This window comes from Aythya marila, assembly GCF_965140915.1.
Source record: "Aythya marila genome assembly, chromosome: 23".
In the NCBI taxonomy this organism is placed as follows: domain Eukaryota; kingdom Metazoa; phylum Chordata; class Aves; order Anseriformes; family Anatidae; genus Aythya; species Aythya marila.
This window is the reverse complement of record NC_139064.1, coordinates 4808086-4929981: the sequence shown is the minus strand read 5'-3', so window position 1 is coordinate 4929981 and position 121896 is coordinate 4808086. Positions and strand designations below refer to the sequence as shown.

At 53.9% G+C, this 121896-nt stretch overlaps 1 protein-coding gene across 1 annotated transcript; it reads right to left on the bottom strand.

Annotated features, from left to right (window-relative positions):
• Positions 1 to 3633: 3633 nt before the first annotated feature.
• On the bottom strand, positions 3634 to 103041 carry LOC309886720 (opioid-binding protein/cell adhesion molecule homolog; the record flags this gene model as incomplete). Its single annotated transcript, XM_082777853.1, has 7 exons — positions 3634 to 3734; positions 4253 to 4404; positions 4740 to 4860; positions 4956 to 5090; positions 5328 to 5453; positions 21346 to 21578; positions 102875 to 103041. 7 exons carry the CDS (start codon positions 103039 to 103041, stop codon positions 3634 to 3636), a joined length of 1035 nt encoding a protein of 344 aa, XP_082633979.1.
• Positions 103042 to 121896: the final 18855 nt, after the last annotated feature.

Below are 121896 nucleotides of genomic sequence, written 5' to 3'. Positions count from 1 at the left end.
TGGGGGCAGCAGCTTCTGGTGCACAACAGGCTCGGGGACGGGGACAAGGAGGAGCTGACAGGGCAGACAGCAAGGAGCCTGGTTGGGAATCAGGCAAACCATGGGGCTGGAAGCTGTGCCGGTACGGGAATAATTTGGGAGCAGAATGAGGCTGCAACCAAGCGTGGGGTGAGGCTGCAGAAGGCACGGAGGTGCCGGCTGCTCGGGGACCCCACTCACTCCCTGCGGCACGCGCGCTCCGCGAAGCAAAGCCCCGAGGGTACAAAGTTCGTCAAACTTTATTGATACACTGCACAATCACAACCATCTCTTATTCTTGCCGAATTAGAAAAGGTTACAACTACAATGTAACATGCACAAATCTCAGGTAGTATAGCCACCCTTGGAATACAATGATCGACGGAAACTCAAGACCGCGCGTCCTCGCCGTCGGGCGCCGGGGGCGAGCCGTCCGGCCGCGGCGAGCGGCGGTCGTGTGGGGCTCTGCCACCCGCCCGCGCGGCGGGGCGACGGCCTCGGACAGCCAACACGTTCCTCACAACTGCACGTTACATGGCACGAGAAAGTCGAACGCCGTCCCGACGGAGGAGGACAAGGAAGCCAGCCCAAACCGACCCGGGGAGGAGAAGAACGGGGAGCGCGGGGCGGCCCCGGTGCCGTTTCGTCCGGCCTCGGGGCGTCTCGTAGTCGTCACCTCTTGTCTCTGAAATGCCACAGCCCTTTGGCCTTGTGTCGGGGGCTAGTTCAGCGGTTCTTCTGCGGGGAGAGAGAGAAATTGGGCACCGGAGCGGCGTGCCAAGCGAGGGCTGTGCACCAGAGGACACCAGCTGGGGGGCGCGGGGGGCTCCCCGGGGCTGCACGGGCATGGGATGGGGCACAACGGGGTGCCGGGGAGGCATGGGGCCATCACGGGGAGATGCAGACCAGCCTTGGCCTTGGGGTGACGCTGCTGAGCACCTCCTGCACCCAGGGATGTGTCTGGAGGCCCCAGCAGCAGAGGGCTGAGCAGGGGCCACCCGCTCGGCTGAGGCCACCCTTTGCCAAGCGTGGTGACGAGCAGGAGCGCCGCAGGGCAGCCAGCCCCTCTGGATGTCCCCTGTGGTTTTGGAGAGCTGGGAGATGAAGCTTCCAGGTAGGACTTGAGGGGGTTATGCCTATTTCCTTGCGGGTGATGTGTCACTGCGGTGGTGGGAGAACGTTTGCATGCTTCTGCCTTGCTTCGGGTGAGAGAGGGGGTCACGTCTGCAGGTCGATTGGCTGGGGTGGGGTTTTGGGGAAGGTCGTGTGGGCCACTGTGCCAGCTGAAGACAGTGCCATCCACCTCCGTGACAGTGCCAAGGGCCAGGGGATGGAACCGGACCGCTGCTTGTGCTCCTACCCGGGATGCTGGTGGAGAATGTACCAGAGCCACAGGGACCACGGGATGCGGAGGTGACCAGTCCGTTCCTTGCTGTACCACATCCCTGCCCATCGGGTAAGCTGGGGGGATGCCCCCAGGCAACGTAGGGTTTGCAGCTGAGCTGTGGTGCACACTGAGTGTCCCAGGCACAGGGCCCAGCATCCCTTCAGGTTCTATAGCTGCCACTCCTTTCGCAGTAGCATCACACGTGTGCTTGTTTGCACGGGTCCTGGACGGCCCGTAAGAGACCAGGGATGAAGCCAGGGCACTGCTGCATCAAGGACAGGAATGCTGTCGGGGCTGTGCCAGGCTTTCTTTTATTTTCTGTGGGCTAGAAAGTAGGACAGGGTGGCAAGGAGGTTTGAGCAATGGCAGAGTTTGCATGGGAACGATGTGCACATGGCTACAGCTGTTGAGCCATCTTTAGAAGGGAGAAGAAACGGAGAAAAGTGGGGGAGGCATCATTTCCTGGGGGTGTTGGGGGGACACACAGTGTGCTTCCTCGGTGCTGTTTTGTCCCTGTGTTTTGGCACTTTGTCCAGCGCCAGCTGTGACATTTCGGGAGCGGTGTGGGAGGGTCTGTCCCCACAGCATGGACCCAAAGCTTCCCATCCCGGGGTGGAGAGAAGGATCAGGGTTTCTCTGCATACCGGCTGAAGGGGATCACACAATGGGGTGCCATCAGGCACTGGGCGCTGTGGGCAGGGAGCTGACACGGCCCTCTGGAGTCACCATTGTTTGTGGCAAGGGAGAGAGCTGAAGGCTTGCAGGAAGCAAAGAAGAGTCTGGCTGCGTGGGTCGGTGTCCAAGGAGCCTCCAGCAGGGAGGGTCAGGAAACGGCGAACTGGGGGCTCCAGGAGCATCCTTGTCGTGTAGATACAGCAAATTGATGGCCATAATTTTTCCAGTGGAGCCCAAGCTGCCTCTAACCAGTCGAACAACGTGGCCTCTGCTCAGGCAGGGGCATGGGCACACTGCTTGAGCAAAGGCATCTCAGAAGCTGAAGCCGCAGGGTTGTTCCTGCAGCTTCAAGCTGCCTGAACAAGGAGGGGAGGTCGTGGCAAGGAGCCCTCAGGGAGATTTGGAGTAGCCACTGTGCTGACCCAAAGGAAGGGACCGCTTGGCCCCAGCCCTCCGGGTGTGCACAGGTGGGACAGTAGTGGTGGAGCCATTGCGGTGGCCGTGCTTGTCACCTGGTGCCTTCCTCTGTCGGTTAGTGCCTCCTTCCAGCATCGGTGCTTTGGCTGTCACGTTGAGCAAGTGGCTGGAAATACTGTGAGCATCTCACGTAGCCCTGGTCCACGGAGCCTCCAAACAAACACAGGCACGGTGTCAGGGCCACATCCAAGCGGCAGGTCCGCGTGTCGCGGGCAGGGGTCCGGAGCAAAGCAGGGACCGTGGTGACCCCAAGGACTCACGTTCCCAGGAGGGCAGCCTCGTGCCTACAAAAGCATGGTGGGGTGATGTTAGCTGGGAGACAGTGCAGTGGGAGGTTTGTGGTCCTTCGGGGACTGAGCATCGCCCCTCGCTTGGGTCGTGCCAGGGGAGGCAGCTGGAAAGGGTCAGTGGGCATCACGGCTGGGCCACATCCTCGGGCAGTCAGCAGGGACAGGGCAGTGGGGCCGTGGTGCTGGAGGGGTGCACTAGGGGACGGAGAAGTGAGGAGATGGTCGGGGAGGAGCTTTGGTGGTGAGAAATCACATTCAGGACCGAAAAGGCGCAGGGCAGAGACGCAGGGCTTCAACTCTGGGGTCTGTTTGGGCGCAGGCGGCTTGACGCAACGACGAGATGGACATCCCTGGTGAGCGGTCCAGGCGGCTCCTGCCCCGCCGCACCCGTGTCAGACACGATGCCACCAAAACGCCTGCCGGGTGGCAGCGGGGAGCCCCGTCCACGCCAGACCACATCCCCGGGGCACATCAGCCGCAACCGGCTCGGCGCAAAGAGGGACAGGGCAGCGGGCAAGGCTCGGCACGGCATCGCCCTGCGCGGCGGGCGGCGGTGGCGGGTGACAGTCTTGGTGGCACGTGGTGGGGTCTGTACAGCGTGACCAGCGGCGAGAACGATCCCGGCAGGTGGGAGACGCGGCCGTCCTCGGCCCCTCGGCGCCGTTCCCCGTCCTCCGGCGCGGCGCCCGTCTGACGGAGAGGAGTCCCCGGGCGGCCGTCCCGGCGGGCCGAGCCCGCGGCGGGGCAGAGGCGCGGCGGGGCCTCCCGGGACCCTCCGCTCCCTTATCAAAAGTCGAGGAGGAGGCGAGCGAGGAGGGCGGCCCAGAGGCAGAGGCCGGTGGCCACCCGGGATGCCGCGTTGCCGCCGTCGTGCACCGCTCCGGGCCCTGTGGGGGAGAGAAGAGGAAGAGGAGGGACAGCGTTAAGGCTGGTGGAGAGAGGACACATCACGTCGTCATGCAAACAGGAGCCCTGTCATCCCCTTGTGTCCCCATCAGGGGCTAGATACAGGCATCCCCATCGCCCTGGGTGCCATAAGGGTCCCAGCAGTGCCCAGGAGCTTCATCCTGGAGCTATGAAGGGGCAAGCAGACAAGCCCTTTCCCTCTGTCCCTCCCTCTCTCAGCATGTTTCTCATCATCCCTGTGCATGTCTCTCTCTGTCCCCTCACCCATCGTTCTCCCTCTCGGACTTGCTCTCTGTCTATCCCGTGCATCTGCTCCCCCCTGCTGTCACTGGGATCCTCAGGGCTTGCTCCATCCTACACATCACCAGGCCAGCCCCATAAACAAGCAGCCGGCTCCACTCTGCTCTGCTCCGTGCTGCTCTGCTCCATGTTGCTGTCTGCTCACGGACACCACTTCCCTTCCTTCCCACCCCGAGCTGCAAAAAGCAGGAGCACGCACCGTACAGGATGATGCTGGCGTTGGTGTTGCCCAACTTGTTCGTGGCCACACACGTGTAGTTGCCGTAGTCTTTCTCCGAGACGTTGAAGAAGGTCAGCGTCGACAAGCGGCCCTTGCTCTCGATCCGCACCCCCTCCAGCCCGTTTGCTAACCTGCAGGGAGTGGTGGACGGCACTGCTCAGAGCCCCAGGTGGGGCAAGAAGAGAATAAAGCCCTCCTGGCCCACCACCACGTGCACTCACACCCCATCCAGCCCCACAGGAGCCACCCTTTCACCCCACCCTGCCACCAGAAGCACACCTCTCGCCCCATCCCCAGCCCACCTTCCTCCCCGGGATGCCCTGGCCATATCCGCCCCCTTCCCAACCTGTGCCCACCATCCCTGGAGACCCTGGACCCCAAGACCCCCTTGGTGCTGGGACCCCGACCCTCTGTGCTGGTTCCCCGGCCACCTTCACCCCACTTCGCACCCGCCGTGCCCCCGCACCTGGTGTCCTCCTTGAACCACTGAAACTCCGCCACGGGGACAGCCGAGGCCTCGCACTGCAGGATGCCCTTCTGGCCCACCGAGGCGCCTGTGTTCTTGGCGTTCGAGATGTACGGGGGGTCTGCAGGGACACCACACCACATCATGCCCCTGGGCCAGGCCCTGCACCCACCCCAGTGCCATGTCCACCCCAGGACGCCCACCCCAGCCACTTACAGTTGACGGTGACTTTGACTTTCCGGACGTCTGGGACGGCCACATCATTGACAGCGCTGCACTCGTACTCCCCAGACTGCTCCCGTGTGATGCCCGTGATCTCCAGGTACTCGTCCTCGCTCACAAAGCCCTGTCCTGGGAGCCGTGGATAAACACGGGGCACCGTCACCCACCACATCCAACACCTCGCCCTCCTGTGCTGGACCCCTGACAGCCCCCAAACCAACCCCAAAAAAGCCCCTCGCATCCCTGCCGTCCTCCATCCCTCTGCCATGCTGTCCCCCCGCAGCAGGAGGACCTGTGGAGCCCTCCCTCCGGCAGCACCCCGCATCCATCACGGGTGGCTCCCCAAAACCCCGCGCCTCCCCTCACCTTTCCCGGAGAGGTGCCGCCACGTGACGGTGGGCTCCGGCCTCCCGAAGGCCAGGCACATGAGGGTCACGCTGCTGCCTTCGTTCACGGTGATGTCTGATGAGATGTTGACGATCTGGGGGGGAACTGCAAGGCACACGACAACAGGGGGGGGCATCAATGCACAGGTTTTGGACCCACCCAAATGGTGCAGTGGGTCTGCTGCACTGTGCCCGTGCCATAAATGCCACCCTCCCCTCTGACACGGACAGCCTGCTATCAGCCATCAGCTTATCTGCCCCATTTTCCTCCCCAGCCCTGACCCCACACCTGCAAAATGCCATCTCTAACCAGCCTGAGCACAGCCCTGGGGTCTTCCCCCCCACCCCAAAACACCAGCCCCCGCAGCTTCGGGCACCGCCGTGATAACCGATTCTCGTTACGACCGCCAACAGCTCTCATATTTTAGCATTTTTATTAAAGCTTGCTAAATTACTGATTGTCTGCTCCATTCAATGCCGGCCATCGTGATTTATATTAGTCTATCCCCTGATACTCCATCTAATAAATAACTTGGCATTCTCCAAACCCATAAATATCCCCGTCGCTGGCAAAAAGCAATTAAATCCTGTTTGCCGACGCCATTCTCTGGTGCTCTGGGCTGCAGGACTGGAGGATGCTGCCCCCAGGAGCTGACCCAACTATGCAGAATGGCTCTCCCTAAACCCAGCTCCACCCCGGCCCTGCTGGTGCTGTGCCCCATGAGCCCACCCTGAGCAATGCCGTGAGCCCAGGCACACGCAGTGCCACACACCCGACACTTTTGCTGGTCTGGCTGCTGGAAGAACACCACCATCAAGCCCCAGGAAGGGATGTGAGCCCATCAACGTAAGCACAACATCTCAGTTCTCCCATCCCTGGGGACCATCCCAGCCCCACTGAGGCTGCTGCCTCATTTTTCCATACTCCTGGCCCCGCGGGAAGCCTGGTGTGTGACACATCACAGCTTCTCCACCAGCCGGTGCCAGCTGGGTGATGCTCTTAGCACTTAGACCAGGCACGTGGGTCCTTCTCCATAGGGACAGTGGCACTGCCAGTCCCACTGCACCACAACGCCAGGACCCACAGCCCCTCCACCTAAGGCACCGACTGCGTGTGGAGCTCTTAGTGCAGCGCCCTGCCACCAGCCCCTGCCACGCTCCCACCTGCTGGTCCAGCCCTGCTGATGCTCACCCACTACCGACGCCCGTGCCTTGTTAAAAGTCACAAGAAAAGGGTTAAAATACAGATTGGGAACACCTTTTGCTCCCAGGTGGCCACAAGGCTGGGCTTGCCACTTTGTGCGCTCACAGCCAGCCCTCTCCCCGGCGCAGCCCCCTGGCGAAGGCGCTGCCGAGCCTGCGCCGCCTGATGGGCCCTGCGAGGCAGTAAATTTCCCAGCAACTTGACACTTTAATATAGAAGTACAGTCTGTTATAGCAGAGGGAGATTGTCTGAGTCCTTCAGGGGAGACTGGCAATCCAAAAATGAAAAGTGTGCGCCGGCAACCGGTGAAAAATGTAGTTAGCGCTCCGAGTGCGGGCGGCACGCTCCGACGGCTTGTCCCCAAAGGGTCTGTCGGAAGGGGCCCCGCACGTCTGGGCACCCAGACACAGAGCTGGGATTTCTCCTGCTCTACAGGCAGAGCAGTGTCAGCCCTGACACAATGAGTTTCGCTCTGTTGGCACCGGGCTCCGACCCCGCTGACTCAATGCGATTCTTGCCACGGGGACCTTTGGCACGGGAACAATGTGCCAGTGACTTGAGACACCCCCAAAAAGCCTTTTCTCACTCAGATGAGGAGAGAGCTTTCTGTGCTACCACCTGCATCCTTGCACGTCTCCCTGCTGCTAACAGCATGTGTTTGGGGCTGCCGGGTGGGACCTGGGAGGACTCAGGGCTGCAGACACCCATGAAATAGGACTGCTGGCTGCAGCAGCACCCAGAACCTGTGCAGCTGCCTGCTCCTGCAATAAAGCCTGGCCACCCCCATTGCTCTGCATTTCCCATGTCATGCAGGTAACTGGGAGCCCCCTGCCACATTCCCTTTCTCCACGGTCTGTGGTCCATGAGCAGAGCAGCTCAGGCTAGCCATGGGGGCCTTGTGGAGGCGATGGAGGCATCTCACCTCTTTGCCTCTTCCCATCAGAGCTGCCCTCTCCCCCAGGTGATGGTGACCACCAGAGTGACTCTCATGCAAGACCCAGGTGGGAGGCAGCTTTCCTGCAGGGCAGGGAGGTGTCACACAGGGAGGGAAGCAGCGCCTGGTCCAGCCTGTCCCAGCACAGCTGTGTGAAGCTTAGAGGCACCTCAACCCAACACCAAGCACTTAAAGCTGCTCAGGGCCCCTCTCCATCCTGGCAGCACCCAGGGACAACACTCAGCTTTATCCATGATACATCGGGCATGGGGCAGACCAGCACCAGTTCATTCCTGGTGCTTTGCCTGCTCCATGCATGGAACCACCTATGAGCAAGGAGCTAAAACTGTGCCCAGGGCAGGCAAAAAAAAAAACTATTAATGGAATCCAAGGCAAGCAGACTGACCCAGAATATAGCTCAGCCCCGGCGCAGGCAGCAATGCTTCAGCATGAGGTACTCACTGCTCCTACAGCTACGCATCGCCTCGTGATCCCAACCCAGCCACGCACAAACAGCCCACAGACAGACACCCTGGTGGGCCAGGGTGACCAGGGCCAGGGAAATGAGACTGCATCACTGTGCCACGCTGCTGCCCACCCTCATCCCACCAAAAATGCTCCTGAGAGCTGTCAGGGATGCACGGGGGTGGGTGCCCCTGGAGAGCGTGGGGCCGCTGGCCAGCTCAATACCCACCACGACAGCGATCATTGCCTACGAGGTTACAGGGACTCGCAGGAGGACATCGAAGGAACCTGATTACATTTCTATAGATCCCACCAACTGCACTCCCCTGCGCGCAGCCTCAAGGGCAGGCTGCCTTTGCCGTTGCTTCAACTCACGAGCAGGGCAGGAGGGAGCTGGGGCTGCGCAGGGATGCTGTCAGCAAACAGGACCTGAGAGCTGGGAGGCAGGATGAGGGCAGGAAGCAACATGACAGTGCCCAAAACACTGCCCCATGAGCCATTCCCCATGAGCACCACCACCATGCAGCTACGGGCATGGCACCTACAGCTAAGAGCACGTCCCTCTCGAGCTGCTGTGGCTTGAGATTACCCATGGGCAGGGAGGCAAAAGGCTCTCCTGTCCCACTCCCCAGTCCCCAAAGCACCAGGAGGGAGAGCCCTGCTCATGCTTCTCATCCTCCAGCACTACTGCAGGTGCTAGCCCGGCTCATTTACATGTCAACAGCAAGCTCTTCTTGGCTTATCTTTGATTCTCCGCAGCTATCACTGGGGGCCCTCCCCCTGTCCTACATCCCCTATGCAGATAATATCCAACATTTATGACACTCTCTTGTCACTAAATATAGAACATAATAAATGATCCCTGGGCAAACGTGTTAATAAGCAGAGAAGCAGCAAAACCGGGGCCGATGCTCGAGCAAGTACGCGGAGTGCCTGCTCTGCCTCTTGTCTCCTGACACACATAATACACTTTACAACATCTCGCACACCGGCTCTTGTTAGCCCACGGCACAATGATAACACGATATTTAAGGGAACAGGGGTGAGATGCTCCTCGATTGTTCAAGGGGCACAGATCTCTGCCCCAAATTTGCAGTCCTTGGCTGCCACTGGTACAAAACAGGGCTTGCAGGGGGGTCAACACAGTCCAGCCCCATCTCCAGCTGCCCTGACACCATGCCACGGTCACTTTGGGGACCGATGTGGCCATTGCCCACCCTGGGGGACCCTCTCCAGCCCCCCCAGCTCACGGCGTGCTCGTGGGACAGCGGCGAGACGCTTGTCTGGAGAGTTACAGGGGGAAGGCGACACAGCAGCGCTGCAGCTCTACCCCCTTATTAATAGTCTTGTTTTCCATTTAAAAGCCCACTACTAGGAGCAAATTGAATGTGAAGTAAATCCCTAGGAAGCCGGGAGCGGCGCGTTGGTTCGCGGTCTCGCCGGCGCAGCAAGCAGCCCGCGGAGGATTGCGTCGACCCCGTGTAATATTAATCAGGGGTAAGTTAATGCATAATGTTCACTAGGCCAAAAAAATACATTTGGGCTGTAATTTCTTGTTTGTTCAGAAAGCGGGCGAGAGAAATTGAATGTGAAAGTGATGCCACTAAATTCAATAACAATAAGCCCGTGATTTATCTCCTTCCTTTACCGCTCGAGACCCACACCGCCCGATGTGCCGGTTAATATTTTACATCGGGCCCAGGTGACTGCGGCACACCAGGTCCTGCTGGTGCTTGTGGGGACTGTAAAACCCTGTGCCTCCCCTTGCCTCCCTGCCCTCCTGGACCCCAAGCCACAGTGAGATGGTGTGTGCCCTTCTGCACGATGCTGCACGGTGCCGGAGAGCCTCTGCACCCAAAATCAGCTTCTGGTGCTCTCCGCCACGACTTGGTGTCAGTCCTGTGCCACCAGCAAGCTGTGCACACACATAGAGGGGACACCCACGGGGACACCCATGCTACTTGCCCAACCTGCCAGTGCCCCCCTGTGCACTGCAGGGCACCAGAAGGAGAGCTGCTGGTGGCCCTGTGGGGCTGGCCGTGGCCTCACGCACCAGCGACACCAGCACGGCCGGTGGCCATACATGCCATAAGCTGGGGATCCATCCCCAGCACACGTAGGCAGCCCACAGGGCTCCCCAAAACTCTGGACACCAGCACCAGTCATGCCCCTGCTTGGCAGCAAACTGCTCTTCTTGCCAAGTGCTGGGAGATCTTGGAGCTCGTGAGATCTCCTGATACCACGAGGGATGGCTACGGCGAGGGGCACAGCCCTTCCCTGCTAACCCCCGTGGCAAGAGGCAGCTCTCCGGTAATTACTGCCTGATTATTGACCCCACGCAAGCACACAGGGGCTGACTTGGCTCCTGGCCCCTCCATATCCCAGATCCTTACCAGGAACGCTTGCCACCACGGCCCGGGGAGTGCAGCTGGCTATTTTTAGCCACGAGCTCATTAATGCTGCACGCCACGGAGCGGCGAGGCTGAGCGAGCACTGACATACACAACGGATGTCCCTCCAGATCATTAGCTCCTAATCCATTCAAAGAGACCTCTTCCTACACCTGGGATATGGCAGGAGAAGATGGATGCCTGCAGGCTCTGCAAAGCGCCCGGCATCCTGCAGCAGCAGGGCTACTTGAGTGTGCTCGGTGGCTTTTCTGCCCCCAAACAGCCCCTGTCCCTTCCATCCACCCCAAAATGAGAGCTGACCTGCTGCTAAGTGCCAGTTATCCATGCAAAATGGCAGTGGGGGCCCACGGGACACCGCTGCTCACCTGGACGTGACACTTCTTGCATTTGGCCTGCTTTGAGCAGGGGCAGTCCTTTAGCAAAGCACCCTTGCAACGTGACCCAAAAAAACTCCACGGGGATGCCCAAAGCCTGCCTGGAGCTTCACATTTCACTAAGGCACAGCAAATGTTGCCAACACAGCACTGCAATGCCCAGGACAGACACCCCACCATGCTGCTGTAGCCCATGCAACCCAGTGGGAAAAGTGCCTGGGCTCAAATCTCCTGCTCAGCCCCATGGATGCTTTCTGAGGACACCCTCCAGCAGCCTTACAGACCACACCACAGCGCCTCTCCACCAGACCAGCAGCACTGCGTGCTCATGAGACTAAGAAAAAAGGCAAAGGGCCCCCTCTCACATGCTGCCCAGGTGGGAGGTGGTGGCTGGCTGCAGCCAGGGATGCCAACACCATCTCTGCCACGACCCCAAAGAGCAGCCCAACGTGCAGCACTTCTCCATCAGATGCCGTGGTGCCAGACATGGGCAGCCCAGGTACGATGCCACAAACTGTGTGCGCTCCCCAAGACTCCCCAAATCCCCTCCCTGCTCCCCCTTGACCAGGAGGCTTTTCCCTTCCCTCTTGCCAGAGATGGATCTGGCAGGAGAGCCGCAGCCCTCTTTCATTAAATGTTAATGCTTTTATTTATTCACCAGTATTTATGGACCTCTCATCTCCTCCCATTGCTATTCACATTTCTCCCTCTCGTTACTGCCAGATGGGCGAGGACGGACGGTTTATCTGCAGCAGCGGGATGGGCGCCTGGACAGCTTCCCGGCCACCCCTGCCTCAGCATTTTCCTACAAAGGGGACAATCTCCTCCTGAGTGCCCTGCGGGGACGTGAGGACCTCCATGGGCACCATCCCACATGGTCCAGCCCCAAAGCCTCACACACTCCCTCTCTTGCTGCTCTTTTTTTGGGGGAGACGCAGGGCTTGCACTGCTCCATCCCCTCCCCGGTTGTCCCCCCCAACACGAAGGAGCAGGATCGTACCCTGGCATGGCTCTGGTCCCCCCCGGCTCTCCTGCTGCCTCCCTCCCAGGCACCCCCGGCTGCCTCCACCCCGCGCTCCCACAGCTCCACGTGAGCCTCCCCGGCACGGGCAGGATGGAGCTGTCAGAGGTGTCACCGGGCAAGGACTAATTAGCGTGCAGAAAGGCAGCACAAAGGAGGGAAATATGCTGAAAGCTCAAGTTTTGCTTCCTTTTGCAGATGGGGAGAACAGCGGGACGGCACCAGTCCCTGTCAGCAAACGGAGACAGGTCCCTGCATGCCGCCTGATTTCTCCCAGGGCTTGGGGTTTGGTCCTCTTATTCACCCCTATTTCATCCAGCTAACAGCCAGACCTCAGCACAGCCATCAGGGCTACAAAAACAGCCTGGCAGCCAGAAGATGGGGGTACAAACCCATCCCCGTGGCCAACACGGGGCTGCCCACGAAGGGCAACCCATGCGAATGCACCCAGCGTCCTGCCTGGTTCCCGGGAAGGGGGCACCGCTGGGAGCTGTGCCAAAGTGGTGCTTGTCGACAGCGAGGATTATCACCTCTCATCAACTCAATTTTGATGACAGCACAATCTGAGAGGCTCGTCAGAGTTGATTTTATCGACATAATAGATTAAGCGCATCTGACAGCTATAGTTCGGGCACGGGGATGATTTTTGTAAAATTCCTCGGTCCCGCGAGTGGCACGTCACGCTGACACCTTGCGCACTCCAAGAGCGCTTTGGCTGGGGGGGGAATTTTCCCTTTCTCCTTCTCCTGCTCTTAAGTGCTGCCTTTTCTTTGCCTTCCCACGGTGAAACATGCTTTGCATGGAGCGGCTGGGCAAGCATCATAACCCATAACATTTCAGACAAATTATCTCACAACGGAGATGAGATATTTCACACTCAGAGCGATCTGAGTGCAGCCAAAGGGAGGGGGAAAAAGGAAAACAGACCACAACCACGTTCCTACAGATGCCTGGGAGCACTACGTGGCACATTCTCCATCTCCAGGTGTGTCAGAGCCTTCCCGTGGCACCGTGTGCCCCTTTCTGTCCCCATTTTGGAGGATTTGGAAACCAGCAGCACCATGCAGGGCTGGACCATGACACCCTCAGGCCACAACCACATTTCAAAGAATTAGGATAAACAAACCAACAAAAAACCCTTAAATCAGAGCAAAACCAAAATCTGGACATGCCAAGGAACTCACGTGAACAAGAAATTGGAAAATTAAGCACAAGCATCTAGCTGCTTTTGCTGGGCTATGTCTCCCACCTGCGCACCCCTTTTTCTCTAGGTTTTTGCGTTGAGACAGTGAAAGCAATAAAACTGAAACTCCGAGTGGTATACCTACTGTGTAACCACCTGTCAGTAAATTTATGAACAATTAGGAAGTGAAAGTGCTTCCCAGGGAGCTATTTGTGCGTGCGATAAAAACGTTCTTTCTGTTTGGGGATATAATGAGGAAACAACTTCTCCCGTTCTCGCCCCCACTTTGCCGTTTCTGCTTTTTGCAGTAATTAATCCAGCTGCCGCCGCTCTTTTGTTCCTTCGGCTCCCAATGCCTGCGGCACTGACCCGCCTGCTGCCAGCTGCTTTTGGGGGCTTTTTCCTCAAGAAGAGGGGTCAGGGGATGCTCCCCATCACTTCTTACAGCTGAAAGTTGTGTCCTCCTCCATACACCCTGCTAGATTTTGGGCTAGCGCTTTATCCCAGCCACTCGGAGGATGCTCTGCTCTCCCTTCACGATGTACAGCAGGAACATGAAAGCCCCAGGTTCCTGGCACGTGCCACTGCGACATCAAATCTCCAGCATTCAGCATCTTCCAGTAACCCTTCAGTTGCTCCCCGTACCGACGATGCTGCCCTTCATCTCACACATACAGCCGTGCGCACACCGGACACGTGAGAGCTTTCCTGCTCCAACACCCACCCTCACCAGTCTCCCTAATTCCTTAATTAAGGTCACGAGTGTCCTTAATGCCACTGATCAAGACCCAACCTGTCCGTATTTCCCATGTCTCTGCTGCTCTGGCTGTTCTGATGCTTTTTGGACTCTTTTTTTGGAGCTCTGCACCTCCCCAAACTTCTCCCATATCACTGGTGTTGCTCTCACGGCCAGCCAGCCCACCCACAACCCACAGCGCTCCCCAGCAGACCATGCTCTCCTTCACCAGCATTTGCCCAAAGAGCTCTGTTCCCACCCACCCACGGCTCCTCCCTTGGCCAGGGAGCTTGGTCACCACCAGCAGCTCCATTTGGGAGGTCACTGCTCGGACCCCACCAGGGCAAGGGGCCCTGCTGCCCTTCTTTGCCATGCCATGGCATCTCACGGTGCCTCCAGCTCTTCAGAAATCCCATTTTCCTTCACAAAGCCTCCTTTGCCACTGTGGCAGCAGGTGCTGTTCTCTTCCTGCAAGCCCAGCTCTTTCTCTTTCAAGACCACCCCCTCTTTGTGCCCGGGCTCCTTCATTATTCTTTCATTTTTCTCTTTTGCTGCCTCCTGATCTTTTGATGCTGGGTGTGCGTGCACATTTCGTTCTTCTCTTTGTTGTACAAGTCTCTGGGCTTTTCTTCTCTTCTTCTCTCTCCCCTCCAGTTGCCTTGCTCTCCATTCATTGCTATTCCTTCCTGCTTTTCTCCAGGCTCTCCTTGGCTTTAAATTCCAGTGCCTGCCGCATCTCCCGCGTTTTGCGTCCTTGTGTTTTTGCCCTTTCTCCATTTCTCCAGGGAGGACGGGACAATGACTTGGGGAGCCATTGCTCCTTTGTAGCCTCTTATTTCCCCTTTGCAGGATGTAAGCCTTGATCCTTTCCCCACTCATTTCCATCCCGAGGAACCCCTCTCCATCCCCTTTCCATTCCTGCTGCTGCTTCCCTGGGCAGCCCAGCTCGGTGCCAGCGGTGACCAGACCCAGCTGCTTCCAGCACCACAACCCCCAGCCCGCGAGCACTGTGTAATTACACCCACGGGCTCCGTTTAGGTAAACATATGGAAATAGCGCTGCAAATGGAAAACCCCAGGGCAAGCCTCCAGTGCTCTCCTTGAAGGCTGAATGTCACCGTGCCTTGACAGGTGACGCCTCCCTGTCTCAAGAAACGCTCTCAGCTCCAAGACGTGAGCTCTTCTGATCTGGAAACACCAAAAGAGGCTCTTCATGTCCCATAATTGGGGAAAAAGCAAGCATCTTCCCTCTGCAATGACACTTTACAGAGCACCTCTTCATGACCCTTCTCTGCTCCCCCGCCACCACCCCTCTCTGCACACCCTGCCTCCTGCAGTGCGATGCCACACATGAGAACCACTCCAGGTTTTTGGCCACTTACAAAGGTTTTCACTTTTTTACACAGCAGTTTTTAAAGGTTCCCCGCCCTGGAATGATAAAAACCTTCTTTTCTCTCCAGCGTCTCCCCCTCCTTCTTTCTACCGGTGCCTGCACTAATTGATTTTTCCTCTGCAGTTGCTCGTGGTTCGTTTTTTCCCCTCTTGTGCCATCCAGCGAGCAGCTCAATAAACTGCTCGGCGACCGGTTGGGGCCCTTTCCATCCCCACCCCCACCTGAGCAAATACCCCCGGAGAAGGAAATGTGAAACATTAGTTTAACCGCCACGGACATTATGTGTTCTTGGCTTCTGCTCCTGCTGGGAAGAGTTCTTTCCAGTCTAAGTGATTTTTTTTTTCCTTTTCCTCTTAAAAGCCCTTTGATTTTCTCTTTATTTTCCTGCACTCCATCCCCACTGCTACGAAGCCAAACTACGGGAGAGTTTTCTGCTTAAAATCACCGTTTCGCTTTTCCCCACCGGGACGATTAACCCAGTGCAGTCAGGGTTAGCCGGAGCCTATCCTCCAAACAGAGTCATCAAGAAAACACCTAATTAGACCCCGAGGAGCAGTGAAGGGGAAGATGCGCTTGGATACAGAGTGTGTCCAAACTTTGCTGGCCCATTTGCCAGCCCACCTGATGAGCAGAGACCAAGAAGGGAGAAAAAGCAAGCAAGGAGCCTCCTCCGCCTGTCGCTGTGCGGTCCCAACCTGTGATTTCAGGCAATGTGCAGCAATTTTTGTACACTTTTCTGAAAAATACCAATAGAGGAGCTTGGGCGGGTGCCGAGGACCTGGGCTGAGCCCACAGCCTTCCAAGATTTGGGGCAAGGAGGGGAGCACCTCCTGGTGCCCCATCTTGGTATGGAGCCGTATCATAGTGAGTGCAGCACTGAGGACAAGCAGAAAAGGGATGGTTTGCTTTTACACCATGCATCATCCAGCGAGACAGAGACAGCAGCGTGATCCAAGACTCCTTCCTGTTCCTTGCAAACCCTCAATCCCAGACATACTTGGCCGTCCTGGCCCCACTAAATACGGTGACAGGACCCGTTGTGGCATCTGACAACATCTGGACATCGCCCACCCAGACAGGCTGCTCTTCATCCCCCACTGGAGATTCTGGAAGCTCCACATGGACCAACTCCACCTGCACCCCCAGCCAGAGGGACCCCCAAAACCCCTTCCCACATGCGTCCTGATTGCAGGCACCTCATCCATCTCCTCTTTTCCTCGTGATTATCTTTAAGACAAAAAAATAACCCCATAAAGAGCAAGCATCCCAAGAAGGCTCCCAAGCACAGGAGCCTGTTCTGTGGCCACATCTTGCGCTGCTGCTGCTCGCTCCCAACCCTTCCTTTCTCCAGGCTGAGCCGCAGCTGCTGAGCACCACGTGCACACCCCTCCGCCAAACTCTCCTAATAATAAGCAACACTCCTGACACTCGTGTGAAGCACTTTCTGCATTTACAGCACATTATCAGGTCTTTCCTACGACTGAAGAAGGCTGAGCTGCTCCTCTTGCCTTGTTATGCACTGTACAGCCTCCCGGTAAGGTTTTAATAAGTATCACAGTCTCGGCTCCTGCCTGGATATCAAAGGTAGCAGGATAAAAGCAAGTTTAAAAGCAGCAGTTGTGCAATCGGCGGTGGCGGGGGGGGGGCCCCGCAGCACAGCCTGTCTTAGGGGAGAACGGCGTGAGGCTGGTGGGGGGGGGTTGCCCTTTCAGAGACTCGAGAAGTCAGTTGTTATCAGGAAGAAGGGAAAAATAAAGACTCAATTTGCTTTAGAGACGCTTGCTGAAGAGCTGCAGCCGCCTCGGTGCCACTCCGAGAGGCGGAGGATGCGACAAGTGAGACGGGAACGATTCGGGGTAAGCAGATCTGGCAGCTACCTGCTGCCAAGTGACACCCAACGGCACTTTGCTACCACGAGCAGAGGCCGTGGTCCTCCAAAACCCACCCCGGCTCGTGGGGAGAGGAAAGCAGCGAAACACCGACAGGAAAATGGATTGCACCGACCAGAAACTAACAGTAACGATGCCGACAGCCGGGAGAGGCTTTAATGAAAAATCTATGGTGAGTGGGATTAAGGCAGTACAGAGGAGGGTTCTCTAAATAAATCAGAAATAGAGGACATCTGAGGAATACCAACGACCACAGTTTGGTAGGGGTGGACAGTATTGATGGTCACTGCTGAGCTCTCTGCCCGCCGCTGTGCTCTGATCCCAAAGCAACGCCGCGCCGCGCGGAACCGCTTCGGCACACAGGCACGGCGGTGTCAGCCAGCAGACTTTTCAGAAATACTTGCAAATTGGGAATTATTCCTTGTTAGCAGATATCTACAAAGTCCCACCAACGTCTCTTGTCAGCCCAAACACTATCCCACATTTCTCCAGACCTGATGCAAAGCCACAGAAGAAAAGTCCCCCACCAAGCCTGCAGGATGCTGTGCTGCATCAGTGGCACCGCCTGACCGTGCCTGGCTCCGCAGCATCACTCTAACTTCTTGATTAACCATTTATTATGCTCGGGAAAGGCTTGCTCTCATTCCCTCCATCCCATTTCTCATTACCTCCTCCTACCTCCTCTGCTCAATCCTCCCTGCCCTCTCCGCTCTGCTCAGCTCTCTCTGCCGCAGCGCTCGCCCCGCTGCTGCCTGCGTTTTGCTGCCTTCCCTCCCTCCCTTCCTCATCCTCTGCTGCCAGAAGGACGCCAGCCTTGCTCTTTAACACCCACAGCCCCTTCCAAAGCACTGACCCTCAGCTCCGCATTCAGGCCTGAAATACATCCTGGCTCTTGCAACAGCCTGGGTCAAGGGGCTTTGGCTATGCCGTGCCTGCACTCCTGGCACCATGGCAATGTTGCAGTGCGACGTGGTGCGGCCTCCTGGCTCATTGCGCCTCTGAGGACAGGCAGTGGCTTTCCAAGAGGTCACATTTGGGGACAAGAAGGGTCCCTGAGGTCCTGGGCACCCGTCCCCGTGCTCCAGAGGACCCTGCCCTCACTCCTCTCCCCAAAAGTCACAGTTCCCAGCTGCATTCATCACCAGCTCAGTGCAAGCAACAGGCTTTGCCTTCCACTAATTGTTCTGACAGAGAAATTAGAGCTCTTTTGGTGCCATTAGTGCCGGTAAAGCTGCTCTGCTGTGCAGGCTCCCCTCAATTCACCCCCTGGAGGTCCAGTTGGCTTCCCTTTCACCAGGGACAGAGGGAGGAGCACAGGAGCCCCAGTCCCCACAGCATCCCCCGGTCAGGCTCTTCATGATGAAAGCAGGATCAGGCAGCTCACACTCTCCTTGCACTACACAAAATCCCAATCTCTCCATGCTCAGGACTCTCCCCACCGCAGGCCAACACACCAAAATGCTGCTCAGATGCCTGCAAGCATCCATCCTGTCGTTGTGGGGAGTCGCCGGGAAAAAATACAAGGGGAGAGAAAAAAGCTCGCTGGCCGCCCGCCATCTCCGCTCTTATAAACCACTGTTAACTGCTGTAATGAACCAATCCAAGAGACATATTAATAATGACACGAAGAGACACATTTACTGTTGATTGTGACTCACTGGCAGATTTATCGCCGGGTTGCTAGGAGGGAAGGTTTGGCCCTGCAGTAGCGCAATTAAAACCAAATTGAACACAGGGACAAAGAATCAATAATCTATCTGGGCAACTTTTAGTTTTGCAAAATACAAATATAAATTAATTGACCTGAACACGGATGCTAACTGGTCATCACTGCCTGCTCGTGCGGGGAGTGCCGCCGGGACGGCTGCCTCCTCTGCAGAGGAGGGTCCCGAGCTTGGCGCGCGTATTTAGTGCCAGGAGAGCTCGGACAGAACTGGGGCTCATCCCGGGAAAGTGCATGGCCTGCGTGCATGAAAACTGCTCCCTGAGTGAAGGGCTGTGCTGTTTTCCCTCAGATCCTGTCTTGCTCGACAGTGCCTCTCGCTCTGAGCCACCACAAAGCAGCGCTGAGCAGTGCTGCTGGAGCCAAAGCTGGAACAGAGCAGGATTTGCTTCCCTTGCCACCCTGTCCACGGGACAGCATGGAGGGATCTACAGATGGATTTTCTTGGCAGAACAAATGAGGCAAATTGTGTGCTTTGAGCCTTGCTACCAGACAGTCGCTTTGGATGCAAACCGTCCCTCGCCTTCCCCTTTCCAAGGCCGGGGAACGGCTGCACTGCAGCCTGCGCTCCCTCTGCTCCCCTCCGCTCCTCGCTGCTGCGGCTCTTGGCACCAGTGTCTGTGTGGAATAAAAGGATTTTTGGCCTTGCTTTAATGAGATAAGATAATCGCACGGGGATTTTACTAGGCAAGATATTGGGCGTTAGATGCCGGAGATTTATTACGAGCTCAAGCATGAAGAGGGGAGAAGAGGAGGAGATGCAATCGCTCTTGCTCTCATACTAACATGCTCCTTGCAGCCTCTGCTGCATCCCCATGTGCTGCACCAGCCCTGCTTTAATGGCACTCTCCAGGCAGTCCACAGTGCAATTGCTACCCCCAGCCCCACCAAAATCCTTGGGGAAACCACTGTGGCTTGGTGGGAGCCAGGGAGAGGGGTTTCTTGGGCAGAAAGCAGCTGGGAGGCAGCACAAACCCACCCATCCCAGCTCGACCTGTCCTCCTCCGCAGGGTGAGGGGCTGTTGGGCTGCGTGGAGCTGCCGGCTGGTGTAATTTCATTAGGCAGAAAGCATTCAGGTACTTCACAGGTGTTGACTGGATGGATTAGCATGATTAGAGAGCAGACAGAATAAACCGATTAAACTTGGAAGATGGACGGCTCCTGCGTAAATCACTGAGGGGTGGAGGGGATGCTCCGTGCTCTGCTCCCCTCTTCCCAAGCCAAGCCCTCCCCGTTCTGCCACAGCATCGCCTGTACAGAGCCCCACCACTAAATCCCATGGCGATTTGGCAGGGAAACCAGCCCAGAGCAGCCCGTGCAAGCAGCAAGATGCCCAACGTCACCATCTCCCACGCCTGCCCATACCTCGTGGGGAGCTGACAGGCTGAGGGAGGTTTTCCCTGCTTTGATCAGTGGCCGTAATCGAACCATGCCTCTTCCAAATGAGAAGGATACATAAATATATACATATCCGTGTTGGAGGCTTCTCAGACACATGTTGAGGCTGAGAAATTTTTCAGATTTGCTCATTGCAAAATCAATACCCATCAGCTGTTTGAAATTAAAGGAAAGATTAGGTCCTGGTTTTATACACGCTTTATTGTATTCCGAGAGCTTTCTACTCAGCCAGATAAATCTTCTTTAAGAGGATTAGGAAACTTTCATTATCTTTATCTAACCTGAACTAACACTAACTCTGAAAAATTAATCTACAGACCGGACAAAAGCCGATAGCTGGTGCAAAGGAGCTGGGATCGGAGGCACCACCCGATGGAGCTGGGGTGCCAAGCAGAGACCTCTAGCAATGGAGCCCCCCAAGGAAATGTCCTGGTGATGCTCACGGCCAGGCCAGCCCCACCACCCCATGGGGTCACCTTGCTGGTGGGTAAACCCAGTTTGGATCCCCTACACTGATATCCTAAGGGTGCACCCACTGCTTGTGCCACAGTAGTGCTTGGTCTGCTTCCATAGGGAGCATCCCCAGGCAGGAGGGTTTGGGGAAGAGGGATTCATGCTGGAGGGTGGGGGGCCAAGCAGATGACCAAGGTCAGGCAATAACCAGTGCAAAAAAGGCTCTCAGAAAGGCTCTTTGCAGCCCACACTGCCATGGGCACCTCTGATCTGCCAGCACCGAGATCCTCCCCATCAGAAGAGACTCAGGGATGCTGCTTTTCAACCCAACAGCAGCTGCTATGCCAACACGCCCCCCTACGAAGCCCTGTGCCAAAAGCTCTTTGCAGCCCTGCAACAATTTCCACACGCTCACACAATCTGCTTTCCTTCCTGCAGCCTGGTGCAGTTGCCTTCAGCTCTCCTGCTAACAAATCCCCGCTGCAGTGACCCGAGCAGCGGCCACGGCTCGTGTGTACAGCAGGGATGGGCACAGGAGCAGGAGAAGGAGGGAGCCAGCCCCAATTTCAGTTTCCAGCTGTTCTCCTCCCCATGTCACAACCCTACAACACAGCAAGGTGCACGAGCACGACTCCATCTCGCTTTGTATAGTGAACACTTGTCCCCATCCTTGTCCCCCAACTATTCACCACCCAAAGCAACGGATGTTGGTCTGATCCCTAAATCTCCACCACAAGAGGGTCTCCAAGCCCTTAGCCAGTCTGGACACCCTCCAGCTTGGCTCAACAACAGCACCATGAACGTTACGACTCACCTTGCACGATGAGGTGGACTCGTGATGTCTTGGGGTGATTGTCTGTCTGCACGGAGCAGGTGTAGGGGCCCTCATCGTACACGTCCACGTTGTGGATCTTGATGCTGTATTGAGTCTTGGTGTTGGAGAGGATGACCACGCGGTTGTCTATAGACCACTTGTCATTGCCAGCGTACAGGATGGTGCTGCGGTTCAACCACGCTACCCGCGTCACCCTGTCATCCACGGTACACCTGCGAAGGAAGAGCAGGAGGGTCACCAACCTGGTCCAGCATGCACGGAGAGCATCCCAGCTCCAAAAATGTGTGGGATGGGAGCTGCACCACCAGCTCCCTGACCCTGATATCCAGCAAGGAGCCCACGTGCCCCCCGCACACCATGCCCACCACGCCAGCACCACGCATCCCCCATCCCCAGACATCTCACAGAACCAGCAGGTTCCCTTTATTTTATTTTATTTTTTCCATGGCTCTGGGGAGGCGCAGATGAAAAACCCATTATGTTTGACCTCCGCGCACCGCAAAGACTTCCTGCACCCCCTGCTCGCCGAGGATTTCAGATGAAGCTGTAAAATTTGCTGACAGTTTGGCTTGTCAGCACAGCCCTCGAGCCATCCCGGTGTGATATACACCGCCGCAGCGGGGGAGAGGGGCCACGCACACGTGCAGGGAGAGAGGAAGGAGAGAAACAGCCAGAGACGGCGAGCCAGCACGCAGGAAGAGAAGGGAACATTTGGATAAGCAGCTGTAAATCCTACAAGTGCCTTGAAAACACAACACAGTCATTTCAATTATTTATTTCCTGCCTGGCTCCCTCCCTCCCTGCTCCCACCACGAGACGCGTGAAGGCTGGGGAGCTCCAGTCCGTGGCGCTGACTTACGCTTGGCAAAGAACAGAGGGAAAAAAAAAAAAAAAAAGTGGAATTAAAATGTTCCCGAAGAACATGGCTTTTTCATTCCATTTGATAGATTTTCTTGATCTATTTACTTCTGGCCTTCGCTGCCTCCGCAGTACCCGCAGCCAAACCACCGTGCATTTGGCTAAATTAAGAGCTGAACATTTCTCGGGAGCTTTGCTTTTCCCACCCAAGGACCGCAGTTGAAGAGCTTTCTCTTGGTGTGAGAGCAAACCAGAAAAACAACCCTAGGCACAAGCTCGTGCTGGCGGCTGCAGCTTTGTGCAGCCGAGATCTTAGGGAAAGGCACCTGAAGTGAGCCGAACAGCTCCCGCAGGTCCCTCTCTGCACGTCTGTAAATTTGGAGGCAGGCAGGGGGGCTGCCCTCATCGCCATCAACATCTCACGCAGAGGTTCGGGGTGCTATATGCCTCCCATGCCGGGCCTGACAAGCATCAGCCCCACGCAGATTATTAATCAGCTCGACGCAGGGTATTAATCGGGCAGAGCAGAGGGGAGGCACTTGGCATGTTTCAGGGTCCTCCTGGAGGCTCGGTTTGGAGGCACAAGCAATACGTTCTCCTGTAAATAAGGCATTTTCCCCTTGCAGGAGCTGTACATCCACACAAGCCACATTGCACGTGTATTCCTGGAAAGCCCGAAGGTCCTGAGGCCATGCCACGCTACAACCAACCCTCCAGGAGCCTGCGTGGACATCGAGCACCCTCGTGCCATCCCCCCTGGCAGGAATTCACATTTTGGGGCCGGCGTCCTGGGTGCACCGCGTGGAGCTGAGCCCATTCTTGCTCAGCAAGGTGGCCTCGTGCCAGGCATACGGCACCGTCCTTTTTGGGAAACGGAGCCCTCCCTCCACTCAAATTAACTGGGGGAGAGCTAAGCGCAGCCTAGTTAAGTTCAGCCCTAGGGGATTTCAGTCTAGTGGACTATTACTGCTGTCTCACTTCATTATAATGAATAATAAAGAGATACTTACACACGGTTTCTGTAAATTATTCATTGCGTGCACTGAAAAATCAGGGCAGTAATATGTAAAACAGACAACTTGCATGTCTGCGCTCGTATAAATATCCAGACTAAAGCCCTCCGAGGTACTCCCGGGTCCCCTCATTAGGGGTGAAGTACAAGGACTAGGGTTTGAAGTGACAAGGAAGACGCGCTCGTGCCGTCTCCGGGAATGTTCAAACACCACTGCCCGGCCTCGGCTCACACTTTCTGGGGATGTTTGGGGCTGGTACGAGCCCCCTGGCAGCAGGGGCTGCTTGTTTTGCAGCTAATTCTGGCATTTCAGGCTTGAAGCCACACCTGCATGAGTCCACGGTGAGTCCCATAACACAGGCAGATGTGCTCCTATGGGGAAGAGTGAGGATGGCATCCCCCTCCCTTGCCTATAACACATGATGAATCGGATTGCTCTTAAAAAAAAGCACTCATAGTAAACAGGAGAGGGAAGCCCTCATGCTTCAGTGAAGGCAGGGACCACCCCCACCAAGCCTCTTTGCTTTGGAGTGCGACATTTGGCACCTGCGATGCAAACAGGGCTACCACGGAAAGGGCTGGGCTTGCTCTCCAAAGAAAAGAGAGCTCAGGAAAGCCATCCAGATTTCATCAGAAATAACTGAGGCATGCATTTCTACAAGGGCTGGAGCACAAGAGCACGCCACAGATACAGCAGCACCTACAGAGATGGGAGGAAGCACGCGGGGTGCCTTTTGTGCGCTGCCGGGGATGCTCAATGCGGCGATGGGCTTGGGAACACCTCTGAGCAAAGTCGTGCTGAGAGCAATGAGACAAAAGCCCCTTCTGCCTGTTCCTCTAGCCCTCTCTTCAGTTGCTGCTGCTTAGTAGCTCATGTAGGAGCAGATCCTTTCTGCTCTGCAACTGCAGATGGGGTTGGACCCCCAAAAAAAACACCCTTAGGGAGCTCTCCGTGCCCTCTTGGTGACCCATCAGAGCCAGCAGAAAAAACGTATATTGGCCCTTAGAGCCTGCCTTTCCCTTCTCGCACAACCTCTCCTTCCCACCCCAAGATTTCCTGGGCCCTGGAAATCAGCACTTCAGAGGCACACGCCGATAAATACCCCGACACGAGGAGTGCCCTGCCAACTTCTTTCCCAGGCTCCGAAAGCGATATCCATTAGCTGCTAAGCTGCCAGCACTCCCTCGTCTGCTGAGCCGTCTTTGCTACCTATTTCCAATTGACCAGGATTATGATAATGTCTCCGGTAAGCAAACAGGTAAAGAGACTTCTTCAAAGTGTTTAGATAAAGCAGACAAGCTCTGACAAAGCTGGATAATAAAGCAGGCCAGGAGGTTTTCCCTTGAAGGGATCTAATTAAGAACAAAGACAAACCCACATTAACAGTCTCCTGGAGGCACCATATCCATCTCCAGAAGAATCGCTCCGTTACGAGTCCGGAAGGGACAAAAGAAAATAAAGGATGTGTCAGGCAGGAGGGAAATAACCCCTTCCTGTCTCCTTGGTTCACCTGGAGAAAAAAAACATCAGAGAGGCAGGGGAAATAGCTCAGGATGGAGACGCAAGCATCAGCCCAAAGCCTTGCCACTCTGGACCTGCCTTGTCCCAGCTCCCCTTGGCAGCCCTTCTTCATGCAGTGCCCCCCACCCCACCTGCTCCATGTCCACCCCACTCAGCTCCTCGTTTCCTCCGAGCAGAGACCTCTCAGAGCCTGCAGCATTTCAGCTGCCTCCCACTGTGTCCTCCCTCCACCAGACCAGCTTGGTGAGGAGCGAGGGCGAGACCTGGATGCTGTGCTTTGCCCGAGCTCCGTTCCTCCCCGTGCTCCCCTTGACAAATGTGTCCTCTGGCAGGTGACATCTCCCTGGCCCCGTATTTATCCCCTTGCTCTTCAGAGGGACCGAAGAGGCCGTACTGACGCCTGCACCCCATGAGAGACAAGGGCGGTGAACCCAAACACAGCAGCGTGGGAAGATGCATGAAGGAGGGAGCTGGGGGCACCGGCGCGCTGCTGCTTCCCCTCTAATTGCACCCATTCCTCATCCATAAATGCTAATTCTGAAGTTTTCTGAGGAATTATTTCACTTAGTGTCAACAATACAAATAACTCCGCGAGCTTGGCCTTTGTGTTTGGCAGCACTGTGTGACCGTCCCCCTCCTCCCGCACCTATTAGCAGGGACCCCCGCGTTGCTCCCACGGCAGGCGCCTGCCCAGCCTCATTAATGACACTGACAGCACTTTTCCCATGCACGGGACGTGAAATAACACCCGCTGTCTTCGTTCCCAGCCTTTCTCTTTCCAGATCTCAGGCTTTACCTGCAGCAGTGGCTTGGCCAAGCACCAGGACCAAGCCTGGAGCTGAGCGGAGTGGAGCCACGGCTGTCCTCACCCCTGCACTGTGGGGAGGGAAATAACGCACCAGGGACAGCACGAGGCTTTTTGGTACTAGTTTCCTGAGGGATGGGATGCTTGGGACCCACATAATGGTGCTGAGCATCCTGAGCAGCCCAGAAAATCTTTTTGCACCTGCAGAGCGTGGCTGCAGGAAGAGCCAGAGCCTCAGGGGAGATGCTCAGCTCCGGATCGACCTGCAACCCTCCCGCTTCCTTATGCAAACAAACAGATCCATACTTTTAAATACTTTTACAGTCCTTCAGCCCCAAACCATTTTTCACTCCTGTAGGCAGCGTGTCTCTTCAGAATGACAAATGGAGATGCCAAAACCAGTCGCAAAGTCGCCAGCTGACCCAGTTTTCAGAAGCTAAAATATCTGACCCAGATCGGGAGCAAGGGAGAAGTGACTCAGAGCCACACCAGCGCAGAGGACCCCGTCCTGGGGACAGGAGCACAGCCTGGGTGTCCGCGGGCAGAGCTTGCCCCAGTTTCACACCAGGGTGCAGGAGGCTTTGGCACCCACTGCAGGGACACGGGGTGCCCATGTTATTGTGATACCCAGACACGGAGGGGTCAGGAAGGCTCTTGAAGGTTCGCAGCCCCCATGTGGGTGTCAAAGCCCCTCGGCAGTGATGGCACGGTGCTTTGGCATGGGAGGCTTCCAGCCAAAAAGCACCTGTCTGAGGGACAGAGCAAGCTCCGAGGCACCTCTGGCTTTGAGAAGCAATTGTTGGTTATGTTTGCAGGGGAATCCTGCTGGGATTTTTCCTTCTTTTTCCAGTACTGCTCCAGCTACAGAGCTAACAGGCTCTGAATGCCTTTTATTCCAGGCGGCTGGAGCAAAGGCAGAGGAGATTTATTTGTAATCATCGGAAATAAACACAGCTCCTCAGAAGTAAACACAAAAGAACAGAACCTGGCTGAGCTCCCGCTTCGTTAAATATGCAAATTAGAAACAGGCCATCAAAACACGCAGCTCCTCTAATCCTCTCCCAACAATGTAAAGCGTCAAATTAGCCGCGGGTACAATGGCATCTGCGGCGTGTGACGGCGGGTCTCGCACAATAACTCCCCGAGGGCAGGACCGCGGCGGCTGGGCTTCCGTCACTGTCATCCTGATATTTATTCTCCGGGCAGAGGCGGGAGGATCTTTGTCTTATTTCCCAGCTCCTTCCGCTGGCACCCTTCTTCCTGGCTGGGCCATCCGTGGTTTCCCTTCTGCCCACCCCATCTGGGATGCGCAGACCCCTTCCAGGGTCCCAGACTCGGGTTGTGTGTCCCTGTCTTTCCTGCTAGGCAAAACCCTGCTCCTTCCAACTAGACCCAAACTCCTCTTTTAGGGCCAACACAATCCTGCCCAGTGCAGGAATCTCCAAGGCACAGCTCCTCTTCTGGCAAGGACGCAGCAACAGCAATTTCCATAGCAATACCAGCGCACGTCCCAGCCACATCCCCACGGCCAGCCTCAACTTCCATTTCTTCTACTTTTTTTTCCACAACCTCCCTTCTTACTCCCTCTGCTCCACATACCAGCCAGCCCCATGCCTCCCGCAAAGCCCTGCACTGCAAGCTCTCAATTTCTGCGAGTTTAATTAATCGCCTGGCCCAACACTACAGCACTGCTGGGATTCCCCAGGCGCTCTCAGACGAGCTGAGGACCACCACAAATCCTCCCCCCTTAGCAGACCCCCCCTGTCCTCCAGCATCCCTCGGGACCCTCCTCTCCATCCCGGCTGGGATGCCGTGTGGCTGGGCTGGCCGGGGAGGTTTTTTCTCCTCCGGTTCCCCCGCGGCACCGTTTTTGCCTGCCCGTTCTCCAGCACCAGATATAGAAGCTGCTCCCCGTGAAAAATCAAAGCCCAAATTGATACATTAGAGGTTGCTAAATATAAAATATCCATCTGCAAAGATAATAAGGCTGCGAGGGCCGGGGCTGTCTTGTTACTCCATTTCAGAGAGTTTAATGGTGTTTTGGTCCATGACTGCAGCTCCCAGACATTAGAATAATAACAAGATGATGAAGAAGGCGGGAGCTGTCTTTGCGAGGCATCACAAGTCAAGACTTAACTCTCGCCGCGAGGCCCCGAGGGGGTGAAACCGCACAAAACAGCACCAATTCTCCACGGCAAGCTCATACCTTGGGGCTTCGTGCAGCCTTTTGGATACCTGGGGGGCTGCAGAGGTTGGGGTAGATGCCAAGCTCGAGCTGACATCGATTTGGGGGGGGGGTCTGCACCCACTCCTCAGGCAACAGCTCCGCTGCTGCTCAGCTCGCTCTAATTGCTCAACGATACATGGCTCTGCTTGGCGTTGATGCCTTTCAAATGATGCTTTTCGACACCAGCCTGAATTGGACAATTTAAAGCAGCCCTCAAACACAGCAAAATAAAGCTGTCTCCCCATGGCTGGAGCACAAACCTCACATCTCCACCATTGCAAACCAATTTCCAGTCCCTTTCCTCCCCCAGGTCTGAAGGGCTGTAGGCAGATTATGTCCAACACTTTGGCATTCCAACATTTTATTTTTTTTAACTTTTTTTTTTTTAACTCTTTTACATCCAACAGGCTCACTGGCAATGATGCCAATGCCAACACGGGCTGAGCTGTGCTGCTGACAGCTCCCAGACTAATCCTGCTGGCACGGGGAAGGGACAAGCAGAGAGGAACGTGGTGCCCGCATCTTCTCCCCAAAGCCCTTCACTGGATTTTCTGAATTAATGCTCCGAATCGAGCAAATCCAGCAAGCGCAGTCAGCTCTTTTAAGGCGAGTTAGGCTTTCCTTCTCATTCCTAAAGCCCTTCTTTCACTTCTCATTTCTTTTATGTTTGACTTGCGGGGACAGACGCAGCAATGCCTCCCAACAACATCAGTGAGATGGGGCCGGGCGCTGGGCACGCTCCCTTCCAGCTCCTGTTTGATTCCACAACTGCTTCAAAACGTGAGCTTCTGATGAGAAAACACATCCGTGATTCAGAAACCCCCAGCAGCCTGCAGAAATGTTTGTACAAAGTCCAACGAGCTCTGGATCAGGGCCCCTTTTTGCAGGGACCCATCACGTTCCTGCCCTGCACACAGCCTGGAGGTAGCACTGACACCAAACCTCTGCTATGAACACCCCAAAAAATGGATTTCTCAACCTCCACTGTTGATCCTGAGTTCTACCAAGTCCCATCTCCTCCTGCACACTTGTCTGTGCTTGGACATCTTCCCTCCATAGCAAAAAAGAGGACTGGATGCCAAGACAACCAGACCGATTTCTGACTCCTGGGGTCACTTCTGGTCCCGAGCTGTTCCCTGAGATGCTCTGTGCCTCAGTTAATTTCTTGTTTGGAACACGTATAAAAATAATAAGCACTCATCTCTCTCTTCTCCACCTGTTTCTGCCAATATCTCTGCCAATTCATGTTTATAGGATACGTTTCTCCATACATCTGTGCCACCGTATTTCTGTCCACTGCCATGGCAGTGGGAAACCACCCAGAGGTGCAGGCGCTGAGCTCCCAGGCATCGTTCCTGAGCAAATGTGCCCCGTGGCAGCTTCCCAGGGCTACAGCAGGAGGTGTTATCCATGCACCCACCGTGTGTATGGCCCCCAGCTCTGCCTGTGTTTCTCATGGGAGAAATGTGCCTTTGGGGCCACATGGCTCCATGATGTTGTGACACCTAAGCCAGAGGAAACTTGCATCTTGTTGCTCTCAGCAACCTCCTTCCCAGTATGTCCCAGTACATCCCAGCTCACTCCCCTGATGCTGAAACCCTTCCCGTGAACCACAGTGAGGCTGCTAACAACCAGCCTCTAACCACAGCCCCGAATTCCCCTTGCTCATCACCCCGCTGTGCTGCTCGGTCCAGTTGTGTCCGCACACCCTTTGCAGCAGGGAGGATCAGAAAGAGTCAGCCTTAGCCCCCGGGGGCCGACAGCCGTTATTAGCTTAATAGAAATCTTCATAAGAAAATATGAGGCGGCGGCAAAAGAAATAAAGCGGGAGGCCTTTTGATAGAGCAAATCAATGGGGATGTTTATAGAGCAGATGGCACTTAAATGCTAACATCGGAATAAGTCAATGCGTGCAGCCACACCTGATCTCCCGAATGGAGATGAAAATGAAGGCAGCAAGCCGGGCAGCCAGCCCAGGAAAAATGCTTCTGGAGCGAGCCCCAGCTGGGCTGCCCTGCCCTGGTGGTGTGGGCTTTGCAAGCAGCCCAGCACGGTGCCTTCTCTTGCCCAGAGAGGCACCTAAATACCTGCAATCTGTCCCCAAAGTCAGGCCCAGGACAAGGCTGAGAATGGCCTCACAGACACTGTGGTTTGAGGAAGGTTTGAGATGAGTTTGAGATGAGCTGAGCATCCTCCCAGCTCCTCTCCAAAGAGACTTCCAACCTCGGTCAGCATTTACCATCAGGGCATCGCTGCTTCTCCTGGCAGACATCAGCTGGAGCACCCCAGGACCATGCAGGGAGGGAGATGGCTTCTCACCAGGGAACCCAGCTCTCCTCTCACCCCACGCTGGTCCTCTGTGCCCCAACAGGGGCGAAAAGATGCCAAGAGAAACCTGCTGAGGCTCTTGGCAGCCCAAGGGACATGATGAAGGGACCGATCCTGAAGCCCCCCCAGGCTCACGGCACGCCAGTGTTTACCGAGCCCTGCGCCGGCAGCGCGCGCACCTCAATCAGCGCCTGTGTAAGAATTCAATCAGTGCTAATCTAACACAATGCAGCACCTGCTCCCTGCCTGATTTCTAGTGTTCTTCAATCAAAAGGAGGAGAAGAAAAGCAGAGTTTATTGCTCACGGTGTTAGCAGCCCCGAACAGCCGAGAACCTGGAGCCTTTCGATGTGTGTGGTGTGGGTTTTGGGATGGGTTTTCTTTTTTCTTTTTCCTAGCGCTTTTTTTTTTTTTCTCCCTTTTCTAATTTTTTTTTCCCACCACCTTCACAGGCAGGCAGAGACAGAAATAACTGTTTCGCTGTCACAGTTAGCCATGCAGTTAAGTACGAGTAATTAACGCGTGGCGATGCCGGGCTCCGACCGCTATGACTCAGCCGCCCTGGTGGGGCTGGTGACGGTCCCAGCATCTCCACTTTCAACCCAGGACAACGCGGGCACGGCTCTGACGACTCCAGCAGTGTCCCGTGGTCACAGAAGAAGAAAGGATGTTGGCGAGCTGATTAAAACGCAGGCCAGGGCACACCTGAGATGGAAGGAGCCGCGGCGCAGCCTGAGCAAACTGATCCGACAGCTGTCCCTGGATGGCAAAGAGGGAAAATCGGGCCAGGACCGAGCAGCTGCCACCAAAGCACAGCATGAGCCCTCGACACCAGCACGGGCTGGCACCCACAGACGGCTCCACAAGTCCATCAGTGCAAAGAAAAATTGTCCTGAGGTTGGACACCACCAACAGACACCCCAGCCCTTCTCCCAGCCCACCGTTAATTACCACAAAAATATATTTGTCATGAGACACCCGCTCCTATCTCCGCGACTCTTAAGGGTAATGGAGAGGTTTCAGTCTTTGGAGGATAAATCTCAGGCGCTTGGCTGCTTGCCCGGGAGGATTATTTTACATCAGGTTGAGTTCTGTAGTAATTATCTTCAAAACAGCTGGACTGCTGGATAAACTCGCTGTATCTTAATACACAGTACAAGAGCAAATACGGAGAATTAAACTGCAATTTCAGACGGGCCTGATAGATAGGCGGAAAAACCACTTGCCGGTGCTTTGGAGACTGAGGCTCAGGACTCCTCAAAGGTTAGGTGTGGGGAGGCATTTTTTCCATTTGAAATCAATTCGAACTTCCCCCGAGACAGAGCGGGGGGAGGAAGAGGTTCCAGATGAAGACGTTTCACCCCAAAGCTCCCACCGGGTTGAAAAAGAAAGCACCATTTCCCTGACCCTCACAGCTGAAAAATCAGACAGCATTTGATCCTTGCCCGGCTGGAAAGCTTGACGCTTTGCACAGCCTGGAGGTTTCGATAAGAACCTGAACTTCTCGAGCGTGGAGCTGCACCCTGCCCTCCCCAGCAAAATGCAGCCTGGATGTGGAGTCGTGCACATCAGGTCACCCCGGACAGATGGACGGATGGATGGACGGACCTACTGCCAAGTAGCACCCCTAAACGCAAGTGCCCAGACACCAGTGGCCTGGAAAAATAGAGAAAAGAAATCAACTCTCCTCCGTGTGATGGTTTCACGTGTGAAAACCCTGTGGGCAGGTCGAATAATGTCTAAAAAGAGAGAAATTCTGCCGATGGACAACGAGGCCGTATTTCATGGCGAACGCTACGAAGCACTCCTGCCAAATGAGAGCTCTGCAAATTAGCCGGGTAAGCAATCAGCCCAGGAATATAATTGCCAATTTGCAGAAATTTCACCAACAATTAGGCAAAATAAAATAACCCACCAGAGGAAATTCTCAGCTTGGCGTGCCCGTGCCTCTGCTGACCTGCCTGCTCTGCACCCGCTCGCTCGTCGCCGGTTCGGAGAGCGGGGTTGGCAGCTCCGAGCAACAGGCAGCGAGGAGCCAAACAACATCCTGTCGTCTTTGTATGTTTGAGGTACACACCTAGATTTGGGTTTTTGAGGTATTTGTACACGTACATGGGAGTGGTGCTAACGTCTCAAAGCTTGGGAATGGAAAATACCTTTCCTCACGGGTTTGTCAGCACAAAACAGCGAGAGAACAATAAGGGGGATCTGCTGGAAATAACTGCTCCTGATGACTGTGATGCTAACACAGGATGCAAATGAATAAACCAGCAGTGCCCATTAAATGTGCTTGGTGAAGAGCTTGGTTATCCCACTGGGGTCAAACCTAGGGGATACGGGCTGACCTAGGGGGTGTTCTTTGCATCCCTTATAACCACAAAAGCCTGATGCCGCCCAATGCCATCTGGTCAAGGTGCTCAGGTTGACACGGATCAGCCACCTGCAAAAAAGCCCAAATATTTCCTTTAAAGCACCCCAAAAGCGAGGACCTGAGGATGACTGGAAGACGTTTGAGCCATCCTGTCCTATCCCCAGCCTGTGCCCCCATCAGGGCTCTCCAGAGCCCTGAGGACACTTCGTGGCCATGGAGAAGACCCCATAGCACCAAGAGATGAAGTCCTGATTGCAAGAGGAAGACAGAGCAAGGTGGCCACCAGGAGGCCTCTCCATCCCTCGAGGGACGTGTCCTCACCAAACGTCCCAATTCCGGGTGCCTGATCCTGGGCGCCCTGAGGGGCATCCCCGCAGCCCAACGACTTCCAGCAATTAGGGGGGGTTTATTTGTTTGAGTTGTACATGAATATACCAAATTGCATTATCAGATCATAGTCCTGCTTCTGATTTATTCCTTCTTTGTTCTTCAAGTCTTCGTACATCTAAGCAATTAACCTCTCAAAGAGCTGGAGAACACATAATTATCCTCATTTGTCTAAACGTCACCAAGATGGCTGCCTTTCAATTAACCTTCTGGGAATGGAGGAAAGTTGGAGTGATACAGTGATCATTTCCAACTTCAGCGCAGGCTTTTTTTTCTTTTTTTTTTTTTTCCTTAAAGTAATTTAATTGAAATATTCAGATGATAAAATATAGCCAGATAACTGTTACTGCAGGTAACGGGATCAAGAGGGGGCTTGCAACAGAAAAAGAAGTCAAACGAGGTACAGCAATGTTATAGCAACACGTAGCGCTCCCATCTAGGAATATCAAAAGCAATTTGTGCGTGGTAATGAACGGAGCCATCCACCCTCCCCTGCTGGGCCATGGGGAAGGGCTGGCGGCATCGCTACCAGTGGGGAAACTGAGGCAGAACCAGCCTACAGGACCTGGATGCCAGATCCCGAGCTGGCTGCACGCCGAGGGCATCTCTTCCGTGGCCCGTAACAAAGTTAGAGCCAGGGAGGTGGTCACGGCCGGGCTGCTTTCACCTTTGTTTGCTTTAATAACAGCCCCATTTTGCTGAGATAGCGTCTGACACGCCGAGCGAGGGATTAATTCCCACCCATCGCCTCGCTAATAAATATGCATCGCTTCCACCAGAGAGTGCCAGGTCAAACTTTGCACCCATATTAAGAAAGACACCAGTGTTGTCTGTCGCATGCGAATAATATTTATACATACCCACACGCTCGCGCAAAGAGATACGGAAAATAAACAACCGAGCTCCCAAGTTCATCGCGTCTCCTCCCTGACAAGCGTGGCTTCTCGATTCATCGCCGTGCTGCGGCTTCGCTCCCAGCGTGAAATTGAGCCCTCCAAAAAGCAATTCCAGCTCCGGTGCCCCGCCGGGCACTGCTTTCTGCCTCCCGTCCCGAAAAAAAACCCACTCGGCCCCGGCGCCTCGAGGCGATTCTTGGGCTTACCTGGAGGGAACGGCACGGGAAAGCAAGCGGGTCCCTGGTAGGGACTCCATAAAACCACGTCTCTCCCAGTGCATTTATCCAGAGAGATGAAGCGAGGAGAACACAATAGCCATCGAGTTTATTCTCGGCACAGGCTGACGGCGACATAATTAAAATGCAAGCTGGAGTCAAGGTACCTATCGATAAATCTTTGCTTTTGGCTCTTAGGCTTGACAGGAAGCCTATACCTGGCGAGGGGAGTTCAGACAGAGGGGGAGGCACGAATAAAGGCTCTGGTTTATGGACGGCCATTTTAATGTTTCGTTTGAGTAATGGGCCTTGCAAATTAGCACCCCGGCGGCCTGAAATACATATTTTTCCAAGGACATGCAGGCTCTCGATCCGACAGGTGATGTGGGCAAGCTGTCCCCGAGGGGAGCTGCGATCTCAGTGCTTCTCAGTTGCAGTCATATTTTATCCCGGGCGGGATGACTAAGAAGGCGACAGCAGAGAGCTCAGGGAGGGGGGGATCCAAAGGCTGGGGGAGGAAATGGAGCAGAAAACGACCCCATGCGAGACCAGCGAGGGGCTGACGAGCGGCGGCAGCAGGGAGCGGCCACGCAGCCCCGGAGGGAACCGATGCTGCAACGGCCCTGGCTCTGTTCAGCTTGGTGCAGGCAGGAAGGGATGACACAGCATGGCACGGCACAGCAAGGCATGGCACGGCACAGCACGGCATGGCAAGGCATGGCATGGCATGGCATGGCATGGCACAGATATGTCAGGCTCGTGCGCCCACCTCCCGAAGGAGCTCATCCTGAGCATCACCACATTCACTGGGGTGTTTCTGCAGCACCAACCCCTCATTGAACGCTCAAAATTAAGGATTTCTTGCTCACAATGGAGCTTGTGTGAGTGTGTGGGTCTGGCCTGGCTATTCAGAACAGCCGGAGACACCTCTGACACCCCAGGTTCAGCAGGGAGAAGGCAGGATGCCTGGGCTGGGGTGTAGGAGCGGTAGCAGGGATAAACGAACCTGCAGGCAGCTGCCTGATGCCCACTGGGGCTCCAGCTCCTCCAGTGCAAACAAGGCAGGAAAGATTGAAAATCCCTGCATTAAATAACTTGGAGAGGTCGGTCGCAAGAAATATGTGAGGCTGAACACGAGGGGGAGCTCGGGCTGGAGCTCGCAGGGGAGCAGAGAGCAGAAAGTGGAGCCTACCCGCCTGCCCCCATCCCTCCCTCTCCATTTGTCTCCCTCCTCTCCTTCCTTCCCCCTCTTCCCTCCACTCTCACCGCACCTCCTTGTGCATAATTCGCCCTGCCATCGCCTCCCTGCACTGTCACAGGCTGTGCTGCACCTCCCAAAATCTGTACAGAGGGAAGAGATGCTCGGGTACCAGGAGGAGGCTTTGGAGCTGTCCCCAGCTGCACGTAACTGCACAGTGCTGACCCTCAGCACCAATGCTGCTGCATGGTGCTGTGCAGGTGCACGGGGGTGTGCTCATCCCCGAGCTGAGTTGCAAATTGCTTTGAGCCTCTAAGTAGGAGACAGATGCTGGTATTCTCCTCCTTGTTGTCCCCACAGCCTCCTGCAAGAGCCATGGGGTGACATCTCCCCATTGCACATCCCTGGTCCCTGCTCCTCCTCTCTTCCTAAATAACAAAGATGTGGAGACAAACACGGCCCGACAGAGCTGAAGTGTGGCAGGATCAGGGCATGAGAGCCTGCTGGGCTGCCAGGAAGCTGTGCGTTCCCTGTCCCCAACCTGTCACCTTAGGGACTTTATCTGGATTTCACTGTAAGGGCTCAGGGACGGGTCTGAAGCTGGAGCCTGCACCCTGGCTCAGGGTGTCCCAACAGAGTTTGGGAGCAGACTGGATGGGGCACAGTCCCCCCACAGCACCATGCTGCACTGCAGGACCCGCTAAGCCCTCCTGGCAGCCCTCATCCTGCCTGCAGCATCCCCGTTGCACCCCTCATACACCCTCAGCATATAACCTGCTCCTGGCCAGGCACAAACCAGCACCAGTGGCACAACCCAAAACGTTGTCTGGACGGCTGCACTGTGGGGACATCGGATTTTGGGAACGGGCGGATCCATGTGTCCCCCCTGCTGGCTTCAGGCTCTGGGATGTGGTGCAGGCAGGCAGAGGTGAACCCGTCAGCAGGGGCAGGAGTTTGGGTGCAATCTATTTAGCAAAGCACTCCGGATGCCCACAGACAGGCAGCTTGCCAGCCACAGGCACATGCCCAGCCGGTGAGAGGCGTTGGGGTGAGGAACCACCATTTCGGAGGTACTACACCTGTACCCACACCAAGATAATTCTGCTTTACACGCAGGCATCTCCCTCCAGCCACACAGGTTTGACCCACAGCCCGCCGAGGAGAACGCAATGACTTTCTCTGTAGGCGCTGGGCTGAGCTCTTAGCAATCGCAGCCATCAAGGGGCATTAAATTTCATTTATAGCTACCCGAAAGCTGAAAAGAGTGGCCAAAGCCACCCTGGACAGTTAATCTGCAGTCCTGTCACCTCTCCAAGGTTGTTCTGGGAAATTCCTGCAGCCTTTTCTAGCCATAACGACAAAAAAAAGAGGGGGTGGGGGGGATGGTGACGCTATTTTTGCCACCCGAATGCACACAGCCACACGAGCAGGTACAGAGAAGGAAGAGGGAGGAATGGGCACACGCCCGCAGGCATCATTTTCTCCTGGCAAAGCTGCCGACTCAAGGAGAAACATAAAACCCTCGATGAAGGGCTTGTCTAGTTTATTATAACATCGGCTTTAATTTATGCGCCTGCCTTTTATGATTGTTCTCTATCACTGTTCCTGGGGCTTATTTATAGAGGGCCATTAGCACGGAGAGCAAGCCCTGATGAGCGAGCATTTGCAGCGTCTGCCAGGGGACCGGGGATATAAACCGAGAGGAGGCAGCGAGCTCTCGCACGGGGCTGCGGCGAGTCCTCACCCCGAAAGCCGAGAAGGATAATTTGATCTCGGAGCCAGATACAACTTCATTTCACGTGGCTCTCTTCGGGCAGGCTGCAGCCTCCTTCACTTGCACTCTGCTAAATCCCCTAGCCCCAAACTCGAGGATGCGCTGCTGCAGCTGAGGGGGGAGCGCAAGGGAAGGGCAGGGAGCTTCGGATCTGCTCAGGGAGCCCAGGGACGTGGGGATCAGCCTCTGAACGGGGCCAGAGTGCTGTGAATGGGTGAGGAAACGCCTCTGGAGCTGATGGCAGGGACGGCAGCACGGTGCTGCGTCAATTAGACAAAGAGAAACGGAGCCCAGCGCGCTGGCAGCGGCCCCAAGGAGTGAGGCTCCCGCGCCAGCACCGCGGGGAGGCTGGCACCCAGCGCAGGGAGGCAGCTGGTGCCAAACCAGCCCCGAAAGGGAGGATGGAAGGAGGAGGGAGGAGTGAGGAAGGTGGTCTCAACTGCACCAGGAGCATCGCAGGCTGTGCGCGGGGGCCCTGACTCACCCTGCTGCATCCAGATTTGGAGCAGGAGGATGAGGAGCGGGAGGATGAGCAGCCATGGAGGGCCTGCTCCCACCCATGCCTTCCCCAGAGCCCCATGGGGGTCTGAAGCCTCCTTCAGGTCTTGTGGAAACGCAGCCTCAGCCATCACCTTTCACCAGCACTTGGGGATGGAAATGTTGAGGCATCCTCCTGAAAACAGGCAGCAGGAAAAAGGCAGGAGCTGCCCCATCACCACCGGGAAGCTGCTTGACCAACACCAGTGCTCATCCCCGTCTACCTCCCCAGCTGGGCATCCAGCCCCAGCCCCTTTCACCTAAAACCCAGAGTAAAACACTTGGAGGGCCGAGTTGCCCTTCTTAACATCACGTCATTTGCCTAATTCCAAAGGGAGAGTAATTCGGAGCAGGATTTCCATACAACCTGTTTGGACAAAAGCTTGGTGAGGTGAAGATGAAACCAAGAGCCCATCATCGCCGAGCAGCGTTACAGAACAGGGAGGAGGCTGGGGGAACAAACACCACATCAGTCCCACCGAGCTCCTGGGGCTCTCCAAGAACCTCTGCAGCCAGGCAGCTTTCTGCTGTCACACTGGCACTGAGAGCTCACAGCATCCTCAAGGCAAAGCCTGTCCCCAAAACCCAGCGACGAGCATGGAAAAATAGACAGAGCGCTCGGTTAAAAAAGCAGCTGAGCGGGTAGGTGGGTATGTTGGCAGATAGAGATGATGTAAAATGAATTTGTACGATCAAAGCCTTCCCATACAGTTCACAGGTAATTTGCAACGAGAACAAAAGCTTTAAATTCATCCACTAAATTATTCACTACAAATCGTCCTCCCCGCTCCCGTGTTGATGTCCTTCAAGCTGCTCTCGGTGGTGATTACGTCCCCTCGGCGCAGGGAAGCGGCAAAGCAGGCAGAGCCGCCGACCCCACACCAGAGGTTTGGGTTACAGAGAGACCTGGGGACAGCAGGCAGCTGCCCTCGGGGGAAAAGAAACTTCAGGCTTTAAGCATCCCTGAGGTTTCTGGTTTTTTTCTTCTTATTTTTTTTCTCCCTGTAAGAAACTCCCGGAGTAGATGATGTTGAATTGTTATGGGATATGCTGAGAATGCCCCGCTTGGCCAGCTGGAGCCTCATCAGCTCCTCTTCCTCCTCCCCATTCCTGGTCCTGATCTCTCTTTCGAGCAGGATGATGCCAGCTCCGGGGGAGCCACGAGGCATGGTTGGGGCATGCGCTGCTGAGACAAGGGGGGAGAAGACCATGGGAGCAACGAGACACGGAGAGAGGAACGGCACGAAGAGAGGAACAATTTGGGAGGCTAAGAGGTTGCTGCCTTTCCTCCTAACTCCCTCATACCATACAGGTACCATGCAGGTACAATATTTTCATGGATTAAAGTTTCTGCTGGAAGAGCTGGGCTAGCATCAGGCACGCTCCTGGGAGAACCTATTTTTACCAGCTGCAGGGGCAGCGTGAGCATCCTTACCCTAAGATCAACAGGTTTGGGCTGGAGAAAGCAACCGCATGAAAGGGATGGGAGCTGAAGCTGCCTCCAGGTGCTGGATGCCCAAACGTCTCCTGATGGAGCAGGTCACCAGGAAAGAGCTAGCAGGGGCTCCCTTCAAAGCCGAGGTGCTCAAGAAGAACCAAGCAAAGCAGAAGGAGGAGAGAGGATGGGGAGAGAAAAGCTGTGCATGGAGCAGAAGCTGTGCTCATCCCGCAGCTGTGTCATAGCTGCAGGGCTTTGTGGCTCAGGGCTGTCAGCCTGCCTCTGTCACCACATTTAAAACCCCATTTTGCACTGAGAAACACAAAACTGAGAGCCCACATTCGAAGACAGGAGGCTGCGTTCAGGGCTGCTCGGAGGAGAGAGCACTTTGGATCAGGACCCATGGCTCAGCAGAGGCACAGTCATTTTCTAATACCTTAAGTGACATTTACCGAGTCCCTCATGCTCTGCTGTGACACCGACAATGTCATAATAGGGACATGAGCGCTGCACATCTCTGTTGTGGCCTGGTACCCATCACTCAGCCGTGATGGATAGATTGCAGACTCGCGAAGCCGCTGACAAGAAGGATCAGCAAGCAGCTCTATTTGTGGCTCTGGGCAGAGAGGAAACCGATTCCCTCCTTGGCTCACAGCTGCTCAAAAAAAGGCTGATTGCTGGGTGTCAACACGCAGGAGGGACCTCAGCTGGGCATTTTGGAGGGGCAGCACTCCCACGGGTGGCAGGATGGGGGCAGAGTCCCCCAAAATGGGACCCAAGGACAGAAGTCACCCACAAATCACAGTTGGGGTGAAATCAATGCTCACCGGGCTGCGGGACGGGGCTCGGGGTGCAAGGGGCAGAGCCAGCCCTCGGCTCCCTGCATCTCACCATCACTCTGTTCCGCCTTCATGTGCACAAATGCAAGCGAGGTTTTGCGTGTTTTGTTGTTGTTGTGTTTCTTTTTTTTTTTTTTTTTTTTTAATCAATAACCTTCCTTCCACCCCAGGAAAACACTAAAAAAAAAAATAAAAAAATACAATAAAAGCCTCACCAGGCACCCTTGCCTCTCCAGAGCCTGAGCTTTATGACACTGTAGCTATTTATTGCTTGCTGTGTTTTGCAAATACCAGATGTGACGCTCATCCTGAACAGCCTCGTTTAAGGCCCCTTGGTTATTCCGTAGATGGAGCTGCTATTTTAGACAAGACAGACGCGAAGCAAAAACAAAACGTAAAGCGGACGGGGGGAAAAAAAAAGCCCTTGAAGCATTGCGACGGCAACAAAATCCATCGCCAGGCATCCATCCTCGTTTTTGGACTCAGAGGAAGGTGAAAAAGCCAGGCAGGGCTGCAAATACCCAGGGATGCTGCTCCCAGCAGCCGTGTGGGGCTGGCAGGGATGCGCTACGCGGCTCGAGCATCGCCACCTCTCCCACGCCAGCCTCCTCGCTGGGAGAAGCAGTGGGAGAAGCGTGCCAAACTCCATCCCCGTGTCCTGCACGGTGTCAGGGCGCTTTTGGGATGCCTGGCTGCAATTTCCATGTTCTCCTTCGGGACCTCTGTCGGCATCAAGCTCCCCTACAGCCTCGCCAGCCGCGCCGGCGGGGCGCGCCATACCAAATATTTCATCCCCAGCGTCCCGTAAGGGCTAAGGAACATGCGGACGCGCTCCATAAACCCACCATTAGAGATCCCCTGATGGAGATGGATTATAATTTGCAAATGATTAAAACACAATTAACGGCGGTAGGGAGGTACTCGAGGCTCTGCAAAGGAGCTCTGCAAATGAGGAGTTATCAGGACCTTCGGTGTCCTAAGCACCTGTCAATTCTTGGTTGAAACAAGTGCATTAGCCTCGTCCAATATCCATCTAACCTATCCACTCTCCCTTGCTCTGTTTCCCTGGCAACCATTTAAAAGTGCTGGAAAAAGGCACAGCTGCTTTCAAAAAAAAAAAAAAAAAAAAAAGGAAGGAAAAAAAAGGAAAAAAGGATGAAAAAAAAAAGGCAATATGTTCTTTTAAGAACGCGTGTCTGCTTGTTCACTCCTTTCCCCCGTTCTCTCTGTTCTGTAGGTGCTTCTGTTTTCCCCAGCTCAAAGCTCAGGACTACAGAGAGATGGAGGGGGTGAACCCCAGGGCCAACTCGAGCACAAGACCCTACCAAAAGCGGGAGAAGGTGCCCCAAAATGTCCCATTCCCCACGCTCCCCACCCCGCACATCACAGCAGAGCGCCACACACAGCTCTCCGGAGTGGTACAAGCAAAAAACTCCGTATTTCACAGCGCTCCTGTCACTCTCTGAGCAAAACAGCAGTTAACAAAGGTCAAAACCTGAGGCTGTCACTAACCACACTGCTGCCGCCTGCTAAAGAGGGCTATTTCCCCCCCTCCTTGCTTTTTTTTTTCCATGCTCCTCCCTGCCCGGCTGCCTGGGCATCATCTCCCAGCGCATCCGTGCCGACGAGAGCAGCATTTGTCCTGACACCTTTGGGAGCTTGGCTGCAAAGGGTAGCAGGAAAATGGCAAGGAGAGGAGCTGTCACACAGCTTAGTGGCTGGGGAATGGCTCCCCAAGCCCTCCACTGCTTCTCACTGCTTCCAGGGGCTGGAAGAAGGGCGTCCCTTTCCCAGGGGTGAGCCAGCACCCGGAGCAACCCACCCTGGGGCAAGGAGATGGGTGGGAGAAGGAGAGCTGGGTTCTTGAGGGCTTCCAGGAGCCATCACGAAGGGTGGATGCAGGGAAGAGAAGCACGGCTGGGATGGAGAGAAGGTGCTGCTTCAAAGCTGGTCATTCCCATGAAGTTTGGGGACCATAAGAACATCCTTGGAGGAGAAAGAGGCTCCTGGTGCCAGCTCTGAGCACCAACCTTCCTCCACACCATTGCGTCCCAGAGCAGCACAGCCCCAGGGGGATGGCTCCATGTGAAATCAAGCTTCATCTGCTTGGCTTGGTCCTCACGTTGATTTGATGCTCATACACCAGCCTGGCTCCCAGTAAGCACACGAATTGCTTAACAACCCCAAATCCCCAGTGCTTCAATGCGCGTCCCTCCCCAGCATCACCTACGCGAGGTCTGCCTGCTCACCACGTGAGGATACGGCCTCTGTCCTCGCACAGAACACAAACCTCACCCCGCAGGCACACATCCACCCACCTCCCTCGCACAGGTTTTGTTTTCAGCTCTCCAGCCTCTGTCGAGCCTCGATTAATTAATCATCCCTCCACCCCGGTGAGATGGGGAGGTTGCAGGAAGACACAAAACCACGGCACTTCTCCGCGCTCACCAGGAGCAAATGGGTGTGAGGGGCTCCAAAAAGAGGGGAAAAGCACCCAAAAATAGGGGCTGGGCTGTGAGGGGTGGGGGGCAGCACCCTTGGGGGGCAGGAGCAGGGATGAGATGCGTGGCATTAATTAATTGTGTGGTTTGAAGCGTGCCACTGCCTCTTCATATTCAGCATCTTAAACAGAGGAGGGGGAACAATCCATTAAACAACACAAACCAGAAAAAAGGAAAAAGAAGAAAAAAAAAAACACCAACAAAAACAAAAACAAAGGAAAAAAACACCCTAATCTAATGTTCCACAAACACTGGGCACCCAAACAGCCTATCTTTGTCAGGAACCTTAGTTCCAAGAACCACTTACAGGCTTTCATCAACACATTATAATATTAATCAAGACTCATAATGCAGAGTGATTTGCATGCCAACAAATATATTTACACTGTAAATTGTTTGTTGAGAAGCCTCAGAGAAATATGCAATTCGCCGCTATTGAACTTGGGTAGCGGGGAAAAAAATAAAAGTACAAACTCCCTGTAGAGTTTGTTCCTTCTGGTTTTGGCAACGCGGCTCATTAGCATGCCTTCTGATTTCCACGCGGGCTCGCAGCCATTTAGCTGGATCACAGCGGTCAGGGATGGCAAGGCTTGTTGAGGGGCCGGGGGCTAAATTCAGGGCACTGTCTCCTTCTTGAAAGGGATGCTGTTGTGTTGAGGTGGTCCAGCACCAGCCCATGAGCACAATGCATCCCCACATCTGGGGACTCTGGATGGGGCCACAAGCAGTTTACCCAGCCCCAAGGCTTCTGGTTGCTGGGGGTGATGCTGGCACAAATATTGGGGTGATCCCAGAGAAGCCCCGATGCTATGGAGGGCAGGATGGATGTGGCACCGGGACCTGAGCGGCTGGGAAGCGATGGGAGAGCTCCCAATTCGTGCAGCCCCTGCTGAAGTCAGCCCAAACGCCTGAGGAGGAGCGATAGCACAGACCAACAAACCCCTACAGCCCATTTTCCTGAAGAGGAGAAGAGGAGCGCTCATTACCTGCATTATTACAGGTACGTGGCACACTGCAGTCGATGTCTCCAGCCACTGGGGGACAGGACAAGACAGGAGGCAACGCAGAGAGCAGCAAAGCATTGGAGGAGACACATCCCTCGCACGTTTGCACGGTCACACCACACCACTCATCCCAAGTGACCTTCTGCTCCTTTCTCACCCTGCTTCACCCCCTTGCACCCCAATTTTCCCTACCGGGGTGCACAACCCCTGCCAGGTCTCTGGAGTAGGTGGGCACGAGCACATCGCGCTCTCCCATCCAGCCTCTCGCTGCGCTGCCTGCCTGGGGCTCTGGGGCTGGGAAGGATGATTAGCCAAGGTGTTAGAGGAGAATTAAAATGAGTATGCTGTGGTGCCTCTCTAAGCTGCTGAAGAGCCGATTAGCAGGAGGCATTGATCTCCTGGTTCAGAGATCTTCTAAAGAGTGAGGTGGAAAAATAATGGGCGGGAGGAGGGGGAAAGCTAATTAACACTTGCAGGGTTGCAAGCTCTCCGTGTGGAGCTGCTATTAATGGATGTGATGGAAGGTGCCCTGGTCAGCAGAGCAAGCGGTGTTTGCTCAGCCAGTGGGTGTCCGTGCGGTGAAGGGGGGCTGTGCTCAGCCCACGCCGAGTGGGAAGGAGCTGGGGGACGGGGATGGCACCGAGGGATGGGGGATGACAGCAGGGCAGCCTGGTTTCAGGGCACTGCTGTCCCTGTGGGGTTCGGGCCATGCCGCAGCCTCCGCAGCGCATCGTGCCACAGGCTGCTCTCGCACAGGTCCCTCCGGCTGCGTCTGCTGCATTTACTCAGGCTTTGTAGGATTTAAATACGAGCAGAAGCTGAGGAAGTGCCCCCACATCCCAGCTAGCTCTCCTACCCGCCGGCTAGCGGCTATTTTGGGATGGCAGTAATGTTGTGTTGGCTCACACACGCGGTGCTCTCCGCAGACCTGCCGTGCGGCCATGGCTTCATCCCCGTAAAGAACGGGGGAAGGAGCTGAAAGCACAGAAAGCATTTTTGTGGGGCAGAGAAAATCACGGGAATAAACTTTCGGGGCCCATCAGGTAGTTTGATCTGCTTGCATTTAATACTCCATTTCTCTATGCATGCAAAGTGCAAGGCCCTAATCCCTGATCCGTAATTACCAACATTAGAGGACCAAACCCGAGTCCTAACAATTCACACTACGCATACACAACAATTTCCCTAACCCTCCCCGTGCCACAACGTTAAGGAGAGGCAGATGCCTTCAAGCTCTCTGTTCGTGATGATTGCCCTGCGAAAACATCAGGGAAGGAGAAAGAGGTTGGCTGGGGGTGAAGGGGCATTTTATTTGATAAAATCATAAAGAGCAGTGCATCCTGCAGAGGAAGAATCTCCGAGACATAAATGTCAGGTTTATGAACAATTGAGCTGCTCTATGCTTGCCCGAAATTGCTCTTTAAGGTCAGTGCTGTAAGTGTTCCCTTGGGCAAATGGACTGCGGGACGAGTGCCGAGCAGAGGACGATGGCTGGCCTGGTGGGGAGCTGCCACCGAGGCAGGACCAGGACCAGAGCTGGGGCGAGGAGGCACCGAGGCCACCCCAGTGCCACCACCTCCCCACATCAGCAGGGCAAATATCAGCCCTGGGAGAGGCAAAACCACATGGCAGAACACAGAGCGAGAGGGGCCGTGGCACTGGCGGTGCTCAGATGGTTTCAGAGAGCCAAAAATCAGCGTTTCCATCACCCCTGCACTGGGATAAAACACAGGTCTTTGAGCAGTCGCATAAACAATAGCCAGGCACCCAGGTGTGCTGCTGACAGTGCTCACAGGGCTATTTAGAGCCCAGGGAGGAACCAACATCCCAAGCAGACCTTGCTAGGAAACAAGAATGCTCTGTGAATAAAGAGAAAGCACCCCAGGATGCCTCGTCCCCTCCGGGCACTGCACCCCACAGGGGGACATGTAACCCACGAGCATCATCCAGCCACTCAGGGCATAACTCGGAGCAAGAAGGAGCTGGGGACCTGAACTTGCAAAGGTTACGGCAAGCAGCCTTGATAGGAAGGATGCCTGCTACCGCAAGTTGTTTTGTACTCCTCTGGGTTGTTACAATGGGACCGTGATGGGCCATATGGTCTTGTCTTGACCCTTAAATCATCTTATGCCCTTCTAACAGCAGCGAGCACTGTTGCTGGCTTCCATTCCTTGTTATTCTTGGCACTGGGAGGCCGGGCTTGCGAGGCAGCTCAGCCCCGTAATGAGATGCATCAGATGGAGACCATCTGGAAGGAGCATCTAACTTTAACCTTGAGGGCTACTTGGTAAAGGACCTTCGCCAGCAGAAGCCACCTTCCCACGGACGAACAGCCCGCTCCCAGACGCTCCCTGGAACACGTCGGGGTCTTGGGAGCCGTCGACCTCCGAAGAGCCCAGCACCGAGCCTCCTGCTCTTGATGCCTACAAGATGGGCTTCCCATCTGCTCCCTGCCAAGCCACCACGTCCTCGCCTGGGGGCAAAGCCGGAGAGCGGGGCCAGGAAAGCTCCTGCAGTCACTCGGGGGAGGTGGGCAGCAGCGAGGCAGGTGGGTCGCGGCCGGAAGAAATTAATTATCCGGCGCTTCTCGTTGGGAAAGGCAGGAGGGGACTGCGAGAGGCATCCAGCTCGGATCTGGGAGCTGCAGGGAACGAGTCTGGCCGCTGGCATTTTGGACCTTCATTTCCTTTCCCCTCACCTCTTGCTCCCAATTTCCATTTGCTAATAGCAACCCTTTGCATTTCCATATTACCGTTTATTTAAGGACTCTGCACATCTGACAGATACTGCTGACAAATCTTGCCGGGCCTCGCAGAGGGAGATAAACTTTGCTGTTAGTGGAAAACTCATTTTCCAACCGATTCCGAGGCTTTCTGTGTTTGTTTTCATCCCAATTAGGAAAGAAACCCATAAAAATGGAAATTGTTCACACAGCAAGTTTCAGAGACAAGAACCTGCTCGGGGTGGATCAAAACATTTCACATCAGCGTGGCCCTTTTAGCTCCCAGCACCGACACCACACAAAACTTATTTTTCTTGAAAGAGCTAAAATGGCGTTCAAACCAGAGCACGGCGTCCATCAGCGCTCAGACACAGGCAGAAGTTTTCATTTTCGTGCTGACTTCCTCAAAAAAAAAAAAAAAAAAAAAAGAAATCCTGGCAGACAGCGACGTGATGCACAAAGTCTCCCGACTTCAGTGCAGGCACGTTCAGCGCCACTGAGATTTTCCTGATTTCTCCTTAGTTAGCACCAAAGCAGAGAGCTGCGGGAAGACAAGCGCAGGCTGCCCCCGACATCTCAAACACTTGTCCCTCCACCAACCTCCATTCCAAGGAGCCTACAGGACGTCCCTCTCCTTTCAACATCTCCTCCTTTGACCTATGTATGCCACGACACATGCATCAGTGCACGCGTGCACACACCAGCAACCACAAAGCTCCTGATTCCTGCTCTGGATAAGAGCCCTGTTGCAACTCAGCAAGCCTTTCCTCCCCCAGAAAGCACAAGGCTAAAAAATGAAGTTTGTTTCCATCTGCACCCCCAGCCTCGAAATGGGAAAGGGAACATAAACTGGGGGTTTGCCTGCACCACATAGGCACTGTCTGCAGCTGATGTGGCACGAGCCATGCATGCCGTGCTTGGTGCACACATGGAGGGCACCACAGAAGAGCCTGGAGGTGACCCTGCAACACTGGGGAGGTTGGGGAGATGTTCATGGAGAAATGGCAGAGGGGTACCCCAAACTCAACTGCTTCTGGGGGTGAAAAACAAGGGGGATTTGCACCACTAGCCTTAGGATCCCAATTTCATGGAGCAGAGCCCTGAAGCACCTCCAAGCGTGCGCTTAGCCAAGGAAAATCTATTACTTTAAGCATGTGCTCAAGTGCTTTGCTCAGTTGTGCTTTTGTTCTTTCCGTTTTTTAATTAAAAAAGAAAGGCCGAAGCTGTAAAAAGAGGCATTTGGAAGCTGCGCTCTCGCTCGCATTCATGGGATGAGGCAAAGTTCATTTGAATGGAAATTGAGAATCCAAATCCTCGGAAAGGCTTTCAAAAGCCCACCTTAAACGATTTTCTTTGTTCTTCGAGGGGTTAAACACCTCATTGGAGCTGGGATAGCTTTCCTGAAATAACTCTGCAGATCTCCACAAAGGCCACCCCTGATAAAGCCGAGCACACAGGCGCAGTTTTGTACCCAGGAGTTTGTTCCTGGGTAGAGCAGGAGGGGGACAGAAGAGAGCTCAAGAGCCGTGCTTGCTGTCGACATCTCCAGCCCCTTCTCTGCCTCTCAAGGAGCCAGGGCTTTGCCCCAGAGAAATTTCCAACCAGCCTAAGTACATCCCTGCATCCCGACCTGAGGCACCGCTTGAAATTATTCGAGATGGATCAAGCAAATTGTTTCATACAAAGCGTTCCCTTGAGACACGCAGAGAAGTAAAGATTCCTTGGGGGGAAAGAAAGAAAAAAGAGCAGCGTTTCATCAGGGAGAGGCTGTGATGGAAACAGCAACCAGCAAGGGCTTCAGGAGCAGTTTCTCTCCCCCCTAAGGATGACCGGGGTGCTAGCTGTCACCCTCATCCCCCAGCACTGCAGCATCTCCAAGGCGCAAGCTCCCAGGGCCAGATCCTGCTGAAAAGGGGGGTGCAGAGGCACCCCGAGCAGCTTTTATTTACCTACAGCACAACCCCAAAACATCCCTCAACTTTTCCTGAGCAGTAGACAAAAGGAGGGTGCTGTCAGACTTTCTTCCCTCCCCTAGGGTTTGCAGATATAGTTTCGTATCTTGCCTGGACCGCAGGGGCTATAAATCTATCACACGCCAGGCCTGATGACAGCAGCTGGCTTCCTGGGGAAGGAAAAGCCTCTTCCCGTACAGCAGGCCATTTCGTAAGTGTCCACTAAAGAAGATTTAAACCTCCTTCCTAAGCACTTAGTGCCGGTCAAGACTCCAAAAGAGGACACAGCATCCTCTGCCGTGGCCACATCGGAGAGAAGCAGCTTTGGAGAAAAGGGCACTTGCTCAGGGAAGGGCAGATTTGGAAGGTTTGGGGGCAAAAGCCACAGCTTTGGAGCAAGCAAACTCCTGACCCAGATTCTCCACAGCACAAAGTCACCTCCTGCTGCTCTGCATGCCCAAAGCAGGTCAAGAACAGCCACCAAGCTCCCCATGCCCAAGAAAGCTCCCGGGGTGATGCAAAGGGGTTGGGACCTCACAACCTTTGCTGCTTCTGTCCCCTTCCAGTGGCAGTGCCAACGTCCCTGCAAGCCCTAGAGCGGAGCTGAGCCCAGGATGGAGGTGCCTTCGATGCAGGTGGGATGCAGCGCTGCTAACACCGAGCCCCACAGGGAGCACGCGAGCCACCCCGCTGTGTTATTAATACATGAACTTTGCCACCACCCTCCCACGCTGCCTGCTGATTCTTATACCATATTGCATAATTAATCTGTCAACATTCGGTGACGAGGTATAAATATTAATAATACGATCACACACTTGGCTGTTCCTTTTAAAATTCAAACTCTGCAAAGATAAATCGTGCACTTAATCTTTGCGAGCTTTGAAGAGTGTATTAGAAAGGGGGAAGGAACAAGAAAAAAAAAAAAAAAAAAGAGGATACATTTGATTTTGAAACAGGATTGCCTGCTTTTACCTGGATTTGCCCTCGCTTTTTCTCTGCCTCCCCCACAGATGCCAGTGATAGCAGCACGTGCCCAGAGGCTGGGCTCTGCCTCCTCGCTGACTGATGGCAGTGGGAGGCAGGTGCTGGATGCTGAAATGCCACGGCACCAAGACCTCCCTCCCCTAACACAGCTCCGACCCACCCACAAGGCTGTGTTTTGGGACATGCGGCTGCAAAAGGCTTCAGAAAGGGCTTTAAAAAGCCCCTAAGGCCAGGCCAGAAGGGGAGAGTTCATGGGTAAGAGTTCACCCCTGCAAAGCGTTGTGTCTGCTCGCAGTGCCACCCCGAAGACCAAAGCCCCACTCAGGCTGGGGGATCGGGAAGTTCAAAGCACCGACAGGTTTGCACATCCCTTGAAAAACACAACTCCGGAGGCCCTGGCTCAGTGCTCCACGAAGAGCCAGCCTTTAGGGTGTCAATGGCAGCAAGTTTTGGAGCGTTTTACCCTGTATTCATCCTCGCAGACCCTCAGTAGGAGGGATGCTGCTCTCCTACCTGAAGAAAGCCCCCGGTACAGTTTATAACCGAGGTGGCACAGCAGAACAGCATCTGCCCTCCCCAGCCCTGGGGCTGACCAGGGGAGCCCTGTAGCTGGAGGGTTCCCCTGAACCCACAGGGAGCCACTTTCCTCTTCCTTCTGGGCTGCACGACCTCAATAACCCACACCAAGACCTCTGCTCCATGTTACCTCCATCCAATATTCATCCCCATTGAGGTCACCTCTTCCTAAGCTTTTTCCATTCCCCGTGTCAAAGAAAAGCTGATGCCCATGATGCCACTAACACGCCGTGAAGGTTTCCAAGGCCACCCATCACCCTTCTGCCACACCACCAACTTTTGCCTGAGCTACCAAGTCGGCACCTTGGGGACCAGGACAATTCTCCACACCTCCTGTCCCACTCTTCTTTATCTGAACACCCCGAGGGGTGACCCATAAATCAGTTCATGGGCTGATGGGAGAAGTTCCTTTGCACGAGGAGCTCCTTTCTTGTCCAACAAGGAGAGGAAGACAAACTCACAGAGCCCGCCAGCCTCTGCAGCACAAGGCAAAGCGATGGCAAACGCTTCCATCAACACTCCAGTCACTTTGTTTTACGGAGTACTGAAATGAAAGGGATACTTTAGATTAAAAGATTTGTTTAATGGTCTGATTAATTCATTCCAAACAGACAGAGACTGTTCTGAGGATCTCTGTTAGCTCTTAACCTTTCCAGCTTGTTTTTTTTTTTCTTTTTTTTTTTTTTTTTGTGTATGAGTGAGGATGTGTTTTAATTTAATATTCAGCGCCTGCTGCGCTCTCTCTGGGCTGGATCACATGGCTCTCCTTCTTCACACGGAGAGGGACCAAATGCTTCTTAAAATAAACACGGAGAAGATGGTAAACAAGGAGGGTGAAAGCAGGAGGGCTCACCTGTCGGCCCGCACACGCCATGGGCAATTACCCCATTCACCCTGGTTCAGTTCACAAAATTAATTAGCGCTGAACGCTGCTGGTCCCTATTATTTATGAGTTAATGAGCAGGAGAAGCTGCAGCTCCAAGGGCAAGCACGCCGGGATGCCAGGGGCGAGCTTCCAGCCCCCGAGGGGGAGCGGATGCCCCCTGCCATGCCACGGAGCCGGGTATCGGGGAGGAGAGCTGGCACCGGGGGCAGAAGAGAGATTGTTCCTGCCTTCCTGAGGCCTGGATGACAGAGCAAGAGCTCTGCCCGCTCCTCCATGCTGTATCACCCACAGGAGCAGCTGGTCCTGCTGCCCTCAGCTCACCGATCCCCCTGGTCCTCATCTGAGGAGTGGCCGGAGCAGGAGCTGGCACGTGGCGCACGGTGCCCAGGAGAAATGATGGAGGCTCAGCCACCTGTTGGCAAAGGCCATCTCTCTCTAGCGGCTGTCACTGTCACACTTGCATTCAGGGAGGCCTATCGCATCATGCCTGTCTCCTGCAGGCCCTGAGCTGTTTCTCTCTCCCTCCCTCTCAAGACAGATTCGGCCCCTGACTGGAACATCAGGCCGCTTCGTCTGGAGGAGAAGGGACAGTGACAAACGGGTGTGTTAGCAAGCAGGTACAAAACGCTCTCCGAGCCCCAGATCAGACAAGCACAACATCTTGCCCTCACTGCTGCTCCCATCCCTGCCTTCCCAACCACCTCACAGCCTGGGGACCCCGCACAGCACCGCCCCACAGCAGCACTGGGGCCGCGCCAGGGCTCAGCAGAGCGATGGGGCCACAGCGACACCGAGATGATCCCAAGGCACAGCTCGAGCAGCAGGCAGGGAGAAGACAGAGAGAGACATTTAATTTCCACCTGGCGTGCTATCACTTACAGGGGAGCACAGCTCCTGCTCTTGGCTTCACTCTTCCCCCCCTTTAGGACCGTGGAGAAATATCACCGCTCGCTCCAGGCAAGGCAGAGAGCTCCGCTGCTGAGTGCTGCACCTCCCGTGCTCAGCCCTCAGCCCTCACCAGCCCCACCATGCTGCCCACCTTCCCGATACACCAACAGCTCTGAGATGTGATGGGACCTTCCTGGGACCTTCCTGGGTCCCCCCACCCCAGGACAGCGAGCAAACGGTGCTGGGGTGCTCCTGGTACACATGGGGAGCTGATAAGGGGATGCACAGAGAACCTCAGCTCGGCATCACTTCACTCAGGAGTGCTCACCTCAGTCCTGGTGTCCATTTTCCAGCCCAGACGTCTGCTGGTTGCTCCCAGGGCTGTGGTGCTCTTTGGGGCAAGGCAGCGTTCTGGTTATTCCTATGCTCAGCTGGCTTTTGGTGCTGCAGTTCACCTCTCCCAGTTGGCAGGGCTTTGCCTGGTGCACTGGCGTAGAACAGCCCGATGCTGTCCCTGCGAGGGAAGTGCCTGATCCCTCACAGCACCTGCCCCAGGACCTTCTCCAAGGGACAAGAAGAAAGGGAGATGGTGGCAGGAACCACATCTGGCCCACCACAATAATTTAGGGGAGAATGAAGGAATGTTTATTCCAGCAGGGTTAGCTGATGGAGGACTTCTAAGGTGGGAGATGACCCCAAGAAACAGACCTCCCAGTCACACTAATTAGTGGGCTAATGAGCTACAGGTGCTGCTTCCCAGAAGCGCAACTGAAACCTGCCCAACCTGGGAGGGTGCAGAAGCTGAGGGGCCCTGCAAAGCCTTGGGGAGATGCAGGAGGAACAAAGTAGGAAATAGGGAAAGTCCAAAATGGGCTGGTTGGTGCTCATCTGGCTGAGCCCTGTGCCTAATCACTGCAGTGTTCCACTTTCTTACATCTTTATCTCACTAAAACATAATTATTTCTCCATGTACGTGCACTCTCTGTCCTGTGTGTACACAAGCTGCAAGGATTGAGTTCCAGCTCCTGGTGAGACCTGGATGTGGTCAGTGACCCTCAGTGCCAGCCCCTGAAGGCAGGCTGTGGGCGCAGACACCCCCAGGCTGTGGTGGCAGCAACTGGAGCGAGTGAGCACCCGCTACTGGGGCCACTGGGGTGCTGGCATCAGGGGCTGGAGCCTGGGGGGTCTTCTGCTGGGTGTAGGTGTACTCACTGGCAAGCTTTAAGCTGGAGCAGCTGGTGAGCGTGAGTGCTGAGTGTGTGCAGTGAACCTCAAGATGGGTGAGTCGGAGAGGAGGAGACCCACGAGGTGAAAAATGGGTCTGGGCAGGGGTGCTGGGAGGACAGAGGGGCTGTGCCAGCACTCTGAGGATCTACGGATGTGTGTGTGTGCTCGTGAACTTGGGAAGTGGTATGGGAAGGGGACTGGAGAGGTGGAGGAAGGGGACTCGGCTGCCTGCATCTGTTCTGTGTGAGTCCTGCGTGCCCTTGACCAGGGCAGCCTGTGCAGGTGGTCATGCCAGCATCCTCCCTGTGTGTCTGCTCAGCTTTTCTGGCAAAGGGGAAAACAGCAGTCGTGTCCCCAACCTGGGCACAGACCCCAGGTCCCCAGAGTGAGCCCCTGTGGCTGGGGGAGGCAGCTGTGCCCTCATTGCTCTTTACCTCCCTTATCATCTCCCCAGACCAAATCTCATATTCAAAAAAAAAAAAAAAAAAAATCAGCTGCCCAGCTAGAAAATCATTCTACTTTATTCATATGTTTATTATTTTTGTCCTATACGCTCCCATTTTGCTGCCTTAAAAAGCAGGGAGGGGGGGATGGGGAAATCACATTCTAGAGTTTTTGCTTCTATAAGCCTTTTCCCTTTTTTTAGCACACAACAGATGTTTCACACGTCAGTGTCTCTCTTGACAAAGGTGGCCTTTTTCTGTTGGGGAAGAAACGTTTGGAAGGAAAATTTGCTCCTAGCTCTAGTCCCAAATTCTCCAGTTCTCGCATCTTTCTGTGCCTCCCACTAAGGACAGCGCGTCCTCCGGGCTATCCCAGCACCCTGGGCTTCCTCCAGCCTTGAGCAACACCTTTGGGGTGGTTTCTCCAAAAAAAAATAATACAAAATGGCACAATAATGGAAATTGCCATTAATGGCAGTAAATAACTTTCATTAACTTCGACAGTAACTGTCCTAAAAGGTAAAAGGATTCCGCAATTAACAGCATAATGCTGCGTGAGACTTAAAGGAGGAGAATATAATTAAACTCAAACTCTCTGGACAAAACCGCATTTAGGCTGGGTGGAAGGCACAAAGCCCCAAGTGAGCGCGGATGTTGATTGCAGTAACTGGCTGCCCATTATCAGCCTGATAAAGGGCAAAGAGAAAGGAGGTCCCTGCAGCTGTCACCTCAAAGAGGAATCGCAGTCAAAACAGTACAAAAGCACAGGACTCGGTGCCAGGACTTCTGGCTATTTTTTTGGCTCAAGGTATCTAACTTGCTTGTTTTCTCCCCATGCCTCAATCTGTTCTTATGAAAAATGGGAATGATAATAGCCGGCTAATGGTGGCATTGTTTGAAATAATAGCTCTGCTAAAACAGGTGAGCTGTCTCAGCTTGCAGAAGCGATGCTGTCAGCATTGCCTGAGACTGATTTTTTTTTGTCCTTCACAATAAATCACCGGCTCCTCTCTGCTCCGTGACAGTCAGGGAACCGAGGAGTGGTCAGCTAGCCCTGCTGCCAAAGCTTCCCCCCCAAAAGTAATAGCTACTAACTCTAGGGGCACCAGGAGAGGAAGGAGACGGGTTTGTTCTGCCTCTCCCTCCGTACATTAGGATGAGATGCTTGTAGAGAAAAGCAAATTGAACTCTTCCTCCAGAAAAACACTGAAGGAGCACACTGTGTGTGTACAGCGGGGGTGGTTAAAACTCCAGGATCTGTTTTTGCTTGTCAGTGACCTGGTAAGGTGTGAAAGTGCCACCCTGGGAGCCCATTTGCCCCAGACACAAAACCCCAGGATTCTCCCACCCCTCTGAGCATCCCCGCCTTGCCGGGTGCCCAAAGCACAGAGCTTCGAGACACCTCTCCTCCGGAGCAGCCACCATCAGCGCTGGCACCCACCCCTTCCGCAGGACGAGATAATGTGCATTATTTGCTAAAATAAGTTTGACATTAATTAGCAGGAATCGCACTGGCAAAGCCTCACACTGCGCAGCAGATGTGCCGCGGGCTCACAGCTCTTTCCCTCCCCGCCGGGTGGGTTGGGGGAAAAGCTGGAGTCACAGAGTTTGTGCAACGCGGCCAGGAAGCCTGCGTCAGGAGTGATTGTCACCACCAGTGCCAAGCCGAGACATCCTCCCAACAGCAGGCTGGATGCGTTTAACAGAGACGGGCTGGGGAAGAGACAGATGTCGCCCGTGATAGACAAGGTGACGGCGGGGGACGGCTGGCAGCAGGGCTCTCTGTTCCCTGCGGGAGATGCGGGTTGGGGACACGGCCATTTGACTTCCCCCAGAAAGTGGGCTGTGAGCGATCGAAGCGCTCGTCTGAACGCGCTTGTTTTCTCCAGAACATCAGCCTCACATTCAGGCAAGGCACTTCAATTCCTCTTCCTCTGTGCTCGATAAAACCCGGTCCATAAAATTTATTGCATGCTTCTAGATGACAAGTGCAGGAAAAATACCCAGTGCTGGGGCCTCGCCTCGTGTAGACAACCTTTACAGATGGCATTGCCACGGCTGATTTACATGAGACTAGAGGCAGGCCAGACCCGAGCACTGTAAAAAATCCCATACCTGGGTGCAAAGCAACCCCTTTGTCCATGGCCACATTTCTCTGGCACACTTGTTTGGGACAAGGGACCCAATCCAGCCACAACTTCCTCAGAAGGCTACAGCACGGCCAGGTCCTTCAGAGAACAGCTTGTAATGACCTGCACAAGGCTGCACATCACTGCACAACCCACATCCATCCTCCCCTGTATGGGAACTATACCTAACAGACACAGCCCCGGGCAGCTGGATGGCAGGAAACCTCTCCGTGAGCCCAGAAAGGCTGCAGGAGGACCTGCTGCTACCTCTCATTTATGGCCCATAAAAAGGAGATCGGTCCTCACACGTTACATGCCTGGTGAAGCTGAAAGGGGACGGTCAGCCCCGTGGAAGGGCACGCTCTCACCAGGACCCAAAACGATGGGGAGATCTGCAGATACCTGGCACAGACCTAGAGCTCCTGGGGAAGGAGGGAGCAAAACCGTGGGGTCAGCACTGCAGGACGCAGCACTGGGAGATGCGGTCCCTTCCCTCTGATCCACACCAAAACCCCAGAAGTGAGAGCTGGGTGAGCAGCACGAAGCCTGCCATGCTCCATCCCCTCCTGAAGCTGCACCTTGCAACCCTGAGATTATTAACAAACAACAGGAGAGAATCATTAAGGTTGGAAAAACTCCACAACATCAGTGTTCACAGCAGGCAAGGACCCAGACCATGCGTGGTCCCGACGTGAGCTGACCACACAGCTGTCCCCACGAGGCTGGAGGTGGTGGTGGCCTCCTCCATCCATCCTCACGCCGTCCTCAGCCACAGGGGAGGGCCAGGGGCTGGGGCAGCGGGGAGGTGGAAGGACGAAGGGGAAGAAAAAACGAAAATAAAAAAGAAAACAACAAGAACAAGCTACGCCATGGTGAATGGAGTGGAAAGCTTTCCGAAGGAGCCATGTTTGTCACATTAAAGTGAGTGAAAGGCAGGCGCGGGCGCTTCCCTGCCTGTCAAGTGCGTTTGTCTCCAGTCCCGGGAATTTTCATTATTCATTACTTGCCCGGTGTGGACAGCAACACGAGCGCGAGGCTCTGTCTAATCCCCCTCTGATAATGTATTTCTGATAAGCATGACGGAGCCGATGCTGCCAACCAGATTCACATTTCCAGCGTAAAAGTGCCACTTAGAGGAGGCAGGCACTGCGAATCTAGACGGGGGGATGAGGGGAGGGGTGGGCTGACGGGTCCCAGCGTGAGGACGAGGAGCAGCGATGTGGGTGTGGGGACAGAGGTGACATCCAACATGCCACCTGTGGAGCAGGGATGGGTGGCAAGGCTCTGCCCAGCTGCTGGTGGCGAGGATGCTCGCTTTGCATCAGTATTACGGGGGCTGCAGGGAAGGTCTGGGCATGCTTTAAATAAGGGAAGAGTCTTGGGTTGGTTTCTGTCTGATACAAGCCATGTCTCCTCTCCACAGCACAGACTTTAAGGAAGCAGAGGCCAAAAAAAGCCACCCGAGACAGAAGTCAGAGGTCCAGAGGAGCACCACACATGGAGAGTGTGCTAATTTGGCACCTGCCTGGGGTCCACGTCCACCAGCAATTATCACGCCTCGGATCAACCTCAGTGACTCCACTACTACCACGGTGCAAAGCAACTGCACTGGACCATTAATATTTATCAGGTTTTGTATGAGGAAAAATGGCCTGTATGATCCGTCCTGTGTAATTTATGTCATGTGTTTTAACAGTGGGTCGTGGCAGAAGCCAGATAACAGTAACCTTGTCAACTAGTGAGATTTATGGCTTGGTTAAGACACATGTAGAGGTAGGGTATTATTCCAACCCATAAGTATCTGAAGTGTGAAAACTCTAAGGAAGAAGTATAGATGCCAGAGGGCTGAAACTCTGGCTATTCGAGAGAGAGAGAGAATTTAGGTCAAGTATAAATATGGAAAAAGTTCCCAATGCCGAGATCTACACGGCTGTGCGAGGATCTCCGGGGAGGAAGGAGGAGATGCTCCATTGTTTTCGACATCTCAAACTAGACCGGACTGAGTACTAAATATTATATATGGTAGAGAGGAGCTTGTGTGCTAGCAAGGGGATAGACTGAAATACAACCTCGCTATGAAAAATGGCGATGGGAAAAACACCACCTTCCCATCCTGCTCCAGCAAGCAGCTCCCCATATATGTCAGGAGCCAGATCGGCTGGCTTGCGGGGGCACAGACAGGTTTGTAATGCTTTCTCAGCCCTGCAGAGCTGATGTGAGTAGGAGCTGGAGCCTCCTGACTGCTGCGTGCTGGACGGCATCACTGCCACATGGAGGTTGCTGACACTGTTGGTAATTTCGGCATGGCACAGTGGGTCCCAGACCGAGGGTTGAGGCAATCTGCTCCTATCATCTAGTGACCCTTTTGGCACAACTGTGCAAATGCCAAGCACCAGGTCCTCCAGGAGAAGGGTTGAAAAACACAAGTGAGTCCCAGAAGAGGCCACGGGAGAAGCCCAACTTCCCAGCGCCCTTCTCGCAGGGATCATAGCTTTGCCACAGCAGCTCTTTAACAGCTTCCCTCGCTAACAAGCTGCTCTTGTTTTCATGTGGTGGAATGGCTTAATCCTGTATATGATAACATCCCCAACAAGCAAGTGCATTAAACTGTGACAGCTTTTCACTGACCTAAGCAATTGCATTACGAAAACGCCATTAGCGTCTCTCTCTTCTTCATCTAATCCCCCCTCCTCCCTCCGCCTGTTCCTTGGCCAGTAAAAGCTATGCTCAATACCACTATTAAATTACCCTTAGAAATACGCTCCTCAAAGAAAATCAATGCACATGTGTTTTAACACTTGTCACAAATAGATCAACTGGGCAATCAAACATATATTATGCCTCCAGAGGTTTAAATAAATAGGAGGGCCACATGTGGGCAGCGTGCTCGCAGGCAGCCCATGCTTGGAGCTCCTCCCGGGCTGCTTTGGTGCCCGGTTGTGCCCCCAGCTCCTTCCAGACCTGCTCTCATGGTGAGACCTCATGTGGTATGAAAGGGGTGCACGGGGAAAGGATTGAACCCCAGTGCACCACTGCTCATTGCACCTCATTTCCCAGCGAGGCTGATGCACACCTGGGAGTGTGAAACCTGGCACAAGCACGAGCAATGCTCCCTGTTTGCAGCATCAGGCTGCACAGACACTGCTGCACGGGCTCACTTGTGCCTCAATCCCTTCTCCCCGTCCCTTTGCTGCATTACGTGCTGCCAGAGGGACAGTCGTTGCTGCGAGCACAGCCCCAGACGAAGAGCCATTGCCGATGGTGTGCGTGGTGAACAGGCACGCAGGTCTGAAGTGCCTGATAAATACATCGTGAGCCTTGAAATCTATTCCTACTGTGAAGACATTTGCTGACACTATTTTTACTTCAACATCATTTTCTCTCTCTCTCTTTTTTTTTTTTTTCCCCCGTCTTTTTTTCCTTGGTCAAATCAGGACAGAGACAGATTTCTTGCCGACTAATTAAAGCCCCACATGTTAATGAACTCCCAACACTTTACTGCCTCAGAGTGTCTGCAGCCCCACAGGAAATTAATAAGAACTTTAATCACGAAGAGACTTGAAAGGTCAGTGCCTGCTATGGGTCTCCAAACACAGAAGGCAACAGAATCATATCATATTTTAAAAACACCCCGCCGAGAAGCCGGGGGGCTGAGGACAGAGACGAAATAAGAGGCAGAAATGAGAGATGCAGCTGCTGTCATGGGGCGAGGGAAAAGCAGGACAGGGGAGGCTGTAACCACACTCTCGCCTTCGTCTTCTGTTTAATCTGCTGTACCTCTGGTACTTCTTTTTTCCGCTGTGCAAGGCCAGGTTACACGTGAGCTATCCACTTTAGCAGCCCACCCAACACCTCGTCTCCTGACCTTCCTCTCCATCTGCCTGCTAAATGAGCCCTCGCCAGTTTTCCCTTCCTGGCTATTTGCGTGTGTCTTCCTAAAGCTCCTTTTGAGATACTAGGTGGCTACCTAGATAAATTGACATAGCAAGCAGACGCTCCGGATGGGCCAATTACCGAATTAATCCATAACACCTACCCAGCTGCAGTAGCTGGCTGTTTACAGCAGCCACCAGAGCCCATGCATTATCTGGTCATTCCTCAGCACCAGCTCCTCGTGCAGTATCGAGAGTTCAGCACCACAAGCACTGTCTCTGCAGTGTATTTTTAGCCCAACCCAGGCAAAACTCTCACGTTTGGAGGACTTCAGCTTGAGAAGCATCTGCAAGAAGAGGTGCAAAATCAGGAGCGTACTCAGCCCATCACAGATTTTCCCATCCACTCCAGTGGGAGCACCTAGAGAAAAAAAATCTCCTGGTCACAGCCACGAATCCTGACCCGGTCTGGGCACGCAGAGTTGCCCACAGTGAGGAAGACAACACAGGCTGAGGCTCGAGGCACAAGTCAGGAGAGACTCAGCCCTCCCAAACTGGCCAGCCACATCCAGGTAAAGCCCCCTGGGCTGGCTTTGGGACTGTCAATGGGAAGAGGCATGAGAAAACTATTAGTGAGCAGGCAGCTCCTCCTGGCCCCTCCAAACCCCTCTGAGAGGGGCTGGCAGCTCCCCGCTCCTCCCCTCTCCCAGTTTCTCTGTACTCTGCACCTTCACGATGTGATTTCCTACCTGCTTGGCTGGAAAAGGTTCAGCGACTGATCACAGATCTGTGGCCCACTGCGGGGAGGGAAAATCATCCTCGGGGGTGTCTGCCATCCCTGCAAACTTCTCTCCTCTACCTCTTTAACCCCTTGCTGCCTGCAGTCCTTTCGCTTTCACATCGGGTGCTCCTTGGGACAGGATTAGGAGGGAAGAGATGGAGGCAACTCCCCCAGGACTGCTCCCAGCACCCTACGTGGGACATTTTCTCTGGTTTTGCTTTCATCAGGAGCCATTTGCCCCTTGTCTCCCTCTACCCACACAAGCTGCTTGCAGTCCCAGTGCCAAGGAGAAGCGAGGCCACACAGAAATCCAAACAGAAGCCAGTTTCCCCTGCAAGCTGGAAGGAGGCTCTTTCGTCCTCAGGTCCACAAGCTAAACCCCAGGATTACTGCTGGGCTCCTCCTTCTTCCCTCGAGCTCAAAAGCTCTTCCCTTCAGGCAGGTTAGCACTGAGCACCACGGTGCTGCCCATCCCAGCACCATCCTCTTGGATGCACAGCACTGGGTGAAGCCAATTAAGGCTCAGTTTCTCTCTAGCAACTCCCTGGCCTCATTTTGCCTCATGGATCCTCATCCCCTCTTGGGACTGGGACCCATCTACAGAGATAACTGGGAACAAGCCCTCCGTGTCCTCCTCCTGCAGGAGCCAGCTGGCTGCTGCTCCAAAGGCAGCCTCCCTGCTCCCCAGCCTCCGCAGGGCGCGTATGGGGAACAGGAGAGACCACACTGCCTTCCCAAATCTTTCCTCATCTCCAGGCCAGCCCCAGCTTCCCCTTCCATTTCTAGACAGATTTTATCTGAGCGCACTCTGAGAAGCAGAAGGAGAAGTGACCACCAGAGCAACAACATGAGAACCATCCCTCCGAAGACACAGCTGAGGATACGATAGCTGCACCCTCTCATCACCACTAACACTGGTCCAACCCCATCCCCTCTCTGCCTGGAGCCCCCAATTCCCATTCTTGCCATCATTTTATTTGCTCTCATTCCCACCTGCCCATATTAGCCATGGGGCATGCAAACTACACGGCGAGGGCAGGAGAGCCCAGACCCATGGGAGGAGTGGGTAGCAAGCTTTGCCAGCCAGAACATCCCTCCTTTTGCTGCCGACGGCAACAATGTTGGCCTCTCGAAGAACTGGGATATATATATATATGCACACATATATATACACACTCATAGCTATATATATATATAAAGAAGAACGACCCGCTTAATGAGCTCTGATACCCTCCTTGTAAAGAGTGGGAAATTATCTGCGAGTCTAGGAATATCTTCATTAAAAATGCATTTAGCTGTGGAGCACTACGAAAGAGAGACCTGTAATACATGAAAGATTAGCCCCAGATTGCTGATTGGGCTCTTTCACATCGTTATGGTAATTAGGCTCGCACGCTGTTGTGCTGACTCCGACACTTTGCCGGGCTCGCCTTTGTCTGGGATTTAAGGTGGATTTTCCCCCTGTTCCTCACCCTTTCTCCCTTCCCCACTGATAACTCCCCCTCTGGTGGTCCTGCCCTGGCCAAGGAGCAGGCTCGACCTCGGCTCATGACTACGCAAAGTGCTCCCATCCAATTCACCCGCGCTCCCCAGCTGCCTCTGCCCACCCCAACCTGCCTCGCATGGAAGAGAGAGAAGAAATTACTGCTAATTACAAGGTGTGAGTGGATATTACAGCTCTCAATCTGATTGCCCCTGAAACCAAATAAAAATGCAACTTAATCAGCCAATTATTAAAACAGGGAATAAACAAACTGCGCTGCATGCTCGTCCTCCCCAGCAACGAGCGCTGAGCGCCGTGCCCTGTTGGATCAAACCCCCGGAGCAGGACTCGTGTCTGAGGGCATCACCCCCTAAATTGTGCAAAATTATCACTCAGAATCGCGTAGTTCTGGCAGGACCCTTATTCCTGCCTGGAAATCTGGTTTCAGGGCTCAAGCTGTGTCCCACCCTCCGACTTTATGCAAACTTCTGCTTGAACCAGACCGACGCAGGCCACGAGCAGTCCCTGGGGCGCAGAGATTTTGGAAACCTCCCCGTGCCACCGGCTGCTGGAGCTCCTCTGGGGCATTGAGGGACTTGGAACAAGCAACGAGGTGCTGCCTTCTCCCCCATAAAGCAGGTTCTTGCCTCTCCACGGCCTCCATCCTGGGTACAATGCTTCCCTGGTGACCCTGAGCTGGAGCCAGCCCTTATCATCACTCGCTAATCCCAGCCAGGAGCCCTCCGCCCTGTTGCTCACCCCCTTATCTCTCACTCCCCTATCTTCCCACCTTAGATTTCCCCCAGCCTAATCCGGCTCTGAGCCTGGGGGTTGCAGCAGAGCCCCTGGCCTTGTGTTAACCTTACGGCACCGGGGCAGGGTTGGAAACTTTCCAGCTCTGCTCCAAGGCTGTGACTCAGACTAATAATAGACAGGAACGATCATAAATTAATCTCCTCTTCCATCTCTGCCTTTCTCATACATGTATTGATGTGTTTCTATAGCCCCTCCGCATCCTCCCTCCTCTCTATTCATTCATCTATCCCCTGGCATGTCCTTTAATTACCTACCCATTAGGTTTCCTCTTTCCTGGCTGCACTCTTTATCCCCTCTCTGATTACTGTGGGGAATATGCTTTAACCCCGGGACAGAGCACGGGGGAAGGCTCAGGCAGGTATCCAAGTGTAGCGGGGATGCTGTGCTCCACGCTCCCTGCGAGGGCTCCAGAAGTTCCCTCCTGCAGACAAAAAGCTTCTGATTAACTGGAGGAGCTACTGTCACAGCTGTCACCCCCCCAGGGGGATGCTTTTGGGGTTTGATGGCCCCCTGTCTGCTCCAGACCTCCACCAGGAAGGGGAAAGCCAAGCCAGAGCTACCGTAAGAACACAGCTTTGCAAACCCATGCTTGTCCCTTCCTCATCTCCTGACCACTTCAAACCCCTCCGCAAACCCACATCTCCTCGGAGACCTTGCAAATAAGCCACAGCAAGCAAGGAGGCTGCAACGGAGGTGCCTGGTCTTTGCTAGGTGCTTGCAAAGAGAGCCCAGGCTGCGTGGAGCTCTGCCGTCCCTGCACGGTGTCAGGAAACCGTGGTGGGTGCTGACACAGCGTCTGTCTTCGGAGCAGATGAAACTTTTCCAGAGCTCAGCCCCCGGAGTCAGTGTTCATGCCCAAAAAGCACAGCAGAGGCTCTCTGTGAACAACACCACCGCCACAAATAAAACCAAGCACCAGCAGGATGACAGCTGTAATGAACCAGTGCATACGTCCCACTTGGAGGTTTCGGAGAGGCTGTTCAGCTGCTGATGACTGATGACATTTGGGTTTCAGCGAGACAGTTTGCACAGGAAATCTGCAGAGCAGCCAGTTTGACGACACCCCCTCCACTTCCCCTCGTAATTGCTTAATAAGCATTGTGTCACAGCAGCCTGGGCTGCTGCGTGCACATCCAGCAGTGTGGGATAACACCACGCCGGGGTGCTGATGGCTACAGACTCGTAAAAGGACCTCGTGAAGCCACCTGTCCCGTGCTCCATCATAACTCCAACTGCAGCCATCCTGTCCTCGGCAGATATCTGCCCACAATGCTCTTACAAGCCCCCAGCAGCAAGGCTCACAAAGCTCTCTTGCTGCCTCTCCCAGGACTCTCTGATGCTCGCCACCAGGGAGGTTCTGTTCCCAAATATCTAACCTTGATCTTCCCCGCTGCAAATTAATCCAGCTCCTCCCTGCGCTGTCTCACGGTGGACGTGGAGAGCGATCGATCGGCCTCTTTTCTGTAACAACTCCTGACATATTGGAAAAACTGAGATCACATCTCCCTCTTCTGCTGTCGGGTCCTGCGGGCAGCGCTGGGAGCTCGCCCCGAGCCCTGCTCATCTTTGGGTTTGGTATCGCACAAAACACCCAGCCCTGCTCCATCCCTCCTCTGCCACACAGGGATGCACTGGGGGCTGAAGGATGAGGATGAGGGGTGGGGAGGGATATGGGAAGCTGCTTTCTGACAGATCAGAAGGTCAGTTATAGCTTGGGCAACGGGGACTACAAAAAAAAGCATCACTTGGGTCCCCACGCACACACAACCTTATCTTCTCCCGCCCTCGTGTCTCTCCCACACACTCGCCCTTCCTTCCTGGAGGGCAGCAGTACCCGGTCCCGTCCTCTGCCTCCTCCAAGGGCAGCCTTTTCCCCTTGCAGAGCCTGGCTCCTGGGGCCGTGTCCCAGCCCCGTATCCATGCCACCACAGCTCAGCACCGCTGCAGCCCCCGGGATGTCAGAACGAGCCCAAGCAGCTCCGGCAGGAGCTGCTATTTATACCCCAGGGACTGATGAGCAGCACGGAAGAGCACAATGGGGAGCAGCAACAGCAGCCTGATTACCGAGGGGTATTTTTAGAGCGTGCAGGGGGTGTAGCCGAGCCCTTTTTCCCACAGCAGAGGGTTTTCATCACCGCCCTCTCCTCCCCAAGCCGCACACACACCGTTGGCTGATGGCACGTCAATGCTGATCGGTGCCTTGTGCATCCATCTGCTGCTAGCCCCCGCCTGACACCTCCCTGGTGCTCACGGCAGCAAATAGGTAAATTGCTGCAGTCGGGCCTCAAAAAGTCACCTCTGTCCCTCTGTGCACGTGTCCCTGCAAAATAAAGCGATGGGAGGCGATTAAAGTGCAGAGTGGATGTGCCCCGTGCTCAGCCAGCAGAGCTGGAGCCAAAACACCGCCCTGGCACCTGCTGCTCCTTGAGCCAGAGCTGGGCACGAGCGTGGGAACCCAGCAAAAAAAAACCACAACACATCTCCAGTCAAAGGGGAGGCATCGGCCCTCATAAACCCCTAGGTGACAGGCTGGCCTTCCATCGTGGCTTAATCACAGGCAGACAGGAGCTGCTATTTGCAGGCACATTAACACAGCTGTGTCAACTTCTAGGTGAATCAGCTTTGCTTCATCAGACACATCAACAGACTCAGCACTGCCATCTCCTCTCCTGCTCAGATTTATTTTAATTGCACGCTGCAAATAGCATTCTCTCTCATTTTCCTACCCACATCCATCTGGAAATATCTTTCAGATCTTCTGCTCTTGCATTGCCTACTTTTTTAGCACTCTCCTCTTTCCCACCTTGCCTTGTTCCAGATTTGGGCTCAGGTTTGCAGAAGGGATTGGTGAGTTAGAAAGGAGAAGGAGTTGGGTTGCGACAACCTGCTACTTCGAGCTTTCTCAGACTGGGTGTTTTCTAACCAGGGCCTCAAAAATCGCTCCCCAGAGGATGTGAGCGACCTAATCACACCTGTCTCCCATGGGTGCCAGCCTTCCTGGACATTCAGAGCCATGCAGGTGCTTGCCTCATGCACGTCTCAGCCCCACGTTAAAGATGCTGGACACCCAACAGGCTCCATCAGCGTGAAAAATGCCAGCCCAGCATCTCCAAAAACCAGATATAAGGTGGATAACCAGGGGCTGGGCATCCCCCCAGCTGCTCAGGCATAACCAGCCATACCAAAACCTCTCCAAAAGGGTTTCACATCCCTCAGGCACCCTAAGGAAGGTGGCTGCCAGCATGAAGCTCCCTTTGAATCCATCAGCTCCTCCCTGCTTCCTTCCCCTGGATGCACAGGAGCTTGTCCTTACTTACCGAAAATTAATCCCAGCAATCAATCATTAATCAGAGCCACTGGGGAAGGGAGCCGAGGCGGGCCAGGCTCTGCTCCCATTTAGGTCAGACAAATACAAGCCCGTGGAGTGACTCGAGAGCCGGCGAGATACGGCACGGCACGCAATCGCGCGGCACCAGAAGCCAAGCGCAGCAGCCACTGCCCCAGCACCTGGCCGATGTTTTCCTGGCTCCAGCAAAAAAAATCATTAGCAGAGAGACAAGGGGAGAGAAAGTATGCCGGCTGCTAGCCACCCAGCCAGCCTCGCTAAGAGAATGCAGTGGTTAGATAGGGCTTTTCCCATTACTGCTCGTTAATGACTTGCCATTGTGTTAGGGGAGGCAGGGAGGGCAGAATCTCTCGGGCTGATTACGGAGGTGTCCTGGAATTGCCACACAAAGCCCTCGCTGGTAATTAAAGGCTGCTCCTTCCAATTTCTTAAGCAGGCCGGTTGGCAATAAAATCCGTTCTGTCAAGAATTGCATTTCCCCTTATATACATATATTTAAACGCAATTATTTGCGAAATAAGGAGCGGCCCCACTCTGCAGGCGTTGTAAAAGTGCTCCATGCTGGGCCCCATCATTCCGAAGCGTATGTCTATTTTTAATGTCCTTAATGCAGCCTCCAGCCTCCTCCAGCTGATGAAGGTTTATTTCTTCCTTGCTTTCAGCAGCAGCATCCAAGCCCACCCTGAATTACGGGAGCTGTAACCCACGTGCCCAACCGAGGCTACTAACCTGCTTATTTTAATTCTCCGTGACACCAGCTATAGATGTGCACTGTGAAACTCGTGATCCTGTGATTTCTAGCAGCTCTCTTCAGGGACCACACGAACACGGCGCTGCCAAACACGACCGACCTACTCGTAAACCTCCCTGCCTCCTCGTGCAGAGAGGAGATCATCACCTTTACGGGGGTTTTGCACCACGCTGCCTCCCGGCTCTTTGTAGCTGCTGTAAAAACCCTACAGCACTCATCTGCACACGGGCAAAGGAGCAGTGGAAGGCAGATTGGAGACCCAGCATCTCCAGTGTGCAGGCAGAAGGATGCAACCAGTGGGGGAACATCCCCGCAGCCAAGTTGTATCCCTCCGGGAGATGGCACCGATCCCAGAAGGCAGCAGACCTTCTGCTGACCCCACCACATCCCCAAAAAGTCAGCGGGGTTTGCCCAGCACAAATCCGTCCCGCTGTGAGGAGCACACCATGCTGTGCAGCCCCGGTGCCTTGGTCCCTGTAGACTACTAGAGCAGCCTGCCATGGCTGCCTTTAATAACTTCGCAATCAGGTTTAAATTGCCACTGCAAAAGGTTTATAAAAGTTTGTGTTGCCTGCTAATTAAATCCATACAAATGCCGGCTCGGCATTAATTTACTGTAAAATTAGCGTGAGGCTACAGTGGGTTATTTGCGAGAAGCTTGCCCACGCTGAACCACCAGCGAGCAGCAGCTGACCTTGGGAATTATCTCCCCAAAGCCTCCCTGCCACAGATCAGATGCAGCTATTCTTCGAGGTGCCACATGCAAATATTGTTGCTTTTCAATTATTTGCCGTCTGATCCAAAGGCTTGGAGACAGCGACTAATTAAAATCTAATTGAAATAAAATTATTTCCAATTCCGGCGCCTTTCATCTCCTCCCCGACCAAAGGTTCCTCGTCTCGTGGACTGCCCGTCCCCGGTCCCGGCTGCTCCTTAGCTGTGCAAACAGCCCACGTGCCACGGCACAGCTCTGCCTTGTGGTGATGCTGGGGGGTTTGCTCCATCCCTAGAACCTCACCGGAGCATCCCTGGGGTGTTGGCTGTATGGAGGCACAGGGAACCCAAGGAGGAGCAGCTCTGCAGCGAGCATTTAATTAAAAGCTGCCTTCCAGAAGTTTGGCAACTCAGGCAGTTTTGCCTGGAGGACTCAGCCTGGGGGGCTCCTCTGGCCATGCAGCAGGGTGGGCACAGAGCAGGCTGCACAGCCCACCCAAGTTTTGCTCTGAAAAGCGAGGGGGGAAGAAAAGCATCTGCATAATTCCAGCAGAGGTGGCAGAAATGGCTTCCCGATATAGCCGCGCCTCAGCCGCCAAATATAGAACTGGACACACTGTATAAAACCCAATTACTACTGTGAAAACCTCTCTCAGACATACACACTTGAGACTGTATTAACTCCAGCAACACAGTATATCTTGTCATGCCAATAAAGTTCTTGACACTGAAATTGAGAGGAGGGAGAGCATCGCTGTGTACACGGGGACCAGGGACAGAGCGAGCCACGGAAAGCAAAGGATATGGGAGAAGCAGCTGATTATAACAAACCCATTTAATTTGCCTGACACATTTGCCCTAGTATCTTTTTTTCCTCAACGACTTCATGGCTCAGCAGGAATAATAATAATAAAAGAAAAAAAAAAAAAAAAAAGCCAAACAAGGTTATAAATAAAAAGGGAGACAAAGAAAGGAGCACACGTGGTGCTTAGAGGCAGCCAAGTCACCATGCCGAGGTCTTTGGAGATGGGTCCTCCTGTGTGCCCTGCTACCACCAGGACCCCAAATCCATCACCGGTGGCCAGCAGCGGGGGAACATCCCAAGGTGATACCCAAGAGCATAGAGAAGAGGAGAAGTGGCCAACCCTCCTTTTTGGGGTGCATGGAGGGATCCCCCTGCAGAATTTTTGGAGAGGTGCAGGGGGCCTCGAGGAGCTTTGCAACCCTTTGCACAAAGACAGGGGAGCTGGCAGGGCGCCTTCCCCTTCCCTCCCTGGGTGTCCTGCATCCTCCCAGCCTGGGCAGCATCCTTGGGGCAAAGCTCCCCTGGAGATGCCCGCATCCACCTGAAGCACCCCGCTGACAAAGCCTGCTTCTCCGCGGGTTTCGCTCCAGCAAAGTGCTCTTTATTATTAATCCTCACAAGAGGTTGCAGAGGATCACGTTATCAAATGATATCTGCATTAGCGGGAACACGGCAGAGATGTCACTACATTATGCCGCTCTTTCTCCCTCTCAATATTCACAGTAGCTTAAGGGCTAAACAAACTTGGTCTGAGGGAAGGAGAATGGAAACCTTCTGCCTCCATCACGCGATTTAACAGCATGCTGTGGGAATTGGCAGCGGTGTTCAGCAGCTCAAGGCTGGGGAAGCTTTGTAGGGTGCCAGGTACAGGGGAGGCAGAGCCCCTGTCCTGGCCAGGAGGATGCTGCCCAGGATCTGCTCCTCTTGGGCACAAATCGACAGCAGTTATTTGTCCCCTTCATATTTCAGAGATCATACAGAGCTCCTGGAGAACAGATTTCCCTCTCCAAACTAAAGGGAGACCCCATGTTTGGGGGAGAGATGCTGCTGGAGGGGATGGGGATGGATACCACCTCTGCTGTGCATCTGCAGGGGATGCAGAGCACCTGGGGGAGAGTTCACAGCCACCTCCAGATTTGGGGTGCAATCCCATTGAGACCTATATTGATAACTACTAAAAAATAACAACAATTTCAGCTTTAGTCTCATTTGTTCCTGTACAGTCTTTTTTTCTAGCTGCCCCCAGCTGTCCATTAATAATGGGGCAGCCACAGCCAAGGTCCCCTCGCATTGCCACGGTGGTCTCATGTTTGGAAGCACACCTTGCCCAGCTTTGCCCTTGTACAAACCCAAACAGCATCAGGCAAGGGGCAGGGAGAGGGGACCCCCGCACCTGGCTGCACTCCTCACACAAAACCTTCTATAGCGAGTCAAATTAAAAATACAGAAATAAAATAACGAAATAAAATCATAGAGGGAAACATGAGGATTTGCACTGAGGTCCTGCTCTGCCCCTCGCAGCACTGGCAAAACCCTTTCCCAGCCCCTCGTGCTTGTCGGGGAAGCTGATGGTTCTTCATATTAATGGTAAGTGTCAGGGTATCAATTTCAGACTCTCCAAGAGTTGAGATGAAACATGTGCCAAGGTCAGGGCTGGAAGGCTTAAGTGTATCTATTGTCATCCGCATAATAGCATACGGATTCATTTCTATCATTTTTATCTCTCTTCTTTTTTAATAATCCTATAGTGAGGATATAATTCTCTGTTAATACATTATAGAAGAAGCTTGATGGAAAAAAGCGGGGTGCGGCCTTTTTTTTTTCCCACTTACAAGCGGTGAATACAGAAAGGTAGGGTTTGAGGTTGCCTGTTCTTTTTTTTTTTAACTGAAAAAATGTTTTCGATAGTTTGCTTTCCTTTTTTTTTTTTTTTCATATTACCTCAGACAAAATAGAAATATGAAGCTCTGTCTCCCGGGGAGACTCATTAGAGGTCCCCAAAAATTGGAAGTTTTTTGAGCTGTTATTTCCAGGTGCAGGGTTTAACAAGGACTTCTCTCTCAAGAGGGTTTCTCAAAAAAAAAAATCATTAAAAAGAGAGGTGACAACAAAATCCACCCCCCAAAGTGGGGTTTCAAACAGCCAGCTATCCTCTGTCCTCCAAAGAAATCATCTCTCAAACAACATAATCCTAACAAGTTCTCCAGATGTCCTCTGAGCCTTCCAGAAAACAGAAGACAGACATATCTTGAATTTTTAATGTGAAAAACAGTCAGAAAAGTAAGAAAGCAAACAAACAGGAACAAAAACAAACAAAAATGAAGCTTTTTAGTCCTTCTGTGTATGTAAATCTCATCTCCCATAGATTCCGGCACCTGTTTTTTCCTACTTTTGCGAAACTCAGCCTAGTTACCTGAAGAGAAACTCCAGCAAACAACTCGAGCTGGCGATACAAGGTCTGCGCGGGGAGAAGAGGAGCTGGTTCCCCAGATGAGCCACGGCACCTGGGAGGCAGCCCTGAAGCACCGAAATGCCTCCTGGGGGAGAGGAGATGGGGAGCGAGGGGACCCCGTGAGAGCAGCAGCACCATCCTGGCACTGATGCCAGGCATGGAGAGCATGGGCCCCAGCACCATCATGCCCCAAGGCATTGCTTTTACCTTTGTACGGAGGCAGTAAGAAGTCCTCCTCCCCTCTGAGAAGACCACTCTCCACAAGGGTTTCTCCCATGACTTATCGCCTCTCCGGTGGAAATGCCCTGTGGGTATGTTCCCACCAACACAAACTTACACCAGTCCCATCTCCTCCCGTCTAAAATATGATGATCAGGGCAAGCAGCTTCCAATTTGCCAACATCCAGGGCCCAGAGCAAGGAGATAAGCATTAATACTTCCAGAAAGATGTAGCAGTAAAGAAATTATGGCCAGCTCCTCTGAGGCTCCAAAGAATCCATTCTGGGGCATCGTGCTATTCCCAGCCGGGCACAAGACAAGAGCTGGATGAGGCCCAGAGGCCCACACTCTCACCTCATTTATTAAGCAGCCACGGATGGACAGAAATTTAAAATTTTTAGCATAGTGGAGGGAAAAAAAAATAGAAAAGAAAGAAAAAAAAAAAAAAGATGAAGGAAGAAAAGCCACCCTTCTATTCATAGCACGGCTCAAGAGGATACAAGTTGTAATGCTGAGTGAGAGCATCCTTGGACGACAGCCCCTGGATCCCCGCTGTGCACAGCAGGGCTGAGGCTCAGGGAAGCCGCTGCAGACGCAGGATTCAACCTCTGCCCGAGCCACACACTGATTCCAAATGCCAAAACATCCCAGGGTTCACAAGCAGGGGTATGGTGAACACAGGCTCATCAAAAATGCTTTTAATCTTTGCTCCCTAAAGAGCAGCATCCTCCCGGGGGATTTCCGCTGGGACAGAAAGGAGCTGCACGTACATACATGAAGGAGTAAGGAAGAGAAGAAGCTGAGGAGGAAGAAAAAAATGTGTTTTCCCATGCTTGGAAACACATTTTCCAGCAAAAGCCCGCCCCAGAATCACTTGCTGCCCCGGAGCTGTATCCCAGCCGGGCAGGGCAGTACTCGGAGGGGAACCTGATCTCATTGTCACATTAAGCGCCGTATCAGTGCTCACCGTGTTGAATTAGTGCCGGTAGATTTCTCTGACTAGAACATGTTAGAAATCGCAGTTGGGTTACAAGAATCAATTAGGGCCAGATGGGGGTGCATAGAAGTTAAACAATTTGCCTTATTGTAGGACTTGGTGCTACGGCGGAGGGTTCTTTACATTTTCATTTAGATTTAAAAATCACTCGAGTGCACCCTCTGTATAATTCAATCGAGGAACGGAAAGGAAACTACCACGAGGGTAAGAGATATATTGTTCTCCTCCGGTAGATAAAAGTGAAGAGGGAAAGGATGAGAGCACAGATCCTCAGCAGGGATAAATCTGTGCGGGGGCGCTGAAGCCAGTGCAGCACCACCAGTTTGCAGCCATCCAGAGGCAGTAAGAGTACATCAGTAATCATCTCCCACCAGCCCTGATGCTGATGGGTGGGAATTCGGGCTACATTTTTTTGCAGGATGAGGTTTATGGGATCTGATGTCAAGTCACTACGGGATGGGGAGACAGTCACCTTCAAAGCGATGGGACGAGGACCCGCACGGACCGACTCTGAGCAGAGCCAGGGACTGGTAATGAGATCTAGCCAAGGTTAGTCAGGGGGAAAAAATACTCGCTAATATGCAGCACACCTCCACTGCCGCAATAAAGACGAGATTGAATTGCAGAACGTGGCTGCAGGTCTTGTTTCTATACGTTTCAATGTTGTGCTCCAACAGGTCGGAATATTGTTAGCAATTCCGTCTGCAGAGGAGACATTGCTGAGCTGGGTAAAACATGTGGCAAATTTCTTTCTGCACTCATCCTGGATCAGGTGAAGGCATTTGATTATATAGGCTCGGAGGTTATTTGCATTATGGGATTCCCAACACTCCTCCCGAAATGGTTAGGAGCATTATGTAAATCAGCCGGAGGGGAAGCTCGCGACACACGTCTCAGCTGATGGAACAACTTTAATCTCAAACCTGGCTACTTTTCCAATTACCTTGTATGTCTTTTGCCACCGAGTGCTTCGTAAGGGAAATCCAGCCTTTACAGGGGATCCCTGAGTCGCTACGTTAGAAGAAGGAAAAGGGCAAAGATCCTATTCAATTTTCCATCTGCGTGCATGGGCTAATGTGATGTTCTTCTTCCAGACAAGAGGAGAGGTTAAAAAGAGCCCTCACTGGAGAGGAAAGCTGGGAGGCTTAGAGCTGAGATCTGCAAAGGAATCAGAGGGCCAGGCACCAAAACCAAAGCCAAAGTCAAAGGATGATGAACGTCCAGGTCCATGAGGCTGAACTGCCTAAATGGAAATGATCAGGGGAGATTTTCTGCCTGGGCTTGCCACTCCACAAGAGCACCAAGCTCCACGGGATAGATGCCCGGATACTCTCCCCTTCCTCGTGCATATGACATGAAGGCAATGCAGGGCTGGCAGGGATGATCAGAAGGAGGAAAGAGATGAGAAAAGGGGCAGTGGAAGGCTGCTGCGTGTCTCAGACAGAGCACGGCTTCATTTTGCACTTGATTTTTCTCTCCTCTCCTCCACCTGCCAGGCAGGACTGCAGCCACAAAGCCCCCAGGCTTCACCAGGAGACGTCTTCACCCTTTTCCAGTCTCTTACCCGGGAAGCTCTTGATCATTTAACACGACATCTCAGAACAAATGACACTGTTTAAAGTAAGAGGAAAAATATCTAGAGAATCCTTTCCACCTGCTTATTACAAACAGCTTCATTTCTGTGGCGTGTTGACAGTTGCCAAGCTGCTCCTGAGCTCACTGGATTGCCACGTCCATCCCTCTCCCTTCAGATACACCTTGATTAATTTTGCATCATTTATTATTTAAGTCTGGTAACTTTGTGTAATATTGAAGACCTGCCTCATCCGTTATTATTAAGCCCTGCCATACACCCTCGGAGGCTGCACGATCTCCGTAGCCTTCGATCCGCCAGAAGAGAACAAACTCATCTCAATCCCTCAGTAAATAAGAGGGATTGCTGGAGGGGTGCTGTCAACATCGTGCTCCCTCTTACCACGGCCATGTTACTGCCTCGCGATGGAAAACGCTCTTAAAGGCTAATTCACTTCCCAGCATCTACACGGCTCATTTGCTGCTCCCCTCTCCCTCTCCGTTTCTCAGCAGCGGGCACTGAAGCCGGCCGGCTCCTGGAAATCCTGTTCATGGATATAAATGAGCCTGGAGCTGTGATCACGACCAATTAGCCACCAGCTGAGGGCAGCTCCTGAGCACCCCAAGGCCACGCGGAGATCTTGCCCACCCCAGGGGGTTAGCCAAAAGACAAAACGGAGAAAAAGCCCCTCATTTTGGGCACCTCCTGGGTGGGGACGGGGCATGCTGCGGTCTTTTCCCCCTCCCAGAGTCCCAGCTGGCTCCCATGATCTACAGCCCAACCTTCCAGTTCTTTTCCATCACTGACTCATCTCCCCGAGGTAGAAGCAGCCTCTGCAAGCCCAACCCCACGCGGCGTTTCCATTCATTGCAATGGCAGGATCGTGGCATTTTCCAGGGCACGCCAATCTCACCCCAGCTGCTTTTCCGGAGGCAGAGGGATGGTGGCCAACAGCCACTCCTCCCTCTGAGCAATGCTTCCCGAGCTTCCCTTCCCCGGCACTGATGCTCTTCAGCTTAAAAGCTGGGTGATCAAACCATGCCTGGCGGTCGCTAGGCTTAGGAGGAATTTACATCTGAATTTCACAGCTTGGGTCCGACTCTCTAACAGAGTGAACAGAAAATGCAGTGAATGCTTCCCTCCTTTGAGTGCGGATCTGCACCCCGAGACGAAATTCTGTGGCTAAAATTCATCCCTACTTCAAAGGAGTGAGCACAACTCAAAGGCAGTAAACCCAGGGAGGGGAAGGAATGAAAATATTTCAACGGCAAGAGGCGAGGCCTCGCATTTCTACAGCTCTCGTGGTGCTTTGAAACACGACGGAGCACACAGTCAACCACGGGTCGCAGAAGAAGTCAAGTTCACATCTTGAAATCAATCCCCGCTGATGCGGAGGGAATTTCTGAGTGACAAAACACTACCACTCGAAGCAGCACTTATGCAAAACCCCAGATGAGCACCGTGAATGGGATGCTCATGGTAGCTCAGCTAACTACAGCCATTTCAAACCCAGGAACCGGGTGCAGGGCCGTGTTCAGAGCTCTCACCGTAGCCTACAAGGAGCATGGCCAACCCCAACAAGCACACGTGCTTCAGATGGCTTTGTAGGGTGCAATGAAGGATCCTCTTGATCGATGCACTCAACAGCCATGCTGTATTTTGCACCCTGGGGCAGGGTTCCCCATTTCAGAATATCCAGAATACCCAACTTGGGTTATTCTATGATTTTCCCCCAGCTGGAGCAAAGAGCCCCCCAGTAATGAACAGATTCAGGGAACCGACCCCTTGCTTCTGCACACCCCCTTGAGTCAGTGCCTTGTATCTGGATGCAGCCTGCATCAAAAATCTCCAAAAAGGGGGATTTAGCATCCACGTTTCGGTGCCGACACATACAACAAGCTCGTGCAGTGCGACCTTGCCTGTTTGGGGACAGGATTGTCTCCACTGGAGCCCAGCCACACTCAGTGTGAGTTCACACCACAGCCAGCAAGGACGGGTTACACATTTGCAAATATCATAGGCGAGTTGTTTGGGGAGAGTTCAGCATCTCGGGTTTGGGCTTTGTTTTTTCTTTCCCCCTTCTTTTTTAAGCTTTGTCAATACCAACTGTGCTTTTCTTCCTGGAAACTGTATAATGACGAGAGAAACTGTTTGTTTTTCTCTTTAAAGGGATGAAGTATTTCTCACTGATATTATATATGTCTGTAAAAACGATTTACAGGATTGAGTGGACGGGTCACACGATGCCCTTTGCCTGCCCAAGGGAAGGGGGAAAAAAAGGTCATTCTGGGGTGAGATTTCAGGAGTTTCTTTGCTTCTCAAAGCTTTTAAGTGAAATGCCACAGGAGCACAGGCAGAAGTCAGTGCAGACAGAGCTCTTGTGGAGCTCATAGGCAACAAGATGCGATTGCTTGTGCCATGAGGACAGCATGACAAGCTGGGGGTCTCCAGTGACCCCTCCATCCATCAGACCCCTCCTTATAACCCCATGCAGCACCACTCCCAACATTATATGTATTTTTCGCAACCAAAACACAGATGTTTCTCTCTGCAATATCTAAATACAACGAAAGAAAATAATATACATCGCCTACTTGGAGCAGCCGGGAAGATGCAAAAGGCATTTCAGTAATCTGCCGACATGGTGAGGGGCAGGAAGGAGGGCACCAGCTGGGCCAGAAAAGGAAACCGAGTCATGGATAGCTCAGAAAAGGCAGAGTTGGGTCCGTCAGTGAGCTTTGGCACAAGCTGGGCACCCATGGGACTCCTGTGGAGCTGGGGATAAGGATCCCTGAGGATCTGGGCACAGCAGTGTCACAGGACACATCGCATGCTCTACTCTACACAAACACATGTACATGCATGAAAAAGGGCAGAAGGAAAGAAAAGGGAGGGCATGAAAAGGGAGGTAGAGCCCTGCTCCTGTGACCTCTCTGCCAAAGAAAACAGACAGGAATAAAACAACACTAGGGACAGTCGTGGGGATGCGATGGGAGCGGGTGCCACTCGTGCTCACCTGGTTTGTTTATGCTGCTGGATTTTGGCAGGGGAAGAGAGACTGGCACTGTAAGCACGTGTCAGCATGGGCTCATCTTGAGAAAAAAAGATGGTGCAAGATAATTGCATCTGTAAGGGAGTGGCTGAGGCAAAGAGACGGGGAAGGCAGTGGGTGCAGTTTGTTTCAGTGCTAGCAAAACTCCAGAGGATGCCCATTTTGGGGACAGGTGAATTACCCCCTGGGCTGGGGAGCATCCATCTACCACCTCTCCACCACCTCCACTTCATTTCCTGCCTTCTCCAAGAGACACCACCTTACTGCTCCGCGACAGAAGCCAGAGACGGCTGGAAGGAGCAGATTTCCTCGTTTTCTTTCTCTCTCTCTCTGCTCTGGATTTACGACGGAGCGCTGTGCACCAAGAGCCTCTCTCTATTCCTGGAAGCGCGGCGCTGGCTGGGAAGCCGAGCGGCTGGCAGATAGATGCACCAGGCGATTAACCCCCTGCACGCAGGAAGGGAAAGGATGGGGCTGTCCCACCGGGCATGGCCAAGGAGAGCAGAGCCCAGGAGCCCTGAGGTCCCCACTCATTGCCACGGGGTCCCTGCAGGGCCCCAGGGACCCTCCTTTCCCTGGGAGGTGATGGGGGGCTGTAGGAGCTGCTGTAGGAGCAGCTGAGATCCTCGCAGGCATTTAGGCAGTCAAATAGCTTGCAGGTCCTGAGCCCCTCGGAGCCTTCTCGTGCCTGATCCTGCCTGCCTGAACCACCCCGCGAACCCAAGCCCCACAGCACCTAGCAAGATCAGCCGCTAATTAAACCATCCCCTCGACAGCTTGCAAGTTAGTTATGGCTCATTATCCTCACTTAACCGACTGGAGAAACTGAGGAAGGAGAGAGATTAAAGGATTTGCTAAATCTCCGGCAGCAGTCAGTGGCAGAGGCAAACCCGGAGCTCATAAACAATATAAATCCCCCACCTCGGGGCTCCCAGCCCCGCACGTCTCTCCACTTGCTGTTTTTACTGCTAACTCTTGCTTATTAAGAGGGGAACGCAGGCGAGAAGCAAAGCCTGGAGAGCACCTTGCTCAAGAGCTCCCGTCTGGGGGGCAGGTATAAAGAGGAGAGGATGCTGAAAGCCAAAAGGCCATAAAGCTCGCCTCTCTAAGCACAGCCCCCGCAGGAGAGGTAACAGGCGCAAAGCGCTGCACTTGACCACGCCGCTTAAATGAAGCCGGTGAGCACCGTGCCCTTTTCATGCCTCTGGGCACCCCAGTGCTGCGCCCACAGCATCCGGAGGCTGCGGCAGCATCTTGGAGGAGCCGAAAACGGTGATGATTTCCTCCAAGTGAGGCAGCCAGAGCGATAAATCAGCTGCAGGAAGGGCTGGCGGAGCGGAGGGCCCCGGGGAGAGGCTGTAAAGCCCGGCCGTGGGGAGGGAGAGGATGCTGAGAGAGGAGAGCGAGGGTTTGGGAGAGAGACACGGTGAGAAATTAGAGGGAATAAAGGAGACAGAGAGCGGAGAAAGCAAAATGGGAAGAGACAGACGGAGCAAGACAAAGATGGAGGAAAGGCGCAGGGAGAAGGACAAACCCCCACCAAAGAAAAGGAGGAGAACAGGAGAAGGAGGCAGTGCGGGGAGAGAGAAGGCGAGACGGAGAGAATTACAGCAGCGACAGCAATCTAGCAGCAGAGTTTCAAGAGGGAAAACCAGCCCCCTGCTTCACGAAGGGGGATTTCTCCCAAAGGCTGCCTCTGCAGCACCTCCAGTTGGTCCTGGAGGCAGGCGGTGGCAGGATGGGGTCCTTCCCCTCCCACCACCAGCGGCTCCGTTTCTGGCTGCTGTTCATTACAGAGAGGATATTATTGCCTGCTCCCCCCCCCCTCCTTATTGCTCTACTGCTCTGGATCACATCCTCATTACCCCCTCAACGCCCGTTTGCCAATCATCATTTGGTTATTATTATTCCTGATGACAAACTCCTGCAGCTAACGCTCCCTCGGCACAAAATCCCTGCCTCCCATACCCTGCCCTGGCACGGCCGTATTTCTGCGTGCCGCAGCGTGCCGGGGAGGAAGGGATGGGAGGGAACGAAGGCAGGGAGCGGGGATGAGTAAGCCATGAAGGCGAACCTGCAGCCCTTTCCTCTGCAGAAGCAGGCAGGGAATGTTTTCCGTGCTACGGGATGGAAAATGCCACCATGGGGCTGCCCCTCGGGGTGATTTTGCTGCGCCATCGCCTTGGGATGGAGCCGGTGTCCTCTGCGAGCAGAGCTGATAGATGGCACCTACAGGGTGCTGGCACCTACAAGGCCCTCTGGTCAAATATTAGCAGAGGGAAAGGGGAGTTCAGGGGGTCGTGTCCTTCTGAAAGCACATTTTTCATTTGGGTCCATCTGGGGTGGGTTCGCAGCCACCACAAGTCTTTGGAAATGTCCCTGCCACCAGCCCATGAGGCCCAGGTGCTTGGAGGGAGGAAAAAAAACAGCACTGCAAGCGTGGCTTTTGTTGCTCTGCTTATCTGTTTCCTTGGGTTCTGTTTGTTATTTTGCCACAGGTGGGCTCAGGGTAGACACAAACAGGAATGACAGTCACTTCCACCACCCAAGGAAAAAAAAAAAAAAAAGAAAAACAGCAAAAACAAAAAACACAGCTGCAGGTGGAAGGTCGGTTCCTGTAAAACCCAGTTTACGGCCCCAGAAGGGATGACACCCCATTGAGGGCTGGGAAGTTTAATTCAGAATTAAAGCCAACTGAGATGATCCAAAGCGAGCTACGGTGACAGGGGTGGAAGGAAAGTTTCGCCTCCAGCTCTGCTGGGCTCCGTGCTGGCATCTCCTGTGCTTCAGCAGAGCATCCCGAGGGCTGCAGGGGAAGAGGAGCCCAAGGACACCAGGGCTTCTGCCCTCGAGAGCCACAGCCAGCTTTTTGGGGGTGGAGGAGCTGGATGCAACGGGACACAGCTCAGAGCTCTGCCCAGGATGAAACCGAGCGGGTACCGTGGGTGTACAGCCACTGCCAGGACTGCAGACAGCTTGCCTGGCCCCAGATAGGAAGCACGGAAAGACACACCCCCACCAGGAAAAAAAAAATAAAGCCAAATAGGATCAATATTCCCCGATAAGGGCTTCCTGCCTGCCCGCCTTACAGCCCTCCCTGCAGCAGCAGCACGCCCCAGGCACGGATCACTATTTGGAGGGCAGACAGATTGTCTTCCAGCACTTGACCTCCCGAGGATGTTGGCAAGCCCACGGAGCACGGCTGCAGAGCAGAAAGAGCCCTCCAGGGCTGGGCAATTGGGGGCATCCAGGTTGTCTCCGGAACGGGATCGGGCAGGGCTGGCGCTGGAAGCGCCGCTCCTCCGAGCTTCACCTTGCAAATAAATAGCTCTGAATTGCAGCCAGAAGCAACGGGATCTTTCAAAGACATTATCTGGAAGCAGTCAGTAGAATGCACCTAAAGTCTCATTAATCATCCCGCCGCTTACAGTACTTCTTAATGGCTTTTATGGTTTATCCTTTGAACGCCAACAAAGAGTGTGATTTCTCCTGGCTTATTCTATTAAACAGAAATCAATATCTAATACAAATGTGCCGACGGTGGGATATTTGGAAAGGCCGAGGAGGCACCTGTCGTGCCTTTTCTCTCCTCTTTGATTCGAGCAGGATGGGAAAGGCTGCTCAAGAAGGAGGAGGCGAAAATAAAGAAGCAAGAGGGGCAGGAGCTGGGGAGGAAGGTTCTCATCTCTCTCTAAGGCCTCTTGTGATTTTGAGCAATGGTTGCAAGGCAGCTGAATCAACACTAAGCACAGGTATAAATAAGCTTCTAGGAGGATGGTCTCAGGAGCCAGAGCTTGTTATTAATATTTGCAGCTCAAGAGGCAGGCGGGTAAAAGGGGTTTCGCTTCTTTCACTCCCTGTTGGGCCCCTGGAAATGGGACTAGAAGGTGGAAAGGAGAAGGGATTTGCTTTGCTTAGTAGGCTGGGACATGCGTGCAGCTTTCGGGCATGAGTGCCCCTTTCCAGAGATGCTTTTCAGCCCAGCATGTGCCTAAAGCCCATCACCCCACGTAACCCAGCGAGGAGGAGCAGCCGTGAAAGTGAAGCAGCTCTGGGATTTAGCAAGCATTGCCCAGGGCTGGCTCCTGCACGCACAGCACCAGGACCCAAACCAGCTACGACGAGCAGTATTAACCGCATTGGAAACCAATTCCAAGATCCTAATAGAAAATGAAATCTATATTTGTTAAAAGCCACTTAGAGGGTTTGGAGCGTTCTTTATATACCTCTGCTCAGAAACATGCTGTTAAGTAATTTGCAATTTACCGGGTTTAAATAGTTAAGAAAATCCTTCCTGCAAACATCAGAGGCAAATCGCATCACTCCAGAAATGAACTCTTTTGCACGGATTTTACAATTGCACCAACCCAACCACCCCACAGCGCCGGAGGAGAAACGAGGCTTGCCCCATCCCGCCTCGGTGACTTGGCTTTTTAACACACACCAAGCATATTTTGGGGGGATATTTTGGGGAAACATTAGAGACAGGGCAGGTGCACCTGAGCCCGCTGAGGCTGATGTACAGAGCTCTCCATCCTTGTGCATCCCGACCCAGACCCAGAAACAAGCAGCAGAAAATTGACCTCAGGCCACGCCAGGGCTGCGGCGCTTGCACCAAATTTTCAGCAGCTTGGCTTCCCGTGCCCCCCTCTGCAAACCCTTTGCAGCCTGAAAGATGCCAGCAAAAGGACTCGGAGATCAGATGCAGAGCTGGAGGGAAAGACTTCAGGCAAAGGTTCAGAGCAGCTTAACGCTCAGAGCCCTGCCTGAGTCTTATCCCAGGCCAAGAAAGGAGGAAAAAGAAGGGGAAAAAAATAGCACAGGCACTTGCCCGAGCTCCCCGTGCAGCAGGGTTTGTGGCACCCTTCTGCAGCACCCTATGGTATTATCTAGCACGGCTGATTGCGCTCGCTTCCTTCTTCCCCTTCAGAAAGTTTCTCTTTGGGGAGAAAAACAAGGAGCAGAATAGTTACGGATGCTTGAGGCACTTAGCTACACTTAGCAACCCTGAGCCTGCCAGAAACATCCTTGCACAAGTGATGCTTCCAGAATTAACTCCCCGCTCTCGGCATGCTTGAAAGGAAAAAAAAAAAAAAAAAAAAAAAAAGAGAGAGAGAGGAGAGAAGAACACTAAACCTCTTAAATGGCAGCACTCGGTTCTGCTTCAGCACTGGATCACACTCGGCTGGTACGGTGCCACTATCCAAAACGCAACAGCGACCCAAGGCTCGATGCAGAGCGGCTGGGGCCCTGCCTTCCTCCCTGCCACGCATCGCTTCTTGCAAGCTGCTGCCGAAAGCAGGTGGAGTTTGAGGCTCTGCTGAGCACAAGGCTGCGCATCCTGGCCCAGGCTCAGGGTTTGCTGGCTGGGCAGGCAATGCATAATCCAAGGGATCCCGTGCAGCGGCACCAATATACACAGAGCAAAACATCAGCAAAAAAAAAAACAGGGGCAGAAATGTGGGTGGGAACCTCCCCGCCTGCGGTGCTGGTGCAGATGTGTGAGCAAAGCCCTCTCACCACCTCCTGCCCTTGAACAAACAGCACCAGCAGAGCTTCCCAGGGCTGTCCCTGTCCCGTGTGGGACCAAGCAGGGTGCTGCCACCCTCGGTCACAGTGCCCCATGCCGGCTTTGGGAGCAGGGCGAGGAAGTGCCCGCTGCTCTGCCTCCGAGCGAGCAGAGGGAGGCGAGGCAAGAAAATGTCATTTCTCTGGCAATGCAACAAAAGGTCATTTTTTTTCTTTCCCAAGGAAAAGCATCTCCAGTTTAAATAATGAAAGCTGTCAGGCTTGTTCTGGTGCCTATCTGGACCTCCTTATTTATTTATTTAGCCGGCTCCTGCGCTGCCAGCCCATACATCACCGCCAGCCTATCTGCAGCATCGCAGTCCTTCCAGAGGCGCTCCTGCTCCCGCCACCCCGACTCCGAGGCAGAGCCCCCAGCCAAAGCAAACATCTCCAGCACCTCTCCTCCGAACTGAGAAGTATTTTAATAATTTAAAGCTTTACGGTCCTCTCGGTTGCTTGGTAAATTATTCACAAATTGCACAATGACAACAACAACACCGCCCACCTGCGCGCACACGGAGCAGGTGCACCTACACAAAGAGGGATGCTCTTTACAACTTCTGAGATGCTAAATCATGTCAAAGAGAAGGGATGAAAGACGGGGGGAGGCTGCCAGCCTCAAATCACATCCTCCGCTATTTCTCTGGAATAGATAAACGCTCCGGGAGAGTTTCAGGGGGCACATGATGATAACAGACATTTCTGCGGTGCACAGGTGTGAAGAAGGCAGGCAGGAGGGAGAATAAAACCTGCTAACACTTCGCTTGGGCAGCAGCAGGTGCTTTTTTTTCCCAGCTGCACGGAGCCGCGAGGAGCAGGAGGGCTGGCTGAGCATCCAGGCAGGCTGGGACGAGGCAGGCTGCGATGTGCCGAGGGCTCCTGCCATGAGTCAGCGCCGTTCCCCTGCCAGGCAGGTACTGCGCTGGCACCGCCTCAGCTCTCGGTTTTCAAAACTTCTCTGTGCTGGCTTCTGCTGACAGTCTGCGCCGGGGTTGATTGTAAGCAACCAAACCCATTCGCACCAGCCAACCATTTATGATTTTTTTTTTTTCAGAGAAACTGAAAGCAGGAGCACCTATGAGACGCGTTTGTTTGCTGTCAGAAATGCAGAGAAGACAAAACCAGAGTAGAGCCAGGCACCTAGAACAACCCCAAATGGCAGCAAAACGAGAGGGATGGCTTCTGAACCGGGAGTTTTAGCTTCGTGGCTTATATTAGAGCCACCTAAATGGACATGTACACACACAAATACATACGTACATATATATATGGTTTCTCATTCAACCAAATCCTTCTAAGCATCAATTCCAGAGCTTTGGCTCGGTCCCCAGCAGAGCCTTTCCCTGGGCCATGCTCTCCTGACCCATCGAGGTGCCTGGTCCAGCCCCAAAGCCCATCACAAGACATGCACATGGACCAGCGCCTGCTTGCATAGTGCCTGGTGAGCCCCCGACTGCTCCATGGGGAAGAACTGCTCAAAAGCCAGCAGCTCCCGCAGAGATTTTAAAGCCCCCAAAGGTCTGGGGCTGTCTGCAGAGCATATGCTGACAAGGTGGTTCCGAAATGAAACCAGAAGAGTGCTAACCCCCTGATAAACCCGTGTGCATTTTTTTTTCCTTGCTTGATGAGGATTCACTGAAAGCTTGCCAAAGGAGCTCCGGCACAATTTCTCAGACATTTTATCCCATCTGAGCTCGTGCCATCTCCTCTCACGCAGCCTGTCTGCGGGAGAACTGCTCCAGTGACCAGCTAAGGGGGAATCTCGGGGCTCATTTTGCTGGTCAGAACACCCCAAGAAGCCTTTGGGAAGGGGAATGGGGACAGCAGTGCCACGCCAAGAGTCCTGCTCTCTGGGAAATATTCTGCAGCTTTGCTGAGAGGACAAGAGGGGAGGTGATGCTCACGGGTGAGGTGACAGCAAGCGGGATTTATCGCCTGAGACACTGGGAAGAAAAGCCAGTCTAAACTCAGCTGAGCACAGAGGTTTTTGCCTCTGCCTGGGCTTGCGAGGGACATGACCTTTCTGAAAACTCTGGTTATTTATTTTGATAATCCTTTTGTTGGGATAAACGCTTTGCTCTCACCACAGCCCTAAGGTCATGGGAGTTAATGAGGAGAGGAGAAAGGCCAAGTGAATGGGATTTGTCCTTTGCAACTGAGTGCATTAGTGGAGGAGAGGTGAAATGAGGGGGCTGGACTCTTTCTCCTCTGCTTTCTACTTGAAAAAAGCCAACAACAGCAACACGCAGCTGCACAATAAATCTCCCTTTCCGTCTCCTCCTTACTCTTCTCCCTTTTACCCTTCTTTTCCCCATCGCTGTCCTTCAGCCTTCTCCAGCTAGCCATCACCCCCAACCCACAACACCATCTGATGGAAGGAGCCTGATGCCCACATATCACATCCCCCATGGGACACCCCTAAGGGAACACCGCCCTGCCCTACACGAGGCTCTCATGATCCTTTACGGATGTTAAGGCTCACAACTGCCCTTTGGGTAGAGCAGAAGGCTGGAGAGGGATCCATCCAGCTCCCTGCTCAGCTGCAGCCATTTTGGTGCAGAGATCTGCAAGAGGAATATTAAGCTCGGACTGAATGCAGCAGCCTTGCTTAAGATTTATGAAGGATGAAGGAAGGAAGATTCTGAGGCAAAGCATCATCTCGAAATAACTGCCGAGTCCTAGCGGGTATAAAAGATCTGTCCATAAACCAGTTTGTCATCACCGGTCAATAAAAATGCAAGCAACAGGAGGGTGCAACCGCCAGCACCCCTCGTCACCCAAGTGATCCCGGCCAGATCTCCTGCACAGGGCTTTGTGAAGTAGGTCCTGCTTAGAAATACACTTCCCCCTCCCCAAAGCCTCAAGGTGAGCCCAAATAATGCTCGGCAGCAGTTTAAGACCTATGGAAGAGACCTGGAAACCTGCAGGTCTGATTTCCCTGGATTTTGTGTTCAAAGAGGGGGCATCCCTGGGAGAGCGGGGAGGCGACGCCGGCTCAGCAGCGACGAGCTGACAGCAACGGGGAGGGAAGAGCCAGAGCTGGAAGGGATCTGCTGGAGCTATCCAGGCTCGCATCCAGCTGGGCCAGGCCTGGCTCCTTGCTGAATTCTCCAGTGCTCTATCAAGTCAAGTTTTAAATAGCTCGGATGATGGAGTGGGCTCTGTGGGCTTCACCGTCTCTCAGACAGGAGCCTTTCTTCCCCTGCATAATTATTTATTCCCTAATGGCGCAGCTCATCTCAGTCTTTGCCCACTTCAGCCTCTCCTCACCTTGCAAACCAGGGGACAAATAGTCCCGACCCCCTTCCCTGTCCCTGCAGCACCACCAGCCACCACGTGGACCCAAGCAGCACAGGGCTGGGAGGTTTGGAGCCACACACCACGAAATGCACCCGACCAAGCAGGCCGGCCGCACGCTTGCTTGCTTGTTCTCCCTCTCTCTCTCCTTTTTTTTTTTCCTTAACCTTCTGTCTGAGAAAAGCCCCGCCATCCCTTCTCATTACTAATCATTCACATCAACCTCCCAGGAAACACTCTGGGGCCACTTGGCTATTAACAGGGCACTAACTGCAAGGCGGAGGAGGATGTATTAATATCAAATAAGAGTGATAGATGATGTGAACCAGTCAGGCACTCCAACTCAGGTACTCGTGTCAGGTACTGGAGCTAATTTAAAATAATAATAATAACAACAATAATAACAACAGCAGCAGCTGCCTTCATTTTCCAGGCCAATTGATTCCTCAGCAGGAATGCCATCTTGACAGATTTATTTTGATCGAATTGTCTAATTGAATACAGTTCTTGTTTCCCTTCACTTTGTGACCTTTCACGACTGTGAAATAAATGCAATTTGGAGAATTATTCCTCAGCAGCAAACTCAGTTCCTCCAGGGCTGGGGCAGCTGCTTTGTCTCTCCACCTCGCAAACTGAATGCGACCAAAGGCGGTCCCTCCAAACGAGGAGGCAGTTCTGGGTGTGGTGTTAGCATTTCTCTTGGTCTCCGCTTCCACGTTGTGTAAGATTAAATAAAGAGAAAAAATAATAATAAAGGAGGTTTGAAAGACATGCAGCCACATGGTGGGAAGATTTTACCTTCTGCCTCTTCGGTGTTTACTGCACTGAGGTTTCTTAGAGTTTAGTGGAAGAAGTTTTGCTCCCACCGCCGTGATGCTACGTGATGCTTGCCCTCACCTGGCAGAGCCGTGGGCTTCACCCAGCCTCACCTCCTCCCCGTGTCCTCCCAAGCCCGTGCCAGGCTCCTGCCCGGGGAGCCCTGCAGTGCCAGACACGAGGCGACGCTTCCCATAAATTTCACAGGAGCGAGGCTCGGAGATTAAAAATAACTAAGCCGTGTCCCTCGCAGACAAACGCGCTGTCTGCGCGCCAAGAGAGGTCCTGGTGAGAAGAGTTGCAGCTGAATCTTTTATAATAATATCAATCAATATTAAAAATGTATGGCCTTGTTCAATTTTTAAAGCATCTTAAATTAATCTTTAAACACAACTATTTTGCTTAAACCAAAGGCTTTGGGTAGCCTGAGAATGGTATTTCTGTCTGCTCCCTCGGGCTCGTGACAGGTATCTGGAAGAGGGCTAATAAGTAAGTAAATACTATACATCCAGCACAATTCCCCTGAACCACAAATCAGGGGGAAAAAAGCAGAATTTTCCATGAAATCCATTATTGACTTAGCAGCAAAACCGACTTTATCTGTGCGGCGCAATAGGCCCCATAGACAATATTAAGTTAGCTAAATCTGCGGGGTTTAGGCTCAATAAAGAACACGGCGACTGCCCCTTGAGACGGGGATGATGCCGAGGCGAGGGCTGGGGCTCGAGGGAGGACGCAGGGCTGTAGGAAACATGGCCTGACCCGTACAAGCATCACTTGGGGACATCCCTGTTGGAAAGTGAAGCCCCTGGAGTGTAAGGAGGAGGTTATAGGAGATGAGGTTTGCAGATTGTAGCATTATTCTCCCTCCGCGCCCCAAGAGAAGCCAAAAGACCAAAAATACCAACACCTCATCCCTGACACATGCCCATGCAGGTCCACAGCGACACGAAATCACCTGGGAAAGGGCTCTCAGCCACGCAGGGAGCATCCTGGCAGCAGTGCCTCTAATGTATTCCGGGGAACGTGGCATTTTGACGGCAAGACTTCTGCCTCACTTGCCGTTTAATGTTAAGAGGCTTGTACAGTCAGCGGCGTTTAAAGAGTAATGACTGTTTTCATGGTAAATGCTCTGTTAAATAACCCAGGATTATTGTGTTGTGTTATTGCATATATAAAATGGCATTTCAAAAAAATAATAATTGTTTTAGAGCTAATTGATGTTTTTAACCGGCTCCGTGCATGGAATTTTTATTTGGTGGAGGGGACGGGCTGCTGTCAGGAAGACAGCAGCGAAGAGGAGGCTTTGACCTAACAAATCTACTTGCAGGATCAGCCAGTTCAGGTGCTGCTTCAAGCCTTCTCCTCCTAAGTACCAGAAGGACCAGGGCAAAATCCCATTGCAGCCATGGGCAGGAACTTCGGTACCCCCCATCTGCACATCCACCTGCTCCCTAAATTGTCCCCTGCCCAACACGGAGACCATCTCTTGGTTCATGTGGTCAACGGGATGCTGAAGAGCCATAAAATCATGGCTAGCAGAGAGCAGCTCCCCCCGAGACGTACCACCTGCACTATTATCCCTTCCTCCGGCATCTGCTCTGCACCGTCCCTTGTCCCAACCGAGCTCGGTCCGAGGTGGCTGCCCACGCGGTGGCACCTCAGAGCCACCAAAAATTCCCTGGGGATGACAGGGAGGCAGCAGCGCTGATTCCCCTTCCCCTGCCCCTGCTATTATTGCTGCAGATGGTGAAGCAGGACGAGGAGAACCGCCCCAGCTAGCAGCACAGCGCCGATGAATCACCAGTGAGCAATCCTGCCGCGGGGCTTAACCGTGACTCTGCCAGGAGGGGCTGGGGCAGCTCCGCTCCCTCCTCTCCACCTTGGCCAGGCCAGCTCCTCGTCCCTACACCGGGGACGCAGCCTTTAAGCCTCTCTGACCATCCCTGGAGACCTCCTGCTCACCACGCCATGATTTTGACATCTGCTGGCATCATGCTGCGGCGCTGCCCGGCCACGCTCGGCGCAGAAGGAGCTGGAGTGCGGCCGCCGGGCTGCCCAAGCTCCCTGTTTATGCCCCTCGCAGTCTGCAGGCACTTGGCTCCGCTATCAAAGAGCTGAGGAGTGCTCTCGCTTTCAAACCTGGAGCCTTTGAGCTCCTCTGACGGCGGCAGCCTCGCTGACCCTTGTCTGGAGGCTTGCAGGGCATTCAGGCAGTCAGAAGCGCCGGCTGAGTCCTGAAGCTTTGCAGAGGCAGTGACTTTTTGGATGTGAAGTTAATCACACGAGCGAGCGTCTCCGAGTTGCCGGAAGGGAGAGCGGGGCCATCAGAGACTGCACTTGAAAGTCTCGGCCATCTCCTAAGATCTCCATGCCCAGGCACCGAGTGCCAGCGTGCTCAGATCACGGGGCGAGAGCGGAGCTGTCACACAGCTCCTGCAGGGCACCGGGTCCCATCCCTTGTAGCCAGGCAGCCGATTAACCCAAAGGGTCCACAGCATCTCCACGCCACAAACAGCTCCTAACAAACCTGTAGAGCAGAGGCCAAAAGCCACCAGCTCTGAACCATCACAAGAAAGGAGATGAAAGCCAGCGCCGTGCCCCAGACCCCGGCAACAGCAAGGAAGGTGTAAAAGGAAAAGGTTTAAGGGAAGCAGGCTACAAGGCGGGCAGATGGGCAGGGAGGGAAGATCCATGCTCCTTCACCAGGGGAAGGACAGCACGAGGTAATTGGACTGAAATCTCACTAAAGGCTGCCAGGCCAGGAGAGGCCAGGACCACAGGCACGCTGGTTTGAAGTCGCTCCTCACCCTTAAAAGTCATTCCTGCGTCCGTCCCAGCCCAGGCAGCTCCCTTTCAATAAAAGCTGCCATCATTTCTGCAGCCTTTCCAGCCTCCAAAGCCTCACAAGAGCAACCGGTGATAAGATTGAGCTCACAGACCAGGAGACCGTGCCCTCCTTGAGGATTTGTGGAGAGGTGACAAGAGCAGCCCCCTTCCTTAGCATCACCCCACGCGCTGGGTACGTGCGGAGATGGCACAGCAGCTGCACAGCCCATGAGATAAAGGCTAAATCCAGCTCTGTGCACTGATAGCATGAGCAATATCGCTGGCTACATGCGCACAGTCACACACAGGCTCCATAGAATAAGATACAGAAGCGAGATGCTGAGGTCAAAACCTCCCCACCCTCAGTTTCTCCCCACCCTATATCCTCACAAAGCCACATTTCAGAACAAGCTGTCCCCAGCTCCTCTCAAACACAGCACAGCCATCCAATTTGCCCCCTTTCCCTCCAGAAGGAGCCTTTTCCAGGTCCCGAGGCTCTGTCCCAACCTCCTCCCTTCCTCAGAGGCTGCGGGACCCCGGGAGGCCGCTGCCCTAGCGGGTCACATCTCATTGCTGCAGCCGCAAGGTCAAACTCTGTCTCTCTCGATCCCTTCAGCATCTGTCTCTCTGTCTCCACAGTATCTGAGTGCCTCAGATGACTAAAAAGTCCCTTTGTGTGTTTTCCCAACCCTTCGCTGTACAAGTGCCATTTAATCAAGCTCGGTAATGAAGCCAGAAATGAGCCAGAGCAGGCAGCGCAGCGGCACGTGGGGACTGACCCCATTACCTGCAGGTGACAAAGGGGACAGGAACAGCCACGGGTCCCGGCACCTCAGTGATGTTCCGAAGGGCCCCAACAGCCCCAAAGCTCCCAAATAACTGTCAAGTTGTAATCTGTATGTCGTAAATCCCAAAGCTCTTCCCCTACAGCTGCTGCCCTCCTACATGCCATGGGATATCCATTTCTCTGAGGTCCCCAATCTCCCCCTTGCAGCTGGTGAAGGCAGCAGGTTCCACCCCAGGAGCCCTACAGCACATTTCGGGCACACAGCCCGCACTTCTGAGCAGCCCACAAGTCACCCCACAAGGCCAAGCACTGCTGCCAGCTCCCGAAAACCACATCACATCAAGCACACCATGCTGGCTCTCCCCTCCCAGGGATGCTCCCCAGTTGTGCTTTTATTATCATGCCCCTCCAGTCTGGCTCCTCTTGTTTGCAGGATTTTTAGGATGACTGCCATGTTTCATGAACCACGGAGCAGCACACATTCAGACTTCCCTGGACTGCTGCGTAGGAGAGAGTACATGTATTAATAATGCAAACGCCTCTCCTGGAGCTCTTCTTCCTTGCACGCTGTCCTTGTGTGGGTCCTGCCCCTGAGCATCCCCCAGGGGACAGGGGGAGCCAGCACAGCCTGAGGGAAGGCATTTGGGATGCACAGATTTCCTAAAATACACTCTTCTGGTCAGAGCCCTCTCCAAGCCTGGTGCTGTACTGCCAGCTCCCACCTGCACACTAAACCAGCCACTGCTCTCCCCAAAAACCTGCACATCCTGGAGCCACGATGCACAAGGGTTTCACCTGCTGCAAAGCTGATGTGGATGTGCAGAACTGTAGGGGTACCTTTAAAAGCCTGCAGCCATGAGCTGACATCACCTGAAAGGCTTTAAAAAAAGCACAAGGCAAATAGGAGACACCTCAAATCCAAAAGATTAGTAAATGACTCAAAAGGCGTGACTGATGTTCAGCACCTCACACCTCACGTGAGGTTAACCATGACTCCCACCCCAAGAAATGACCCTTCCCCAGCACCAGCACTCATCCCAGCAGGAGGAAAGGGGAGCAGGGCTGGAAATAAAATCACTGCTTGCAGCCCGTGCTGCAGAGGTGCTGGGAGAAGCAAAGGGAGAACACGAGCCTCTATTTATTGGAAAGCACCCTCGGGAGCCTGCTACGGAGACCAGCGACATGAAAACCTCTGGAAGCTGTTCTGGGCAAGGACTGTCTCCTCGCCATACATCCACACAGCGCCTGTCCCAGCCTCGAGGCGTTCCCCTGGTATAAATAATGATAATCCCTCACTCAGCAATACAATGAAACACTTGCTTGGTAGTAAAAATTACTTAAAATTCATACCTACGTTGGGAAATTATTCAGTAAACTCTAATTACTTATCAAAAGCAACGATGATATTTTTAAGGAGAGGGAGTGCCCATAAATACAGAGCCATAAATAAGCTGCTACTCAGTAGCACGAATTAATTTGTATTTAATTGCTAGAAATTGCTATCAATTACTAAACATTCCTTGCAGAATAGGCAAATTCTTTAAGAACAATTTCAATTGCTAATTGGAAGTCATTTTAATTTTTTTTTCCCTACTTTCTCATCCCAGCTCCCGCAGGGTGCCAGAGACATCAGTCCCACCTGGCAGGGCTCTGCACTTTGCAGAAGCTGGGATTCTGGGGATGGAGAGAAAGAAATCCACTTCAGAAACTGGGATCTGCTCTTGGGATGGAAAGGAGGGAGCTGGAAGTTGTGCACCCAACACCCCCGTGCAGCCAGGGAGAGGAGCAGCTCTCAGGGACCGTCCATCTCACCTGGACGCAGAGCAAAGAGCTCAGCTGAAGCTCAGCAGTGCCAGACCCTGCAGGGCACCTCCTAAAAACCCAGCCTGTGTTTTATTGCTCCCCTCTGGAGCACTGCCCCTGCCCTCCTTCGGAAGCAGGGGGATGCTGCAGCCGTGCCCGTGCATACAGCATGCAGCAGGGGAAGCGCCGTGCAGCACGCCGAACGGCCCCGGCATTGCTTCTGAGTCATTTTCTGGTGTTTTCTGCTTTGCTGTTGGCATAACATCCCATCAGCACAGTTAATTACATCCACGCTGAGTGTGAAGGACAGGCTGATTCGCAGAAAGAGCCGGAGGCCATGCAATCCATCCCACTGCTCTCGCAAAACAACTTCCACGCGTGCCGACCGAGTGCAGTGAGGCGCTTCCCCGCACCGACTGCCCCCACGGAGCTCGTCCACCCACACGGTGCTTCGGCGAGCATCGGGGCTGCTCCCACCCCCTGCCCAGCAGCATGGACCTGAGTTCAGGCCGATACTGCAAGCATCTCCACTCCTCTCATCACCCAGATGAGGCCACCGACCACAGACACCCCAAAAATGAGCGTGCAAGCGTGCAGGACACAAAATAGAGGGGGACAAGAGGGACTGAGATCCTTTGTTGGAAAATCTCCAGGCACAAAGTGACTGAATGACTCCCTGAAGATCCTATAGGGACACTCAGGGCAGAGGAAGGATATGGATAGGAACCAGCAGCCATCCCTGCTAGGAGCTCGGGGTGATTTAAGCACTTTCTGAGCACAAAGCCCAGCAGGAGACCGCCCTGGTCCCACCCCAGAGCTCATCCTTGGGTAAAGCGGGATGAGAAGCAGGGAGGGGGCCGGGAAGAGCTGCTGGTACCTATCAGCAGAGCGCAGAGGGACCTGGGGTCTCCAGGACTGTCACTCCAACATCTCAGCATCGCTCACTCCCCCGTCCCCCCAGGAGCAGGCTGACACTCACACGGAGGCACGTGCCAGCCATGACAGGCAAAGCAAATGACACGCGCATCTCCTGCTCCCAGTAACAGGCCTTCCGTGTCTAATCCATCATATTTGATGCAGATCTCTTACCCTGAAGTGTTGTCAATGAGGATTTAATTTAGTGCTAATTAGACAAATATTGCATGTTAAACACCCATTGATTATTAAGAGACAGTGAGCGCAGTTTAGCTCGGCAGCGTGCGGCGGACACGCCGTATTATAGCCGGGATGAGGTTGGTAAATGCCTTGCTGTTTCTAATCATCAGCTAGTAATTAATGTCCAATAACTTGTAACTTGGTTTATCATTATAGATTTAGGAAGGCAGCAATAGTGCTATATGCTAATTAAATATCAATTGATTATTTAAGGCATATAAAGATTTAACAGCTAGGTAATAGATATACACAGTTGTTAAACTTTAATAACCATCACACTTCCCCTTGTGTTATTAAGTTGGTGTTTAATGACAAAGAGCCTTGCTCTTGAAGATAACTTTTGGGGGGGATTTTCCAAAGTGCTTGGCTATGTGCAACACCCTGCTGAAGATCTCAGTCCTCTGCTATGGAGAACACAAACAAAAATCAGGAAATTGGGTGCCCCTGTTATTTAAGCAAGGAAATCAAAGCCCTAGGGTAGGTGAGGTGCTCAAGGGCACAGCGAGAGGCAGTGGCAGAGCTCAAGATGCTCCCAAACTTTCCATCCAAAGTTTTGTATCTCAGCTTCTCTCTCCTGAGACATGCAGACAAATTGCAAGTTCCCTGCCAGAATAAAGCTCCCAAACCCAGCCCGGGAGCTGCTGGCATCCCGTGGGGAGGGCAGCATCCCCATAAAAACCTCATTGGGAAAAACATACATGGGCTGAAGTCTGGAGCCATCTCCCTCTCGGTAATAAACAGAAAGGAATCAATAAACATCAGGCAGCATTGCAGGAGCCCTGCTACCCCATCACCTATAGGGCAGGGTGCCTGGCACCTGCTCCCCATCAGTGTCCCTGTGCCCTTTGGCAGGTGCTGACCATGGGAGTTATTGGGGAGGGCTGGGAGCTCCTTCAGTGTGGGAGGAAAAAAAAAAAAAAAAAAAAGATGAGAGACTGAAGCTTGTGTCTGAAATGGAAAAGATAAATGGCTTCTGAAGGGAAATAACCTGCCGGACTCAGTGGGTTTGGCAGCACCCCGCTAAGTGCAGCATCAGTCTTGAAAAACCGCCGCAAGCTCAGCACCAGCAGGACGAAGCCCGGGTTTCCAAAATTGAGACGGAGCATCGGGGGCTGCCAGAGCTCATCCCTGAGGGGATCCCGCAGCCAGGGCCCTGGGGTGCTGGCCACCGATGGCTCCTGGCTTGGGACCGTGGGCTAGGAGAGGGGTGGCATAGGCAAGGGGACGGCAAGGATAGTCTGATAAATAAAAGGATTGAGGTGGAACAGAGGCCTGGCCTCAAGCTGTCACCAAAGTGTGACATGAAGCCACCCCACAGCAGGTATTTTCCTGCATTCCCTATTGCCTGGGAGGAAAATCATGGGACCTCACAGTGAATAGGAACCCCGTGGGAAACAAAAAGCCATGCCAAGAGATTTGTGAGCTCTCCAAGGGCTCCGTGCGCGTTGAGCAGGACACCAAGAGCCCTTCCCTGCAGAGCCAGGGGGAGCAGCACCCAGCCCGGGTGTATGGGGAACCCAGCAAGAGAAAAGAGCAGAGCAGAGCTGCTCCGAGGGGAGCAGAGAGCCGCAGGAGCCCCCCCGATGAGTTTTGCCACGTTCAGAGGCGCGTCCCCGCGCCGCAGCAGGCAACAAAAGGGACGTCAAGAGCAATGAGGCAAGGCAGGGGAGGCGTCGCAGCAGATAAAGGATTCTGCAGGTACGAGACAAAACCAGCTTTGGAAACCTCGTGGAAGTGAGTTTAAAGTCTCCGGAGGATATCAATTGCGAGTCTGTCACTTGGTGTCAGGATAACTTTCCGGACAGCTCTCGGAGCTTGTTAAGCTCTTGCTTGGGCTGCATTTGAGCTGCGGTGGCAGCGCTGTCTGCAGGCACAAATGTTGGAATTAGAGATGAGAAAGACCCATGGGTGCCTTCTCAAAACAGGGTGGAACTGTGATAGGGACACATCATGGCGTGCCTACGAGGGCCAGCGATGCTGTCAGCGTCAGATGCCTTCAGCCCATGGCCCAGCACCTTCCAAAAGTGGTGCTGTCCCCTCCAGGAGCGCGCAGGCATGAGGTGGGACACGTTGGATGAAAGGCAATGGCCTGTTTTATGCAGGTGGTCAAACCAGACAGTCGTCACGGTGTCTCAGCATCGTGATCTATGGCTCCAGGAAGCAGCTCGACGCTTCCCCCATAGCAATCATTTCATCAAAAGCCCTGCGAGCCTCCCGCTGCTCCCGCCAGCCCTGGGTCCCTAACTTTAATTAAGTCCACACGGTCTCCTCGCGGGAACAAGGGAGGAGAGGGTGACTCAGGCAGCGATGGGACCAGCCAGCACAATTATCATACAGTTAAGAGCATTAATTAAAACCGGCCCTTCCCCTAGTTATAACAAAAAAAAAAAAAAAAAAAAAAAAAGAGCCAAACTAATCAATTCCACTTATAGGGATATATTGGAGTAAGGAGCCAGAGCAGGGAGGGTGACGGAGGGAGAGTTCAGATGTGACGTGAATGCTAACAGCTCCCGAACGGAGCCGCTGCTGCAGTGAGCCCCAGGCCTGGCTGCTTCCAGCAGTTACTTCGAGTCTCCTTGGAAATGGGCTCAGCCTCTTCCTCTACCTGCTGCTGCATCAGAGCAGCTCCTGTGATCGCACAAAGGACCTTAAATCTCGGCTATAACCGCCTTGATTGAATTAAATGCAACAACGCTGTAAAGCAGCCTCTTCATTTAAGGTGTAAGCACGGAGGCTTTCTTCCCTGCTCACGGCTCTCTCCCTCCTTCTGAAATGATGAGTTGCTCACGGGTTGTGCTCTTTAAAAAAAAAAAAAAAAAAGTCATCTGATAAAGTGGGTTATAAAACTGGTGGTGGTAATAAACGGAGAGCAAGGAGCCTGATGCAAAGCCAGCCGGGGAGGCAAGGCAGGGCTGTGGGGATGCAATATCTGAGCCGTGATTAATACGTGACCGTGGGTGACGAGGGAGGGAGCAGTGCTGGGTGCCACCCGCCGTGCTGAACTCGCCGTGCCAGGGACACAAAGAGCAGCACCCTGCCCGAGAGGAGAGCCAGCCCGGGTGACAGAATGGAGGGTATCAATGCAGGGTGATGAGTGGCTCCCACATGTCAGAGCTGAGGGAGGAGAGGTGCCCATGGGAGAGTGGCAAGGTCCCCGCTGCAGCACCAGGCTCTGCTCGGCATGGCTACAAGTCCCCACTGTGTACATCTTGCTGAGCCTCCAACACATCCCTTGGGAGCACCCATCATTCAGTCAGGTCCGTCGCCCTCTTGTTTTGTGCTAAAGGACTTGAACTCAACCTTCCTTTCCTCCCCAAATCCTCCTGAGCACCTACAAGGGTGCCTGTGCTCACCACGGCACAAATCCTGCACGGAGATGCCACGTGGGACAAAGCCAAGCAGCGCTGCAAAGCGACAGGCATGGTTTTGCAGTGACTGCTTATCCTGCAACCAGACTAACGTCCCCTTCCTGAGAGCTGCAGGGAGCTTAGCTCCATCTCTCCTTCCCAAAAAGCCTCCTCAGGACTTGCCTGCCTCTCTGCAAAACGGGGATAAAAGCACCGCGCTCCCACGGTGCCGGCATCAGAGAGCGGGATGCACTACGAGAAGGGGCCCTGGGAGCATCCAGCACTTCTTTTTCACCAGCTTCCATTCTGGTCACATTAACATCACCGCCTCTCACCGGAATACCAGGGATATTTTCAGGTACCCAGGAAGCTCCCGCTGTCCCCTGCCCCTCTGCGGGTGACAGTGCCCACCAGAATCACGGCCGGGTGCCCGGGCGCAGACACGGCCATCGGCTCCTTTTTACGAGCCTTCATTGTTATTACCACCTATTTCTTTTTACATTCCTGCCAAAATACCAAACATTAATCTCCCCTCGCTCCCTGCAGGCAAAACATGGGTAATTGGATTTATATGGGTTAGAAATTTGTTAGATTTTATATATATATATATATATATATATATATATATACACACACTATATATATACACATTCACACACACATGTATGCACACACAGAGGGGAAAATATAAATAAATAGGAGGTGGGGAAGCCCTGCCCTGCTGGGATGTGGGTACCAGGGGCTGGCCTTGAACCAAAGCCCATTCATCTTGTGGACCTGCACCCATGCTCTCCCCGTGGCCTCTGATTTAGGAACTCAACCCTCAGCACTGAACTCCACGAGCTCCCCAGAAGGAGTCACAGGGCATGAATTTTGCCTCCATTGACTCTGTTTTTCCTTTCCCCTTCCCCCTTACTCATTCCCTTCTTGCACCTATCATTTTCTTTCTCTCCTCCTAACTTTTCTCACTTTTCTTGCACTTTTACCTTCCTGGCCCCCCATCCCTCTCTTCTCAGAGAGCCAGGAGGTGACAACACACATGAGTCTTGGTACACCAAGAGAAGAAAAAGCTCCTTGGGTTTCTCAGCTCCAGAGACAGCATCGAATACTTCCTGGGGTATTTGTTACCTTACTACGTAACTCGCCATCGCCTGACCTGATCCTACTCCACAACAGCTGGGGTTTTCATCCTGCTCCTCCCTCAGCAGACTCTGAGACCCATTTGTGTCTGGAGGGGGTCCATCCACGAGCATAGTCATGGAAACAACTCGTTGGAAGCAAATCTTGGGCAATATTCATAGGAAAACAGAAATGCAATCTGTGAGTTTTTTGCACTGACGATCTGACCTTGAAGGGTTCTGGGAAGGAAGACAGGACCTACCGTCCAGCCAAACCAGTGGTAAACAACCCATTACAGGCTAAAATTGCTGGCAGGGGCTGTGGGGGAACTGTTTTTCTCATTAATAAAAAAAAAAAAAAAAAGGCAGAAAAAAAAACAGAACATCCTAACCCTCAAAGGCTGCTTGCAAGGACGGAAGGAGAAGTGATAGTCACCGAATCAGATATTCCTTATGAACTGTCTGCTCGGCTGCGGTATCTAAAGATTATCACTTAAAACAATATGTCCAGCTGTTGTACAAAGCATCCGCGGTGTAGGGCTGAGGAATGGAAGGATCTGCACCGCGGCGGCACGCTGGGAGAGCAGTCAAGGGAACAGAGAAACTCTTCGGCAAGCGGGGAGGTGAGCGACAGCCGCTGTGCCCCGGTTTCGTTTTGCAGCGTTAACACCTAATCCCTGCCCAGAAACAAAGCGCGGCGCTCGGCGAGCAGCGTGCCTTACCCGGGGAAGGACAGCTATTACCACTCGCAAGCCAGGGGAGTTTATTATGCTTGCAAAAAGCTCTCGTGTATGCTATAGCGAAAGGATTACTAACAGTTCAGTCTCATCCCCCGGAGCTGAGTATCGCTGCTTGTGCCTATTTCTGGCTGGCGGAGCTCAGCAGCTTAGCACGGAGGTTGGCTCCTCGCTAGGCAGCGGCACTCGTGGCCTGGCCCTTCGAGAGGTGACGGCAAGTGACAACTCCTCCTCTCCTTGCAGGATGCTGCATTCTGCAAAACGTGCTCTCCTGGCGATGATCTGCACTCAGCAGGGCTCTAGCTCTCCGTATGGACCACAGGAACCGGTGGCATTGCCACCAAGACAGGGACAGGTCCTCCACCCAGCCCCAACGGTGCCGGCATCTGCACTGGGGCACCAGCATCTTTGCACGGGGCTGGCGTGGAGGGAGCCCCCGGCACCCTTCAGCGGCTGCAGCGGCTCAGGGAAATTAGCGGGCACTGTAATTATAACTATCGGGAGCAGCTAAGACAAGTTAAATACCAGCTACCTAGGGAGAAATTATTATGCCAGCCAGGAGGATCCAAATGCCAGAATCCGTGGCTGTAATTTCACGGAGTCGCCAATTACAGCTCCGACATGCCGCGAGCTCTACCTTGGAGACGGCAGGTATATATTTAGCTGCTCCAGAAAACTTTTTGGGGGAGGAGGAGGAGGAAGGGGGCAGCGATGGAGCAAGTCCTCAGTAATCTGCTCCTCGCTAAGCCCCACGCTTCTCGCATTTGCACACAAAAAGCATCAGTCTCTTCCCACTTCCCAGCGAGGATTTAGCAGCAGCGAGTTCACAACCCCCATAAACAGGTAGGGAAACTGAGGACCGAGCCTACATGTGATGACAATAGGGAAAACGGGCCAAAAAATCTGATTTCCTGACTTTCCAGGCAATGCCCAGAGTCCTGCTGCCTGCTCCTGCTGGTTGTATTTTCCCGAGGCCTCGTCGTGTGCTGCGAGATAGACTGCGGTAGATTATTACCCAAAAAAAAAGCATTGTCAGAAATAATTAAAACTATAATTGCAAAACTAAATGGAAGAACAGCATCTCATGATGTTTTATTCGGGCTTTTTATTTTTAATTGGAATTGTTCTCATGCTCGCTAATTGACCAAACACAGCGAGTCACGGAGTCCTCAGTGCGAATTAGCAGAGCTCCCCTGTTCCTTTGGTCCCCTTCATGGACAAACAACAGGAGAGAGGCCCTGAGCTTGCCAGCACTGAATGGAAAAGTGGAGAGGGGATTTGACTTGAAAACCTGCCTTAAATATAAGAAAAAAGCATCCCTATTATTTTGCTTAGGGAGAAGGGCAGGTATAGATGCCTCATATTTCTCATACAATCTCATCACCACCTCTGAACAGTCGCTTCTTCTAATCATCTCTGAGAAACAGCTGCTATCAGCTCCATCCTACAGATGGGGAAACTGAGGCAGGGAGCAGCCAAGGAGGCTCCTCAAGTCCTGGCATCCCTGCGATGGCAGCTGAGGAGAAAACCCAGGCACCCTGCCTGATTTTCTCCCCCCAGGCGCCCATACACGCTGCTTTTGTCTTAAAGAAAAAAAAAGTGCCAATATTTCTTAAATACAGATAAAACCATAAAGCCTTGAAATTTCGAGCAGCTGTTGTTTTACGTCTTTATGAACTGTACTGATGCTTGTTATAAAAGGTCGATTTGCTGGCGGCACAGCGATACGACCCGGTTTACTACACATCCCTGCTTTTACACCACTTGAATATTTGCCACTGCAGCGGCACCGCCTGCGGTTCAGTCGCTGCCTGGATCGTTTCTGCACTCAGGCTCGAACCCCGTGATGGAGAAGATGCTCCCAGACAGGATAAAAGACAAGGCAAGGTTTCTAGCTGGTCTCAGCCCCTTGGGATTGCTGCACATGGTGGGGACCTGTTTGTGACACCCCCATACCACCCTAGGGGACAGACGCCCGTGCCCTTTAGCTCATGGGGCACGCATCCAAGCAGCACCGTAGCAAGCTGACACTCCACAGCACTCCTCCAAAAATAATAATAAAAAAAAAAAACAACTTAATCCTTGTTTCCACATCGAGCCCCAGCTGGGAAATTAAACCATGACCTTCCTCCACCTCCCTGCCTTTGGGTTACTGGTGTGCTCGCCGTTCCATTCCGTGTCCCCAACTGGCGCGCAGCACGGGGCACTGCTGCCATCCAAGCACCTGCCCCGCTTCCCAGCAGGTTTTGTATCTCAGAGTCAGAGAGCAGGAAGCTTGATTTTAGTTTTAATAGTTCGCAGAGAATTTGCAAACTGCCTGGAGTTCCCTGGAGAGGAAAGGTGCATGACTATTATGGGAATTGTTTGTTCTTACAATAAAAAGTGGTGAATTATCAACAGCCTCTGCTTAAAGCCGGGGAATTGTTCGCTGCGCATCTCAGATGACCTAGAAGTTGCCTGCAGATGGAGCCTTCATTTCTGCAAGGATTATGCTGAGCCTCCCTAGGAAAAAGGGTGGAGAGATGGAGAGGGACGCACCCAAAATCCAATATGGGAAAACCACAACCAGCCTGAAAAGCCTCCAGGTTTCCCCACCGCTACTTTTCCCACGTCTCTTTTCTGCAGCACAACGTAGGCGTAAGGACACAATTTTGGAAAGCAAAGAGCTTCCACCTGCCCTGGTGAAGACAGCAAGGCTTGGAGGCTCAGCCCACCTCATGCTCACCTGATAACAGGTCTGGAGGGACCTGGAAGCTGCTGGGAAGGGGGCTAACTCTGCAGGTGCAAGGAGATGGGGGCCTGGGGGTCTCATCTCTCTTTGGTCCCAGCCCCAAGGAGCCGTGCTGGAGGCAGGACAGCAGGGGACACCACGCCTGCTCCTTCCCTGGCCGCACAAAAACCACGCTGTGTGCCAGGAGTAAACCACGCTGGACATCCACCAGCAGCCACCACCTCCTTGCAACCCAAAACCACATCAAGGACCATGCAGGGACTTCTCCCTGCCCAGCAAAGCTCTGGTGCAGCTCCCCCAGAGGATGCCCTGCAGCCTCCCCACGGCGCTCCGGCACACCACCGCCCTGCTTGCTGTCCCCAAATCACCCTGCCACATCCTTGTAATGCTCCACGTTGGGTCGGTGTCTGCAATGCTTTTCCCAACTCTGAGCCCCAGGAAAAGGATGCTGGTGGCCCAGAGGCTGCAGAGGGGCAGCCGCAGGGGAATAGGGGTGCAGGGAAGAGGGGAACCCTTGGGAACAGCAGTGTGAGAAGAGATGGGGGGCTGAGGGGGAAAGGAGCTGGAGGCCAGGAGCCCTGGAGTGACTGTGGCAGGGAAAACTGAATTTGGGGAGGAAAAGGGAGGAGGTGAGAGCGTGGGGAAGATGCACCAGGGAGCAGGAGGGGATGCTGAGAAGGAAAAGGGGCAGAGAGAAAGGGCTTTGGGGACAGGGTTCCTCTAAGCACCAGCACTCGGAGTCCCACTGGGGGATGCTGAGTTTCCAACAGGAAGGCTGAACCCTCCCCGCTCCAGGGCTGGCTGCTTCACAAACATCCCCTCTCACAAACAGCGCAGAAAAGAGGCCAGAAGCTTAAAAAAATAAAAATAATAAAAAAAAAAAGGAAATCCAAGTCAGCCCTCTGCTGGTGGCAGTCTTGGCCGGCACCAAGCCCAAATGCTGTGGGGTCCCTGGGGTGGGGGCTCAGCCCCCTGCAGCACTCGCCCCCAGGCACTGTTTCTGCTCTGCCCTCCGCAAGCATCACCTCTGGGAGTCCCAAGCCCCACAGGTGACTGGCAAAAGGAATTCAGACAGCAAGGGAAGGAGCACCAGGGCCCGAGGCATCCCTCTGGGGGCTGTCCTCTCTTCTTTAGGCTGCCTTGCTCAGTCCAGCTCGGGTTAATCATCGTTGCAATGCAGTTAGTGAGAGCACGAGGAAAGGCACCCTGTGCTCCATCACAGCCCCCGTTCCCTGGGGTGATGGCAGCAGGGTCCCCACGTGGCCCCACTTGCAGGCACACAGTGGGGAGCCTGGCATGGGCAATGTCCCCAGGTGCTGCACAGCCACAGCCCTGTTTGGGGACGTCGGGGGGCTTATCTCTAGCGCTGGACACAAATCAAGCATCCCTCCGTGCCCACAGTGCCTGCGGGGCCTCCTGCAGCATCCCCTGGGGCTTTGCTGCACAGAGGGGCCACTGGGGAGCGGCATAACTCGCCGTACCCAATATCCCCACCATGCAGACAGACCAACAACCAAGAAACGGGGTGTGGGCACCACAGAACCTCGAGCCAGAGGCTGTTTCCCACCACCACCAAATGTTTCCCCTCCACAAAACCACGGACAGCCTGCCTGAGCCCCGCGCCTCCCGCGAGCAGAGCGGCCTCCGACCAAACCAGCGCCAGCTTCACAGCCCCAGGACGGCTCAGGTGCTAAGGGACAGTGTGACACACTCAGCTTGCCTGTGCCATCCCCGTGTGTGGCACAGGGAAGAGCCACTGCTCCCCACTGCAGCCCCGATACTCCGGGGTGGAGCGAGGGAGCAGCCAGCCTCGCGCTGTTGGGGCACGCTGCTCGCTGCTGCAGGGAAAGCAGCAGGCTGACTCCTCCAGACTCGCTCCTCTCCCTGCCCAGCATCCCCATGCTCCTTCCCCACATCCCTGGGTGCTTTCCCAGCCACCCAAACTGGCTCAGGCCCTCCCTAGGGTGCCTGGGCTGAAGCACAGCGCGACCCCGAGCCCCGACACGAGCTGAGCAGTGCCCACAGCTCTGGTCTGCTCCTCTGGCCTCAGTGCTGCGCTGGCTACTGAGAGCTGGTATCCTGCACGGGTAACGCAGTGGGCACACCTGTAACTCGCTCAGGAAATGAGAAGGGCTATCTGCTGCGCTCTGCAGCCCAGAAGCGGCCCGTCTGTGGGCAAGCTGCCTGCGTCTCTCCTACAGCACAGCGCGCGAGGGAAAGCATCCATCAGAATTCATAAGATGCACCCCTGGAGTAAAAGATTGATTTGATATTAACGGCTTCGTGCGGAGACTATAAAGTGATGGGGGCGAAGCGCTGACACCTCCGAGGCTCGGCAGCCCCGAGGACCCGCCGGCGATGCGGGCTGGCGCTGGCACGGCGCGGACCCCCCCTCGCTCCCCGCACGCACCGAGACAACTTCAGGCGCGGCAGCGGCGCTCAGTCACCGTCTGCCACCCCAGCCCCTTTGTCAGCACCTCGTCTGGCACCCGCAGCCCCCCGCCAGCCCCGGCAGGAGGCTGCCAGCCCCGCACTGCCACCGGTTCCCCCCTCCCTGGAGCTGGGGGTCCCCCGCCACGATGAGCCCCTGGGATGCGAAGTCTCCAGCCAGTCCCAGGACTCTCCGGCAGCCCCGCTCGGCGCACGGCCACCCCATAAGGCGCAGACAAGACCTCGCCATGCCCACCCCAGCACCCCGAACCCCCCTCCCCAAAAGGCAGAAAGGCAGCGGCTCCTACCTGAGCGTGGCACTCTCCCCTTGCCGCACAGTCACGTTGTCCATAGCTTTGGGGAAGGTGGCATCTCCGCTGCGCACGGGCACTCCTGCGGGCACAAGGAAGAGCAGCCTGAGACAGAGGACGACTAGGCACCTCCAGGGCAGGGCTAAGCACCCACCGACCCCCATCCTGGGCAGCAGGGACTTTTCCACCAGGCAAAAAACACACCCGACAAGGCCACCAGGAGCGAAAAGGGGGGAGAGGAGGGAGGGGGTGCGTGTGTGTGGGGACGGGGGGGAGCAAAACCACCGGGGCAGGCGCGGAGGCGAGCGATGCGGAGCTCCACGGAGATCAGGAGAGCCCCTGGAAAGGCAGCCTGCGAGCACTGAGCCTGCCGAGCGGCATCCGGAGGGAGTCCCCAGTATCCTTGGGTGAGGGAGGAGGACGAGAGGGCCGGGGGGAGGAGGAAGAGGAGGAGAGAAGGTGCAGAGCAAGAGATGAAGGTCACAGATCTGTGCCTGCTCGAGACGCTACTTTAAGATTCAGCCGGGCACGCGCTGCGGAGATCTGGCATCAAAAGTTTATAACCCGAGGAGGAAACGTAAGTGTCTCCGGCAGGAAAGGGAGGGCGGCCATAAAAGCAGGCTGGGGGAGCAAAACGGGCTCGGAGTTGGGTCGCCGGCTGGCTGCTGCTCTTTTGTTTGAATAAGAGAGGGAAAAGGAAAAAAAAAAAAAAAAAAAAAAAAACAGAGAAGAAAAAAAAAAAAAGCACAAGCTCCCCAAATGCCGATTCTGACGCAAGATCGAAACTTCCCCGCGGAGCTGCAGGCGACGTCCCCACCGCGCTGCTCCCCCGGCTCCTCCGAGCGGGTCCCGGAGCCTCAGAGGAGGAGGAGGAGGAGGAGGAGGAGAGCCTGGAGGTGAAGGCTCCTGAGCACTCAGCGCAGCATCCCAGCCCCGTTGGCGCGGCTGGCCGCGAGCATCCCTGCGCGGCAGGCAGGCTGACTGCCCGGGGTTGTCATGGCAGCGGCTCCATCGCTGACCGCCACTTTGGCTCCCGCACCCCCCGAGCAGTGGTGCTGCTGGTGCTGGTGCTGGTGCTGTGCTTGGCAGGGCGAAGGATGCCCTCTCCAAGCCCCGGGATGCTGCACGCCCCCCGCTCCAGCCGGTTCGGCCCCCGCTGCAGCGCAGGGGGGGAGCTGCACCGCTGCGCTGCCGCCTCCCCAAAAAAAAAAAGCACAGCGGGGGCTTCCCTGCGCACCCCAGCGGGTGTCTCTCATCAGGTACCTGTTGATGCTGCGCCCTCCCCGGTGTGTGAGGGGCTGGGGTTGTTTTCTCGCTGTGTGTGTGGCAGAGAGGGGCTGGGAGGATGCCCGCGGGCAGGGGAAGGGGTGTCCTGGTGCCCCACAGCGTGGGGAGGGAGCCCCAGGGCACCCCCTGCCCTGTCCCTGCTCCCTGCCCTGCCCTGATGTTGCAGGAGGCAGCCCGAGGGCTTCACAGCTCGCACCAGGACATCAACAAACTCTTGGGTTACAAAGCCCAAAATCTCCCTTTACCTCCTCAAAAAGCAGGTGGGGACACCGAGACCCCGGTGGCCACCCGGACACATCCCTGTGCCCACCTAAAGGGGCTCAACGCCTCGCTGCTGCCTCCCTGCACCGCACTGCACAATGAGGGCTGGACCACGACAGCTTCGTTGGGTGCCTCGATCCAAAGGGCACCCCCCCGGGCTGCTGGGTGAATTTTGGGAAGGGGATCAAGCCCCTGCAGGGGCTACAGCAGGAGTGTAAGGGCCAGAGGAAGAGCTTTAGCTAATTTGTGGACCCAACCTGGTCCAGAGACCCATGCACGGCTACTAAAACTGATGGAGGAGAGATGTGCAAGGGTTATTTTGTGCTCCCAAGCCTAATTATCAGCATAGCAGGTCCACTGTGTACAGCAATGGGACGCAGAGACCCTAAATAGACCCCTAGCCAAAGGCTGGTGCTGCAGAGCCACACGCTGGCTCCCGGCACCGGCGATGGCTGCAGGCACCAGAGGGATGCTCGCTGCAGCCTGGATAAATAGGGCACTCAGGAGCCGAGAGCAGGAGAAAGCACCGAGAGAAGCAGGGCTAAGTTTTCCACCAGAAAGCTCTCCGTTTCCCAAAAAGTTGACTTGACCCTGACCATGCACTCAGCGCTGGGCATGCTTTGGGGTGGAGGAGGGACACCCCATGTCCTGCCCGCTCTGTTCCCCACGGAGGAGCCGTGCCTGCAGTGGGAAGGAGGCAGCACGAACCCACTGCGGCTCCCCACCAGCAGCAGAGCCTGACCCCGGTGCTGCCGAGCCTCTTCCAGCAGCAGGATGAGCTCCAGGGGGAGGATGCTGCCGGGGCCAGCAGCTCAGCTGGGTGAAATGGTGTTTACCCCTTGGGATAGGAAGCTGTGGGCGCAGAGTGCGTGCAGCAGGAAGCCTGCCAGAGACGGTGTAGTTCACTAAAGGGGAGATTTAAAGGGGAAAAAGCCTCTCTGCCTCAGCAGAACATCCTCTCCTGGCCCATCACAAACACCTGCGGGTCCCACTGGTCACCGTCACCTCTGGTGTCAGACAGGAACGTCCTGGCACGTGCGGGAGAAAAGGGCAAAGGGAAGACTTCAAAATGCAGGAGGCTGCAGATCTGAGATCCAAACACGGAGCTGGAAGGCAGGGAAGCAGAGGCAGCTTTGTACCTAGACAGTCTGCAGACCTGAGGTCGTACGGGGTATTCTGCAGGTGGCCTCAGCTCAGGTCCGTGTCTAATAATATCACGCAGCTGAGAGGGACTTGGAGGCTGGCACGAGCCCTGGGGGCATCAGGCATATGGCCGTGGCAGATCCTGCTCCTCACGGTGACGTTAACAAGCCCTGACCTTCTCTCATCATCCCAGAGGCTCAGAAAGAAACCGAGACTGCAAGGACGAGTCCCTCCACCTCCCCGTCGCCAGCTTCCCGGCCGATTGTCAATCTCAGCTTTTATTAGTGGCGCAGTTTGGCCTCCATCTCCCTTGGAGATTTCTCCCTCGTTGCTCTAATCAGGAGCTTGCAAATGTCAAGAGTACAGGCCTAGAAGTAATTAGTCAGGGACTGGAGCCCGGTGGCCATGGAGCCGCTCGGCAGCACTGCTCTGCACCGCACCACGAGCAGCCTGCAGGCTCTGGGACCCACACGTGGCCACGTTGGACTTCAGTCTCCAGCCTCTGATTATTTCCCCCTGCTGCACACAGCTCAGGGAAGCACGGAGGTGCTGTTTGTGCAGCAGGGAGCGAGTTTGGCTTCCTTGAGATCCAACGCGGTGAGAGGTGGGGAGACCCCAGGGCACCAGGACCCTACGCACCTGGCCACCAAGCATCACCACCAGCACTTTTCAGGACACTGCTTCATCCAAATGAGATAAAAAAGCCCCCAAAGCTTATTGCTAACTCCTCTGCAGCAAGACACGGGCACTCACAGCCCATGAAAGCAGGTTGGGACAAGGGAAACATGGACACAGCTGCAGCAGCAAGCGAGCAGTGGGTACAGCGAGCCACCGAGTCCTCACCAAAAACCCCCATCAGGCAGAGAAAACTGCAGATATTCAGGGCAAGGTCACGGGAAATAGCTTCTTTTTTTTCTTCCAAGCTGAGCCTTGGTTCCCTCAGCCATTCTGCCCCGTTGCGATGGAAGGGGTTAAAGCTTCACCCAGGAAAGAAAACGCCAGCAGAGCTGCAGGGGAGAGCAGTCCTCGGAGGACGCGGGCTTGTTTAATCAAAGAGCTAATCCTCGCTCGCAGGGCTTCGCCCCCAGCGCTGGTGGAAGTGGAAGTTCTCCAGATCTCCCTCCGGAGCCCCCAGAGAAGATTTTTTTCTGCTCTCGAGTCCCCTGCTCGCAGACAGCTGCTCAGTGCTTCCTAAAATTGGGGCTGCCTTAACGGAGAGCCTGGCTGGGGCACGAGGAATTTCTCTTCTGGGACAGCGTGGGCACGGCAGCTGGCCAAGGCGCGCATCGAACCTGGAGCCTGGTACCCTGCTACATGCAGATGGCGTCTGGGCTCGGGGCTACGGGGTTTTTAACTAATATCTCTCTGCACTACTGCCCCCCCCTCGCTTCTCTCCCACCCCCTCTTTCTCTCCCTCCTTCTCTCCATCTGTCCCTACCCCCTTCCTTCTCCACCTTTTCTCTTGCACACTTGCAGCTGCTAATTTTTACCCGGCGGATTTGGCAACTCATCCCAACACCTCTTCCCCCACACCCTGCCCTGCTTCTTGCTTTCCCCATTTGCTCGTTTCTTCCCCCAAAAAACGAGTACTCGATACCTCGAGCCCAGGAACAAGAGGACTGGTGTGCGTTTGGGGACACGCAACCGGCACGGCGCGAGCAGCACCGCAACCAGCACCCTGACCTCCACCCCTGAGCACACAGCATCCCTCTGAACCCCACAAGGAGCAGCAAAAAGCACCATCCGAGCCCTTTCTCCCCATGGAAAATGCCCTTCCAGGATGAAAGCCTTCCCAAAGCCACCCAGCAGCTGGCCTGGCCGCTGCCCAGCTGCTCGCACACCAGCAGCTCGCCATGCACAGCGCGTCCACCTCTCCTCCCCTCCCCGTCTGTCACCCTCGGCTCTATCGGGCAGGATTTATTTATTCCACTTAATTTTTCCAGTTGTTTTATCTTGTTTTATCTTCACACTAAATCAGGATTTCTCCGCAAACCGAACTTTTATTTTCCGTGCTGTTACATTTAATGCATTTTATCGCATGAATTTAGCAAAAAAGCGCTGAGGTAATTGTGAAAAAAATGCAGCCTATTCTTCAAATTGATCGCGGGGCTCGAGCTCGCCTCGGCAGAAAATGCAAAGTCGAGCCGAGCTGCTCAGTCATCCCCTCATTCTGCTTGAACCTCGCAGCTGCAGGGATGCAGAGGAGATTTTGGGGGGTCTGGCTGGCTTAGCACACTCCCACCGTGCCATAAAGTGCGTGTAGACAAGCTGGGAGGCAGCTAGGACTAAACCACAGCACCACCAGACCAAATTTGCTCATATTTTGGTGGAGCCATGGGGCAGACAGACCGGCGGAGCTCGCCATCCCTCTGGCACCGTCCTTCTGGCACCGTCCCCGTGCCCTACACGCAAGCACAAATCCTCCCAGCTTCCATAAAACCCTCTGAAAAAGGTTTTATGGAAGCCAAGCCCAGCCTCGGGTCGTGCTTAAGCCACGGCGTGGCAGGTCGGGGCTCAGGAGGACGTGCAAAGCCAGGCTCAACTTCTCCCCGATGGCTGTTGGTTTTAATGGGATTGCTTTACACTTAATGCTCAGCGTGCAGCTGAAATCCCCGGCTGAAGCAGAGACATATGGCACGCTCGAACCACAGGAAAACCTGACAACCGAATTTCTAAAAGGAGGCAGCTCTGACGACACCCACCTTGCAGAGTTAAAAGCAGCCTCCCCATTACACCGAATATTAAAGAAAAAAGAAATCCTGAAAACACTCCGCGCTGCTCAAGCAGACCTCAAAGAGGCTGAGAGATGCCCAGGTAACGCAGAGCCGTGCCGAGCCCATCACAGCATCGCTCACAAAGCTTCAAACTTGAGGGTTTCATTTTCCAGCAGCATTTCTGACAACAGTCCAGGATTTTATTTTATTTTTTTTTCCCAAGGAAAGCAAAACGTTAAGATTTTTTCTTTCCGATGCCAAGATTTGTTGTTGCTATTGCTGTTGGTATTTAGCGCGTTTGGGCAAGTTTTCAGCTCCCATGTGGGCTTTTCCTTAAAATCCCACTCTCAAGGGAAGGGGCAGGGGGTGATTACAGATGTGACATTTCCCTTCGTTACCAAAGCATTTCCATATGAAAACACATGAAAGCTCAGCCCCCTACACTGAGAACGTTGTTTTGAAAAAAAATCACCAAACAGAGCAACAAAAACATTACAATTCCTCAGCAGCTTGTGCAAACGGCATCGTCTCTGCTTTACAGGCAGACCACGGTGTGACTGAACTGGGGTTTGGGCAACTGAACCCTCCTGGGATTCCAGGGGTCTGGACTCCTGGGGTAATTACACTGCACAATGGCTTTGGCTGTTTTACCCCACTGTATTAGGGCATTGCAAACCCACCCCACAGCACTGCAACCCCACCCCATGGCACTAAAATCCATCCCATAGCACTGCAACCCCACCCCACAGCACTGCAAACCCATCCCATAGCACTAAAATCCATCCCATAACACTGCAAACCCACCCCATATCACTACAAACCCACCCCATTATGATATTACAAACCCACCCCATTATTGCACTGCAAACCCACCCCATAGCACTACAAACCCACCCCATCACCCTGCCCAGCCCCTGCTGGCAGCACCTGAGGGAGCTGCAGATCCCTGGGGCTCCACAAGCCCTATCCCAAATCCCACCCCACGCACGACCCCAGGAGAGCTGGAGGAAACCCTTTTGGGACCACTGCCCCCAGCAGACTCCACGCCACCGCCAGCAGGGTGGGATGACCAGGCATGGAAAAATCCGACTGGGGACAGAAGGAAGGATTTGGAGCAAGTGGAAAGAAGAATTAGATAAGAGAAAAAAAAAAAAACATGGAGAAAGAAAAAAAAAAGCTCTGGTGCCACCCCCCAAGGCTGTTGCTTTTCCATTCCGGGGCTGCTCGGGGGAAGCTGAGCGTGAGGCAGGTACCTGTGTGCGCACTGCCCCTGCCGTGCCGTGGCCCGGTGTCCTATTTAGAGCAAGCGGAGCAGAAAGTAGGTTATGCACAGCAGAGGCTGAGGAGCTCCTGCAAGCAGGGCAGAGGCACCGCCAGCTCCCGTCTGCTCCAGCACAGGGCTGCAGCGTGGTCTGGTGGCCCCAGAGCCGAAAAGGTGGAGAGAGAAGGGAGGCAGCACCCGGGAGGAGGTTGGGCATGGGGTGGACGTCTCCAGCTGAGGACACCCCAGGGGACCAGGAGCACAAATGGGTCTGAAAGCTGCAAGGTGCAGGAGTTCAAACGAGATGTGCAGGTGGGAGTGAGCTCTGAGAGCAAAGCCACGCTGGGGTGAACACGGTTTCTCCATCACTTCAGCCGTGCCCCTGGACCTCCTGGTGCCTACAATCTGCAACAAGGTGTTGGGGCACAAAGACACTCCCAAATTAGTCCAGAAGTCAGAGAAACACAGGAGAAGAGGATCTTGGCCAGAAATGGCTCGGCACTGCTCAGCATGGGCACGCAATGTGAATTCGAGTCTGCCTGTTAGAGACTAGAAATGAAAAACGGGAGCTGGGATTTATTCCTGAGCCCACCAGGGGCTCGCTCAGGTGCCCACATCAGCCCAGTGGAGCAAAAACGCTTCGTGCACCTCCTGGGAGCATTTCAAGGCTCATTTTATGGATGCTCACAAAGCGCTTTGTGAGCTCTTAACCGAATGAATGGAAGAACAAATAAATAGATAGTGCGGCGCCCTGTTCATCTTATTTCTAAATATGATACCATCGCATAGCCTCCAGGCTTATTTACAAAATACAGAGACGTCTAAATGATCAGAGCACAGTTGTGCCACCTACGCTGGATGCTGCAAGAGGGAAACACCAGGCTCTCGGCTGCCCTGGGAGACTCAGAAACGCTGCCCCCAGCACACGTTTGGAAGGCCAAAGAAAGGAAAATCAGCTCTGCCCTCTCTCCTCGGCACACTCTGCCCTTTTTTCCTACCCAGGTGCCATGAGAGCCACCAGTCTCGGTGCTGACTGGGCAGGCACAACCGACTGCTGTGCTCAGGACAGGAGGACCAGGCACCCTCTGCCCCGGGCTGAGCACCAAGCACATCCCCAGGCCACGCAGGCACCTCTGTGTGCACACCCTGGAGCCCTGCACACCTCGCTTTGCCAGCCCAGAGCAAACCTCAGGCTGCCGAGGCATCGACAGAGCAGCCGAGACAGCAAGATCTAAAGATAAAGAGGGAGGGAGGGAGGGGAAAATATAACTGACTAATTATAGGGAAAGGGATGGGAGCTTGAAAACCTGATTTTTCCCTGCAAGCAACAGCTTCTGCCCTGCGGCAGGAGAGCAGAGGCACCGAGCTTCGTGCTCCCACCCTGCACCATCCTCTCCTCTTGGGCAGGATCATCCCAAACGTCCCCATGGAGCAACACAGCCCCATAAAACAGGGGGAAGTGCACCCGTTCCCCATCCCTGCACAGCACTGAGATGCTGCTGGGCACAGCCAGGGGTTGTGTTATGCTGGTAAAGGTCTCAGCACCTCTCCTCAGCCTGCCTCAACCACCCAAGCCTCGTGGGCTGCAAGTCCCCGGAGAAATAAAAATTCTCCACATTTCCAGGCTCTTCTCTCTGCAGCCAGTGCAGAAGATGCTTTTTCCCCTTTGAAATTCTTCTAAGGGCTGAAGCACTGGGGAAAAGGGGAAAAAAAAAAAACAGGTGAGGGAAGGATCTCAGCTCCTGCAAGGTCTGGAGAAGTTCCTGGGGAGTTTGGTTTGAGCAGCGAGTGCCAGGACCTGCGCCGCGCGTGCCGCTGCTGATTTATTCCCAGTGGCACTGGGCACGCTGAGATAAATATGCAAGCTGCAAAGCCGAGGTGTGACTGCGAGCGTCTCCATCTTCCCGGGTCAGCTTTAATTCATCTTTTAGAGTCAGCCTGGCCTGAGCCACTCGCTCCCGACTCCAACCCAATTCTCTTCAAAGCCCAGGTCTGCCTGGAATCTGGGATTTAAATCTAGGTTTGCAGCGAAGAAAACTAAGCATGCTTTATGAGCAGGAGTAACCTTGGGGGAGGGTTTGACTGCAGTTTCAAAGGCTGAGCAAGGTTTTTGTACACAGCACCGGCTCCGTTCTGCTCGCTGTCAGCAATCCCTGCTATCTCCGCGCTGCTGACAACCCGACAATCTCCGATGCCGCAGCAAGGAAACAACCCGCAGGCTGCAAAGCCTGTTAGCCCGTTTGGCACGGAGGATAACGAGGCACGAAAAGACAAAGGCAGCCAAAAACGTTTGGGGAAACGAAAGGCTCGCCCAAGAGCATCCTGAAAGCCCAGTGCCCATCCAAGGGCTCCGCTCCTGCAGCATCCCTGCCTCCGAGCATCATCCTCGTGCCTCGGAGCACCCGGAGCTGGCACCACGAGGTTGGGTCACCCACAAACACCCCAGGCTCGAGGCTGGAAGGTGCAGGACACCCCGATCTCTTCATCCCCAGGTCCGGGTGTCAGATGAGGTGATGAGCCACGAGCCCCATTACTCACCCGCCCTGCCCGCGTCACCTCCCGTGTGCTGTTACTAGAGCTGGCATTTGTCACGTTAAGCAGCTCTTGTAGCAGAAAGCAGAGCCGCCAAGGAAAATACAAGCGTTGCAGATGGGTGGCATTTGCCTCCTAACTGCTTTATTTTTATTTATTTGTGGTTTTCGCTCCCATCTCCTTCACCCTTTCGGGGTGTCCCTGTGATTGCTGCATGCCGCTGTCCTGATGAGCAGCCTCTTGCTAACTTCTCCTGGGCCAGGAGCACTCTCCTGTTCATTGTTGTTCCTCTGTCGCTACAAATTGGCACTTCTAAAGAGATTTCCAGGCCGAGCATTAACCCCCTCTGGAGCCCAGCCACATAAACACAGGCGTTATTTGTCAAACGAGAGGGAGGCAGTCAAGCTGCGGGGAAATTTAAGTGACTTGTCTGAAACGGCGCGGAGGAACAAGCACGGAGGAGTCGAGACAGACATCCCTAAATGCCACCCGACCTGCTTCCCTCCTCCCAACCCGAGGAAGAAGCCCTGCAAGCCTCAGCCTGCCCCATAAATCAGGAGACACGGGCTCCCCTTCCGAGCTGGAAATAGGACCCAGGAGCCCTGACATCGCACGGCCATATTTAAGCACAAAACAAGGTTTTCCTCTAGTTGCAGATTCCAGCCCAAACTCCTTTTAGAAAAAGGTTTGCAGAGGTTTTATTTATTGTCAACTTCTGGATGATAAAATGAGGCCACGGCGAGTCCTATTTATTTCCCCCTAGCAGGAATCGGAGGGGCTGAGATGGGAAACAAATGAAGGGCTCCAGCACTGACCCTGGGCTCGTGCTGGTTTGCAGACCGCTGGGTGATTATTTTATAATAGCTGATAGCATCTGTGATTTAATGCAGCTGTTAGAAATTAGCAAGGACTCCATCGAAAGCGTCCCAGTCACTCATGATAACAGGCTAATAAATCATTCCCCCAGTGCTCCCTGGCATTTATGGTTCTATTTTAGAGATGCAAAGCATAGATCCGGCTGCTCTCCCGGATTTATTTTTATTTATACTTTTAATAACGCAATTAAATAAATAAATTTAGGATGTTGTGACTCTGTTGCCAAAAACAGCACCGATGCGAACTTCCCCTGCATGACTTCCCTTCGTTATTTTCTCCCCACCAGCCAATTAAAGGGAAAACAAATGGCTGCGAGGCTCCTCAAAGATATTGTTCCCGGTGCGTGGGGTGAAAACCTCACCCCCTGGAATCCAGGGGAGGCAGGAGGGGAGCAGGAAGAGCGAGGAGAGCTCTAGATGCCACGTTTCATTTCATCCTGTTGCCCCATCTTCCACTAGCCACCGAGCCCAGCTTTGGTATTTTCTCCCAGGGCACTGATTTGGGGCATTCACTGAGCTCCTGCAGCTGGGGTCAGCAGCAGCACCCCCTAAATCTACCTCTGGTTGTGCCCTGGGCACTTAAAAGCCTCATCATCATAGGATGGCTGATGCCAGGGCAGAAGGAGGACAGCCCCACCAGGCTGGCCATTCTGGCACATCATTCTCCAAAAAAACACATCACTTTGGTGTCCGCCATGCCCTGTCCATGCCCCTCTGAATAAACCCAATGCAATTCCATCTGCTGCCCGGGGTGATGTTCCCGGTGCAGGCATCCTGCTCCCGAGCACCACTCTGGGTCCCGGAGGACTCCCCAAACCTCCCAAGCGATGCACCGAGGAGCAGCGCATCCCTCGCCCTGTCTACCACCGACCCCGACAAGCCCGGGAGCCTGCCTCTGCCTTGACACACTCATTTCTGCACCTACACACGTGCCTGCTCTCCCGAGGCACGCAAGCCTTCAAAACATCTCGCTGATGGACTCGCCGGAGCTCTCGGGTCCTGTCTGAGCTGAGCCTGGAGGCAGGAGGGCTGTGAGCAGTGGGGGGGATGCACCCATCCCTCCGAAGGGTCCCCACGCATCTCCCCTGCTTTTTTTTGGGCTGATTTCCTCCCAAGATGAGTTCATTTTGGATAATGTTTTTGAGCTTCTGTAAGGTTCCTGCTTTTTTTTTTTTTTTTTTAAATAATTCTTTAAAATGAACCTTCTCTGATCTTTCCCATGGCCAGTTTGCTTTCTCACAGGGAGCCCGGTGAGCTCAGACAGCCCCAGCTGCATTTCAAGGTCAGCTCATCTCGGGGGGCTCAGCACCGGGAGACCCCCCACGTCCTGGTCCCAGGTGGGAGGCGAGCCCCCGGTGCCTCCCCTCGGCACTGCCGACCTTGCTCCGCTCCACTGCGACCCACCGAGATAAATACTGGGAGTAAAGAACTGCTGCTCCCCTGTCACCCCGGAGTACTTCTGGTTAATAAGGAGAAGGAGGCGATTCATTTCTCAGCCATGCACTCAGCTGTGCTACCAGCGAGTTCAGAGCAAGCCAACACCCGAAAGGATCTGCACAGACTTCACTGGGGCTGCATCAGATCCTTGTCGGGTCCATTTAAAATGCTCTAAGCATTTCCATCATATCCTCTCTTTTAAGTGGAGTTACAGTCAGAAAAATTACTCTGCATACACAGCCCCAGAGGTTTCATATTTCTTCTCCTGTGATGACAGTTCCCAACCAGATCTGCTTAATTTACAAGTTGGGAGATAGGGCTGCTCCCCCCCCTCCCCTTACCCCTTAAAACTGCCAGCCCTGCAAATTCCCTGGAATCAAAATATTCGCCTGTCCTCCCAGCTCTGCCACCTCAGCACAGGATATACGGCGCTGGGCACGGCTCCTGGGACACGAGGGGACAGGAGAGGGAAACCCGGCTGGCTCCTGACCCCGGAGCTGCAGCGCTCGGGGACGAAGCCCCAGAGGTGGGTGCAGTGCCAGCACCCCGGGGACAAGGCGCTGAAGTCTTTGGGGATCTCGTGAAAAACTTGAGTGGAAAGCCACCACGTCTGGCTGTGGGTTTTATAATTAGAGAAACACGCTCTTTTTTTTTCCTGCAATTACCATTTAATATAATGGAATCTATCATTAAAGCCAGGGGTTCAGCTGCTCTGATCCTTTCCCGTTTAAATAAAGACAGGGGGAGGCTCTGGGAATCAACAGCACGCACAGGACAAGGGGAACGCAGGTAGTGCCAGCTCAGGACAGGGGCTCTGAGCACCTTTTCTTTCCTCCCCAAGTAAATTTTTTGGGTGCACGCATCTCCCATGGATGGAGAAGTCACAAGTCCAAACCTCACCTCTCCTGCAGCCTCCGCTGAGCTTAGCCCAGCTCCTGGCCTGATACCAAACGTCTCCATATGTCCCTCCCAGCCAGCAAGGAAGTGCTTTGATGTCTGCAAAACCCCATCAACACCGTCCTAAAAGAGCCAAGTCTAGCGAGGTATTCCCCTGGGCACAGCTGGACCTAATCCTGCGCCCAGGATCCAAGGCAAAAGTCCCAGTTATTGGGGTTAGGGTTAGGTTAGGGTTAGGATTAAGGTTAGGGTTGGGGTTAGGGTTAGTCCCAGTCCCTAGTACCAGTTATTCCCTTCCCCACCTCAAATTCTCTTCTCAGCACACAGAAGTGGAAAAGTCCTGATCTCAAAAGAAAGCTGAGGGCTGTGGTAAGCACTTTCAGCAATATTTTAATAATAAAAATTCTAATTAAATTTCTACACGTTTAAATACATTTGTCATGTATTTTCATTAATAACACAGTGCTGTCTTTAATGTGATAATCTTCTCGCCCTCTGCAAATAACAGCCCCAAACTCTCTGGCATACCCAGCACAGAGGGATGAACCAATTTTCCCTGGGCTGTGCTGCGGATCGGTGGCAGGGACCCACAGATCTCTACCGTGGTCAGTACAGGAGGGGATGGGGAGAGCAGACCCCGGAGCAAACCTTAGAGCAAGCCTCTAACAAGCTGGGATAATGCGAGTATTTTTCTTGCAGTTATTGCTAGGATAACGAGAGGCAGAGCAAGCGAAGAAGCAAGAGAGCAACAAGGATCAGAGGCCGTTCTCCAAAAACATCCAAACCTATTTTTCAAGACTGTCAGCATGCTAAAGACAAGCCACCAAGCTTGCTGGTGCTTTGAAGAAGAGCTCATAGGATCACAGAATATCCCGTGTTGGAAGGGACCCACAAGGATCATCGAGTCCAGCTCCTGGCACCCACAGCTCTGCCCAAAAATTCAGACCATATGACTGAGAGCATGGTCCAAAGGCTTCTTAAACTCCGACAGGCTTGGAGCTGCAGAGCTCCAGCTCTTCCTGCTAACGTAGAAGGCGAGATATGACCTGTGATGGGCCTCCATCACTTCTGTGACATCTTTCGAGAGGAAAAACTCTGGCTCTGACGACGAATTGCAGCCCCCCACTGATGGCTGCCTGCAGCAGGCTCACGTCGAGTAGCTGGCAAGGGCTCTTTTGCAGCTTTGTATTTATTTTATTAATATTATTATTATTATTTTTAACCGTGGAATCATTTTATTAATATTAATAAACCCACAGAAAGTGCTAATTTCCTCCATCATTCCCCTAATTACCTCTATTGAATTGTGAGGATCATCTGCATGAATAATGACTCCCCGTGCCTTTGCTTCGCTGTTCCGCCTCTGCTCGGCGAAGCCACCGACAAGGGCCGGATCCTGCACAGGGAGGAGGGAAGGGGCTTTTGAACCCCCCAGCTGCCTGCTGCATCCGTAATGGGGACTAATGGACTCCTCTGCAGCCTTAAAAGCCCGGCGGGGATCAGCGGGTTCACCCTGCACAAATAAAAGGGATGGGACAGGTCTGCTAAGGGCACGCGACTGCTCTAATGCTGGTTTGTGACGGACAGAGCCTCTCTCTGCAGCATCCAGACCTCCTGGCCGCCCCAATGGCAGCTTGGCTTTGACCAAAGCCAGAATCAAACCCTGGATTTTGGTCCCATGAGCAGGAACCAGCAGCATCCCGCAGGACATGTCCCTTGGTCACACTGGGGCCATGGGGCCAAAGATTGAGCAGAGGACCTTATACTAGTGATAACCGCTCCAGAAGCAGGAGGAAAGACCAAAATCGGAGCAATCCTTCCATTTCCTTTTATTAATCCCAAGACATTCTTCTTTCCAAAGTCGTCCATATGGCTCTGAGACCACACCTGGCAGTGACAGCTGCACAGCACCCTCTGGCTTGCTGGGGAGCCTTTGAAAGATGTGTGATGTCCTTGGGCAGGATCCAGCCCCCATAGCTACCTCCAAGCTTGTAGGACCAGAGGTCTGCCAGCACATGGGAGGCTGGCACCGAGTCCCCGCGATGGCACCACAATGTTCTGGCCCCATTTGGGCCCCTTCTCCTCCTGGTAAGTCCCCCAAAAGAGACAGGACGGGCACCCTCTGCCACCAGAAAATGTGATGCATGCAGGGGATCCCATAACCACCCTTGTTTTTATCATGGAAAAGCAGCGCCAACCAGCTGCTGGCTCAAACGGGGGAAAAAAAAAAACACGGGAAAACCATTTCCAATTCCCCCACCCCATATCACCTGCTGGGAGCATACTCTGCACGCACAGCACCCTTCAGCCACTGCCCCTAAAAGCAGAAAACCACTTCCCTCACTGGTGGGAGCCAGGGCCCTTCAGCACGGCTCCCACTTCACAGGAGAGCCTGCCTAGATCATATTTGTATTCATTTTCATGAACTTCCCATAAAAGTCACTAATAGAACACAATCTGCTAATTAAGTTTCACTCAGGAAGGCATTTTCACCTTAGATTAGCAGTGTCCTTGCACATTTTTTGCCACTAATGTACTAATAACATCTTATTTATCTTATAAATGAATTCCCTTAGACTTATCATTAAATTTGAGATATTAACGCGCGCAAATGAACCCGATGTGAAAGGAGGGCGAATAACTCCAAAGGGATGGAAACCACGAGTCCCATTTCCCTTCCTTTTTTACTGCTAGGGAAAAAGGCAGTGGGCTGGGAGCTCAGGGGAGCAATGCCCTACCTTTTATTGCTGCAGAGGTGAAAGGAAAGGCGAGGAGCCCTCTCCAGCACCCCAAATTCACTCCCCTTTCTCCAGCATGCACAGCTTCAGCACCCCAAATCTTTGCAGGGAGGTCTGCATCGAGTTGTTCCATGTCACAGAGCACCAAGATGCATTTCACCCCATCTCTGCTCATCCCAGGGGTGGGCACAGACATATAACCACACCAAAATTGGGTATATTGGCCACAGAGAATTGGTGTATATATATATAAAATATATATTGGGTATATAGAGCCACACCAAAAGCCAGCCCCCATGGCCCCAAGGACTCGCACCCCTCTCCGAGCTGCCCCATCTGTGCCTGCAGAGAGGCTGGCGAGAGGCTGGCTGCTGCACCTGCTTCCGAAAATGTGGCCTGGGTTTAAAATATTTGTCCGAGGGAGGGAGGAGGTGGGGGAGAGGCGTTCTTGCTCATGAATCTTGGCAGGATGCAGCTGCTGTCTGTGCTTCCCTGCAACTGGCTGGAAGATGGATCACGGAGGGGAGGCCAAGCTGCAAAATTTAAATCCAGATCTGCTTTGGCTCTCTGCTGTAAATCCCCCCGCTGCTAGAGCCGTGTTTTCTGCTCAGACATCCCCAAACCTTCCTTGTCCCCATCCCCAAGGGGGACAGACACATCACCACCACTCTGAGCATCGCACGGGGGCCGCTGCCACCTCCCAGCACCTGAGGACGCACCGAGCTGGGCATGAAGGAAGGAGATTTGCACTCTGCTGAGCCTTTTTGTCCCTCTTAGTGTAATTATTTAGGTTGCCTGGATCCAGTCCTGCCCCGGCTGAGCGAAACAAGAGCAGTGACAATTTTCCTTGTACCAGCCCTGAGGTGCTTCCTTGCCAACTTTGCAGAAGGAACCACCACCAGCCCCTGCTATTCCTGTGCTGCTCGTCCCGGAGCCGCGGCTCTTTTCCCACTTGTAATTGGACGAGGCAACATTGACATCCAGTGGCCGATCAGATTAATCGCAGTGGAGATGGAGGATTTCCTCCTGGGGATGGAGCACGCCTTGGCCAAGTGACCGGCCAAGCCTCCAGCACCCCTCCTGCACACCTCCCCGCCAGGGATATGGCCACGAGCTCAGGGAAAATGCCTTTTAGGGCTGCTTTCTTCACCATTTCTCCCTGCTGGAAGATGAAACGGCCCCACTGGCATAAATCAGCATCTCCACTCCGATTGGGGATGTGTTAACTTAGGCCAGTTGGCTCCCTGATTTTACATCTGAGCCTTGTGGGAGGCACAAATGCTCAGGAGGGCACGAGGCAGCACGCACAATCTGCCAGCAAGCTCCACGGTTTTATTTTACCCCTAGACTTAGGATTTTGTGCCCTTATAAACGCAATGGGATCCGGGCATGGCTCCTTCTCCATCAGCCCTATCCTGCATGCAGTGGTTGTGTGGGATACCTGCAGGAGGACAGTCCCCAGGACACTTTTTCATGCTGGATTTTTCCACCCACACCCGGTGTGAAGCCCCACACCCATCAGGACACGGCAGCACACAGCCTCTGCCCTTCACCTCCTCCCACCTCTCTCTGGGTTTTCCCTTATGGGAAACCTGGGTTGGCTGGAAAACGATCCCTGAACGCCCCTCTGCTGGGATATGGGGTGAAATAGGAATGGGTAACTTATTTTCCTTCCCAAAATATTACTGAGACACAATCCATAACTGGACAACCATGAAATTTAGGGGGATTTCTGCTCTCCCTGCTTGCAGACAACAGAACTGAGGCTCCAGGAGGACACAGAGGATGGGGAAGGCTATCAATCCATGCTGCCAAACCCCGTATTCAGGCCGTGTTGCCGGCTGTAGCCTTTTATGAACGATTTGCATGCCTACAGGGGCAGTCTGATGCTGTTCCCTCCCCAGGCAGCTGTAAAAAAAAAAGCGGCTCCCCCTCCTCAAATCTGCTTTAAAGGTTCTCCGGTTTCTGCGGGGGTTTCATTTTTATTTTAAAAAATACTAAGGCAGATTACATGCTATGCAATTAAATATTGATTGGGAATTCTCCCCAAGTATGCTTCCCCTCCATCTCTCTGCCTCCGCAGGGAGATGTCAAGTTCTGTTTCCTAAGCTGTCCCCATCCAGTGATTACGTTCATTAGGACACCAGCCTTGTGGTTAAAAGTACTTTCTTTGCTGCTGTACGTTTAATTAGACAACTCTTTCCTAGAAATTATTTATAGCCAGGCTTGGGAGCTATTGTTAGTCCGAATGTAAATAAGATTCAAAAGGGAAATCCCAGGGCACCCCTGTGGCTGGTGAGCCGCTCACTTCAATCCATTAGCACTGGTCCCAGCGCCCCTGCTTAGCGCAGGCTTCCAGGGGCTTTATGGCTGCAACTTGTGCTATTTAATGAAATAACACAGCGAGCCAGCCACAGGTTTCCAGCGTGACTTCTGGTGCACGAGAAGTGTCTTCCCTCCTGTCCGTGAAGGAGCTGGGAAAGCCCCTGGACTGAACCTCCTGAGTTCGTCTGAGATGGAGCTTGTTGGGAAAAATATTGGCTTTAATTAGAGCAATATGCATCACTGCAAACCCATCTGAGAACACCTGTACAGGGTTAGGGGTGAATTTAAACAGCCTGGGGTTGGAAATGCTCCTAGGACGGGCACTGACTGAGCCCAGCTCCGCAGCTCCTGGAGGAAAAGCAGGCACAGGAGGCTCATCTGAGCCCTTTGGCAAGCAGCAGGGTCAAACAACCAAACATCTCCAGTTTCTACCCAAAGGAAGCACTGACAGGATGGGCACATTCCTCCCTGTCCATGCACATCCACAGTTTGCCTGTTGCAAACATGTTGAGTCGGGATGCTCACCCCTCATGCCAGGCCAGCACTTGCAAACCAACCAGGCATCATTCTTGGGGTCAGTCTTATTTTTTCCCACCTTCAGCTGTCCCCCTGGCTTTTGGGCAACTCTCTGCAGGCAGCTGTGGCTTTCTGCCCACAGCTCTACTGATAGAGCTGCTCCACGCAGGGGGCAGCAGCAAGGCCACGTGCAAGAAAAAAGGGTAAATCTCCAAAATAATCAACAGCAGAGGGATGAAACCTGGACAGCAAACCCCTCAGCTGGGAAGGGGGCTTGGTCTGTGCCCAAAACTGACTGCAAAAGACAACGGAGCAGGCTCTGCTGCGCTTCTGGGGTGGTTTCTCAGCCTATAAGTCCTGGGAGTTGAAGGTCACGGCCCCACCCGCGTCGTACAGGGAAGAAATAAATGCAAAACCAAACGGCAAAAGCTCTGCTGCCAGCTTAGATGGCACGAGGGGCCACGAGTGTCCCTTCTCCACCAGTGCCAGTGCCAGCCAGCTGCTCGTCAATGCCACCGAGCCCAGGCAGGAGCCATCCCCGTTCCAGAGGGTAGCGCCGTGGGGAGGTCCATTATTTTAAACATATAATTGATTCTAATTCATCACTTATCGCACGGTGACAGATTTTTATATAGTTTATTATCTCAGGCACAGCACGGGGGCCCGGGGGGGCTGGCTCCTATTGTTTGGCATTTCCTGCTCCTGCCTCATCTCTAGCTGCTCCCGTTATCTGTCTGATTAAGTTAGGGATTCTGGTATCTCCGGGTCCCCAGGTAACCGTCAGCGCTCACAGCCTCCCCTCGCAGGATTAGAGCAGCCTGCCTGCACCTCTCCTCCTTGACCCGTCTGTCAGGCGACGTCTCTGCACTCGGCTGATGATTTGGGGATGTGGGGACTGTGATGGGTGCCCTGCGCCCAGGCCCTCAGCAGCAGCACCACAATTTGGGAAGTCCCCAAGGAGCTGGGTACCGCAGCACCCTGCCCCTTGCAGGATGCAAAGCCAAACCCTGCCACCTCCTTCCTTCCCCTCCCC